The sequence below is a fragment of the Pelmatolapia mariae genome, linkage group LG22 (genome assembly GCF_036321145.2).
Source record: "Pelmatolapia mariae isolate MD_Pm_ZW linkage group LG22, Pm_UMD_F_2, whole genome shotgun sequence".
NCBI classification, from domain to species: domain Eukaryota; kingdom Metazoa; phylum Chordata; class Actinopteri; order Cichliformes; family Cichlidae; genus Pelmatolapia; species Pelmatolapia mariae.
Window position 1 is genome coordinate 21,545,150 of NC_086245.2, and position 118,137 is coordinate 21,663,286.

General features: G+C 40.7%; 9 protein-coding genes and 4 non-coding genes across 19 annotated transcripts in view; 7 read left to right on the forward strand and 6 right to left on the reverse strand.

The window, feature by feature from the left end:
* The first annotated feature begins 4,478 nt into the window (after positions 1-4,478).
* dlx6a (distal-less homeobox 6a) lies at positions 4,479-6,997 on the forward strand. The gene is made up of 3 exons (XM_065469646.1): positions 4,479-5,053; positions 5,771-5,964; positions 6,218-6,997. The coding sequence occupies exons 1-3, from the start codon at positions 4,747-4,749 to the stop codon at positions 6,455-6,457; spliced, it is 741 nt and encodes a 246-aa protein (XP_065325718.1). The 5' UTR covers positions 4,479-4,746; the 3' UTR covers positions 6,458-6,997.
* A 3,708-nt stretch (positions 6,998-10,705) lies between these two features.
* Positions 10,706-12,655, reverse strand: dlx5a (distal-less homeobox 5a). The gene is made up of 3 exons (XM_065471086.1): positions 12,056-12,655; positions 11,466-11,650; positions 10,706-11,235 (listed from the first exon to the last, which is right to left on the reverse strand). The coding sequence occupies exons 1-3, from the start codon at positions 12,411-12,413 to the stop codon at positions 10,921-10,923; spliced, it is 858 nt and encodes a 285-aa protein (XP_065327158.1). The 5' UTR covers positions 12,414-12,655; the 3' UTR covers positions 10,706-10,920.
* A 2,729-nt stretch (positions 12,656-15,384) lies between these two features.
* On the forward strand, positions 15,385-38,818 carry ago2 (argonaute RISC catalytic component 2). Of its 2 annotated transcripts, none has more exons than XM_065471084.1 (20): positions 15,385-15,598; positions 16,774-16,821; positions 20,732-20,912; positions 21,009-21,129; positions 21,257-21,438; positions 21,537-21,673; positions 21,767-21,901; positions 23,515-23,602; positions 23,922-24,069; positions 24,161-24,280; positions 24,750-24,872; positions 24,987-25,120; positions 25,685-25,884; positions 26,701-26,860; positions 26,979-27,069; positions 27,471-27,665; positions 27,862-27,996; positions 28,747-28,848; positions 28,971-29,170; positions 29,256-38,818. In XM_065471084.1, exons 1-20 carry the CDS (start codon positions 15,580-15,582, stop codon positions 29,362-29,364), a joined length of 2,628 nt encoding a protein of 875 aa, XP_065327156.1. In that variant the 5' UTR covers positions 15,385-15,579; the 3' UTR covers positions 29,365-38,818. The 2 variants fall into 2 exon arrangements, with proteins under 2 accessions (XP_065327156.1, XP_065327157.1); XM_065471085.1 differs by having other exon boundaries at positions 25,700-25,884.
* An 867-nt stretch (positions 38,819-39,685) lies between these two features.
* On the reverse strand, positions 39,686-39,804 carry LOC135933358 (5S ribosomal RNA). The gene has a single exon (XR_010573731.1). It is a non-coding gene; the product is annotated as a 5S ribosomal RNA (ribosomal RNA).
* Positions 39,805-40,115: 311 nt separating this feature from the next.
* On the forward strand, positions 40,116-40,234 carry LOC135933369 (5S ribosomal RNA). The gene has a single exon (XR_010573741.1). It is a non-coding gene; the product is annotated as a 5S ribosomal RNA (ribosomal RNA).
* Positions 40,235-41,038: 804 nt separating this feature from the next.
* On the reverse strand, positions 41,039-41,157 carry LOC135933378 (5S ribosomal RNA). Its single transcript, XR_010573752.1, has one exon. It is a non-coding gene; the product is annotated as a 5S ribosomal RNA (ribosomal RNA).
* Positions 41,158-46,020: 4,863 nt separating this feature from the next.
* On the forward strand, positions 46,021-46,139 carry LOC135933379 (5S ribosomal RNA). Its single transcript, XR_010573753.1, has one exon. It is a non-coding gene; the product is annotated as a 5S ribosomal RNA (ribosomal RNA).
* A 1,244-nt stretch (positions 46,140-47,383) lies between these two features.
* On the reverse strand, positions 47,384-72,496 carry pals2b (protein associated with LIN7 2, MAGUK p55 family member b). Of its 4 annotated transcripts, none has more exons than XM_065471090.1 (14): positions 72,393-72,496; positions 64,445-64,507; positions 60,837-61,116; positions 56,748-56,848; positions 56,065-56,217; positions 54,380-54,532; positions 53,837-54,064; positions 52,921-53,052; positions 52,741-52,837; positions 52,363-52,431; positions 52,109-52,270; positions 51,822-52,024; positions 50,187-50,315; positions 47,384-48,263 (listed from the first exon to the last, which is right to left on the reverse strand). In XM_065471090.1, the coding sequence occupies exons 3-14, from the start codon at positions 60,964-60,966 to the stop codon at positions 48,087-48,089; spliced, it is 1,734 nt and encodes a 577-aa protein (XP_065327162.1). In that variant the 5' UTR covers positions 60,967-61,116; positions 64,445-64,507; positions 72,393-72,496; the 3' UTR covers positions 47,384-48,086. The 4 variants fall into 4 exon arrangements, with proteins under 4 accessions (XP_065327162.1, XP_065327159.1, XP_065327161.1 ...); XM_065471087.1 differs by having other exon boundaries at positions 56,730-56,848; XM_065471089.1 differs by having other exon boundaries at positions 56,730-56,848; positions 60,837-61,295.
* A 1,024-nt stretch (positions 72,497-73,520) lies between these two features.
* On the reverse strand, positions 73,521-75,511 carry npy (neuropeptide Y). The gene is made up of 4 exons (XM_065469647.1): positions 75,392-75,511; positions 74,940-75,127; positions 73,945-74,034; positions 73,521-73,859 (listed from the first exon to the last, which is right to left on the reverse strand). The coding sequence occupies exons 2-4, from the start codon at positions 75,125-75,127 to the stop codon at positions 73,838-73,840; spliced, it is 300 nt and encodes a 99-aa protein (XP_065325719.1). The 5' UTR covers positions 75,392-75,511; the 3' UTR covers positions 73,521-73,837.
* Positions 75,512-89,376: 13,865 nt separating this feature from the next.
* Positions 89,377-90,538, reverse strand: fam221a (family with sequence similarity 221 member A). The gene is made up of 6 exons (XM_065470738.1): positions 90,474-90,538; positions 90,156-90,329; positions 89,888-90,078; positions 89,692-89,765; positions 89,434-89,566; positions 89,377-89,390 (listed from the first exon to the last, which is right to left on the reverse strand). Exons 1-6 carry the CDS (start codon positions 90,536-90,538, stop codon positions 89,377-89,379), a joined length of 651 nt encoding a protein of 216 aa, XP_065326810.1.
* A 376-nt stretch (positions 90,539-90,914) lies between these two features.
* On the forward strand, positions 90,915-96,103 carry ccdc126 (coiled-coil domain containing 126). The gene is made up of 3 exons (XM_065471092.1): positions 90,915-91,253; positions 92,977-93,566; positions 93,751-96,103. Exons 2-3 carry the CDS (start codon positions 93,329-93,331, stop codon positions 93,993-93,995), a joined length of 483 nt encoding a protein of 160 aa, XP_065327164.1. The 5' UTR covers positions 90,915-91,253; positions 92,977-93,328; the 3' UTR covers positions 93,996-96,103.
* Positions 96,104-96,249: 146 nt separating this feature from the next.
* tra2a (transformer 2 alpha homolog) lies at positions 96,250-102,851 on the forward strand. 2 transcript variants are annotated; one of them, XM_065471094.1, is made up of 9 exons: positions 96,250-96,532; positions 97,843-97,976; positions 98,095-98,260; positions 98,841-98,894; positions 100,116-100,304; positions 101,186-101,301; positions 101,545-101,655; positions 101,740-101,810; positions 101,972-102,851. In XM_065471094.1, the coding sequence occupies exons 1-9, from the start codon at positions 96,530-96,532 to the stop codon at positions 101,980-101,982; spliced, it is 855 nt and encodes a 284-aa protein (XP_065327166.1). In that variant the 5' UTR covers positions 96,250-96,529; the 3' UTR covers positions 101,983-102,851. The 2 variants fall into 2 exon arrangements, with proteins under 2 accessions (XP_065327166.1, XP_065327165.1); XM_065471093.1 differs by having other exon boundaries at positions 96,250-96,422.
* A 6,715-nt stretch (positions 102,852-109,566) lies between these two features.
* Positions 109,567-118,137, forward strand: part of igf2bp3 (insulin-like growth factor 2 mRNA binding protein 3) — an 18,430-nt gene continuing 9,859 nt past the window's right edge. For both annotated transcript variants that reach the window (XM_065469648.1, XM_065469649.1), the window contains exons 1-3: positions 109,567-110,034; positions 111,032-111,092; positions 116,600-116,648. In XM_065469648.1, the coding sequence (XP_065325720.1) occupies positions 109,860-110,034; positions 111,032-111,092; positions 116,600-116,648 (285 nt within the window). In that variant the 5' untranslated portion in view covers positions 109,567-109,859. The remainder of the gene's footprint in view (positions 110,035-111,031; positions 111,093-116,599; positions 116,649-118,137) is intronic.

Here is a 118,137-nt window from a genome sequence, read left to right on the forward strand (position 1 = left end):
GGGGGGACTACATGCACCCCGGTTCTCACTAGTCTTATTTGTCACCAACATTAAATTCAGATCAACTTTTTGTATGTAGCTCCTTTGTTATTTACTCCTTTGTACAGGAACAGTGAGTTAGGCGTGTGCTCGCCGAGTTATAGCGTAACAGCCTAAAATAAAACAAACTGCTATATTGTTAATTCTTCACAACAAATGCCCTAAGCAGCCTTCTGTCTTCCTTATTATTATTATTATTATTATTATTATTATTATTATTATTATTATTATTTTACTTTCATCGCCTTATCAAATTCAGTGGCTTTGAGGCCGTTTTCATTAATCCAGTTACGCTTCACCAGCTCGTTTGCCTTCGTATTTTGCCACCATTTCAGAAGCAAACGAGCAAATATAAACACCATATGACTGGTGCAGGAAACTAAGCAATGCAATCACTCAGGTGGACCTAAACATTCAATATAGGAAGGCGACAAAAGAAACAAGCGGTCTTAATTAGAACATGGGCCCTAAGTGGGTCCAGTGCAGCTTCAGTCGTGCCAAATTAAATCCATTAGTCTACGAGAGGCTGTGAAGACTCAGTGATGCAAGCCTGTGCTTATTTGTGGTCATTTAGCTCTACTACGATGGGTCCATCTGAGGGCCGTTGCCTGCACCTGGGGGCCATCCATGCATGTGCCAATTTTGCTATTTAACCGAGAGATAATGCAATCCTAATTTATGATGCAAAACTTATGGTAAACAGTCGTCTGCCTGGCAGCGCTTGGTTTTCTTTATAGCAAAACCACACTCATTTTTCTCGGTGTAGTTGCACGTTTTTACAAATCACATCAAAGCCTGGCGTAAGCGAGTTTGCATTAGTGCGCTGTGCGCAATTTACGTGCGTAAAAGCGTCGAGCCGCCATTTGGACACGGATGAACTGTACTGATCGGTGATCGTTTTCGGGCGGTGTGTGTGTGTGTGTGTGTGTGTGTGTGTGTGTGTGTGTGTGTGTGTGTGTGTGTGTGTGTGAGGGCGGTTTGCTCCAGTGAATCCAGTTACAATGAACCACGTTATGCTGACAGCTGTGTGTGGCATGCATCTGCGCTTCTCTTTTGCCACTTCCCGCCCTTCGCACGGCAGAGATGGAGAGCAGTCGACGCCTGGCTGTCTGTGAAGCGCCAGTGGCTTTGCGCTGTGGAGAAGGGAGACATGTTGTTTAAGTGCCTCCCGGTGTCTTTCTGCAGTGACTTGCCTCAGCGTCCCCAACCGCTCCGAGTCCCTGGGAAGCCAAAGAAGTGGCTTTCCATGGGAGCCAGTCAATAGCTGTTAGTGGGACCGACCGCAAACACCCAGCCTCTCATTTACAGTTATGACCTATGTCTTGTTGGAACTCTGTGTTAACGCTCAGATACGATTAACACGTGTGGCCAGATAGACTGAAAAAGACACGCGGTGCTAAAACAGGCAGTGACACGCATTCAGAAAGAGGTGGGGAGATCACATTTACGCATGTATAGATCACCTTATCCACGAGCGTGCTGATATTACCAATTTAGGTTATGTCCTATCGGCTGTGTTAACCACAACATGCCGTCAAGTTCCACCTGTAAATGCAAGCGTAAAAATCTTCTCAGTTTCCATGTACTGCCGTCACAGACAGTGGATGTTAGGGGAAATCCCAGGCCTGATACAGACCCGGCGTTTGGATATTGGAGTGATTTTAAAGAGTCATTCATCAGCGTTTATAAGACAGCAGGAAATAAAGACCACTTCTGTTAAACCAGCACGGCCATTGATTGTGCTGAAGGTCAATCATCTACTTAGGGACAAAGTGATTTCTAGATTTGCAGCTGAACGCTGCTCATTTTGTGATTGACATTTTGTCGAGCTGAAATATAAAATAATTTTTCTCCAGAATAAGGCCATGAACTCGTATAATCCAAAATTAACCGGAGACATGATACAGCAGGTGAAGCATGCCTCAAGGGTGTCATTTTTAAAATATATATATTTTAAAAGATAATTGTTTTTGCTTCTGTTCTTTTTAGTAATAAAGTACAATTAAAGTTTTTTTTTAAACAGTCCACTGATTACATGTTATATGGGTCGCTGTTTGCAATCAGACACGGCTGTCAGCACGCGTGCAAAAAGCCCAGATCTTAAACATTTCAAAAACACCAAGGTCGAGTATGTCATGTTCTCTCCATTCAAGCAAATCCGTCCTTTCACCACTTCACTTAATCTCAGTGTGCACAGAAACACGCCTGCAGGGACGTCGAGACTTTGACATTACCCGCACAGTCATCCCGCAACTTAATAATTCCGACGGTGACGCGCGTGTGATGCTGCAAAAAAAACAAAACAACAACAACAACAACAAAAAAAATCCTGGGGAATGAAGATGTCTCATATAATGAAGGCTGGGGTTTTAAGTCCGCGGGGAAGCGGCTAACATCACTGCAAAGCATGTACGTGTTTGTAGTAGCACTCAAAGGCGATTAGAAAAGCTATCGGATCTGGTTTCTCCTCTGCGTGTCCAAGTGGAACACGGGCAGGGGAATTGGCCACTATGCTAGATCACTGAGGGGTGACCAAGGTGGGCTGACTCATTCCAGGTCTGCGAGGCCACACTCTTTGCTTAAAATAGCGAATTACGAGAGGCAATAAAATCATTCGTCAATCTCAGCAAAAGAAGCTCTTACCTGCAGCCCTCCCGACGACAAAAGAGCGACTCTGATTAATCTGAATCAGACTCGCTTAATCTAAAGAACTCTGCAGGAATAAAACAAATCCATGTGGATGCCTTCGGCTGCAACACATCCCTGCCTCTGTGCTCCTCTCCTTGCTCCGCTGCTGTAAAATGATTATCCGGCTGGGTTGTGCACTTTTAAATCCCACAAAGTAAATAACAACCGTAGCTGACGATAATAGCAAGGTACCAAGTTCTTGTTACAGAAAAGGAGAAAATTGAAACTAAACGCTGCATTTAGACAACCATTTTTGATAAGAGGATAATTGAGGCCACACTGGCGTATAATTAGGGGATAATTTATGCTATATCCACTTTTATTCCACCCTCCCAAAATAAATCCAGTCCATAATCATTACAGGCGAATTGTTCTTAATTTTATAGCTGCAATTTGAGTAAAGTGTGGCCGCTAATCAAATAGGTTTTCGTAGTAACTTGATTGCAACCATAATTATTTTGCGTCGCCTTTTTTTTTTTGTTAAATCGCTAAATGCCACATTGCGTGAAAAAAAATGCTGAAAGTGGTGCAAAACATGATTTGAATACCTATTGCATTATTATAAGCGGAAATAGCATTTTATTCTTATAATAAACTCGAACATGGCAGCCCTTGGAGACAAACTGTATAATTTACATATATTGAGGACCCTATCAGGCCTCATATTGCAACAGGGATAAAAGACACTGTCAGTTTATCCGGGTATCCACCCTTCTATCTGCAAAATAACCTATTGTACCTCAGGCATATTGTTATTTGATGTGTCACATGTACGGTATTTTGAATTGTCTGAGGATCCTTAATCATATGGTCAGTAGCCCCGGGAAAAAATGAACAGTTATAATATATGTTACTTTCAGAGCAGAGAAGGGTGGGGTTTGAAGAGGGGGACAGCTCATTAGGCAAACATCAAAGCAAATACTACACTGCAAAAAACAAAAAAAAGTGTTTTTCTTATCAAATAGGCTGTCAAGATAAAAAATAAAAATGAAAAAGTTAAATGAAATTAAGAATAAAAATTCAAGAAGTCTAAGGTAAACTTTCGCTCACTTCCAGATCTACTCCACCTGTTCCAGGTGTTTCCTTGGCATTAAACGCGTCACTCTCCCGCTATAGGCATTAATATTTTAAGTGTCACAAAATATAAAACCCTTAAAAGAACCACATAATGCAGCTGGGATTATTCTTTACTCTTTTATAAATTTGACTGAAAAATCCTTTTTCAAATAAAATGATTGCTGGTTTGAGGAGATTGATGTTAATACTATTATTTTTTTTAATGTAGGATAAAATAATTCAGTTTGAAATCGATTCAGCTATTCCCGAACACGTGTTTGTGTGATGCTTTCCTATATGCAATTACTTCCTCAGCAAATGAGGAGCTAAAGCCAGAGAAGTAAATAGGGGAAACGTAAAGACTGCTCGCATCAGATTAAATCAAAGTGCACGCTATATGTTGCGCGTCGCGCGTAATTTGGGGTTTCGGTTAAAAAACAAAATCGACTCGGCAGTTTCGAAAGAACGGAGTTTTTTTTTTTCTCTCCCTTTTTTTTAAACGTGTGAGGCTTGTCTGTAGGAATTAGGCGTCTTTCCCACCACATATTATTTCCCCCATAGTTGTGGTGGGAGCTGGTAAGGTGGGTTAACTCCAGCTCAAGTCTCCGTGAAGCGCAGAGCAGTGATGACGTTGGGTTGGATGACCAATCGGGAGGCGCTGCCCTTTGGAGACAAACCATTTTACTTGTAGTGTCTGCATCAAGTCTGGAAGCAAGGGCTCAATTTTAACAGAATCCACCTTAAAATCTCTCCCTTAACTTATGCCTACCTTCCACCACTTTGAGTGAGAATATCACAGGACAAGGGGGGGAAATAAAGACGCCTCTGGAAAAATCGGGTGTTAATAGGACAATATCTGCTCGCGGTGGAGAGAGGGGAGAGAGACAACAGCGCAGCGAGAGAGAAAAAACCGATTTGGTCTTGAGAGAGAGGGGGGTGAGTGCTCTCAAGGCAGAAAATTCGATGATGACCATGACTACGATGGCTGACGGTCTGGAGGCTCAGGACTCGTCCAAGTCTGCTTTCATGGAGTTTGGACAGCAGTCGCACTCACAGCAGAGCTCCCCATCGATGGGCAGCGGCCACTACCCGCTGCACTGTCTCCACTCCGGCTCACACTCTCACCACCAGCACGACAACACCCCGTACCCCGGGAGCAACACCTACAACAGGTCGTTACCTTACCCTTACGTGAGCCATCCACACCACAGCCCGTACCTGCCGTCCTATCACAACAACATGGGAGGACAGACAAGGTTAGACGGCGCAGGTAAGAGACCCGCGTTTTTCGCCAGCCAAATGGAAAATGCACCACAGCGTGCTCGACAGTGCCATTAGAGCATACCTCCTTCTTCTTCTTTTTCTTTTCTTTTCTTTTTTTTTTTAGTGCGGGTGGTCCACAGTGGGGATCGAACATTTCTCCATGCCAGCCTCGTGGTGTCATGCCCAAATCACCGCACGGCCGCTCCAAATTCGGGAATTATCTTTCGAGCGTAGGCGGGCGATCGCGAAAATTGTGCGTAAATGGCACCGGATAATTCAAGATCCAGCCTTCTTTTGCTTCCTCCGCCGTCCCCTCCTAGCACTCCCCTCGGTTCCCCCACAAAATCTGCTTCAAATGCCCGGGGTGTGATCATGTCGACCGTGCAATCCTCACCAACTACTCGTGGAAATTAGGCCCGCACGCCTTGAATGTTGTAATTAGCATTTAATTGACATGTCATTACCAGCAATATCCTAAATATGACAGCGTATGAGGATTGCGGGCTGCCTCGGCGCTTAAAGCCAACGAGGGAGAGTGAGATGTCAGCGTTTATCAGCCAGAATTTTCATTGTTTTTTTCTCACATTGTCTGTCCCCCCTCGATTTACTCTTTACCGCAACTATATATTTTTTTTTTCAGCGTGCTTCCTGCACACAAATGAACGCGTGCAGCCTGCCTGTGGGCTTGAACAATAATAATAACGTTTGCTTGTTTTTGTTGCAGAGCAGCAGAAGACGACAGTGATCGAAAACGGGGAGATTCGTTTTAACGGCAAAGGCAAGAAGATTCGCAAACCTCGGACAATTTATTCCAGTTTGCAGCTTCAAGCACTGAACCACCGTTTCCAGCAAACACAGTACCTCGCTTTACCGGAGCGCGCCGAGCTGGCCGCCTCTCTAGGACTGACGCAAACACAGGTATGAGGAGAAACGCGCACTGCTTTACATTTTAACACTGCCTCCAGAAACAAAATGTACTGTATCAGTTTGATAATTTTAATAAACGTTGTATTTTTATTTCTCACCTTTTTAATCTTGTGTGCTTCTATATTTTGTATATTAATTATATTAAAAGACGAAATGCTGCGTAAATACAACTGACCTCCATGTGGGCCCTTTATCCACTTTATCCTTAACTAACTACGCGCGCCCCTTTCGTCCTCTCCCGCAGGTAAAAATTTGGTTTCAGAATAAAAGGTCAAAGTTCAAGAAGCTGCTGAAGCAAGGCAGTAACCCGCACGAGAGCGAGCCCATCCCGGGCTCCATGTCCCTCTCCCCGCGCTCGCCGAGCATCCCCCCAATCTGGGACGTGTCGGCCTCATCCAAAGGAGTAAACATGCCGGCCAACAGCTACATGCCCGGCTACTCTCACTGGTATTCCTCCCCACATCAAGACTCAATGCAGAGATAGACTGACGACGAAAGCAAGGTCAGGGAGCCTGTCTTGGAGAGGCCTCCGGATCTCGGCAATGCAGTTTCCAACGTAGCCTACAATTTGTGTCAGCTCAGAAACTGGATGCTGGAGAGGAGCAGGCAACAACAACAACAACAACGAAAAAAAAGCCCCCCTCTCTCTTCCACTCCTTTGCTGAAGGATGAGACACAGCCAAGCCTCGGTGTGTGATGATGATGACACAAACAAGGGAACTAACCATTTTTAGCGTACATGGCTGTTCAGTGGGCTCGCATTTGTTATGCTTTCATTCTTGTCACCATCTGAACCGTCAATATACCAAATATTATCAGTGACATTTTAGCCACTTTGGACAAAGACTGCTCACACTCTCTATGCGCTGCTGTGGCGCCCAGAAACCTTTTTTTTTTTGCCATGGTGGACTGCTTTTTTTTTTTTCAAAATTTTCTTCCTTCAATTTTTTTTCCTCCCTGATTGTTTCTCCAACATGCAAAACCAAGCAAATTGTCTGTCTGTAAATATAATCTGCGATTTTAGTTGTACATACACTTTTTATGTTTTGTCAGATTGAGTAAACGGTGACTCAAAAACAGACTCCTGCTGTTCCATGATTTCAAAAAAAAAAAAAAAAAAAAAAAAAAAAAAAGAAGAAGAAGAAGAAGAAGAAATGGGTGGGGGTGGGGGGGAAGAAGAAAAAGATATTCATTTTAATCTAGGCCTTTTTTGTTCGTCATATTGGGCCAACATCACGTCCAAAAAAGGGCCTATTTCCCGTCTCCCTGGTGTGTGCAAGCTCAGAGCAGACAACACGAGCATAAGTTAATGACACGGTGCTCACTGAAAAGCCCATTTCACTAGAGTAAACATTTTAAATAAATCCAATGAATGAAAAACTCCACAGTATATAGATTTATCAAACGCACTCAGCACCAGAGGAAATTAACTTACCCTCAACCCGCCGCTGCCTACATTCACCTCGAAAGACATTTGCTCCAGGTCCAGCTTATCTTGTCATTTTCACCCTCAATTATTAGAAGTATTGACAAAATGTTTTCTCCCTTCTCTCCGTCCTAATGCAGGCCGTTAAATGCCAAGCTCCGCGGGATCGATGCTGAACAAAGCAGCCAGCTGCAGCGGCGTTCAATATGAAGGAGATATTTGGGACAATTTGTGGGTTTTTATCCAAGTGAGGCTTTTTTTTCTCTCCCCCATTCTCATAAATGCAGACATAATTAGGGTAATTTTTGATGTAGCCCGCTGATTACAGCGTTTTTACCGTCAAAGATAATTACCTGTAATTTTCTACCACTTTTAATACTAAAAGGCATCTTTATTTGGATTTGAGGTAGCACAGATGGAACAAAAGGGAAAATTATTCGGTTATTCATATACAAATTGCTGAGAAGAGTGAGCGCTCGGGATATTATCTGAAATTACAACGCTGAAAAGCTTCATGCAGCTGTCAAGTCGCGGATGTCCCACTGGCGCACATTCAGCATACCTGGGCCCCCAGGCTGGGGCCTATCTGCTCCTGGGCCATGATCGGGCTGCAGGGAGCCGAAAGCAGCAGTCGAGTAAACATCAACAGAGCTCATAAATACGCAGTGGCGCATATTCAGCACCAAAAAAATGACGATTTTTAATGGCTTTGATGAGTTTCAGATAGATAGATAGATAGATAGATAGATAGATAGATAGATAGAGCTGCAGTAGATGGGGGTGGGGAGTGAGAGATGTGTCACTTGCTCTGCTCACACTTCTCACATAAAAGCTGCAAGCACTGGACAACATTTCATACAAATTTTCATACAAATTGTACCACATTAAATCTCGAAAAGGCTTCCACAACAAACAGTCTCTCTTTAAAAGAATATATGTATATATATATATATATATATATATACATATATATATATATATATATATATATATATATATATAAGATTTTAGATTTCTTTGTCTAAATCTAAATCTATATAATAAAGTAAAGTGAAGGGTGAAGAGTGTCGTCGCACCTTATCTAAGAATGGAAGCTGTGACAGAAAATATAAGACTCATCCTTACCTTCCTCCGCTTCTCTAACATAGACTAAACCCCCCAAAAAAGCGCTGCACGGTTTTTACTGCTGGTGGTTGAATAAGCAAATCCAGGTGGAAAAGTGTTTGCACACCCCGGTAAGCTCTTATATATTGCCTGCAAAATTAGCTGTTATTACTGTCACTGTTTAGTGATGGCGAGCTTGAAAAAAAAAAAAAGCCCTCTGCAATCAAGAACCAAGCGCATCTTTGCAAATTATAGGTAATTGTCAATGTCCAGATTATGATAATGGAGGCCCTAATCCTGGAGAATAATTATTGTGGAGTGTTACAGTTGAAGCTGTCCAGTAAAGCTAACTGTCATTATTTAGACTCGATTTGCAAAACGGGGGGAAAACTAGCTGAGTGGAAAATGTTCGGTTGGGAAATAAACGGAGGCTCTCGATATAATGGCACCACAAGTGTGTGTGTGTGTGTGTGTGTGTGTGTGTGAGTGTGTGTGTGTGAGTGTGTGTGTGTGTGTGAGAGAGAGAGAGCGAGCGAGAGAGAGAGAGCGGTACAGTAGCTGTGTGTGTGTCTGTGTGTGTATGTGTATGTAGGAGACATATAAACCCGTGTGTGCCCGTCTGTTCGCGCGCCAAAGTGTTCTTGATCACGTGCACGTGCCCTGTTAAATTTTTACATTTCTGGAGTGACACACTAGCATCGCAGTGACCGCTCTGCCGTTTCGTTCACAGCAGAAATCGTGCTTAAAGCAGCAGAGCTGCCAGTGCTTTAGATTAGGGAGAGCGTTTCCTATAGCTGTGTGTGTGTGTGTGTCTGTGTGTGTGTGTGTGTGTGTGTGTGTGTGTGTGTGTGTGTGTGTGTGTGTGTGTGTGTGTGTGATGTCTATTCAGTGGGCTGCAATCAGGAAGAGGGTTCTGTGTCAGGTGGAAATGGTAACATGCATGGGTCAGTGTGTGGGTCAGATGCAGCATTGTTTAGTGTATGTTGTGTGAGAGAGAGACACAGAGATAAAGTGAGAGAGAGAGAGAGAAGGGGAGGAATTTTGTGTGCAACATTTGTAAAAACTCACTTATGTGATCTTGGCGCATATGGCCGGGCAAATTCAATTAGATCAATTCTCTTAAGTTTGTCACAGTGGCACGGTTTGTTTAATGGATTTTTTTTTTTTACCCCCACTGGCAGAGCTGGTATTATCGCCTGCTAATGACATGTTCAAACTGTGTAGGATTTTCTTCCTTTTTCTTTTCAGTTCTTGCATTTTTTAAGCAGGAAGGTGGGCTGTGTACGGCGGCCGGGAGTGGCAGAGCTCTGGAGCCGGTCTACCCCCACAGGAATGCGGATTGTCTCAGATCTCCGTGCCGCCCCCCTCGCCTCCTCTCTTGCCATTCAAAGCGACTAATTGTAGGGGACACAAAGAAGCGAGACCGGCTGCAGACCGTCTGCAGGAAGAAGCGGGCACTTCCCTTACAGACTAGCTTAAAGACTCAATCAGGTGCAATAATAATAAGAATAAAAATACGAAGAAGAATACGGGGACTGACTGAAAAATATGAATTATTACTGTATCATGAGCAAGTCCTATCATGTTACCATTTGTCTGATAAAATTAAAAATGACATTAAGAAGATAAGCTACTGTCGACTTACTGTAGCAATAATAGATGCAATATTACAGAACAAATACACCCAGCTCGATTCAGTAAAATGTGATTGGTGTGGTCGGCTGACGCTTACCATTGCCTGTACCGTTGCTTTTACAGGTATTTATCTTGACAAATGTTTGCTTGATGTAAGCTCAGTCAGAAATTTGCCCTTTTCTGATTTTGCATTCATCGCAAATGTAGGATAAACTGCCTTCATTCAAATATGTTGGTTTTTTTAATTGTCATTTCTTAGAAAAAAATAGTCTAAATTTTATCTGCAAAAATCTTTTTCAGACAAATACCAGTTTTTAGTAAATATAAAACATAAAAAACCCAAAACGCCGCACACCTAGGCCGTAATTGCACATGAAAACCATTAAGATTTGATGCTGATCGTTCAGCTCGACATACCTCGCAGCCGTGATTTACAACCTTGTGGAAGCAAACAACAAAAAAATGTCACCTGAGGCTCTCTGCGAGCTTTTGTCGTGATTTTCAGAGCAAATAACTGAGGGTTTAAAATAACAAGAGACTGCAGGGAGGCAGGGGGGTGGGGTTCAAAGTTCCATTGTCCATTTAAACGTTTAATAGTCTTCCAAAATGCAATAAATTACATGCACACATTTACACATTTTACACGTTTCTTCTATGACTGCCATCAAATACATTGCATATTCCTCTGAAATTTGAACACGAGTCCCATAGAAGGAGGGGGAAATGAAATCAACAATAGGTTTGTTTTGTTTTTTGTTTAGTGTAGTTTTCTTTCTTTTTTTTCAATATAACGTCCCCGCTCCAAGAGCCAACGAATGCTGTATTGAGTTAGGGGTCTGCAGGTGGGAAGTCATGGAGCTGCCGGCTGAGGTGTACCATGACCCCGTGTTTTCCAAAAAGTTAGAAGCCGTCGTGTTGATGCTTTGTGGCTGTAGACTGTGCGGCCTGGAGGGACCCTGTGTGTCCCAGACGGCCGGGGACTGTGGAGAGTTGCAGGCCATGGGGTCGCTGGAGCTGGGGCTGTGTTCCGGGGGAAGCTCGCCGTTTTTCATGATCTTCTTCATCTTTGATCTTCTGTTTTGGAACCAAATTTTCACCTGTAAGGAGCCCAAAAATCGCATTATTATTATGATTACTTCCGAAATCACCTCAAAAACAAATGGAGCTTAAAGAACGCTCGTTGCGTAAAAGCGCACAAAGAAAGCCAGAAAACATCGCAAAATCATTATTTTATTCTCAACATTTGAAACACTTAAAACAAGATAATTTCTTCCAAATTAAAAGTGATTTGAGAGATCTGAGATGTATTTTTCATCGAAAATCCCACCTGTGTTTGCGTTAGCCCCAGCGAGGCGGCCAGTTCGGCTCTCTCCGGCAGCGCCAGGTACTGTGTGTTCTGAAACCGCCTCTGCAGGGCGGCCAGCTGGAAGCTGGAGTAGATTGTCCGGGGTTTTCTCACTTTCTTCGGCTTGCCATTCACCATCCTCACCTCAGGCTCGCTTATCTCTTTTTCTATTAAAAAACAAAAAAACAAAACCGAGTATAAACATGTATCCATTTCCCCCAAAACCGCATTATCGGAATTTATCTATTACGTGTGTGTGTGTGTGTCATCGTTCAGATGTATTAAAATAACAGTAATAAAAAAAAGACATACATTTTTATGAACCAGATGCATTTCAGTCCAACTAAAAGGAAAGCAAGTGGTTCCTTTAAATGGACTTAAATGAAATAATTTGAAGCATGCATTTGCATTTTTTCTTTTAATTACGCATTTATAAACCTTTCGTGCAAATCAGCAGTTGACGAAATGGTAAACCTGGATAAAAAATTTAAAAAAACAACCATATATTTATTTTTTCTTCATAACCCTCTAACAATCTGCTTCTATTAAAATATAAAATGTTAGGCCCGTACCTTGTGGACTCGGCTGGGCTTGCACTCTGCTGTAAGTCCCAGCATACTGGTGGTAGGAGGGGGTCGTGTAGGAGCTGTAATCTGTGTAGGATTTTGTCGAGTAATTTCCAGCAGATCCGTTTACACCCGGGTACTGGTATTGATAGGCATTCAGAGGCTTCCCGTAAGAGGTGGAGCTGGGCGAGCAGTAGCCGTGAGCGACTCCTCCAGCGGGACTGTAGTAGCCAGAATCCGTGGCGGAGGATTCGGGTAAAGTAGGAGATTCCTGAGACGGATGGTGCATGCTGGAGAGTGGAAAGGAGCTCTCAAAGTCTGCAGGTTTCACACTCGGGATCCTCCGGTCAAAAACTCCGGTCATACTTCGAGAGGGAGCGCGTGGGTTCGTTTTATTTAATCAGCAGGGAAAAAAACAAAACACGAAAGAAAAAAAATCAATAATAAAAACCGAGAGCGTCTGTCTTCAGAGCGGTGTGGGGGGAAAAAACTACACTGGCATTGTTGAAAGGCTCTCAGGCCGTCGGGCTCTGGTGAAGACTGCAGCCAGCCCCGCAGCAAAGACTTGGTTAAATCCTAAATCGCGCTCTTACGCACTGCAGGGAGGATCTGGTTCCATTGGCCAAGGCGCACACAGACACAGCTACACCCAATTCACTCCGCCAGCTTTCTTATAAGGGGGGAAGCCACCCGGGCTGCATGTTGGCTGCATTGTTGTGTTTTTATACTATCAATCAATGGCAGCAATTAAAGTGTCGCCAATTCATCAGAAGGATAAATTAGAAGGACAAATCCTATTACCAAAAAGGCCCGTGCTGCAAGAGCCACCGATTATCACGCTTGTCTTTATTAATCCTTATTTACGCGTTTTTATCAGAACAGAATTCACTAGCTGCTCTAGTCACGCATGGAAACATGGAATCAAATTTAATAATCTAATAATAAAATAAAATCGCAAAGACATGAAACTGAGCAGCTTAAGCCAATGAGCTCGGGTTTTTTATACATACATATATATATTCTCATTTTCATTTTAAGAGGCACATAGCCTAACCCCCATGGAAATGTCAAAAAAGCTTTTCTTGGATCAAATGAATGATCCCAAATATTCTGTACATCATCGGCAAATCAAACACGGTCTGTCTGTGCTGTTTACACAGCTCGGCATCAATAAACGGCTCATTAAATATTAATCCATGTTATTCCCTCCTGAAGCATGCTGCCGAGCACACAAACCAGAGCTCCGGCCGTCAGCCCACACATTCAGTGGTAAACAGCGCCGACAAGAGGACAAAGCGAGGGGCTGCACGTCGTTCACCTTGGCAAACCCACAACAAAACATAAAATAAATGCACTCAAATTTGACACAACCCAGACGCCCAGATTAAAAATATACCCATTAGATTAAATTAACGGGGGAAGGGGAATCACGTGACACTGGTAACAGTTTAATCGGATAAAACAGCCTGCAACTGTTTCAAAGTTTTGGAAGAATACATGGGCGTTTCAGCAGGTGCTGCTAACTGGATGCACACATGCGGAAACATTCTGCATGTTTCATAACTCAAATCTGCAACTCATACAATCTCAACTCATGCATCAGCTACGCGAAACCAGACCGTTAAAGAGACGTGTGCTCAGTGTGCATTATGGCTATATCTGTGTTCCATCTGGCTTTATCCAACCATTCAAATATTCTTTAAACAACCCAGAAAATTAGCCTCTGCATTCATATATCTGCTTATAGATCTTGTATCAGTTTAACTTCCACTGAAATATGAACAAATAGCTATACATATACTAGTCACCTTATCGGTCGCTTAAAAAAAGGAAAACAATCTTGCTAAACTGGAAAGACACAAACAGGCTTCCACTATGTCAGCAGCACTATCTACTCTCCGAAAACTTCGGCACAGAAAGACAAAGAGCACCTGAAAACAATAACACAGACTCATTTAATTTCCTATGTGACATAAATACATAACTACACATTAATAAACAAATGGCTTACACAGTGACATCCCTTCATATCAGTCATATCATTTTAAATAGACCTTCTAAATGTCCCATGGATGGACAGGATTAGAAATGAGTCCATTAGAAAGAGGCGAGGCTGAGATGGTTTGGACATGTGCAGTGGAGGGATAGTGGATATACTGGGCAAAGGGTGCTAAATAAGGGATAGGAAGACATGGCGGTTGTGGCAATCACTAAAGAGACCAATGAAGAAGAATCCCTCTTATTATTGTTTTTCTTTCACCCCGGACAGATGTAAAATGAGGAATCTGGATGAGCAAATAATAAATAAACAAATAAAAACATTCAAAAGAAACAACCTAGCTGTGTGTATCGTCTTCAGCTTTTTTGTTACTATAGACAATAATTCACTTCTTGAGCGTGTACATCTAATTTTATTTCATTCATTCCCCTTAATTAAACTTTAAGTAATTTTTAGCATAAGTAAAATAAATATAAAATAATATAAAATCACATCGCTTGATAAATCTTTTGTATGTACCGTCGTTATATTATAATGAACTATAACGTTGGAATTTTTTGTGGATCTATTACCATGCACTAGCTATGGGTATTATAAAAAACAGAACAAAAAACTTTGGTACCCCGGAAATGCTTCCTCCGCCGAAGAAACAAACTACTTTGTATGTTGCTTTGCTTGTTGACATTTTTAAAAACCGAGATTCGTGGCCATATGCATATATATGTACGTATTTAAACCAGACCTGTATTTTAGCCAGGTTATAAAAAGTCAAGTTGTTTTTTAAGCCAGGTAAGCGATCTCTGTGGTGTTTTTTTTAAAAGATTTGAATTAGCATCACTACTGAGACCGCGCAGCGTGCGTCTGACGTCACCGAAAGCAAGATAGTTCCCCACTTCACATAAATCTAAACGTTAATATTTCCCCTCAAGTCGAAATAACCGTATTTGAAATGTTTGCAACCGTGTAAAATGCTAACTTTGGTTAATAAAATACTAAATCTGATAGGAAACGTGATTTGTCTAAATTGTGTTGTATTATGTGTATGTATGTGTTATATAGTATGTGTTATATTTATTTAAAAAAAAGAATCACATTTCGTGAACTGATACGGATACTAGCTTTTTGACTACATTCATGACTACACTGATGGGATGAATACATATGTCTTGTAAAAAAGACGGGTGATTAAAAAAGAAGTCCAAATGTAAATATATACAGTACCTAAAGTAAAGTGACCAAAGGCGGAAGGAATGGGAATGAATCATCTTGAAGCGCGTGGTTCTTTACCCTGCGCTCTCTTTTCTCTCGGCTCCCGTTTTGCGTGTTGGGGGGATGGGGCCGAGCCGAGGATGAGAGACTTCAAATATTTACCACTTGGCTAACTAAATATCTGTTTTTAGAACCGAGTTTCCTTCCTTGCACTTGGACATATAAATACACTTCGACTACGGATGAGTTTTGGTGGAATTCTGCGAAAAACTAAGTGGAGTGTTTGTGCGTCCACGACACACGCTTAAAAAAAGTCGACAAAATGTATTCCTCTGCTGGAGGTAAGTGCTGCGGCTAACGTTAGCATCGGCTACGTGATGCGGCCAAAGAAAACTGACGATAACGAAGCGGCATTTTTCTGTGCTGCATCGATGAAGTGCTTGCTCTGTTCCCGTTTCATCCAACTCGTTACTATAAAACTCAACAACGGCTTTGACGAGGAACATGTCGTCCCAGTTTTAAGTGTATTAGTACTAGAGGCAAGCTTAGCTAGCGTGCAACAACAAGCTGCCGCTAGCCACGCTAGCTTCAACGGCACCTGGTTTCCCGAACTTGTTTTTAGTTAACTCACTGCACTTTCACCAAGTGGTGGTTGGCTGGCATATATTATCTTAACAAATCACACGAACGTAAACGCATATCATTCATTTTCTCGAACTGAAGCACTAAACACACTAGTTGAAGCAATATTTTGAGGCCGACCTAATCTCATCACCAGTCTGGGATACGATTAGCCTGACAGTTGAAATCGCCACATTTACATATGTCACATTATTACACCAGCTGCATAAACGCGCTAACGCCACCGGATCGTCTTTTCAGTGTAACACCGGGTTTAAGACACTAAATGATATAGGAGAAGTCTGCCTGATTAAGTTTGACGTTAGGTAGAGTGATAGTTAAGCGACTGAGCCGCCTGCCGTTAGTCAGACAGACGCTATGTTTGTGTGTGTAGATTTGCATATCATTGTATTTCATGTGTGCGTTTCTGTTTTTTGTCAGCTGGCTTTTTTAGGCGGAATGAAAGAGAGTACAGGCGACATCAACACTATGTTGGATAATTTTTTTCCCCACTTGCAGTTATTTTAACGAGGATGTGTTGTTCAACCAAAACACGACTCGGTGTGTTGAAGCAGTCTATTTCTAGGGGGAAGGGGTGGCTTCATCCGTTAGATTGCCAGCTGCTCAATACTTTCTGCGTGTCTATTGATAAGACTCCTGTGGAAGTGATAAGAAAGGCCTGCTGGGATGAAGCTAGTGTAATAAATGAGCAGCGCTCTCTTACTGCTTACTACATAAACAAATGGTTTTGTTATGTTAAGCAGTAATCTTTGGTCTCTGGGCTGTACTGTGTTATTAGGTGTACACATTTATCACTCTTTATTTTGAAATACAGTGTGTATCAGACTGAGCGGATCTGTGAGCATTTATAACATGTTATTTTTGTTCTCTGTAGCTGCTGAGATGCTTGAGGGACCCCGTTCTACTGGGTCAGGAAGCTCTGGTAAGCTTTTCCCATATTCGGGCTTTAACACTTTCAATTGACCCTAGTAGTGGTCCAGTGTAAGTGGCAACATTTTTTTTCTCGCACATCCTTCAAGCATCACAGTATGTACTCATCTGAAAAACAACAGGACCTTCTGATAGTGAAACCATCCAGCAAAAAGCATATAGGTATTTTGATCCTGTAAGTGAGAGTCTACAGAAGATGCTTTGCTCTTCAACTAGTCAGCACTAGTACACCTCATTTTGTGCGCTTATGTGCAGAGCACTTAACTAAAGGGCACTTATTAAAATCCACCATATATTGCTAGGCTTTATCAAAGGTTTTCTGTTTGAATGAACAGCACTGGAGCTAAAAGATAATGCACTGAAGGGAATGGAGTGTGTCCTGACTGAAATATCTGAAGTTGCAGATATGGCCGAGCTTGTCCAGCAATAATGAGAGCTGTGTGCATCTCCTACAATAAGTTGCAAAAATGTTAACACTTAAAATCATCTTTCAGGGTATAATATAGTGATTTGATGTAGATTTGGTACATGTATTAATGTTGTTGTTATTAATATTAATAATAAGAATAAGAATAATTCAACTATTGTACCAAAATAATTACAAATGTGAGATTAAAAAACGTTTTTCTTATATCAACTTGTATATTATTGTCAGTGTGGCTACATAGTGTAGTGGTTTACTGATTTGAAAAAAAAAAAACCTTTGGGGGATGGGTCAGGAAGGGTATCCAGTGTAAAAAACCAAAAACATAATTAAAAAAAAGTGCCAAATCAAACATGTTAAACTGCCTGCTGTGGTGACTTGTTGTGAATAAGGGCACAGGTGAAAAGTAGCTGTATTATTTATTATTTGTGTTCCAACAAAGAAATCAGAAAATATGCAGAAACATTTTTTTCCCAGTTTGTTTTAAAAAAGTAAATGTTAAATTTCCCAGAAGTCTTACTGCAGATAAGTTAAAACAGTCAAACTATGAATGAGAAAAATAATCTGAGCATTTTAATCAAATTTGAAAAAGAAATTATACAAGTTGCCGTTTTTGTCTTTTTTCTTTGTAATTTCAGTTACATTGAAAAAATGTAATTGAAGTTCTCTGAAGAATTTATTCAGTGATGTATTTATACTCTGTATGAGCTCTACATCCACAAGTGTGCGGTCTGTTGACTAAAACTTGTTCAAAATGACAGCTGCAGCTTGTGCTTTTTCATTTTTCTAGGATAGCCTGAACACATTTGTGAAAAGTCACCCATTATCACCGTTTTAGACAGATGTCAGCCTGTTAGCAGATGAGATACAAATTTACAGTGGCTGATTTTGTGCTGGCTAAATGTTTAAAGCAGAGCCCAACTGATTGCTCAGCCTTTTTTAGCTATTTGCCAACTTTCAGTATCAGCAATTATAAAATCAGATAAGTTACAGAACAGGCGAGAGAAACACCCTTTCAAACACGTTCTGAATGTTGATGGTGTATAGCTTGTCCACTAGTGGGCACTCTGCAGCTTCCCTGCAACAGTGTTTGGGTCACCACAAATGAAAGAAGGAGCTGATCTGAGCAGAGTCAGGCAAAGCATAAACTAGCAAATAAATAAATATACATACAAATGTTTTGTGTGTTTGAAAGAATGAAAATACCAGTCATATATTTGAGTTTTAAATCCCCCAATGTTGGCTTCAGTCTTCAAAACCCTACATGAGTCAGGTTCTAGGTCATAGATGGTATGATGAAGAGTTAGCGGATGTCAGATAAATTATTTATAATTTTGAATTTTGTTTTACTTCTCTGAAACACTGAATCCTGCAGCTGCTAATAATAGCAAAAGCATCAGATGTCACCCAGATCCCCTCCACGTTGTTTCAGATCACCCAAAGCAGCCTGTGCTGCTTCCAGGGGTGAAGATTCACAGATACTGTCCTTCTGTGTTTGTGTGTTGACGAGGAAAACTGACATTTTGTCTTACATTCTCAACATGCCTCGGTTTTGTTTTTTGACATCAGACTGTGAAGCGTGTTATTTTATGTAGGCTTCTGACTGGCCAACATTCCTGTACAGTTAGGGCTACATTGTCACATGTTGCTTAGGCATGTTCATCACAGCGCTTGATGTCACTTTGTTATATTTCATGGGGGAAATCCTCATTTAAAAAAAAAAATCCCATGCACATGTGGACATAGCTTTGGTGTGTACCCATTTGTGAAAGTACTGAAATCAGCTGACATGTTGTACCAGATGGAAGAAGTTTTATACAGAACCTTTTATACTGAAAGAATTGAGATGCACACACTTGAATTTGCTGCAGCCCTAGCATAGGAAGAACAGATTGGTTCTGATTTGGAGCTGGGGAGGTCCAAATACTACAATACTGTTTATCAACAGGTGACACTTTTAGTTTTCCTAGTGTAATTGATGGAAGCAAAGCTACAAACATTCGGAGGATTATTCAGTGTATTTGGATAATTAAGTCAGTGTCCTGGAGCTGCAAAACCATGTGGTGTTGTTTAAATTATAAATTGAGTCATTCTGTTTATTATAATATTAGTATAATATTTTCCAAATAGCGCATATATAATATCCTTGAAATTATGCCAGTTAGAGCTGATGGTTAAGTCATATTGTTAGTGCACATTCGTGATGCTCCTGACTTTAAAAACAAAACAAAAAACCTATTTACCCCTACAGTACATCTTTGAAATTTTGAGGCTTCATCACTTGATTAAAATGATCATACTGTATTATACACACTGTTATTACTGCTTATGTATGCCTAATCTCTGAGAAATTTTTCAATTGTTTCTTTCCTAACCCTAACCCACTATTAGATATTATTATGTGTATTGCAATTAGTGGTGCAACGGATCAAAAATCTCACGGTTCGGATCGGATCACGGTTTTAAGTCACGGATCGGATCAATTTTCGGATCAGCAAAAAAAAAGAAAAAAGACAAAAAATTGACATTTACTTATTCACTTATTGAAGTATTTTTTGCCTGTTAAAAACATTCAACTCAAGACTCATTCCACGCAATTATTAAAAAAATAAAAAATAAATTATGGTTCAATATAGGGCAGTATAGGGCTTTGTATCTACCACTCAATTCAATTCAGTTTTATTTATAAAGCGCCAAATCACAAAAACAGTCGCCTCAAGGCGCTTTATTATTGTAAGGTAGACCCTACAATAATACATACCGCTCATTATATCGCACTCCGCTGTGATATAATGAGCTGTCACGGTCACGTAGCTTTCCGTTGCCCTGGAGGTCCACCCATTTGTAGTAGTTAGGGCAACAGAAGATGCCTGGGACAGTTCAGCCATAACTTTAAACTTTTCCTGCTCATACATGCTTGGAACGATCTTGCCACTAAAGTGGACGCGCAACGGGATATCATAGCGTGGCTCAAGCACGTTCATCATAGTTTAAACCCCTTGTTTTGCACAAGGGAATACGGCCTCCCGTCTGCAGCTAAACACCCCAATAGCTTTTGTAATAGCTTTAGCCCGGTCGGACTGGGCAGCAAAGGGCTGCTTAAATACCGCAATTTCCTCTGCTCCTCCACTTGGACTGCTAGCACTGGTCTATCGCTTGACAGACCCAACACGTGCACCATACACATACTTTTTTTTTCTTCTTTTTCGAATCTTTGGATCACGTGCATGCCGAACCGTGGGATCAGTTCGGATTACGGATCAACCGTGATCCGTTGCACCACTAATTGCAATGCAAGCCAACAGCAGATTTTTGTTTTACGTTTGATTTAGATCAGTGAAACATGCTCCAATTCGTTTACATGTGCAACCACAACTCTTTGTTTATAAGGCAGTTTATTGCTGGTTGGGTCTTAAAGGTCTTTTTGATGTCGTTCTTACCATTTGTTTTGTTGCTTCATTTGATTCACATGTTTTAGAACCCCCATCTTCCCCAGTGCCAGAATATGTGTTCAAGCCACCATCACGGCCAGACTTTGGCACCATGGGCAGGACAATCAAGCTCCAGGCTAACTTTTTTGAGATGGAAATCCCCAAATTGGAGGTCTATCATTATGACATTGACATCAAGCCTGAAAAATGCCCCCGGAGGGTCAATCGGTATATCCTTGTTGATATTTCATTATCGTTCAGCAGATGAGTGAACAAATTACCTGGGGCATTGCTGGTAATTTGTCCATTTCATTTTCCTTTCAGGGAAATTGTGGAGCACATGGTCCAGCACTTTAAAACACAGATCTTTGGTGATCGAAAGCCGGTGTATGATGGAAGGAAGAACCTTTACACTGCCATGCCCTTGCCAATAGGCAGAGACAAAGTATGTGTTCCACACATCAACCTGTGACAGTAAAAGCTCTATTTTGAGTACAAAACAAAAAAAGTATGAGTATTTCTGCAATGTATCTGCATTGTATCTCTTCTTTTCCTCCCAACTTATCACACAGGTGGAGCTTGAGGTAACTATTCCTGGTGAAGGGAAAGACCGCAGCTTCAAAGTAGCCATCAAGTGGGTGTCCTGCGTTAGCCTGCAAGCTCTGCATGAGGCACTGTCAGGACGGCTACCCAGCGTCCCTTTTGAGACTATTCAAGCCTTGGATGTGGTCATGAGACATTTGCCTTCTATGAGGTACGTCAGAATTTCTGTCATTGTCAGTTATAATTTTGACTCTTCATTTTATCCTTTTATAATACTGTTGTCTTTCTGCTGGTGCTTTTCTTCTGCAGGTATACCCCAGTGGGACGCTCTTTCTTCACTCCTTCAGAGGGATGCTCAAACCCTCTTGGTGGAGGGAGAGAGGTGTGGTTTGGTTTCCACCAGTCTGTCAGGCCGTCCCTTTGGAAAATGATGCTCAACATCGATGGTAATTTTCACAATGAGATTCATTTCTCATGCAAAATTTGTCTAAAGTTGAGCTTTATCCATAAGCTGAAACTTTGTGTCTAATTGCTTTCAGTTTCGGCCACTGCGTTCTACAAAGCCCAACCTGTAATTGAGTTTATGTGCGAGGTCTTGGATTTCAAAAGCATAGAAGAACAGCAGAAACCCTTGACAGACTCTCAACGAGTGAAATTTACAAAAGAAATCAAAGGTAAGATAAACTTAGGAACTCATATTTTTAATGATTTTGGGAGCTTTGATGTATAAAAAAACATTTATTTGTGAGTTCAGATTCTTATCTGATACTTTTTTTAGATTATTTTCTCATCAATTTTCTTCAGATACACAAGTTGTAAATAGGTTTTTTTTGCCAATTTTGATTTTTCTCTAAGCGTGACCTGCTGCTGATTTTCTTTTTAGCAACTATAACCGACAGCATACATAGTAAATTGTTCTGCTACTGTAAAGAGGTGCAAATATTTGAGTGGAAATTAGTTACTGTCCAAACACCTTTTAGCTCACATAGGCTACGCTCACACTGCAGGTCTTAATGCTCAATTCCGATTTTTTTGATCAAATCCGTTTTTTTTGTCTGCCTGTTCACACTGCAAATAAAATGTGACAGCAAACGTGCTCTAGTGTGAACCCTCAAAGCGGCCCGCATGCGCCAAAGAAGATGGCACGCACAATGCGCTCTGTTTAGAGCCAGACCAAACAGTATTGTTTCACTGATGGCTCTTAATATAAAGACTTGTTTCGGACTTTATGTTTCCCAATTTTGATTTAAGTTATAAAGTTATTTTGTTATTTACATATGGCCTAATAATTATCCTTATTGCTGTTTTAGAGGAGCGGTGCTTCAAAGGATAGTTGCAGATTTCTGTCAGAATCTGCAGATTATACAGTACAAATAAAATGTTCACGTTTCTCCAACGTTGTCTTCCCAACTGTTTCACTAACATCTACACGGGATGGCCAGGAGGCGTTCACGATGTCTTTTCGGGCGCTTCTCCAGCGCTGATAATTGGCGTCTGTCTTGTGTCAGTGACGTAAAAGACGGATTTAATGCGACATGACCATTCAAACAGCAGTCACTTTCTAAAACATCAGATATGTATCGGATTCAGTACCACATACGAAAGTGACCCAGGTCGGATTTGAAAATATCGGATTTGTGCCGTTCACACTGTCATACCATGATCGGATATGGGTCGCATAGGGTCAAAAAAGTCGGATTTGATGCGCTTTCGCGTGCGGTGTGAATGTAGCCATAGTTTACCTTACAAAAAAAGCAGGCTCAAACAAATGTCATGTACTTGAATAATTTTCTAGTATGTTTATAACTCAACCAGATAACAGGAAAATTATTCTCTTCTCTTCTGCTTTGCTCAAACCGAGACTGCTGCCTTTAGCTACTTGTCCATTGTTAGCTTCTTTAAAGTGTCCATGTTCAGTTGGCTGAAGGTGATTTAAATGACTGGTTAGGTTTGCTGTTATGAATGTTTTCCAGGTGCCCCCCCCCCCCCCCGCAAAGAGTTTACTTTGGCAAACTTTAAGTCTCTATAAACAGTTAGGAGCTTGCACGCTAATGACATGTTAGTGTATACTTGTGAGTGTGTGTGCAGCCTTTTGCCAAAATCGGATGATTCTGGTCCCTGGCGATTCTGTTTGCTTTGCTTTTGTTTGGTTTGTGTTTTTCATTAATATATGAATATGTATTTGTCTCGTAAACATCCAAAATTGGCCTTAATTTTCCCTTAATTTTATTTAAAAAAATGTTTATGTTCAACCTTTGTTTCCTTTTATTGTGATTGCTTTATTCAGGCCTGAAGGTTGAGATTACCCACTGTGGGCAGATGAAGAGGAAGTACAGAGTGTGCAATGTGACAAGAAGACCAGCCAGCCACCAAACGTAAGAATGCTTTTTTAAAAAATATAATTTTCAATTAAATTTTAAAAACAAGATAAATGGCATGCCTAAAATTCAAATATCACGTTTGCTATAGGTTTACAACAGCAACAACAACAAAAAAAATCACCTACAACTGCATTTAGCCCTGTTAGATTAACTGCAAAATACTATTTAAAACCAAACTTTCTGCCTAGATGACTTGTCGTGATTATAAGTAGTAAAAATTTGGAAACACTGGTCTAAGAATATTCCTGCTGACTGTAGATTTAAAAGGTTTCACATGTTGAATGCTTTTTTTTTTTTTTTTGGAAATCTTCAGGTTCCCTCTGCAACAGGAGAATGGCCAAACTATAGAGTGCACAGTAGCTCAGTACTTCAAAGACAAGTACAAGCTCATCCTGCGATACCCCCACCTGCCATGTTTACAGGTGGGGCAGGAGCAGAAACACACCTACCTGCCTCTAGAGGTAAGCATCATCAACCTCTTGCTCACCAGATAGGTGACTTTAGATTTTTGTTTTCTTGTTCTTCTAAATGTTTTGCGCATGTCTGCCCCAGGTGTGTAACATAGTGGCAGGACAGCGCTGCATCAAAAAGCTGACAGACAATCAGACCTCCACTATGATCCGTGCCACAGCCAGATCGGCACCAGATCGTCAGGATGAGATTAGTAAACTGGTGAGTTATATGAACTGTAAAAGACACTGTTTTTAAAACTTACATTTTCACAAGTTTGACACCATTCCTGCAACAACAAGTGAAGGAAAACAGAGAATATTTACATTGTGCCAACGGCTACACTCAAGTGATTCATCACTGATGTTTGCCCAGAGGTCTAAGGCCAATAGCAAGCACTGCCAACATGATAAACTTAAAAATTAATGGGTTCAGTGAGGCCAGTGCTGGAAGGACTGCTAATAAAGACAACAAAAGTCTTTGAGATTGATGTTTGTAGTGAACTGCTGATGAATTTGCTGATTGGTAGACAATGTTTACAATCATAGTCCATAATATTATGATTATCATTAATAACAATACAGATTACTTTGAATATGAAATGAAAAAACATAAATAAAAGAAAATAAATAACTTGACTAAAATCTTAAAGTTTGCTGTATTATGCTAATGAGTGTGTGTGTTTATTCAGATGAGAAGTGCCAACTTCAACGCTGACCCTTACGTTCGTGAGTTCGGAGTGATGGTTCGGGATGAGATGACAGAAGTGAATGGCCGTGTCCTACAAGCTCCTTCCATACTGTATGGAGGCAGGGTATGTGTTAATGTGCTTTTAATGCATGAATTACTTTATTCATTTTTATTCAAGTAACTTCATCGTGTATGGTGTGATTAGCACTAATGATGTTGCTCTCATTGCAATTTGCAGAACAAAGCAATAGCCACACCAATCCAGGGAGTGTGGGACATGAGGAACAAGCAGTTCCACACTGGTATTGAGATCAAAGTGTGGGCTATTGCCTGCTTTGCGCCACAGAGACAGTGCACCGAACTCCTACTTAAGTAAGCATGATACATTGAACATATGTTATCTATCATATGCAGATGTATGTCATGCCATCATGTGTGTGTGTGTTATTGTTTGATAGTAGACAGCTTGAAGCTTATGGTGCTGGGTGTGTTTAAAAAGTTGTAAAGCAGAGCGTAGGTCCTGTACAGAAGTGCGTAAACACAGTCACACAGTCCTTTTTCTTTTTTCTGTAAAATGTTGGCCAAGTTTACTGTGCAAATATAGTTCTGTGTAAAAGCACGTGCTAACTACATACAGCTGTGCTGTGTATTTATAGTGTGTAAGCCAGGCTTTGTCTACTGCATTCATGTTATTTTTGTATTTAAGCAAGTCAGTATGTTCTGACTTTTCATGGCACTCACCAAGACTGACCAGCTCCTTTTTAATTGAAGTCTGGAAAACCAAACAGTCTTTCACTGTAATTTAAAAATAAATGTTAGGAAAATCAGTCCAATGGCATAATTTGAAAACTTATCTAAGGTAGGCATGCAGCTCTCAAATGTCATTTAACCTAAACTAGGACTGTGTCTTAACTCGTTTATCTTTAAATTAACAAGTTCTCCACCTGTCAGAGCTTTCACAGATCAGCTGAGGAAGATCTCTCGAGATGCAGGAATGCCTATCCAAGGTCAACCTTGCTTTTGTAAATATGCCCAGGGAGCTGACAGCGTCGAGCCCATGTTCAGGCACCTCAAATACACCTACCAGGGCCTCCAACTGGTGGTAGTCATCCTACCAGGGAAGACACCCGTTTATGGTGAGGGATCTTCTTTTACTATGGTATTTATTTTGTCTGAGAAATTTATTTTTGCTTGACTGTTTCCAAAAAAAACAAACACAGTGGCTTCTCCAGCCAGGTGCAGTTTAAATTCACCATTTTAAAAGCCGCTGGTGTGGCTCTCCACTCAGAAACCAGTTTCTCTGAGTTCCCTTTAAATCTAGGTTAAGTGGTTAAAGTTGTGACATCACAAACAGATGTGAAAACTATAAGCCTGCTTTGTAGAGAATGAGAGTTGGTTAAAGTAATTGAGTTTGGGTAAAGTTAGGCATCATGTACTTGTACAAAAGTATCTCATTTTGATAATTAAACTCTTATTAATAACTGAAGCGTTAACCTTTTATAAAGAACAGAAATCAGGGAACAGTTTTATTCATGTTATTTATAACTCTCCTTGAACCTGAAGGGGGTCTTTAATTAGTCCCTACCACTCCAACCGCATTCTGCTGCAACTTCAAAGACGACTCCCCACTTCTAGTGTATCTGAACATGCTGCTGCGCTATTGCCTGCTCAACAAGTTTTACTGCTTCTGTATCTGTTTTAGAAGTAAACCACAAGAAATTACAGAAAAAGTTATATACTCCGTTTCATTTTTGAGCTTCAAGTTAGTTATTTTAAGTAATTTGTGCATAAATAAATAAAACAAAGACATTTATCCTTTACGTAGAAAATACTTTTAGTCAGCTTACTTATGTGCACTAAATCGTCTGGGGCAGATTGTGCAACACTCTCTATTTTTTTTATTATTATAGCAGATCAAATTATATCTCCCCCTTGTCCTGATGTGTTTTTAGCTGAGGTGAAGCGTGTTGGGGACACGGTTCTTGGCATGGCCACACAGTGCGTGCAAGTGAAGAATGTTCAAAAGACGACGCCTCAAACTCTTTCCAACCTGTGTTTGAAGATTAATGTCAAGCTGGGCGGTGTTAACAACATCCTCCTCCCACAGGGCAGGTTAGTGGAAATTCTGGTGAATTCTTATCATGAAACTAATGAGTTGCTTTTATATTTTTTCAACACATGAAAGCTATGCCATTGTGTTAAACTTTTTTATGTACATCTACTGTTCTAGGCCGGTGGTGTTTCAGCAGCCAGTGATCTTCCTTGGTGCAGATGTGACACATCCACCTGCAGGAGATGGAAAAAAGCCCTCTATCGCCGCTGTAAGCAACAACACATTAAGACCTACCCTTCACAATATGTTATATTTTTGTGTGTGTGGACTGACACAGAGTAACAAGATACTGTGTTCTAGCTTAAACACACACTTCACAAATTATGCAACAGGACAGTGACATCACTGCCTCAAAAGCAAGAAGGAAAACTGTTTGACCTCCGAGCTCATCCTAATCAAAGTGTCATCAAAATGTAATAGACTGAGAAAGTCCAGTTGTCTGTCATGTTTTTGTTTTTGTTTTTTTTTGCTTGTTTGTTTTCATTGTAAAAAACTATGTGGGATGGGACATCAAAATGATGAAGCGTCTATCACTATCATTTGTCATTCTCAGTAAATCCTTTTTAATGTGGTTATACCTGTTTTTGTTTATTCTTTCTTTCATTTTAGGTGGTTGGTAGCATGGATGCCCATCCCAGCCGGTACTGTGCGACAGTACGGGTGCAGCAGCACCGCCAGGAAATCATTCAGGACCTGGCTACCATGGTGAGGGAGCTGCTGATCCAGTTCTACAAGTCCACCCGCTTCAAGCCCACCAGAATCATCTACTATCGGGATGGCATCTCTGAGGGCCAATTCAACCAGGTGATCCATATATCCAGGACTACACAGAATAAACTATAACAAACAGGAAAAGTGGTTGATTTTCCTTATGCACTTGTGCTGTTGTAGGAAATTAATTGAGCTGGCAGAAGTTGCTGTTAAATGTTAATCATGCTTTTGTTGTACATATATTGTTTTACGGGTAATCTTTAAGATCTTACGACTTTGTTACGTGCAGGTTCTTCAGCATGAGCTGCTGGCAATCCGAGAGGCCTGCATCAAACTAGAGAAGGACTACCAGCCTGGTATTACCTTTGTGGTCGTTCAGAAGAGACACCACACGAGACTGTTCTGTATGGACAGAAATGAGAGGGTTAGTACTGTGTCACTGCTAGTGCTGGGAATTTATGAATGATCTGTGTCAATTATTTATTTTAATTAACTGAGTGCACACAAGTTTAGGAATAGAGTGATGTAAGATGCTCTCACCAATGTCCCTAATAATGCTTCAGAGGAAGTTTCAAAGATTTTTAAGTATCCCATCATCATGCAGTCGTTATGAAGTGCAACAACTCGTCTTATAACAAAAACTAAAAAACAATAACTGGGATAATAAAACACCTTGACACACTGACTTCTTGTCTATTAAAATGTTTATGATCCTTCAAGGTTTTAAATGGACTTGCGTCACATTAATTAGCTGAACTCTTGCTTTATCATAATCAGGTTAGAGCTCTAAAACCAAGCAACCAGCCAGATACTCTTGGATGTTCCACGATCCAGGCATAAAAATAGAGGTGATCTAAACCTTTGTGGTGGCTGCAAGTAGAGTGTGGCACCTTTGACTTTATCTCTTATCGTGCTGCATCTCTATTCTTGTTGTTTTTCTTTTCTTTAGTCACTGTGGGGATTTTCTTGTTGTGTTTCATGGTTTGGCTATTTTCATAGTTGGTTGGTAAACTCTTGTTTCTATTTATTTATTTCTTTTTATTGGGCTTTGTAAAAACAAATTCCTTTTATATTCACCAGCTCGGGAGGTTTCAAAGTAATGTAGGCTTGTTGGGTCAGAGTGCACTTAAACAATTCCAGCTTAACAAGCATTTCCATGGATATTTTTTTATAGGTTGGGAAGAGCGGCAACATTCCGGCGGGCACCACAGTGGACACCAAAATAACTCACCCATCAGAGTTTGACTTCTACCTTTGCAGTCATGCTGGCATTCAGGTAAAAGTCAAGTTGGATAAGATGTATTGATAAAGGCGTCTTCCACTGTGTTTTCTAATGAAAGCAGATTGTGAGTCAAAAACAACCCAATTATACCTGACATCCGCTTTACTTCCGGACAGGGAACCAGCAGGCCGTCTCACTATCACGTGCTCTGGGACGACAACCACTTCTCATCAGATGAACTGCAGGTCCTTACCTACCAGCTTTGTCACACTTATGTGCGCTGCACCCGGTCAGTGTCCATCCCAGCACCAGCTTACTATGCCCATTTGGTGGCTTTCCGGGCTCGCTATCACTTGGTGGACAAAGAGCATGACAGGTGAAGAAATTAAAATCTCTTAGTTTGCAGACGTTTGTCTCCATGTTGGAAAAACTGACAGTTCTGCAACTTTTTTCTCTTTCAGTGCCGAGGGCAGTCACACATCAGGTCAAAGCAATGGACGTGACCACCAGGCCTTGGCCAAAGCTGTTCAGGTCCACCAGGACACCTTGCGCACCATGTACTTTGCCTGAGAGCACCCAACTCCCAGGAAGGCGTGGGTGAGACATCACTGATGGAACGCACTACCCTCCGCTGTCTCACTGTCAGCTGTAGATAACATTACAGTGGTTTCACATTGTGATCTCCCTACCAGACAAACATGTCAGTAACCCAAATGTCTACAATTGTACTTAAACCCACCAAAACCATTCCAGCAATTAGACTGTAACATGCAAAAGAGTCATTCTTTCTTGAGGATTGAGCTGGAAGAGGCTTTATTTACATGTCGTGCATTAGTTGTATTTGTACTTGTTATCCGTTTAAAAAAAAAAAAGGTGAAAATTATGAAAAGACAAGGCAGAGTTTGTACGTTAATAGAAGAATTTTCTTTCTTTCTTTTTTTTTTTTTTTTACTAGCAGGCGGTAACAGTATACAGTGGGGTGGTTTCACATTCAGAAGAAGCCAGTCGCCCTCCTTCTCCTTTTGTTTTGTTATTAGGCTCTTGGTGCTTGAAGGGAGAAGGCAAAAATCAAAAGATGTGGGGGTCCATTAACTGTTATATGCCTAATGATTTAGTCCTCTTCACAGACATTATTTATCAGCCTATCAAAGCAAAGTGCACTGACCAGGATGAGAGCTTCAATCAGGACAAAAGTACTTATATATATATTGAGGGTTGTTTGTGTTTGTTTTCCCCCCACATAGGGCACTATGTGATGAAAAGTGCCATTTAAGAGTATCTTCTTTCTTTTTTTTTTTTTTTTTTTTTTGCCACTTCTATGTAAAACTATGAATTTTTCTTCCAGTATTTGTCCTCTTGACACTGATGATCTTATTATGCCAACTCTGTTGACAGTTAATGATCTTGACATCAGATTTGTTTAACCCCCGAATCAACACTTTTTAATTTATTTTTTTTTATTTTTAATGAAGCTCTTTTTGTATTTAGAAATTTGGGGGGGGGGGGCACAAACATTTTTTTTCCTCCTTTGCCCCACTGTTAAGTCTGAACTGACAAACCAGTGACCTGAGATGTAATATATTGGGACTGGTTCCCAGTAAGGACACATTTCTAATGTATTCTGAGCCATGTTGACAAAAGACACTTGATTAGGAAGTCACCATAGTGGGGAACATGTTAAAATCTGTGTGATTCCCATCTGTTTTTACAGACTTTTTAAAATTTGAATAATTTCTCCAATGGATATGCATGTAGCTGGCTCATGTTTTAGACATTTTAGGCATTTGTGATGATTGTTTATTTCTTCCTTTATACACATCAACCCTACTTCTATTTTTTTAATGTATATAACACAGGATCGTGTATTCTGCTGTGTCATTTGTGTGGCTTGTCGGTAACCAGGCATTCGGTACAGTGGAGTCAAAGCTGCAACATTTTAGAGTTTAACTGATTGAAATTCCTTAAAACCTCTTTAACGTAGTGTTTGCTCCAAGAACTAGGGGCTGTCATCGCACAAAAGCTTGGGTTTTATGCAAATGACTTTTTTGTGAGTCTTTATACTATTTAGTAATGTTGGTAATAAGGTATATTTTGAATAAGCCTTCAGTGGAAGCTGCTGAAAGATTATAGATTTTTTTTTTCTTTTTTAAAAAACTGGCCCACATGTTAAAAAAAATTGTCTAAATTAATAATGTCTTTGTATGCAGATAAATGCAAATATATGGCCTTTTAAGACTGTCATGTCTTACTAATAACATTATTATATAATAACATCCCACCTAAGTTTTACTAATGCTATAAGCAGGCGAATGTTGACATAGTCTTGAGTGGAGGCGAGTAGTTTATCTTTTCTAACTATGCATCATTTTTAACCAAGAGATTTAGCAGTGGGTATCTCACATGAATTGGAGTCATTTCTAGAGGTAGATAATCAGGGCTTTTTATGTTGTTTTTAGCATATTGCATTTAGTAGCGTTTCTTAGTGCTTATCAACGTCTTCATACCTTTCTAATAGGATGAAGTATTTATGTGGTCATTTGTAACATTGTAGATTTTATAGCCTATAAATTGGGTGTATCCTTTGTAACACACAGTCTTTCCTAGCCAAACAAGATTATGAACTTTTACATGATGAATATTAAAAAAAAGAAATATATATACATATATATATATATAATTATATGAAAGCACAAAAGGATATCTCGATTCTAGGTGCTAGATGTTTTCACTGTAAAACACCTTAAATCCTCACTGGACTGGTCCACAAGGCTCCGTAGTTGCATGCTAAAAAACAAGTAAGCGTCATAATGTTTAGGATCTTTTCTCTCCCTTTGATGACCTCTCTATGGTTCCCTTTGTACTCATGACCTGTAAAAGCAACTAGAAATCCGACTGACTGTGTTTGTGGGGCATTCTGAAAATTCTGTACTTGATATTTACTGTTATGATGTCAATATTGTTCTTATCGGTGCTGGTCTCACAACATGTAAATTTGGATGCACTTTTGATAGCAATGGTGTGACTTTTATAGCTAATCAACTGAAGCGAGAGGCTCAGCCGTTTTGCGCGACGCCGGTGTAATTGTGTGGAAATGGCCGTGTGTACTACCTCTTGTTACCTGTTTTAAGTGTTATGGTAACATCACACTGCTGGCCATTTCTGTATAATTACCCCTGCAATCTATCTAATTGGCGCTGTTTGAGTCTTGCATCTTGACAGAAGAGGTTTTAAACGTTTGCTGCGCGTGATGGTGAACGTGATGGTGAACATGCTTTCTCAGTTAGTGGTTATGCGATTTATTTTTTAATTTTTTAAATTTTTCGCCCTCATAGTTTTGCTCAAACTGATGAGAGAATGTGTGTTTTGAGTGTTGAGCTGTACGACCAAATTCTTGAACTGTGTTTGTACCTACACACAGATTTCCCTGCTTTCTTTCCTTTTATTCTATGCACCAATAAGAAGCAGCATTTTTTTTTTATTTCTATATAGAATAATAACTCCTTTGCTTTTCAGTTGAGCAGCATGTCATCAAGTATGTCACCCATATTTGGTCTGATAATTTTATTTCATTATTCAAAAGTACAAGGTACAAAGTAAATGTACCCAGTTGGTGCTGTGTGTCAGAGCGGGGAAGTAATCTAGAAAAGACTGCCCACGGATAGATTGATAGAGCCTGAAAACTATCACGTAGTGCTTGTTGATATCTGTATGAAAATGACACAGCCGAAGATTTATGTCAAATTTCACCCCAGAGCATTTATTTCTGTGTACAATCATGCATTTGAGTCCTTATTTAAGCTTTAGGTTTGTTTTGATCCAGTCATCTCGATCAGAGTAGGTGGATCAGAACAGATGAATTAATCAGGAGAAGCCCATCTTTGGCTCTGTACTTGGAAATGTGAATGTCTTTGTTCCTGTGTGATTGCAGGCCTTTGTAACGCGACCACAGCTATCTTCACTTACTCGAATGTTCAGTTCTTAGACTGTTCCTCAAAGGGACGCGTCGGAATATAGTGTAATAGTTGGAAGTCATTCTCTAGAAGATAACCATCATGTATTGTTGACAGATTGAATCATTGTTTCCTGTAACAGCACAAACATCAGAAACTGACTGGCTTGTAACTTTAAGCTGTCTTTGTTTTTTAAGAGATGACTTTGAACTTGTTTCCGCTTCTTTACGTTTTACATTACCTACACCAGCACCTTATAAAACCTGGTCAAAATGGCTTTTTTCTCCCTACACTTAACAAACAATATTCGACAATGTGTTTTGTTTTGTTTTTCTTTGCACTAAACAAAGGACTTAGAGCTAGTCATGTATTGAGAGTGTTTATCAGGGGGCAGGCTGGCAGCCTGGAGTTTTGGATTTTGGTGGCTTTTCAAAATAAAAGATGCACAGTCAACAAGTGTCGCCAATCATAGGCAGGAGATTTGGGGGGGGGGTTAGCCGGAGCATCAATGCCACAGTGTTTGAGTATTAAGGTTTGACACGGCTGTCGCTGAAGACAGCCATGTGCACATTAAGTTGTTCTTAGTAAGGCCTCTTTTTCTCTAAAATCTCAGAAGAGGCTTTTCCTTTTTCACATAAATCATCTTCGTCACAATAGAACAGAATACTTTATTGTGACTGTTACAAGAACAATGAAATACAGTATGAGCTCAGTCAAGAATGTGCAACAGACCAATACTTGTAGCCTGGATGAATGTGGCAATGCTTTTCAAGTAAAATGGAGCAGTGAGGCTTTCAGAACAGCTGTAGTGCTGCCCCTAAAAACATTCTCAAACAAGGTAATTAAATGCACACATTCACCTCACTTTGGCTGTTTTCCCATTATCTTTCAGAGTGGCCAAAATGCGGATAAAGCAGATTTTAGAAATAGCTTTTTTGTAAACTAAATGGCATATCATAAGCTATTTTAATCAGCAAATTATTTTCTCATAATAGTGGGTTTTCTTTAGTTTTTAAGAGGTAATGATAACATTTCTCCAAATGGTAACCATCAGCCTTTGCGTTTTTGTTTGTTTGTTTGTTTTTATTAATAGTATTCTTTTTAATTTATTTTCATTTTTTTTAATGGTCATGGAGTACAAAATTAAAGCCGGCTTTCTAATGAAGCAGTCCCCATTACATGAATTAATTCCATACCATTACCCTCTGTATAGTAATGTCTCCTCTTTCTGCCGCTTATCTGTCTCTTGTGGAGAAAATCTTGCTGTTATAAAGAGATCTCTTGTAGAGTAGATCCTATTTTCCTAGCTCCATATATTAAAAATGAATGTAATTAGAACCTGCGTGGTTTGTAATGTTGTATAGGCTATCCATCCAGTACATTTATACTCATCTTTGCATCTTATGTACAGCCTTTTCTTTCTGTTTTCTTCTCTTTATTTATAGGCTTTATTAATTCCAGAAAGTATTGTTTTCTTCTTCTCAGTCATTTAAATATTGCCCATGTCACAGACCATATAATCTTTTTATTTTTATTCTTTCTGATAAACATGAAAGTAGTAATTCTACAGTTGTGGTGTCTTTCTCTGGATGTTGGCTACTGTACTTTTAGGAGATATATGTTTCACACTGGTGCAAAGAGTAGCCATCCTTTGAGTCCTGGCATCATACTTGTGTGAGGTGCTAAAACATAAGCGCTTTGTGTGTATATTAGGTGGTTTGCGTAGGTGTGTGATCTCATTTGCTGTTGGATTTTAAACTTATGCTTAAGCCCTCGGGTCTCGTATTCCTGTCCAGCCCCTACAGAGCTGTCTTGTAAAATCCTCCCTGAATTATTACATTAATTAGTGCAGTGCCACATAAATGCAGAGAAGCTTTTTGTTTTAAGTGTTGCTTCTGTTCCTTTTTTCATTTGTATTGCTACACAGCTGGGGTTTTTTTTTTTGTTTAGTTTAGTTTTTTTTTAGATCTATAACTGACCTTTTATGATATACATGGCATATACATAACATCCCGCTCCTGTTTGACATAGATTTTTTTTCTAAATAAGCATCACTTTGTCTCTGACAGTTATGCCAATGTCCACTCAATTATCTGTAACCATGTGATGCCAGTTTGGTATCCATCAAGTTTGCCTGTATTCTTGTTTTAGCTACAAGTGTCAACAATTAGTATAAATTCCAGTGGTGTACCAATAAGGAAAGACCTTTTCAATTCCATTGGATGCAGCTGTTTCATTCACTTTACCTTGGATGTGTTTAAGACATCAGTCACACAGGCCTAGAGACCAGTTGGGGACTGCCTGGCAACCATTTTTCAATGTGGTTGCTGGAAGTTTCTTTTTCTTTGTTTTTTGTTTATTTTGTTTTTTGCGGTCATTAGGTCAAGTTGGCTGCAAAGAGGTATACAGCGCTAAGCCAAAATTCTCCTTGCAGTTGTTTTGGTTGCTAGCACATTTCCATGGTCGCTTCTAGTTTGCATGGGAGATGCCAACTTGTCTGCAAACACGTAGCAACCACCACCAAGCAGTAGTGAAAATGTGAAAAGTGCGACACAAACTGGAAATAGTGATGGTTTGCCGTCAAAGCAAAAGATGTGACTTTTGAAACGTGTTGGTTTCAGCTAAGATTTCACTTTTACTATGACAGTTTTTGTTTTGCATCGCACTTTTCACAGTTTCACTACCGCTCTGTGGTTAATTGGCAAGTGTTTGCAGACAAGTCGGGATGTTCCATGCAAAATATAGGCAACCAAACTATTCACTAGAAGGGTTTTGGTGACAGCCAGGAACTTCCAGCAACCACTTAACAACTAGTTGGGAATAAACATTTTTCCCTGGCCACTTGGGGTTTCCAGGGATCGCCAACCACTCTCTAGACCTGTGTGACTGAAGCCAAAGAAACGGGAGTGCGAGATTACAGTGTTGGCTGTACTACTTTGTTTCTAATTAAACATCTAGTGGAGAAATGGCCAGGAAAATGTCTTGATCATAAAAGGATCAATCCCAGTCATTTTGTTAGCACTTGAATTTTCCTTATCCACGGAATATTTTAATGTCAAGTAGATGGTTTGGTATGCTCGAACTGCACTTTTTTTAAATCATTGCCTGCTGGATGCCATCTTATCCTAATTTCTTGTCTATAAATTATAATTGAATATAGCTATTTCTGTGCATTCACAAGTGAACTTCTAAGAGCTCCTCTGGCAACCAGCAGGGTGCAGAAAAGCACACAGTAATCTGGCAGCTGTGGCATTGACAGGTGACACATCTGCATCCAGGTGGATATTCAGGGTTAGGCTGGATGACGTAGTAAATCAGATCTAGACTGAGGAGAGTTGTTACAGAACTTAACCAAGCCATTGCCATTCAGCTGAACTATATGAATCCAATCATGCAAGACTTGTGGGTATTTTTTATTTGTATTTTTCCAAGCATTTTTAGTCTTGTGAACGACTTGGCTTTTTATTTACTGACTTGGATAAAACTACCTCAGAGCAGTGTCGGGTGCTAGCTAATATTATCCCTAATTTATGAGTGACAACAAAATGAAGAAATTGTAGTGACCAAACCAATGAAAGCCAATATCACATCAAAGCACTGTCTGTTTTGGGGGGTTTTCACCCTTAATAAGTAATCCTGCATGGACTGGTTGGTTGCTTTAGTTGGTTACATTTTACCGGACCAAATTTTTTACTATCGGGAGTCTCATTGTTTTTAATGTGAGTCGATGAAGACAGCCAAGCACAATCTAGGACTCGTTCACGTGTAATGCTAACTGTAAAAGATGTCTGGATCTTTTAAAAGGTGCCATCGTAATTGCTAATTCATGACATGTTGATAATCCAGCAAAACCTGTTGATTTTAAAAAGGTGTTTGTAGTGGCGACGAAGGTTTGCGGAAAAGATGTATGCACAGCAATAAATTTCCTGAGCGTGGGCTGCAGATTGTTGGTGTTTTGGGTCTTTTTTTTTTTTCTTTTCTTTTTTTTAACCAGTCTGTCCGCTTTGGGCAGGCTTTTAGTTGGCAGGACAAATGCCTGTGAGATCAGACAAACTTAGTCTCAATTTATGGAACCAGCTTCTTTTTCAGTTTTTGTTTTGCCAGCAAGTTTAGAAATATCAAGGCTTCATAGTGAACAGAGCCACGCTGTTATCAAATGCCTACATTTTTTTCAACCCAAACTGCAATAAAATCCAGGGTGGATTTCCCCATCTGGTACTCGCCACACTCAATGCCATTTTTTTTTTCTCTCGTAGGGAGAAATATGTAGTTTTGCATGTGACATTAACAAAGGGAAAATCCACATCTGAATACACTTCACACACAGAAAAAGCATTGAAATTCGACGGAAGGCACACGTGAGGTCGTGTGTGGTTGTTGAGTACAGGTCGTAGCGATTTAGTCCAAACTGAGGACATCCAGCGTGCACTCGTGTTTCGATGTGTGCCTTTTGTCGGATCTCTCTCTCTCTCTCTCTCTCTCTCTCTCTCTCTCTCTCTCTCTCTCTCTCTCTCTCTCTCTCTCTCTCTCTCTCTCTCTCTCTGTGCATTGGGTTTTGTGAGTCCTTTCAAAATAAAGTTTTGACTAAAATCTGTCATGCCGCGTAAAAAGTAAGAAAGAAAAAAAAAGTTTTAACTACCATGCAACCTCGTGTGTAGATGCTGCATAGAACGATCAGTATTTGTGTTTTGCACTTTCAAAGCGGTCTCAAGAAAAAGAAAAAAAAAGGAGGCCCATCTGAGATTGGGCTGAAAATAAGAATAAAACTGACGAGGTATTTTATGCTATCAATAGGAATTATAAGGAATAATATGACTCGGAGGAGCTTTTCTAAAAACGTTGATATATCTATATATTCATGAAGTACCTCATAAGCCTGATATATGCTGCATTGACCTTTTTTTGTTTTGTTTTTTTAGTGTGCTTCATATTGTCCAGTAACATAATTTTCCCCTCTAGGGAGGTTTGAATGTCACTTCAGGCTGTGCCCACGCTGATAGCTCTTCTTGTAACATGTTACACCATGTGGCCAAATAACGTGTCATTTATGCAAGTCATAATGTCAGTCAGAATATTCCTCGTCTCATTTCTGCGTCCTTTTCTATTTTTTATTTTATTTTTTTGCATTTTCCCTGCATGTGCGTAGCCAAAAAGGAAAAAAAAGAGATTGGGTTCAGTTAACCAAGGGTTGACGTGCACCGAGCAGCTGTGGTAAAGCGCGACTGTTGACTCAGGCACTGACATGTAAGGGCTGTATCTGCTCACCCTGTCCTCCACCCCTCCATCCCATCCCGTGCACTTCCCTCCTCCACCCTGACACCCTTTGTCTTAAAATAGCCTTAGATCTACAAGTGAGGTTCCTATTTGGCCTTAAACAAATTATGCACTACAGTTTCACAGACTTGACAAAGAGCTCGATTCCAATTTAGACACGCTTTCTTTTAAGACTTCATGTTATCTACCTCCTGAGAATGTACAGTCTGTCCTGGAGTTGCAGTTGACTACAAAACTTTTTTGTTGTTGTTTTCTGACAGAAGACAATCATCTGCAGACTTACAAAATTGATACAAAATTAACTCAGAACTAATACCAGGACACTCCTTTTTTTTTTTGTTTTCTTTCTTATAATTATAAGCCATGACAGAGAAGCAAAGTGACCAAAGTCTCTTGGCAGAGGCAGCCCTGCAAAGCCGCGTGAATTCAAACCTCCCTTTCCTCCTGTCATTTTGAGCTCACTTATATTTTGCATATATTTTAGTTTCTCTATCTCTTTTACTCCCTTATTTAAACCACAACATGCCAAAACTGAATTTGCTGTCATTCCTGTTCTGGTGAGGGTCTTTTGCTCATTTCATATGTTTCAAATCCACTGCTAAGCTCCTTGTTCTTGTTATTGTAAGCTTTGATTTCTCTTTTACATTTTCTTTTTTTTTTCTTTTTGTAACAATTATGCTTACAGAACACAAGATATGCTGTAAACCCTGTTAGGACATAATGTGAATACGTATCACTTAATATAGTTCGCTCTTTGGCTTGACTGTAAATTGCATTAATTAATAAAAATGTTTGAAAAAGGTTTTCTGCTGCGTTGTCACTTGATGTTTTCATTCCTGTATTTTCGTATCCTGTCTGGTTTTGCTGAACTGTTACCAGAGAGGAAGTAGAAATAGAAGTTCACATCAGAGGGGAGAAGGCCTGATTCAGATATCTGTAGACTGAAACAAGATGACTACACTATCAACGCTGTGTCTGTGAAGATGATTATGTGCCAGTAGAACAAGCAACACAACAAAGACTATCACATCAGCTGAGTCAGGGTTGTTTTATTTACTTAATTTAATTAAAGTATCAAAGCACAATATGCATTAAAAGAAAGGACCACTCCAAATAATAAATAAAACCAATGAATGGAACACATCTTTATTCATACTCTAAGAATAAATCCCAGGCGGTTCTTACATGAGGTCAACTGTGTGAATCTAAACTGGTTTTTGTTGGTTTTTTTTTTTGTTTTTTTAAAGTGCACAGTAAGAAGGGGGCCATGAATGTGTGGCCCTATCATGCTCCGTATCTGCATTGCTCTTCTGGCACTGACTCATTTTGAGTCTGGCTGCCTCCACTCAGCCTCCAATATCTATGAGCCAGATGGTGTCACAATTGGGGCCACATCTGGCCCACACAACACCTGCCCCTATCATGTTTGAGTCCTAAGAAAACCAGTGGAAATGAAACCCAAATATCAACTTAAAACTCAAGGCAAGAAAAATGAAGATAACAGAATTTTTCACATAAATATTTTATGGTTTATATTAAAAAGATTGAATGTAAAGAATATAAATTTTAAAGGGCCTTGAAGTTCAACGATTGACCAGGAAGTAAAATACTCCACATGTCCACTGAAGACGAGCAGCGCCCCCTGCAGTTTGTGTGAAAAAAGAAAAAGCTTACAGCACCTGGTATTCCCAGGCGGTCTCCCATCCAAGTACTGACCAGGCCCGACCCTGCTTAGCTTCCGAGATCAGACGAGATCGGGCGTGTTCAGGGTGGTATGGCCGTAAGCGACAACCAAGACGACAAACACCCCTTTTATTAATGCTTCAGCAGCACTTCTCAGACTTATCTTGCAGATCGTCTCCAAAGAGTTTGTTTTGTTACTTAAATAAATGCGGTGGTTTTAACAGCCAGCTGCACACTATTCCGATCTAAGATCAGTGATATGTTACTGTAAACAGCTTTCTATGCTGAAGTGAAAAGTCTACCGTAGGAATAAATGTTTCATCATTGGATGGAAAACATAATCAGAATCTTAATTGATGAAAAAGAAAGTGGTATTTGGCATGTATAAAAGGTCAGTTTGTATGCACTTCAGTCGCTTACGGCCATACCACCCTGAACACGCCCGATCTCGTCTGATCTCGGAAGCTAAGCAGGGTCGGGCCTGGTCAGTACTTGGATGGGAGACCGCCTGGGAATACCAGGTGCTGTAAGCTTTTTCTTTTTTCACACAAACTGCAGGGGGCGCTGCTGCTGTCTCTGTTTGTGTGAAACGACAAATTGCAGAAAACAATCTTGTAGCTTGTCATTTATTAAGTACAAATTTATAGCTCATAATTACTTTGCAGGGCATTTTTTCCTATTTTTTATACTTTCTAATAGTAACAGTAAATTAATGAAACTTCTCATTCCAAAAGATCCACTATACAGTAGCTATGGCCAGAAATGTACATAGATTCATGTCTGAGCCCAAACTGTGCCAACAACATATCCTCCACACCATTACACCAGCAGTCTGAACCGTTGAGACGCAGGATGGATTCATGCATTCATGTTGTTTCTGATCCTACTATCTGAATGTTGCAGAAGAAATTTTTCCAGTTGTCTGTTGTCCAATTTTGATGATCCTGTGAGAATTGTAACCCCAGTTTCCTGTTCTGAACTGACATGAGTGGCACCTGGTGTAGTCTTCTGCTGCTGTAGCCCATCTGCTTCAAGTTTCACCGTACTTCATTCAGAGATGCTCTCATGCATACCTTCATTGGAACAAGTGGTTATTTGAGTTACTGTTGCATTCAGTGGAAATGAAACCCAAATATCAACTTAAAACTCAAGGCAAGAAAAATGAAGATAACAGAATTTTTTACATAATTATTTTATGGTTTATATTAAAACGATTGAATGTAAAGAATATAAATTTTAAAGGGCCTTGAAGTTCAACGATTGACCAGGAAGTAAAATACTCCACATGTCCACTGAAGACGAGCAGCGCCCCCTGCAGTTTGTGTGAAAAAAGAAAAAGCTTACAGCACCTGGTATTCCCAGGCGGTCTCCCATCCAAGTACTGACCAGGCCCGACCCTGCTTAGCTTCCGAGATCAGACGAGATCGGGCGTGTTCAGGGTGGTATGGCCGTAAGCGACAACCAAGACGACAAACACCCCTTTTATTAATGCTTCAGCAGCACTTCTCAGACTTTTATCTTGTGGATCGTCTCCAAAGAGTTTGTTTTGTTACTTAAATAAATGCGGTGATTTTAACAGCCAGCTGCACACTATTCTGATCTAAGATCAGTGATATGTTACTGTAAACAGCTTTCTATGCTGAAGCTGAAGTGAAAATTTACCATAAGATGTTAAACGATGAAAGAAGTAGTATTTGACATGTATAAAAGGTCAGTTTGTGTGCGCTTCATTTGCTTAGTTTGCGAAGTTTGCGATGGCCATCTGACGTACACTCACCGGCCTCACCAGTGCAGCTACAAGAAAACAAAAAGGTGGATGCAGATTTCCACTGACTAGACTCACTAGGTCAGCTACAAAAAAACAAAAAGGTCATCTATGTTAATCATGACATAATCAGACAAATTAAAGATTTAAATGGCAAGACATGGCTTTATATCATCATATGCTATTTCCAAACACAGGCAATGATTGGTAGAAGGTGAGAACAATGATTTTTTACTGTAAATGGCTGAATTGCATTTGCGCTTTAAACCAAAGATCACACCAGCAACTTCAAAGTCAAATCCAAACTCAGCTTGTTAGCATGTTGCAAAAACACTAAAAAAGTCCTGCTGATAGAAATCATTTGCAAAATTATCATTTTAGCTGCGTGTAAATTAAAAATTTACAGCTCGTAGTAAAGGAACAACCTTGTGTGTTTTTGGTGACTGTGAACAAAGTTTTCAGGGAGTATATCAAAATTTGATATACTTAATTTATTTACTTATTTTCTTTTTTCTTTATAATGTACTTGTCCCAGTAGTAATTTTCCACCCTGTTAGAATGTGCTTTATTGACTTTAAAAAAAAACTACAATTCCATAAAACCCATTTACAGGAAGTGGCATCATTTGTTTTTAGTGGGAATTCAACTGTGGAAAATGAGGTAAGCTTCAACTGTCACGCTCACTTTACTTTTTTTCATCTTAAACATGTTACACCTGTATGGGTCAACCTCAAGTTTCCACCCTGTTAAGGTTAATTGAGGAAAATGTTAATTAAATAGAATATTTTTTAAAACATGTTGGATTTAGTTATTAAAGGTGTGTTAATTTATTGAAGGTTAGCTGGCTAAATGTTGATCAGCTAAAGCGCTACAGCTAGATTAGCTAAAAAGATTCCACCCTGTGGGGTTCCACCCTGTTAGGTCACAGCAATATGATGTACGATAATGATAACAACAATGAAATCCATGAAATGCATTTTTATTTCCGGATTCATTTTAGTTGAAACAATGTTAAATAATCAGAACTGGGAGTGGTGCTCTTTCTTAATTACAAATCAAATTTGAAAATTACAATTTTCAGCTCTGGATGAATATTCATGAAAGATTTGAACCCTTAAAAAAAGGAGTAATAATAATAATAATAATGATAAAAATAATTATAGTAACTGATCTCACGTACAGAAAAGAGAGCTGGCCACCTTCTTTTGAAATCGACAATGGAAGGCTTGTCTTCAATCACCTCATCAGGAATCTACTGATCTCTGCGATGTCTGATCAGCATGTGATCTGCATAGGTGGCCGTGGTTTAACCTGTAGTAACTAAGATCATCTAGTCTCTTGTGCTGCACACTCTTTACACTTTCACATCCATGTTACTGAAATTGAAACAAAACAAAAAGACACCATATCATATATGAATTGTTACTTTAAATATCCTCATGAAAGTGTTAAGATACACTCTGACCCTTCATTATGATCTTGAAGATGAATACTTCTAAACATTTAATGGTGATGGTATTTTACTTACCTCTATGTGAGCGTCACCAATAAATGGACTTGTGCCTGCCCAGCTTTCAAGCTTGGAGATGCTTTTCAAAAAAGAGATGTTCTGTGATAACATATTAACCAAACTTGTGGTTATAAATTAGAAGATGTAAAACAAGAGTTTCCAACAAAAAATGAGTTGTAATAAGTCATAGTCCAGTTTACAAAAGATAACATTTCAATTACAACAAAGTAATAATAAAAAAAAAACACAGGGAAGGTGAATTATCCAGAGAACAGACACCCAACAGGGAAAAACCACTGAACTAAGCTAACATAGACACATTCAACAACTGACAAAGGAGAGCAGGGTTTTTATATATACGCAGACTCTGATTGATGATTAAACCCAGGAAGGTAATGAGACATAGCTAAATCTAATCTACATAATGAGACAGGGGAGGAAGTAAAACTTCAAGCAAGACAGAACTATCAAAGTAAAACATGAACCATAACTGAAACAAGGACATGCTAAAACATGGATGAGCTAATAGAGAAAGATGAGACAGAGGGTGGATATAATGAGTGTTAGAGCCAAACCATGGAAGAACATTTTTGGTAGTATTTGTGGCACTTGTTTGATTTATATAGGACGTTCATGGTGCAAATACATGCTGAATGTTTAATTTGTATCGGTTAGGATGAACATCGTAGGGTGCATGTGTAGTAGCCGTATAGTATGAGCCAGAACAGCATTGGAAACGTGCACTGTAGCAGCAAATAGTTGTTGTTTTTTTACTGTGACATTGTGATATTGTAGATTTGTTTGTATGTGTGAGTCAGAAATAAACCTGGAAGCTCACACAAAGAAGTGGAGGAATTATTTTTGAAAACTTGGAACAGAAGTTCACAACTACAATGACCATAATACTTCACACAAAACACAGTAGACCCAGTAACAGTATAACAGAGAAACAATGTCACAACAGAATGATGAAAAGGAAAAACAATAATCCAAAACTTTAAACACTGGATCAGAAAACCTAAGCAGAAACGGAGTCCCACCTGAAAACAGAAGATCAAATACAGGAAGCATGACACTTAAGGTCCGGTTTTGACACCGACAAGTGTTGTGTGTAAAACCACACCTGATATCATGGTGGCTGTGGCTCAGGAGCTACAGCAGGACGCCTACGAATTAGAAGGTTGGCTATTCACTCCCTGTCTTCCCCAGTCTGCATGCCAAAATATCCTTGGGCAAGATACTAACCCCAAGTTGCCCGATGGATCCATCCTGCTAATGTTAGAAAATAGTAACAATGAAATCATTGTGAGATCTGTGAAACACACATTCAGCTTATTCTCTGCTTGTGCTGATTTCACATTTAGTTTTGTTGTTTTGATAGTCCAGAGCAAGGGCGAATGTAGTTCTAGAGGGACTCAGCCCCAAATCATAATGCATGATGTCATTCATCCTTATAATTTATAATTATGGAATATACTACTTTCAAATGTAGTCAGCTCTTTTCACATTTTCAGTAGAATGTTACCTTGAAAAGCAACTTAAATAGTTGGATGACCTACTGCAGTGTCAAAGAATTATTCAGAATGAATAATCACAGATTTCAATATAATATACCAGTTATAGGGTGGACACTTTAGTTATCAAAGGCTCAATCATGTTGACCAGGATTTTTCAAAGTAAGGAACAACTTGTGAGGAGAAAGGAGAAACACCCACAACATGTTTTCAGTCTCTTAAGCAAATGGAGGCAGTCCACCAAATCGTTAAGCACTTAAAGTAGCACTATAAGCGGAAAACCACACTGCCAAGAAGCAGACTGGTAAGAGAGCTGCTTTTACATTAAAGTTGTTTAATTCTTAGAAACCCTCCTTTTATTGTGCCGACAAAGCATAGAGCATCACCATGTATCCTAAGTGGAGAATAGATTTGTGGTCGGTGACATCAGTGCAGTTGCAATTATCCTGTTTACTGCATGTGTTTACTCCATGTTTAGAGTGATATGAATCCTGTCGAGAGTTTATGGGATTATTTTCATCTTGCCTTATCATTCTAAATGTTTAATAAACACTGAAGCCAGATTCGACCAGAACAGGAATAGAAAGCAACCAAAGTCTTATTTAGGCGATTAATGGCAGTGCCTCTTTTTGAGCGCATTGTAACATTGAGATATCAAGAACACTTGACAGAAAAAATATTACTAAAATGCATTATGATTACTAGTACTATTGCTATAAATATTTTTAGGGGTACTGTGATGATATTTAGGGATGCTTGAGCACCTCCAAAAGCATCTAAACTAGCCTATGCTCAAGAGTTTCATCACTGGATGGAAAACGTGTTGAGAGACTTAGTAACACACACACACACACACACACACACACACACAATACAAGCAAACAGAGAATACAAGCAAACAGAGAAGAATATGGAGCAAAACACAAACAGAGACAGCAGCAGCGCCCCCTGCAGTTTGTGTGAAAAAAGAAAAAGCTTACAGCACCTGGTATTCCCAGGCGGTCCCAGATATAAATATATATTTATATGAAACGTGTATACTTTCTGCATTTTATGTATTTTAACCATATATAATACATATTACACAACGTAACACCTGCATATGGGTAAAAATAAATAAATAAATGGCTTTGATTTTGCCACCCCATCTGACTTCCATGCCACCCTAAGGCGCTTTCGCTAGATCCGCCCCTGGCGCTTAGCTTCCGAGATGAGACGAGATCGGGCGTGTTCAAGGTGGTATGGCCGTAAGCAAATGAAGCGCACACAAACTGACCTTTTATACATGTCAAATACTACTTCTTTCATCGTTTAACATCTTATGGTAAATTTTCACTTCAGCTTCAGCATAGAAAGCTGTTTACAGTAACATATCACTGATCTTAGATCAGAATAGTGTGCAGCTGGCTGTTAAAATCACCGCATTTATTTAAGTAACAAAACAAACTCTTTGGAGACGATCCACAAGATAAAAGTCTGAGAAGTGCTGCTGAAGCATTAATAAAAGGGGTGTTTGTCGTCTTGGTTGTCGCTTACGGCCATACCACCCTGAACACGCCCGATCTCGTCTGATCTCGGAAGCTAAGCAGGGTCGGGCCTGGTCAGTACTTGGATGGGAGACCGCCTGGGAATACCAGGTGCTGTAAGCTTTTTCACTTACACAGAGGGGGCGCTGCTCGTCTTCTTGTTTGTGTGAAACGATAAATTGCAGAAAACAATCCGTTTCTTTAAAAAGATATAATAGCTTGTCATTTATTAAGTACAAATTTATAGCTCATAATTACTTTGCAGGGCATTTTTTCCTATTTTTTATACTTTCTAATAGCAACAGTAAATTAATGAAACTCATCATTCCAAAAGATCCACTATACAGTAGCTATGGCCAGAAATGTACATAGATTCATGTCTGAGCCCAAACTGTGCCAACAACATATCCTCCACACCATTACACCAGCAGTCTGAACCGTTGAGACGCAGGATGGATTCATGCATTCATGTTGTTTCTGATCCTACTATCTGAATGTTGCAGAAGAAATTTTTCCAGTTGTCTGTTGTCCAATTTTGTTGCCTAAATGCACTGAGTTGAATGGCTGATTAGACATTTGCAATAAACATTTGAAGAAGAGGTGTACTTAATAAAGCATCCGCTGTGTATGAGGTTACTAACACAAATACGTTTACATGTTGTTTTTAGACACAATGACTTTGCTTGAATGCAGTTTTTTTTTAAAGTACTGAAGTCTGATATTCTGTTTTTTGTGTGTCAGGATTTGACGGAAATGAATCTTACGAGGTATAAATGGAAATGTTGCACACATAATTTAACAAGAAACTAGTTTATGAGGTTTATCAAATTTTATTCATCACAACTTTGCTGATAAAAATGTAAAAAGAAGACATGAGGTTGATGTGGAAACACTTGAACAGGCAGCAGGGCTGTCACAGAATACCCTCAGCATTTTGAAATGTTATTTACTGTACATTGCAATGAATATCCACCTAAAGTGATTTAATACTCATTTTACCCTGAAGTCACGAAGTCCAGGACAGATTTCAGGTTTTTCTCAATTCTGTATCTGATTTAAGAAGTGTGAATTAAATATTTGATTCAGAGCATGATCACAAGGGCTTTGGCATAACCGCAACACTGAAGATGAGGATTATTAAGGAGTGAGTGGGTTTGAGCCACATTCACAAAAAATAAAACATTAATACATTGTAGCAGGTAAAGATGATGGCCAATGACACTGTGACACTCATACTGCAGACAAACAGACGATAGAGATAAAAACAAAGCAAACGATTGAATGCTACACTCTACTAATCATCACGCTGATTAAAAAATAGCAAAAACAAAATAAAACTAGAGAAAATGAACAGACATGGTGTTTGATCTTTTAAAAAGTACGTCATAATATTGTTTTTCTTTTACATACCGGATGAGCTTTTTAGCCCCTCGCTCATGGAGAAAACCGATTGAGGATTTTGGGGCTAACGACATTAAAAAATAACATTAGGGATTCAAGTAAATGAAGGTGAAAAGAAAACAGAGCAATGATGTTCAACATGTGCCACGCCGCGAGATTTCTTGGACAATGAAGGCTTCAAGTTCTTGTCATCGATCGCCTTGTCCTCGTCTTTGTTTTGGAGTTCGGGTGGCGACCGTGAATCCTCCGTGTCGGCGAAGGAAGACTGATAGAAGTATTTAAAAATGAAGGAAAACGACTACAAAACGACACTACAACAATAAATTAATGCAAAAAAGTATGGCCCGAGCACGTGACAAGACTTTTTTTCTTTTTTCTCATGGTTGGTTTGTTTCATTCTCACCGTAATCCCACACTGAATAGAAAGATCTTTCATAAAAAGTTATAAAATAAATAAGCACTCTTTCCCTTTGAGTTTCGAGTAGAAAAAAGTTGCAGGCCCGAGAGGAGAAAGAGCGATGAGATTTCATTGATTACTTGCAGTAGTATCTCTGCCCTTCGTCTTCTTTGGCCTTTGTGATCACAAGCACACACACACATACACGCATACATGTTGGTGGGTCACTGAGGCCCACGTAGACTGGACAGTGTAACGAGTGGTGCTAGTCCTCAGTATACCCAGTTCACTGGGACCCACTGGGGTTCACTGCACAGTTTGTCCACGGCTGCCTGTAACGTCTCGAAGGCCTTATCCAGGTTGTCGTTAATGATGGTCAGGTCAAAGTAGTGGCAGTAAGCCCTCTGGATGCGGGCGCTCTCATCCACCGTTTTCCTCAGATCCACATCCTGCAGAAACATGAAGGACAGGTCAGTTCTGGGGATAAATCCAAGTTGTATGCATGAGTGTCAGGATTCCAGCACATAACAGTGAAGACCAGGACAGGTGGACAAATGATGAGTGTATGGATATTTATAGTCATGGTAAAAAGAAAGTAGATCCTCTGTCAATTCTAAGGTTTTACCTTTCAGGTCACAGTAAAAAATAACCTGGTCTTTCAAGAACAGAAGAACAAAATATAACACAACAGACTGTGTCTTACAAAAACTAAGCCAAAAATGCAGAAACAGTGCAACAAAGACAAAAACTACACCCTTACTTCTTCCATATTAGCAGCAATGTGCAGCTGATATGGTGCTGCTAAAAGAGGTCAAGTGCTGTCAATCAATTCAAAATCGCCTGATTAACTGATGATCAACAAATGTAAGGACCTCCATAAAGGCAGAACCTTTGCCAGCTTGCTGGTCTGGAGCATTCAAGTGGAAAGCATTCATGACAGTTGCCAGTCTTCCCAGGAATGAACTTCCAGACACATTCACCTCAAGGTCAGACCGTTTACAGGCCTCAGCACGATAAATGTGAAAGTTCATGATGATTCAATTAGGAAAAAAACGAACTTGTTTAGAAGGATTTCCAGGAGAAATGCTCTTCTCTCTAAAAAGAAAGGGCAGCAATGCTTAAGTTTAAAAAGTTGCATCTAAACAAACCACAAAACATCTGGAAAAATGTCCTTTGGACAGATGAAACCAAAGTGGAGACGTTTGGCCATAACACACAGCACCGCATTTGGACAAAACCAAACACAGCATATCAGCACAAACACTTTCATATGAACTGCCAAGCACTGTGTTTGAGGCGTGATGATATGCAGCCAGAGGAAATGAGCACCTTGCAGTCATAGAGTTGACCATGAACTCCTCTGTATACCAAACTCTACTAGAGCCACATATAAAGCTATCTGTCCAACAGCTAAAACTTGGGTCATGCAACAGGACAATGATCCCAAACAAAGCAGCAAATCTATAACAGAATGACTGAAAAAGAAAAGAATCAAGTTGCTGCAATGGGCCAGTCAAAATTTTAGACCTCAGATTGATTCAAATGGTTTGGTGGGAGCTTCCGAGAACAAATGAGTTCAAACAACGTCGTAAAGAAGAGTAGAGCAAAATTCCTCCTCAACGATGTGCGAAACTACTGAAGTCATACTTCAAGTTATTGCTGCTAAAGGTGCTTCTCCTAAATCAAGGGGTTTATGTCACTTTTAACATGACGCTTCTGCATTTTGGCTTTAAGAACATAGCATAATATGTCGTATGCTGTTGTTCATCTCAGATTTTTTTGTTTTGATATGTACAATGATAGAGATGATAGATGGTGTACTTTATTTTCACCACGACTGTATGTAATTTAAGGTACTTTTAGAAGGATTTTGTTTGACCAGCAAGTAACACGATCTGCTTCCAGGCAGTGTTTTGGCCACAGGGTCATTCAAATCGGCATACTTATATTTAGCCACCCTGTCCCTCAGTTTCTTTTTAGTAAGGCCCACATAGAAAGCATATGAGGGTGATTTAACCTTAAAAGTGTTAAAAGCATTAATAAAACCAGGGGGAGAATAAAATCTTAAACAATGAGAGGCAAACTTATTCCCTTCAGGCCACCAGTTACCACCAGACCCTTTTTTCAAATGTCTTTAGTGTGTCTTTTATCTCAGTGAATCAGTCATAGTTTTTGTGATTGACTACAGTTGACATAAAATATTGCACGGTTATCCCCATGATATGTAAGTGAGGGCTCAAATGTCAAAAAACAGTGACAGATAATGTAAGCATATCACTATGTATGCGTGTGTGTGTGTGTGTGAAAGACAGCACGGTTGTTTGTGTGTGTTTACTTCATCCCATTGTTACGCATGGGTGTTGTTAACCTACCGTGAGCTGCTTAGTTGTGAGCCCTGCATCCACCACAGCTTTGTGCATGGCCTTAAGAGTATCAAAATCTGGTGCTCCGATGAACACCACATAAGGCATGAACTCTGCTGTTTTCAGTACCTTCAGAGCCTGAAGAGAGACACAGATGTTTTCATTATACTATACTTACATGGACCAGGTAATGTGTTAGGAATGAAAGGATGCCACATTATTTGAAATAATAATTGTCAACCTACAGAGGTCTGAATTCAAAGACACCCCAAAAATCAAAGTGAAAAAAATGACACATTTTGGCAAAATTTCATTGCAGCAATAGTTTGCATGCATGCCTCACAATGTTGGGGCATGCTTCTTATGAGAGACTGGCTGGTGTCCTTGGGGTCTCCTCCCAGATCTGGAACAGGGACCTGGCCCTGGGGAAGTTGAATAGACGGAAACATAATATCCCAGAGTTCTTCTCTTCCAGGAACTGCCTACATATTCTTTGCACATGAGGCCGGGAATTCTCGTGCACCAGGAGGAACCCAGGACCCACCGCATCAGCCTAGGGTCTGACAATGGGTCCAACGATTTCATCCTGATAACTAATGGCCTGCCAATTCTGGTGTTCTACAGGTAATGCCAATCAGACTCCATGGTGCAGGGCAGTGAATATAGAGACCACAAGACGCTTAGGCATCTTTAGACCATCCTCCTCATGAAGTCTGTTTCTGATTGTATGGTCAAATATATTCACACCAGTGTCCTACTGCAGGTAATTTTGTAGCTTCAGCAGTGCTCATCCTTCTTGCACAAAGGGGCCGATACCGATCCTACTGACTAATGGTTGACGGGTTAAGGACCTTCCTCGGGCCTCACCAGCTCTCCTAGAGTAACTGCCCGACTGCTTGAATCTCCTCCATGCTTTTGAGACAATGCTGGGAGACACAGCAAACCTTCTGGTAGTGGCATGAGTTGATGTGCCATCTTGGAGGAGTTAGACCTTTTGTCCAACCTCTATGGGGCCCAAGTATCACCTCATAATATCAGTAGTGACACTGGCCTTAGCCAAATGGAAAACTAGTGAAAAAACAATCAAGAAACATTAAATACCGCCTCTGCTACTTAACTGATCAGATCGATATCATAGAAGTTTAATTGACTTGATGCTATACTGCTATACTGATTAATGTGTTCCTTTAAGTGCTTTTGAGTAGCATATTTTTTTTCAAATCCTTTAACACAAGGTTATTATAGTTTAAAAGCAAAAGTATATCTGAAATTGCAATTGAAAACCACACTGTCTCATGAGGCTTTGGTGCACTAAGACTTGGCAAGTCTACATGACTCTGATATATGATGTAATTTCTGAACTTCCAAAAATATGTTCCCCTGACAAACATCCACCAATATTAGATTAATTAAAAAGAATAAATCTAAAAGTGGAACTAATAAAAACTCAACTGAAAGTAAACTTTCTGAAACAATGCAAACTCAACTGAAACAAACTCGCTGTTCCAAACTTCACCTAACAAAACTCTCCAATGTTCTCACTGAAAGTCAAACACAGTGAGTAAATGCTGTACGTCAAAGCCACCCTTCACTGCATGAAAATAACCCTGCCTGACATTCGCTCGCTTTGGACCCCTCTCATACCTGTGGGTTGACATCCAGGATGCAGGTGCGTCCCATTGCGACCACCTCGTGAATGCTATCAATCTTTGTGCCGTACAGGTTGCCGTCGTACTCGCCGTGCTCCAGGAAGCGGCCGGCCTTCACATCAGCCTCCATCTCTGTCCTTGAGGTAAAGTGGTAGGAGTTGCCACCTAGCTCCTCATCACGGGGTCTCCGTGAGGTGTCTGACAGAAGACATGAATCGGGTAAATGTTACACTGTTGTTGCAAAATTTGAGAAAAGCGGTTCGAAACCCGAGTGTGGCGTACATGGTATAGTGGTGCCAAAACGCGTGGGATGGAGGACCATCAATCGGTTCTTGAGGCTGCGTCGCCCTACTCCTTGGGCACCTATCAGAACCAGCGTCTTCCTCTGGAAAGGAGGAACCTTTGCCACTTCCTCATAGATCTGCAGTTCGTGTCTATCGAACTCTGTTCAAAGACATTTCAAAGCTGTTAGCCACTTGTAGAGAAAGACAATGAAGACATTAACCAAACATCTAGACCATGAAGAATATTCTGACCTGCGTTCTTGGCTGTTAGATACATCATCTTCTTCTTCTTTTTTCCAGCCAAGGTGCCACAAAGAATTCCTGCAAGACAAATATGCACGTTTATATCTTTGCTGTTACAGCATTTGGCCAGACGGGGGCAGACATGCACCGAAAATACTAACTACCCATGATTTTTTTTTCTTTTTTTTGCCATCAATCAGCTAAAAGCTTTAGAAGTGATAGAGGTCTGGCAGTAAACCAGTTCACAGGCCACTCCATCCCTTCAAAAACAGCCTCGGCTTAAGAGAGACATTAAGAACTTGGGTGAGTTTTAGCTCAGGAATCTTTCACAGAGTGTTTACACAAAGGTCTGGCATCACTGCCAAGAAGTACAGGTAGGGTACTTACCTGATCCATCCAAATCTCTGGGAACAAAAGCTTTCCTCTTCTCCTCCAAGAACTGACTGGGGATCAGACCCGTGGCACCACCCACTACGTGACATGCCTGGCGCAGATCAGTTCAAAGTTAAATTTAGAAAATTGAAAGTTTAAAGTTCAGTCAAAGACAGTCTGTGAAGGAAGGCTCACCTGCCACCAGTTGGGATCTTCTCTGTTTACAATCTGAAGAATATCACCTTTCTTGAAGGCCATACCTGCCTCCCGACAAGGGATCAAGCTGTCATTGGCGGGATCATAGTCAAAGTATGGCCGGACATACACCTGTGAGGAACAGAGGAACAGGTGTGAGCTCCTGAAGCGCTTAAATTAGGATTCAAGAGGACAGATGGGCGTTCACAAAACAACAAGAAAGACAAAGCAGCTTTAGCTCAGCATGGCTTCTCACACGTCGGCATGGTGACGGCAGCTCTTTCACACCCATTACGGCCCGTTTCCCACAGCCGCAGCCGACACAGCTCTTCATGCTGCGTCAACACGCTGCACGGGCTTTTGCTAGAAAGGGTAAGTGCTTTGGCCAGAGCATTAGATTAAACAAGCAGCCAGAGGAAGCAATAAAACAACCCAGTGAAATATACTGTGCAGCGCGCTCTGAGCCACAGAGCAGGAAGTGATTTTGCATTACGTCTCATTCACTTTTACTGCTCTTCATTCAGTTTATAAGCATTTCCAGGTTTATGTGTTCCAAGATTCAAGGTATATATCTATATAGATATATATATGTTTTTTTTGCTCAGAAGACATAACTGGAGCGTGTCTGAGGGGAACTGTACAACAGCGTCACACACTACTGTACTCTGCATGTCAGAGAGCATGAAATTACTCCAAACACATGTGCGTGTATTTGGAGTGCGTGCATGACACAGAAACTGCTAGTGTGACCTAGATAGCATCTGGAGTGTTATTAATAGGACTCCCAGAGTTCAAATTCCTGCGCGAGGGATTGTGGGAAGGCCGTAGGACATATCGTCAGGATGGTGCCACCACCCAACATCTGTCACCAGTTACATAAGCAGGAGAGTGCGTGCCTGCGCTTGTACGTGCTCACCTGTGGAGGAGCAGGAGCGTCTCTGTAGCTCGGGAGTATTTTCAAGGTGATCCCTCCGCTGCAGTCTTTGAGCATCTCCTGGAGCTCAGTGGGATTATTGCCAACGTCTTTCCCGTTTACTTCCTTAATGATGTCGCCCACGTGGAGCAGACCCTGTCTGTCAATCATGCCTCCGTGAAGGATTCTCGCGATCACCAAGTCGTCTTTCTCCACACGAAATGTCACACCCTGAGAGGAAGAAGAGGGAGAGGGATGTTTTATTACCTCTGATTCCTGCGCATTCACACTCACCCCCTCCCTGCGCCTGGAGCCTCTGCAAGAGATTTCTTCCTCTTAAAAGGGAGTTTTTTCTTTCCACTGTCACCAGGTGCTGGCTCGTGGGGGGGGTGTGTTTCTGCTAAGCCTCACCCCTGTTAATTTTAGTAACCTATCGACCATGTTTGTAGTGTTGGCAGCTTTTGGAGCATTTTAAATTGAATTATCAAACAAATAATGTGGCACATTCATGCAAACACATTCAGTCAGCGTGCAGTCTCCTCTCACCAGTGGCTCCCCGGCCTTCTTTCGAATGCCAATCATGCGCACGGCATCGGCCTGCATAAGAGCGCTGTTCACCGCTGCGTCATTGGCTGTCTCAGTCGGAGGCGGGGCTTCATAGCATTTTGAGGCTACCATGTCATGAGCCTCTAAAAGAGACTGAGAGAAAGAAAAAAAGGAGTGGGTAGGAGAGTGCTAAGGCTTAACTACAACTTACTGTAGAGGAAGAAGCACAATTACACTTTCGCAAAAGAAAAGTCGATACATTACTGAGTTCCATTCCCTCAGTAGTTTTATTGTAAATGTCACTTGTGACCACAGTGGAAATTTAGTCTTCCTCACAGTAATATTAACAAAACTGTGATTTGATGTTTCAAGTGAATAGAAAAGCTCTGTTGGCAGACGTTATAACAGTGAAACGGGACAGTTATACCTCCAAACAGCCAACCAGCATATTAATAATTTAGGTGCGGCTTAAAAAGCAATCATCTAATGGATAAAATCCCAAATATGGATAACCACCCAAATCTAATCACTTAATGTCTGATTCCTCCAACAGCTTTCATTCAAGTTGCTTTTCCCCCAGATATTACTGGTTCCAAATCACCACCAACCGCTCACTGGTGAAGAATACGAAAAGTCTGTATAATCAAACACTCAGTTTGTGATGTAATATCTGTTTTCCTTTTCCCACCTAGCCTGCTTTCCCCCCTCCGCTCGCCGTATCTCTATCGCTCAGTAGGTCAACAGAGTCTTATCTTTCAGCTAAAGGCACAAAGAGCTCTGATTGGTGCAGGGGCTTCGCTCGGCTCAGAAATCTACCTCCTATTGGCCCTGCCTGCATAAAGCCCCTGCTAAGTTCAGGCACAGAGGTTAGTGTTCTACTGATGCATGAGCACAGGCTCCAAAACATCTGATCTGTGCCCCTGTAGCTACTGTCAAAACATTTAGAGTACGACATACTGTTCAGATGAAAAACAGTCCCCATGTTAGAAACGTGCAATAACATTACAACAACTACTGCTAGTAGATGTAGAATAAGGTGGAAAAAAAGTGTGCATCATTTGGAAATATGTACATTCAATAATTATATGGAATGATTGCATTTAAAAGGCTGTATTCTTTTCAAGCTAACCACTTTTTCTCAGGTAGCATCAAGAAATGAATGTTGATGTAGAAATAAATGTAGAAAACAGGATGAAAACATGCAGTGTGCCACTCAACAAATGTATGGGGGGTCAATATATAACAGCTAAATGAAGAAATATAGAGTAGAGAGAGGCCATAACAGGACATTTAGCAATGAAGCAGAAGAGTCAGCAAAGCCAAAACCAATATGATAGGATACAATTTTTAAGAACTATTTAAACAAGAGCGCTTTAGATAAAACACAAGTTTTATTCCTCATGAGGCCCACAGGGAGACACTGTTCCCAGATTCAGAGTCAATATTCGCTTTGCTTTTAAGAGACAGTGAAAGTTTTATTGCTGCCAACAGAGAGCAGCAACACCAGAAGTTATGTATCGATTATGACATAACATTATAAGTACAGTGCTGTAAAACAGCATCTGGTTTATCATAGTGTTTTGGGTTGCCACATATTACCTCACAAGCTAAGTTAATAATCAGTGCTTGTGTTAACGGCGTCTGTTCTAGCGTACCTAACTGTGCTCGCTCTTGCTCTGGCTCACCTGGAAGTGCGGCTCCTGGAGGATTCGAGACAACTCAGCCGCGCTGTCGTCTTTAACCTTGAGGTTGTTGATGTCGCCCAGGATCTCTGTCACCAGCTCGACGTTATTGTCCTGCACCGCTTCCAGCTTCACTTCCTCCAGCTGCTCTTGAGCCTGGGTGAGACAAAGAAGCTCAGGAAAAGTGGAAAGATGGTGGTTGCCTTTCATAACCTTCCTGGTTTTGTTGGTATTTATTTGGATGTGCAAAGACTGAATGACAGAAAGTGAGACTTGCTCAGTAGCCGTGATTGTCGATATGATATGATGCTCTACAGGGAGCATTTGAAAAAGCACAACATGACAAGACCCTGTCTGGAGGAGCTACAGCTGTGATTAAACTGAACTCACTTCACACTAGACTTCAAACAGCAGTGAAGGCGTGTTCGTAGGTGCATGCACTGTCAATAAAAAAGGCACAGATATGCAAAGCTGCACAATATTCTTACAGTCATTATGCATTAGGTCTGATGCACATAGCACTGTGTGTTAATCAAAGCCTTACTGTACTTCAGCGCCTCAGCCAGAGCAAGCAAAGCATTGCTGGGAGCAACGTGTGGGGGAGCTTGAAGCTGGCTAGTGGTTTGTCTGCTCACTGCTGCTTGCCCTGAGCTATGTGTGTGTGCTACCTTAGCCAAGGAGCGTACAATGGGACTTTCCATGATGCCGCGCAGGAAGAGCAGGTCGATGTCTTTGGCTCCGGCAGAGGTGGGCAGCTCACCCACATTATCCAACACCTGCTGCATGGCTGGACGGATGGGACGAGACACAAAGATCCAGAGAAACAGAGACAGAGAGAGAGAGAAAAGCCGAGTTAGCCAGGCCTGAAAGTCATTCAGAGTGTAAACATCCATGACACTGTTGAAGGCAAAGCAACAGCAAAAAGAGATCTGCTCACACTCCAGTGCAAAAGAAGACCCAAATGTTTCAGATGCAGTGAACGGGCATGCTTTCACTCAGTTTAAACTCCACAGCCAGGATAACATCTGGATCTAATCTGGGATGCTTTTGGTACTAATTACAGCACTGAAAATGATATGTGGCCTAGACAGCATAAGATGGGCCAATATGGTAAGTGCAGTGTGTGGCAGATGTGGCCCAAAAGTCACGAGCTGGGCTTGAAACATGTTACAGTAAGTATTGCCTGGGCCAGCTTTCACCCAAATGTCACAACACAGCTGGCAAATGGTCTATGAGTCAAGGCAGCCAGTCCTACCCTGAGTCAGCGCTGTCAGTCAAGAGCAGATTTGGCCGACAGACACCATGTATTGTTCTCTGGGAGAGTTTTGGATACACATACTTTGTATACACAGACAAGCACCCCAGAATATTAAGCCTGGTCTGCTCAGAGTGTGCACAGTTGTGTATATTCACTTTAAAAAAGCTTAACTTTAAAGCTTCAAAGTGCTTTTTTTTCAGATTCCCTCTAGGCCCTAAACATTCAACTAAAGGCTCCTGGATTCGGATGCAGTCAGCCTCTATGCTGTTAACATAAACAGAGACAGGGAGAGGTGTGGACTGTAGGTATCAGCTAGCTAAACGCCCTAATGCCAGTGTCTTAAAGCCAATCTAAGCACATTTTAGCCATTTAAATCCCTGGAAATGTATGTGTGTGTCATTTTACACCTATGTGGGTAATAACTATGTCCGGTCAGCACTTGTATACAGTTGATTCACTCTATGATTTCACTCTGCGTTTTGCTTCACTAACCCATTATTACTCTTAAACCCTGAGACATGTTCCATGTCATCAAGTCAAGCTATAGTCTATGACTTCAGCCCCCTCTTTAGAATAAAGTGCCCCATGCCAAATTGCTGCTTTGAAAATACAGATTATGAAATGCTGACGTCTATATATTATATTTTTGGTAGGGTTTGCAATCTGGCATGTATACCTATTAAAAAATATTGGACATTTAGCTTTTATTTAAAAGAAACAGTAACAAAAAGATGAAAAATAAAGAAAGAAAGGAATAGGAGTCGTATTGGACTGAGGAGCCGCTCAGGACATTTATACAAATGTGATATGACCCTTTGCCACTTGACCACAGTGCAGCTCTGCTGACGTGCACTTTAAAAATGTTTAATCAGCTTTTCCTTATGTAAAAGAGGCACAAGCATTAAAAGTTTGGAACGCATTTTAACCAAGATAAATTGCAGCATCACACCATGTGGGAGAGTTGTAAAATATTACCGAAAAAAGTAGCATCTCTTGTGTAACACACGTTTCCTTCTGGTTGCTGATTTCAATCCAAATGAATGCCTCTCTGTGATTTAGATCTCAGTTTAATCACTGTTTAAATTCTGCTTTCTCTGGTTTGCTGCACTGAAACAGTCACAGTTCAACTCGGGCTCTACAGCGTCTGATAACCACAGGAGCGCAGGGAGACTGCATAAACAACAGGCTCGTTGCAAAACAGACCTTAAATATTTATGATCCTCTTTAAGAAGGACAAATAGGGGGGAAGAAGGTTAAAAACAGCACTGCAGACAATCAAACCTGTATATCAATGAAGCTTTGTGTATTTAAGGCACAACAGCACAATCTAAGACTCAGTACGGACATATGGACACAATCATTTATTTCTTCTGGGGGAACCACACACAGATCTTCCACAGGGCAACGGAAAAGGCGTCTACACACAAACACAGACACACACAGACAAGACAAATATGGAAACTTAACACTACCATGGCACAACTAACTTTTGAATTGTATGCAATAAATAAAGCTACGTTTACTGCAAAACATGAACATATCCGGAGTGAAAGCCTCAAGCATACACACAATAACACACAGCTGAAACCTTTTGTATATCCCGGTGTCGTCTTCATTGACCTTTACCTACTTACTGCATCCCCGACAACAGGAACCCTTACTCGTCCACGCTTCTGTGCATATTACCTGTTAAAACTTCTGTCCGGTAAAAGTTGGGAAATGAACTAAAGCCTTCAAACTAAAGTCTACATAATCTTTTGAAATATGACACAGAGATCCAAACGCTGTGGCCTGAAGGAGTTGTTAAAGCTAAGAGATTACAGCACCAAACAGTTGTTTTTTTTCCAGATGATTTATTCATATATAATGAATCACTCTCTTTTACCTCCTTGTAATTCCTCCCTCTGTGGTACTTTTGTCTGCAACATCTAACCACTGCCTCGGTATGCACACCTACGAGCACGATGTGCACTGAATGCTGATGCAGAGATCACTGCTCTGTTTCTCAAGGAATGAAATCCCAGGAGAAAGAAAAAACCTCGCAACTTGTATTAAACATGGTATCATTATTTTTATTTTTTTTTAGCTTCTGAGATGACTGTCAGAGAAGCAACTCCACTGACACATCATCCATAACAAAATATATCTGAGGTCTGTTTTTTTCTTTTTTCAGAAGTGCAGTGCAGTTCCTGGGACTCTCACAGCTAAAGCTGCTGTAAAGCAGCGCTTCTTAACCGCTTGACTGGATCCCAAAGGTAGGCTGAAATACTGCTGTTTACATAAACTACTTTAAACATAATTACACTTGATTATCCTGTGTCAGCTGTAACACCAAGGCGCTAACTGGGAGGACTGAGAGCATGTTTAGACTGCTTAGGAAAGAATCAGGGATATCTGAAATGCTAACTTAAAGTAATACATAATTTAAATGACTGAATTAGTTGGCTTTTACTTGATAAACTGTTGAAAAGAGAACTGAATAAACTGATGTGTGTTAAATATTGTTAGCAGGTTTTAGCTAGCTAAATGTTAGCTAACTAAATGTTAGCCTAAAACGGACAAAGGATTTAACTGAAACTTATAGCTGCAAGTAAAAGTGGCTAATTTAGGTTCAAATTCATGTATTAATCAAAGTAGAACAGAATAAAAGTCAAATAAAGTAGTTCTAAAATGAATTAATAAAGAGTGAGAAATTATTGGTTGTAACAGATAACTGCTAAAAGATTTGGATAAATGTTCAAATAGCATTAGAAATGGAAAAATTGTCTTATCTACATCTAAACTAGCACTGGTTTAAAATAGAGCCTGTTTTTTTGTAGACAGATAACGATACTACTATATTTACGATTTAAAAGTTAAACCTTTTTTGGATATATCGGGCAAAATTTTTTCTTCTTTCAGACATATGAAACACTTGTTGTGTGCAGTTATTATTTACTTTTTACCCTCTGCCTGAATCTGCTCCGATAGACTGGTTGTTGTGGTTTTCATATATGTGCTATCAACAGGAAAGTTGCAGAGTGCTCTCTCGTGGGCAAACTGGGCAACCTCGTCGCTCACAGTTTTTGTATTTGTTACTTTACTTGGTTATTTTTTTAAATCTTCATTTATAAATGATGATGATATCGGCCCACTGATAAATCAATCACAGCACAGGATACCGTTGATTGAAGTATGACAGAATAGTAAATACATTAATGTTACCTAGCCTGTCTGGTAGCGACCAATCATCAGCTGCATTAAACGCACATTAACAAACTGCTGTCCTGTGTGGACAAGGCTTTATTTATTCACATCTGAAACATGGCTTGGTATCCATCACAGGGGACTCAAGCAAATCTGACGCAACTGTGGGGATATAAATGTTGGGAACTGTCGCTCTAAAGACTTTCCACATGAAGCTGAAAAAACCATTTTAGTTACCCATCTAAAGCCTTCCATCTTAAATGAAAGATAACAATATCCCACTATTCATCCTAATATTTGAAAGCTCCCATCTTCCTCCTACTGTCCTCACCTCCAGATGTTTCTGCTCCCTGGGTGGATCGTACAGCCGGGGGCCCCTCCACGGCATGCTGTCCCAGGGGTGTCACCTCCTCCTCTTCCCGTACCCCATTGGGACAGGAATCCTCCATTGCTGTGACCATCGCCAAGCTCTGCTTCTTCCTCCCTGTTGCCACAAGTATGCTAAGGCTAACCACGAGTAAACCACCAGTAGCTCTGCCAATATGTCTTCTGTCTTGTCTTTTCTGGCACTGCTGACCCTCCACACTTCAAAAAAAATGCAGAAAGGGGAGCTAGGAGCAAGAGAGACAGAGGGGATTGAGGGCGAATAATGAGAGAAGAGACACAAAGACAGCGACAGTAGAATGGGATTAATATCAGAGGATATTAAGAGACGAGGAATGATAGGGGAGTGAAGAGAAGCAGGAAAGCTGAAGGAAGATATTTTTTTAAAAAGAGAAAGGAAAAGAGGCTGATGGTTGGACGAGTTTGCAAAGACAGGCGTGAAATGAGACAGAGAGAGGCAGAAAGCTGGATCACACCCATAGATGTGGACATGTATTCAGTGCCTGCTAGTTCCCTCCCTGTACTCTGACTTTAATACCTTCTCATACTACCACCCCCGCCTCTTTTGATAACACACATAAACACACACACACATAATCCCACGATCCTCCTCTACCAGGCCTGCTTGAGTACCCCTACTCTTGTATCCCTGACCCCACCCAAAGTCAAGTTAACCCTCTTGTCTAGACAAAGGCACACACACTCACACACACTAGTTGAATGTGTCATTATGTAAGTAATCTTACATAAGTGCTACTAAAGAGGGCCTGACCCTACATTCCCATTCTTGTCCTCCTTCTTGCTCCCATTCACACTTATTCTGCTCTAAGCCAGAAACTCTCAGTTTGTGCGCACTGTGCTCACACGAATTCCCTCAGTGGTCGTCCAACTCTTTGATTCTTCCTCAGCCCAACGGGAGATTTTTCTCTTTAATTTTTTGCTTTCCCCCCCCTAAAATGAATGTGCCTCTCACCACCTTACATCTCATTAAATGAGTAGACTCGAGGTGCTGACAGGATTATGCACATTTTTTTGGACTGCAGTTTTTCTTGTTTCTGCCTTTAGCCTAAGTACGTCTGCACAAGCTGCTGGCTGCATGACTGTTTCTTAACAGAAATATTATCTTAATAACCGTTCAACCCTCTCTGTCTTGATTTATATTGAGGATAATAAGTAACATTTCACAAAGAATACTTTAACACATCACAGCAAGGCTCTCTTGGAAATAAAAGGCAAGTTATGTTGCTATCCTTACTAAGAACTCTTTGAGGCTATGCAGCATAAAGTTGCTAAGAGCTAAATAAAAGCTCATAATCATAAAGTTCAGTACAGCTCACATGTTTAAATTACATGCTTTAAAGTGAATACTAAAGTGCACTCTAAGGCAGTTGATAAGCTTATATAGGGATAAAATTAGGAACTGACCAGAATTCAGTTCACCTTAGTGGTGCGGCCCCCAACAACAGTCCCAGTTCCTCATGTGGCCCCTTGGAAAAATTCATTGCTTACCCCTGCTTTAAAGTATTGGCTCTTCCTTTTCTTCAGTAAGTAGTTGTTAAAGCCTATTTTTTTATCAGGCAAAATTAGCATTCCATTTAATATCACAAGGAATCTTGCTGGTTAAGCAGTGCTAGCATTAGCAGATGTGACATGATGTGATACCAAACACATTATTGACTCCACATTTTGGAAGTTCTCCCCTAGTCTGTCATCTGATTACGACTTGGTTTAGAGACAAACAAAGAGACAAACAGCTGCCTGACCATGTCAGCACAGTCCAATTAGACCATTTTTTGTAGGAGGCCAGCCTATGGGCCATTACTCTATGAATAATAACATAAGAATTCTAATCACAATAAATACATTGTGCGCACAAATGTGACTTAGATGTTATGATGACAGGGAGCAAACATTGGCTGAATGCTCTGATGCGTTTAGCTCTAGCATGATGTTACGTAAAAGATTAGCATCAACCACACAAGAACCACACAACTTATAATATCATGTCAGCAGTGACACTACTGCAAAGTACTGCAACTAGCCAACCCTACACTGCTGTATTCAAGAGTACTTAACTGGATTGCAGAAAGCAGCTACAAGCAGGTCAATTGAGCCTGTATAACACATGTGACGATGTGCTTTGGTCACCATGTAAAGGAGCACTGAGTGAGCAGGTGCTGGACTGGCTGACTAATGACAGACATTTCAAATTTTACAGCTATGCAAGAAACAACAGTCAGCTTGAGACCCCCTGAATCAGTGCAGCCATGGCGCTCTATAAGACGCGAAGGATATGCTGTGATTTAACCTGAGATTCAAATCCCCATTTCTGTATCAAGACCAAAGTCATGGAAGCAAAAACGAGAATAATCTAGAACAAGCTCCTCCCACTGCCCCCCCATCAGGCTCCTCCCAGAGCGTCACAGCTGTGCAAGAAGCAAATCTGTAGGCTTTAATCCACCCCGCCTCTCCCTCCACCCCATCCTCAGCAATACCAGTCAACCCCTCCCCCAACTCAGGACGCGGGATTTTAATCCTGCCACGAAAGCACTGGATTACAGAATCTCTCTCTCCCTCTTTTGCCATATCTGGTGTTCAAACATGTCCACAGGGCTGAAGTATGCTACATAGCTGTGCTTGGCAAGGGCTGAAATGGCCTTTAGCGACGCACTGCAACACACTGGCAACGACTCTGAGTGCAGAGGGAGGCAAGAGATTTTCCCTTTGGCCATCAGTGCAGTGTCACAGCACATTTCTCCAACTGAACTACAGGCACTCGACACGGCTGATCGCACACGCAAGGTTTTTTCTCTAAAACGTCGATCTAATTGCTCGTCTTTAGAAAGTAAGGCAGCGACTGCCGACTTCACACAGAATTTAACTTTGGCAGAGCAGCTGCATGAGAAGAACTAAAGCACCATGCCATAAGAAAGCACCCTGGGAAGACTGCACAGACTTAAAAAACAAACAAACAACTGATCCACAAGCGCCAGATCTGTAATGAGCAAAGGAAGACTGTGCTATAAATTATTAAAGCAATTGTTCTATTATTCAGAAATGAGCAAATTTGTGTATATATAAAAAAATGCATGCTGGTACTTTAAAAGGCGAAGAGAGAGAGAAGCTTTTGCGTATTCTATCGAAAACACAATGACATCTAATAATAGCCAGCAATGCAAAAGCTGTACTTTCTGCAAGTCACAGTCAGGTAAGATTTAGGGACGCTAAATAAATATATACAGAGTTTGGTTATATAAAACTGAGGCTTTAATCCCACGCTTTTAGTTTAACATCAGCATGGCCCTTTCAAGTACAGAGGAAGTGCTGTCAAAAGTGAAATCCACATGGGTACACAAGCACACAAACACACACACACACACTTACAAGAAAACCAGCTGCTTCCTTAATTATTCAAAATTAAATCTTTAAAAGTAAAGGTTTTCTGACCGACACAGTTCTGGCTGGCAGGTCTCCCGGCGAACCGACAAAATCATGTCAGCATGCAAGAAAAAAAACATTTCAACATCTCCGGTGGGTTGAGAAAGTTGTGTTTACCTATGCCAGTCGGTGTACCCCAAGCCCAGTCCTACTGGCTGCTCATCAGTCAACTGTGAAGACCTGAAAAGACAGGAGAAGCGGTGGGAGATGTGTGAAAGTTTGTGAGGATCATCCGTATGAGCCATGAATATTCAGTCCTGTTTGCGTTGCTGCATGCCAGTTTTCATCATTCCTCACATAAACTCACTTGAGGATTCAGATACACAGTCGTGCTTACCAGTCCCACCCAATAACTCCGGTCTCCCTGTGAATTATCACTTGTATCTGTCTATGTCATCCCTTCCTCTCGTGGGATGCCTTTAAACAGAAATCCCTGACAATTTAATGTCTTTAGCTATTCAGCAATGCCCGCATCATCAGCTGGCATTGTGTGGGAAACGGCCACTATTCTCTGAAAGTAATGACGAAGCGGTATGCATTCACACCCAGTAAACCTCTCTTCTCATTTTGACTTGCAAACCTAGCTGAGTCTCATGCAGAGGTTTGCCAGCATCTGAGGTGTCGTATTACAGATTTTTCTGTCTCAGCGTGCTGTTGCACACTGTAATGCAGATACAGTCATTCTTTCACTGTTTGTCCAGCACAGTTTATATTCAAGAAAGAAACTGTACAGAAGAAAAGATGGAGTGTTACTAAAGCTGTGCATTTCTCAGTTTTAAATTGTATCTTTGAGGACTTTGTTACTAGCAGCCTGTCGCAAAAACACATAATTTGCTCACATTTCTTTAATCGAATCTATGGGAAAAAGGGGGCAGACCTAACAAAACAATTTAAAGAAAATAAACAGTATCTGAAAGTCATGTCCTTAAGAAACAGAGGAAAATACAGTAAAGACAGTCTCAGTGGAAGCATGGCTGTCAAGGAGCCATTCTTAAGGAAGGGATGGTGCAGACTCTACCATGGTTTTGGGCTGCATTTCAACCAGTAGTATTGGGAATATTGCCAAATTTGATCAAATTACGAAGCAGAAAAGTACCGGCAGATTTTGATCCACCATACAAACCTTTTGGAAAGAGTCTCATTGGCAACAGCTTACGTTTCAGCATGACAATGTTTCTAAACCGTAAAAGCATACATGGATAGAAAAACACACAATGGTACACTGTCAGTCGTGGATTGAGCTCTGCAGAGTGTGAACCATAGCATTATTGAAGCAGTGTGGGATCATCTTGTTATAGAACAAAACAAAAAGCAGCCAGAGAAGATCCAAACATCCAAAAAAGAGCTTTGAATGTCCTTCAAGAAGCTTGGAGAACTATTCCTGAAGACTACTTAAAGAAAATACAAAAAGGATAAGAGAGTTCAGGCTGTGTTGAAGAATGAAGTTGATCATACCATATTAACTTGTTAGAATTGTACAAACCCTGTTTTTGTCTTATATCCTACATTCCCACCTACTTTGAAGGACTCTCTAAGCACATGAGGTATTCAGAACATGGGCGTTTTAAGTCTGTTGATGACTTTCATATATGAACGAAAATGTTTTATCCTGTTTTCATTGTCAAGAATGAACCTTCAGGTCTAAGTAGTCAGAATTAGCTTTATACACACACAAAGAGGATTTTTGCATCAGCCGCATAAAACCATTTCAAACACCACATCCTCGCTTCTTTTTCTTTTCTGTCTAAACTGTGAATGCAGGCAGAAAGCACTGCTCCTTCCAGCAACATGCCCTGCCCCGCTGTACGATATTTAATTATGTCTAATAAAACTGCAAAGTCTGGCAGAGTTAAACCCATTCACGCTGCCCTTAAGAGCCATTGTGAAATGGACCGTTACAAAATGCAAGCCAGCATAAAGAAGAAAAACCTGCTTTGAAATGCTGTTATTCCATATAACTGATAGCTATATTTAACCACAAAACAACAGATTACAATTCACTGCATTCAGCCTCTTTCACGTTCCCTTTATTTTTCTCACCTCAAGCAGTCAAGGCTTTCGATAGTCTAATAAAAGTTGCAAGCTATGTCTGCTTACTTATTATGAGAAATGATCTAGAAGACCTCTTAAATCAAGAAAGTAATCTTCTTTTATATACTCCCCTAACACACACATCGCAGGTACATCTTGGTCTTAAGCCGCTCCCTAGGTAACAAGTACCCTCCTGCAAAATCACACAACAGAAAATTAACAAAAAGGTGATGACAACACAGAGGAACCTCCACCCATCACTTGTTAGCAGTTATCTCTTATTTCTGTCGCAGTATTTTTTTCCCCAGTCGTGCCAGAGCTAACTGGTCACCTACTATTACAAGAGGGAGAGTACAGGGGTCAGTTCATTATACAACACAGATTAAAATCAGGTTCTGCACGCTCACTGGAAGTGAAAGATATCCCCTGGAAGAATGTTAATAGAGGCAAAGTCACCAGGCAGTTCCTCGCCTAATCATCCGCATCAAGGGGCAGGGAGCCAAGATGGACCAATCGAAGGGGCCAAATGAGGAGGGAGGAGCAAAGAAACAGAGCCCTATGATATATCATTTGGCTGATATCGGACCTTTCCAGGTATTTCAGTATTGGTATATGTTAGTCAGTATAAAAACCTTTTATTTGTTTAATATTATGCAGAAGAAAATGCAAAGGAGCCGTTGTGAAATAATGCTGATCAAAGCAGATCGAGCGCTACTGTTCACAGTACTTCCAGGATTGTCTGCAACACAGAGTAGAAACACAAAGCAGTAGAGTCTTCATGGTTAGTTGGACTGGTAGTTATTTAGCACTCACCACTTCATATACACATCCATACAGTGCTTTAGTGAATGCACTATCTGTATTAATATTATATCTGTCCCCCTAAAAACTAAACCATTAGACGGGAAGAAACAAAAAACAGCAAGGGTCACAATCTGGCCTTTCGAGGAGTGTGTAAAAGGGAGTGAGAGAATGTCAGACGAGCCGAGGAGGAGAGAGATTTAGAGCATGACAATAAGGACCAGATAAAAGGCACATTAGGAGTCTTGAAGAAAAAAAGAAAGAACAATCCTTTAAAGATTAGACAAGGTTGTGGGGAAAGCCTCTCAAGTCTTGGGAAGTTCAGAGGAGGAGAGAGAAAACATGAGAGTCTAGAGGGAGAACAGAGAAGAGTGGTTGCTGAACACCCTTTCACTTTTTCTAGAACCTACCAAATAACCTTGTCTAGCTATAAGCACAGGAACGCAAAAAAATCTTTTGTAATTAAAGGTCCATAAAAATCTGATGGATATTTGCGTAGCTTGTTTTTTCTGCACAAAGCTCCTCAGTGACCAGGTTGATCTGTCTTATGTTGAATTTATGGTTCCACAAATGTGTCTGTTTGCATATGTTGCAGTCAGAAGTTCATGCACACTCATCATGGGCATGAATATCATGAGAAATTCAGGCTTTTAATGATTTCTTTAAGCTGTTTTTTTTCCGAGGTGCATTGTTTGTACAGAATACATCTTTAATGACTTTTAAGCAAAAACACGAAGAATTGGCTGCACATGTTTGGATTTATTTTGGTTTTTCTCTAATCCAAACAGGGCCTAAAGTATCCAGTCAGGCTCGAATATATATACATACACTACTATTAATATTTGGTTTAATGCTCCTTAGCAAGTTGGACCTCAATAAGAGGCTTTTTGTAGCCATCAACAAGCTTCTGAATTAATTCTGGCTGGATATTTGACCACTTTTATTGGCAGAATTGGTAGAGATGAATTACCAGACTTCATTTGCCTGCACTGACCCTATGGGGAGGGGTTTTAAGCAATGCAAACATGTTTCTGTGCAATTGTTCAAAATCCCAACTAAACATTGCTTGAGTTGGATGATGTTGTGCATCGGGTGAATGCTGATTGGTTGAATAGTGGACTGCAACAGGGAAGGGTGTGACATCAGAGTTCATAAAAATGGGAGAAATATAAAAAACAAAAACAAAAAACATTCAAAAAATCACAAATACAGCATGAAAAGTACAGACAGTGGCTGCCAGTGGACACTTTTCTTTGGTGCACTTCAGCTCTTTGTATGTTATAACTTTACTCTTCTCTTTGGCTAGCTAGGGTCAACAACAGCACAAGCAAGAGTAGCCCACAGACTGGTTATACAACTTATTTTTGACACTACCCCCATCTAAAAACAGACCCTCTCTACAGGTAGAAGGACAGCCAACATGCTAACCCCGCTGAACCATAATTTCCCCTTTTCACTCAGCATGTCCTGTGCTCAGAACTCCTCTGCTGTCTCAACACCTCTGCAGTCTGATCCTCTTTTCCAACTCTCAGGACGGAAAATCACAGAAAATGGTGATTTGCATTCCTGGCTGCCATTGGCTGGTCCGTATAAAAGAACGAGCCCTCCAAGTTCCTCCCCGTTGCCAAGCACTCAGATGATGGACGGCTCATGGAAGAGGGATTATAGAGAGGATCAGAGGGTTTGTTCTTGTACAAAACATCACTGCCGCTTCACTCATGTAAACATGCGTGCGTGTGCATGTGCATATGCATGCCATTAAAGGCGCAGGCAAACATCAGCGGGATGTGTGGTTTTAATTCCTCCAGTTCTGGTCACGCTAGCAGGAAATCTGCACTCTACCCGAGACCTGCTGTGTGGGAGTGAGCACATTTTGCAAGTTTATAGTCTACGGTGAACAGTGCTACGCCCCTTGGGATTGTGAAGCACAAATGCACACTCAGAACCTGCCCCATAAGGCATCCATCCCGTGAGAACTATTCAGCTGATGTTTGTATATTCTGTCCACCCCTATTCTGTATCCTCCTGTGCCCCAGGCTCTGTGGAGAACAGGGCTCTGAGAGCAGCCGTCACTCTTAGTTCCTCTCAGTGACTTGAGAATCACAAAAGAGGCCAGTGAGCTCTGTCCTGCCTTCAGGTCAAGATGTCACTTCACTGGCTGGTTCCAGGGGAAGTTTACAGGGCAATTTGTAAACTTCCTTTAACCCTGAGCTGCAGTGGCAGACTCATAAGAACAGTGTGTATTTGAAAATGTACATGAGTGTGTAATAACTGGCTATTCATACAACCACTCCAATCACATAGCCATCCCCATGCTGTCGTGCCTCTCACCCATCACCTTCTGCCTCCAGACAAACCCTATGTAGGTCACTCCAGCTGCTCAATAAGAGGATTACACTGCGACCCCCTAAGATGGCTATCTTAGCAGATCAATGTATGCTTAATTTTTTTTAATCATAACCATGTTTCCCAAACAGTCATCACTTTATGACTGCAGCTGCAGGAAGTTGATTAAGCCACCTGAATTTCTCCCGATTCACCTCTACGATGAGCAAACCACTCCATCCTTCTGCTGATTCACGCTTACCTCTGCTCATCACCTGATGCTCAAATCACCACCATTTTCAAGGCAATAAATTTCTGCACTGGAGCCATTTCCACACATCACCAAGAAATGACCTCAATTTCCTCTCTGGTGAGGTTCCAGCTGGTGGGATGTCTGCACTTTGCCTCACAGCTTGGGAGGATATAATTACACAGCTCGTCAGAAACTCTCAGCGCCCAGCGCGCATCATCTTAATAACGAGTACCCTCCTGACATAATCTAAACCGCCACATGGCCATGCCTGCATCTTTGCAGCCTTTCCGCGTTCCCAGCCTCCTGCTAGGGATCGTTAGTGTTAAGGAGGAGAGAGGGAGGGGATGGAGCGGGGAGAGGTGATGCAACAGTGCTTAAAAATGACAGCAAAAGTTTAAAGATGAGAAATCTGATGAGCGGTATGGGGTGGTAAAAAGGGGAGAAGAGATAAGGAAAATGAAGGATTTTGTCTTATTTCATATTTGGATTTTTTAAATTATTTTTTGCCAAATACTGCAATCAGATTTAGCCTCTGTCTAAAACTACAGCCTGCAGTATCCTGCTAGCTGAGCCTCCTCCAGGAAATGGACCGAGACTTTGATCTGGTATGCGCTAACGATGGCCTTACATCATCTCAATGCAAATAAGCTTCCAGAAAGAAAAATGAGGAAGCTGTTGATCTTAGATATTTATTCTATCATCTTCCCTATTTTCATCACTTAGTTTTTGTGGAGTTTGTAAAGGAGTTTCCAACCTTTTATTTACCAATTTGAGCAAGAAAGACATGTAAAACCAGGCCGTCTTTTTTGGCAAACAGCTTGTTTTATTGGTGGTTTGTAGTGGCATGCTTCTTTAAGGCTTCTGTGATGGATAAAATCTGGTGAATCAGCAGTATAGGCTGCAGCAAAAACTGCCAGACATTTGCCTGGCAGCGATTCTGACACAAGGTTCTTTTCAAAATAATGTTCCTTTGCGCTTGAGGCTTAGTTTGGTGTTCGCAGAGATGTCGTTTGCTCATGATAACAGTTACTATGGCGTCAGTTACACGTTAACAACAGGGAGGTGCAGCCTGGTGGAGGGCAGGGAGGGATTATTATGTAGATAACAGCTTTCTCATACATGTGTTGTTCATAGCTGGGAGGTCTGAGTCACTCCACTTTCCCCAGTCCATTGCTCTATGTCTCTACCCTCCCTCCTATCTCCCACACATGATAATTAATAATAGAAACGAAGAAGCTTCGGAGGGTTGGATTTGGGGTTCAGCATGGCTCACTGACCGGGGGCATGTGTTTAACTCGAAATTCACGCGTTCCTCCTCCGAGATGACACAAGGGGGAAATGCATAGCCGGGCTGAGAAGTCTTACTTCAGCAGAACAATAAAGGTCATCCTGAATCATGACTCAGAAGTCTTAAAGGACATCCCCAGCAGCCACTACAGACTTGCTCTGATGTACTTAACTAACTCAGTCTCCTTCCTTTCCTCCTTTTGTTTACACTAAGAGAGTCACTAAATCTGATTAGATCATTGACATGAACAGAGAAACACCCATAAGTGCCTGTTAAGATGCAACAAGATACATCTATTCCTCTCAGGGGTCTGCATAGCCTGTATAGCACCTCTCTCTGGACAGATCCACAATGATGTTGTGTATGTGCATGGGCTTCCCCCGTCACGTGCACGATGCTAAACTGCTTATAAAGCTTGCCAAGTGACCCTGTGCTGTGCTCCTCTGAGCAAGGAAGTCTCCCTGGTTTTGTTTCGATTAAGTGGCAGCATAAAGTGGTTCTGACATCATGTAAGGAGATTATTATGGGATGGTGCACTCATTCATTTCCAGTGGAGGACAGAAAATAAAAATCAATGCAGTCGTCTAGCTGTACCTCTGGTTGGCCAGTTTGTGCCAAGCCAAGGGTCTGCTGTGTTTTCATTCAGCTTTAGCTCATAGTTCAGGGTGTGCTGATGCTCGCTGGTAAAGTTTTTGTCTAGTCAACAAAATAAAAGAAATAAAAGAGTTTTAATTTGGTCTGATGACAGAGTAAAAATATTTCTTTCTGGCTCTCTGTCCTTTCCTTGAGCCCACCCTCCTTTGCTGGTGGATGTTGCAGTCAGTCACACTGGGACGTACGCGTGTTCCAGCCTTCTCATCCTGTCAGCGCTACAACCCGCAGCTCTTTCCTCTTATCTTCCTGGAATCGGCACCGCGCGGATCTGGCGCACGGATCCGCGCGCTCGAACAAGTGTGCCACATCCCGTGCCAAACGCCTGAGCCGCTTTGGCTGACCGGACAACCGTGCGCTCAACCATCTCGCCACACGTGCGGCCATTTTTTTGTTACCCATCCGAGCCATTGTGGCGTAAGCACACTTACGACTACAACCCATCCCATGTATTCCTCTTCACGATAGGCAGGAGTAAAGAGGGGAGGAAAAGGACGCGTCCGGGTCCACAGTAAGCGCCCACAGCGAGCTGTTACGTGTCGGAGTGGAGCTTGTTCTGACAGGCAGAGGGGACGAACCTCTCCTTCTTCTGTCAAACTCCACTGCTGTACCTCAAACACACACGGCTAAGTGTCTTTGTCTCCCATTTATAGTGCCAGTTAATGAATGAATTCCCAACATCCACGTTTCGGATATGATCACGAGCAGTGACTTACCTGTGGATGGCGCGTGTGACTTCGCGGTAGTCCGCCGATCGTCCCGGTTGGACATTCAGACCCCCCTCAGCTGTCTGTCCCGGTCCCGCAGCAGACTACCAGAGCACACGACGTCAATCAAACCGACACGCCCGGCCTCCTCCCTGACGTCATGACACACAGACCAATGAAAGCTGCGGCCCGGCCCTCGCTGAAGTGGAAACAATGTAGATAGTATTTTCTTTTTGCCACATTGTGATGCGCTCATCCATTCACGTATGGATATTACGTGAGGCAAGTCCAGCTCAGACTGTGCGGGCATCGCATTTCTAACGTAATGTGCGTTATGTAGTAGAAAATAACTAGAGATGGCCGGTGCCGTCCTGCTGACCTTCATTTCGCTATAGGAAAGCACAGCTGCCTTGCGCCCTACAGGTGTGCACCGCATTTATTCTTCATTTTGTCTTTGCGCGGAAAATACGAGTGAGAGAAAGTAGGGCGTACATTTAACGTCTTCATTCTGAGGCCTGCTACTAACTGGTGAAAAACTAGTTTTGAAATGTTGAGCAACCACTCTGAACTGAACTCACTAGCTGGTCCTGTTTGAACAGTCCCCCCTCCCCTCCTTCGGTGTATTTCAGAGGATTGCGTATCTGCAGTACCTCTTCACGACTTAATTTGTACTCTCAGATCTGATTGGGTGTCAGGCTGTGGCACCTAACCGCTCGGATAAATGCAATAATGCTCCTGGAAATTACGCCCCCCCACCACCATGTAGTTTGAGATGATGTACTTATATTTGCGGCCACGAGAGAGCGCCATTAGCCATTCAATTTTGAATTCAAATGATTTCTGCGACCGTGTAATAAGGTTTCCTGAACTGTGCGTGCTTAACTCGGTTTAACTCGCTTCCCTGCCCAATTACCCTGTCTCATAGAGCTTCACCAGCTGCTACAGTAACTGGGAGGCAAGGTGTGGCACAGCAAGTCCGAACCCGATCTCTTCATGGGTGACAAACAGTTTCTGATGATCAGCTTTGAAAACAAGACCTCCCTTAAAGCCCTCATTAAAGCCCTCTGATTACTTTTTGCAAATAATATACAACACTGTCATCGTGTCACCCGTCAAACAGATACCAGGGAATGCCTTTGTTCAAACAGTGAATCTTTAATAGCACAAATATACAATACAATCAGCAGACCCCCCTCCTCCACTTTACGATCATGTTGCACAGATGACGACTCAGAATAAAGTATTTACAGTTTTATGGCACAGACTTCAAGCAGTGTTGGGTGTGGCTGATGCGTAAGGAAGAGGGGTTGGATATATACGTTGCGGCTCATGGAGGCGAAAGGAGGGCAGAGGCGTGGTGTTCGTTTGGTGTAGGACATAAGTGACGGATGTGTAGAGGTCAGAATGTCAGCGCTGGCGGGACAGCAGCGAGCGAGACCAGAGTGATGGCAGCATCACCACAGTGATGGGTCATATCTGGAGACACGGAGAAAGAGACAGAGAGGTGTAAAGATCGAGATACAAATACAACGAGAGAAAAGTTGCGCCTTTAAACGCATACCTTGACTGTGGAAGCGTGTCTGTGCTTTCCTTCAGCAACAGCTCTGAGACCAGTGTGTCCAGAATCTCAGGACTGGATCTCTTCCCATACCTGGAGCAGAGAGAGATGGAAAGAAGGAATTAAAAAGGGCGAGCTTAAAAATAAATAACAATAAATATAATTTTCTTTGTCCAATTACGAGAGCGAACAACTCTAAGTCATATCTCGCTGTGTCCTTGAGTCATATGTCCAGTCATGAGCTGAGTGAAATCTGTGCAGAATCAGACCCAGCAGGCTCAGATAGGAGTTCCATCGCAGGTGGTCACATTTGCCTCAAAAGATAAGCCGTGACGGCGCATTTGTCCCTCTGGGTGGCTAAACGCCTGCAGAGGTATCCAGCCCACTGACAGCTGAAAGCCAAGAACAGCGGGTGACTTGCCACTGCACGGTGACAGTCTGGACTTTCTTTTCTTTTTCTTTCTTTCTTCCTTTCTTTAAAAAAAAAAAATCAGTGGTAAATGGGCAGCAGGCGATCTCTGCTCTGTCACAAGAGAGAACGAATAATCTACAAGACCTGCAAGGTTCAGATAACTCCAACAAGTAAAATTCCACCGGACTGCCAGCTTATAGCTTCCTGGCTTTAAATGACATGACAAGCACAGTCAGAAAAAGACAGTTCTTTACTGATCAGTTTGACCAGATGGAAGATACCAGAGAAAGACAAGAAAAAAAAAAGACGTGTTATTGCCTTTACCCGTGTAACTTCTTGCATTTCAGCCCAGGGTATAACAACGTTTTGAGATAAAATAAAATAGTCCTACTAAAATAGATTTATTAAGGAAATATAAAAAATAAAAGACCAATGCGCCTGATAGCATCAATCAGTGCACGGAAATGAACAGAATACAATGGAACAGTGGGGGCAGCATTTGAGGAGGAAAAAAATAATGAGTAAAAAATAAGTACTCTGTTCTGTTCTATTCTATTCTATTGGGAGGTTTTATTAGTCCGCCCACCTCTGTCTTGTAATGAGGTTGATGTAATGTCTCAGGGCTGAGTAGTACTTGGCCAGCTCCTCTGCGGGGGCGTCCTCCCCGGGGTTCTCTGGTTTCACCGGGTATGCCTCCGTCAAGGCGCCCAAGCAGACCAGCGCCCACAGCAGGAACCCCAGAGTCCCCAGCCAGCTTACCAAGTTAGGATGCATCTGGCAGAGTGAAGTACAGAACAGTTAACTAACATCAGTGGACACCTGTTATGCTGTGCTGTAAATTTCCTGGATTTGTCATTTATTCTGGATTAATTTCTTTCTGAAAACAAACAAAGCAAAAAACAAAATACTGCAAACAAGGTTAGTATTCCAGAAACCAGGACTTTCATGGCATACCCAGTAGATACGCATTAGAAGTGCTACGGAGAGACTTTAAAAAGCTGAAATAATATAATGTCAACCTAATATTTACATACTTACTTTCCCCAAGGGTTAGAGCGAGATCTGCGCGCTTTCCTGTGGCGTCTCTTTTTCTCTTCTGAGCGCTTGGTGCGCGCGGCGGTTTATATGTGTGCGCCAGACGCGCTGCAGAAAAGCGCGTCAGAGCAGCGCTATCTTTGCCTTTCTTCGCGTGAACGTCACCGCTGATGCTGTCATTAGCGCGAGTGTTTTTTATATTGAGTATTTGAAGCTCTTCCCATTAGTTTAATAGATGCAAAATAACAATGGAAAGTAGAAACAGAGTGCGTTAATAAACCTGGTTTCAAATGAGAACAAGCAGGTTTAGGGATGGTTTTTCCAGACTTTAGCCAACCCTGCTGATACGCTGGCATTTTAGAATCCAAACCAATTAAGACAAGTTATTTCTATGAAGGAGCATAACATAATTATTGCTACAGGATAATTAAATTCTAAAAGGTCCACAGCAAGTGCGCAGTTACGCATCTAATGGACAATTTTCCTATTGGAAATATGCTTGGATTATCTTGACTTGTTATTAATGTAACAATATTTTTATTGCACACACACACACACACACACACACACACACACACACACACACACACACACACAGCTGCATTTAAACACACACTGTCACACAGACAGGCTGATACACACGTCAGCTCCTCTGTGGAGGAAGAAGGTAAACAATTTCACAATCAAGTAGTGATTCTTCTACATAATGAGATCAATAATCCCATTTGAAGTCACAAAAGAGTGGCAGTAATGCAACACTGTGGGCGAACTTCAAATGATTCCTCTATAGAAGGCCTCCTCACCAAAAGAAGCTCCTGTGACGGCGCCCTCGGCTGATCTGGAATAAAAAGACCTCAAACCGACTCACATGTGCATGAGCTTCGTTTGACTGAATCAGTCCACTAATTTCATTTTGCCGTTCATTCCCTCAGATGAAATGAGAGACTGTGACTCTCGACGTGAACAAAAGCCCTAAATGTGAATGTCACGACACGTCAGCTAAAGAAGAGCCCAATCTCCAAGGAACCCACTTAATAAGAAAACCCAAATAGCACTTCAAATGAATCTGTATCACCAAGTGCTTCATTTACCTCCCATTCATAATCCTTTTGTATACCAGCCCGCAGCCATATAATCTGTCAAAATCAGTATTCTTCAGCAGTGCTGCTTTTTTAAGTTGCGCAGAGGATGCGTTAAGAGGTTTTTGTGTAACACAGGATGCTAAGAGGGGAGATGAGGGATGGGGCACAAGTGAGAGAGTGTGGAGCACAGAGTCATGACCAAATCGTCATGATCGCAGGCAGGAATGAGAACTTTCAGTCCTCACTCAGGGGATGCGTGCACGCAAAGAGAGCACTTCATCAGGTATAACAGCGTTTTCAAGGAAACAGCTTGCACGTATACGTAGGTGTCTGACTTGTGTGAGTGGAGCAGATGTCTAAAGCACTCCGACAAAGTTGAGAGGTCAAATAGTGTCTGCTTGATTAAAAAGGCGGGGGCTGGGCTTTTAGTTTTTGACCCGATAATGGCACTAGATAAAACGTTAAAGGAACTAAAACATCTCACCGCTAATGGTGGCACTAAAGGAAAAAGCCAGGGCATCACCTTGGTAGAGATTAGTCATCTAGGATCCGTGCATGCCTGTGAAAAAGTTTGCTGATCCATCCAGCAGGTGTTTAGAAAGTGTACAGCACTGAAGAGAAAACTCGGGCTTCCTGGCGATGCTTACAGATAAAGTCATGGGATCACTCATCCACTGGGAAACATGACTGTGTGATCATGAATTCACTGGATGCAATGTTGTTGAGATCTTTCAGTCTGCACCAAAGTGAATTACAGCCAATCAGTACATTTCCATACGAAGATGTGGAACATTCAGCATTTGCTCCTGTACTATATTGTACTTTTAGAGGTCACTGGGGTCATACCATGTGAGGTACTGCTGTTGTACCCTGGACAGGGTGTAGTTATTTGTATGGTTTTTACTTTAAAGAGAGAAGCCTTGGGCTTTGACATTTTTCTATTTTATTCTCTTATTTCTTAATGAGGTACATGGGCTTCCATTAGTTTAGCTTTTTGATTAATTCAGAACAGGATTGGCATTTTGTAAAGCATTTCTTAGTCTTGTTTGGCCCTTAGAAAGGTACATATAGTTACCTTTAGGTCCAGTCAGGGGGGAACATTCATGTGGATTGTTCCTCTAGGGACAGAAATTGACTTTTAGTCTGGCTTATATTTTTGAGAGCATTAAACAGCAACTCAAAAATGTTCCTATGCAGGCCTAAAATTTGAACCCAAAGAACTTCCTTTGAGGCAGTGGATGAATCCCAAACTAAATATGCCTGTCAGACAGTGGATTAGGAGACACACACAGACAAATCAGTGTCTTTAGGGATACCTTTGAGCTTTTGAAACAGCACGCATCCTTGCTAGCAAGAGTCAAAGAGCCTTTAGACATATAGAAAGAGAAGCTCAGTAGATAGACTCAGGGAAACAGCACACCTGAAGTCCCCCTCTGCTGCTTGATTGAAAGCTTGATGGAAATGCAATGCAGTTTACGTGAATCAGAGACATTAATTCTGAGAAAACTCTGCAGTGCAATTCACACTGGAGAGGTTTGATGGGTGTAAAGGGGCGTTATTGTAAATCACTGTTTGAATTTGCATTCTTCTTCCTGTAAACAAGTCTGTTGCTGCACTATGTGGCATGTTGCTTTATCTCCATGAAAGCAGGCATGGTAGCTTTTTTTTATTTTTTAAAGCCAATTCCACCTAGACTGCTTCTGTAGAAATAACCATTTCTGTCAAAAGTATTTATTAATACACAGGTGAAAATAGTCCCCAACAAATGCACTTAGTCCTGCTTGAATTTTTCTACTAGATATCCTTTTTTTTTTTTCTTTTTAAAGGGCCTAAATCTTTAATTCATTATTTAAAGACTGATGAACATATTTTTTTTAACAGTAAGAACAATATATAACACCACCAGCCTTATCATTTTACATCTAAGGTGAGACAGGGGGTCAAAAATAATCAGCTAACAAGTATGCAGTTAGGGGACATTTTCCCAGTGACATCTTTGCTTATTTGCGGCTTCTTTCTTACTGCACATACAGAGGATTAGTCTGTGCTTGGGGTTATAACAGTCTCATCCAGTGTTCTGTTCATTAAATATTTACATCATGATCTATAATTAAAAAAGCTCTGACAACCAGGTCAGATATTGGAGGAAATCTGCTGAATTTCTGTACATCACAAAAGAGGAAAAGGACGAGGGCACCGTTCTTCAAACTCAGGGGGAGAAAAATGGTTAAGTGACAGGGCTAAGAGAGTTCAGGGGAAATGTGATCATTCATTTATGTTAGCATCAGCACTAATAATATCAGTGCTATTAGAAAGATGGCTACCAATCAGCCTAATACAGTCCCAGTTATGCTGGCTAATTAGACAAATTAAAAAAATACCTGCAATTAATTTAACAATGATGTATCAATGCAGCACTTTTAAGGTAACCGCTGCAGAAAATAATTTAATGAAGAGCTGGCGTTATCAGAAATCGGCTCTGTGGAGACCGACTCCTTCAGAGAGCAAGCTGTTTAAATGCAAATTTGTTTTCTCCTCCTCTCATCAGCCTCCTGGTTTGTACAATAAGTTCTCTCCCGGGATTTGTAGAGATGAAAAGGCTCGCAATTTTCAGCTGCTCTGAATGACACTTTTCAAATTTACAGTGTGTACGAGCGCACAAGGAAACGGTGACAAGCAGGCTATGTGCGTTGTCTCTGTCAGGCAGTTGCATGCAAACAGGCCAAATCCCATTGCAGCTTTGTGCTTTCTTTGGCTATAACGGCATTTTTACATACAACTCTGACATCTAAATTGCTGCTTTTGACTACACTATTGTGCAATGGTGACTTGTGGTAAGCAAGCACTACTATTACTTAGATAGGGCACGGCAGCTCCCGGTTTAGCTGCAAACTGAAGGTGATTTGAGCGCCATTGCAGAGGATTGTGATTTGTCATCGATTAAATAAACCAAGGCACTGGATTAGCGAGTTTAATAAAGTCTGATTGTTGCTTGTATAGCTGTGCTTCATCATAATAACAATTAACTTACATTAGGTGACATTTAAGTTAACAATAGTTTTACAGAAAGATTTCTGCTGATGTCTAACAAACTTCATAGAAGCATATCCCCAAATGGTTCTTCTTTGTCTTGGCTTTGACATTAACTGACAGTCTTTGTAGGCAATTATGCAACATCTCAAAGAAACTTAAGCTTCTCCTCTACTTTCAGATCACAGAAAATACAATACTGACAACCCTCATAGAGGAAACATTCATTTCTTCTTCTGTTTATTCATTTCTTCTTCTCCTTATTAAACACCCACTGCTTTAAGAGTCAAACTGCTTTCACTTATTTTAATTTACCTGTCTTAACCTTGTCTGTCAGCGCTCCTTGCTGTCTCCTCTGATCTGTGTGAGTATGCGTCTGTATCTGTATGGGTGTTTGCAAGTGTGTCTCATCTGCTTCTGGGGTGAAAGCAGCACCAGTGTCACGTCAAGAGAAGCATCATATAAGGTCTTTTGAGAGACAGATGAACAGAAGGTCACGCTAGCAAGCTGTGACAGGTTGGTTCGGCTCAGGTGTGCAGGTGGGAGTCCTGAGCTTTTATATTAGGAAACCTGATGAAACCTGTAACACGTCAAAGGGCCCTAAACTTTAGTTTAATAAATGTTACGACCTGTGTAAGACCACGGCAGTCTGTGTGCGTCACTGTTATGTCTGCTGTCACATTGAATTGAATTTATCTGAGTCATTTTGGGGAGGTTTTAATTTTTTGGCGGAGTGACAAAAAATAACCTTAAACAACAATTAAAATGGATTCTTTTAATTCTTTTCAAACTTATGTATTTAAACACAAGACACACAATCAAATGAATGACGTTACAATTTCCAAATCATAACTATTAAACATATTAGTATGTCTACTGAATACATTGACAGTACTTTTCCATCCATTTATTATACTGTAGCTGTAAATATATGTTAAAATATTTTACCAACTTATTAGATACCATATAGAAGATGCCTGGTAATAGTGTGTAAACAATGCATTAGTAGGCATTTGAAAGCATCAAGAGAATGTGCTGCATTCATGACGTTCACATTCACTGTCAATCAGCCACTGACTATGCCCCGATACTTATTTTGTACATTAAAAGCATCTGCAGATTTAATGTTATTATTAGGGTAGCATAATGCATGGTTAGGCTACTGTGAATACAGATGTTCACACTAAAACAGTGGGAACAAGCGCAATATTATAATTAAAACTAGTTATAAAGAGGTTTAAGTTGTAAGTGCTGTTTCTTGCATAATTTATTCATACTTAGGATTAATGATACACAATAGTACTGCACGTAAGAGGCTTAAAATTGGGCTAAGTCTTGAGACAAGGGAGATATTATTCTCATCTAGGCTAAATGTTTTGACCTCTTATAATGGCAAACGTGTAATGTGCTTTAAAATGAACTGCTGCGGGAAACATGCTTGTTTCCTTTGTTGCTTCTTAAATAGGAAGACGCCACTGCTGTCTATTAAATGTAAATCCATGTAAAGCTAGGCTGGTTAGCTTAGCTTAGTCTCTGTTCAAAGGCAGCAAATCCACTAAAGCTCACTAATTAACCCATTATATCTCATTTATTTAATTAAGGAGTGTTTTACTGTACATGCAGAGACTGAGCTGAGCACAAACACACAAGCACAGGCCCACAGAGAGGGTCACTGCACTTGTTGCTAGCCAGTGTACAGCTAACGTTTAACATAGTTGATACATTGGTTGTTTAAGATGATTACAAATGGCCAAAAAGGGTGGATTCACACCAATAACAAGGTCAAGAAACATTTTGCAAGAGAAAATACAGTCACTAGTAATTCGTCAGCGTGTCAGATAGGTGTTTTCCAGTCTTCCTAGTTTTTATGCTAAGCTAATTAGCTGATTCAAGGCAACCCTATACTTAACTGAGAGATCTGAGGATCAATGGGACATTTCCCAAAATTTACATGTATTCTCTGCGTACTATCTTTAAAATTAAGACTAGATTCAATCATCCGACACAGATTTTAGATTTGTGATCGTTAATTTCATGCTAATAGATGCTGTCTTTAATGTTGTATGTTTTTATATTTCTTTGTTGTTTTGTGTTTTCTTATTGTACTATGAAATTTCATGCTGTAATTTTATGCACTGTTGTAAATATGTATTTGGTTTTTGGACTAGATTGTTGTACATTATCTGATGGTTTATTAAATTTATTATTGTTTTTGTCTGACCTGCCAGGGAGTACAGACGAAAAGTAGCTTTTTGGCTTTTCTGGCATATTTACTTTACGCTGTCCCTTTTAAATAAATACATTCATATATATAGGCATCAGTTAAGTTGTCAAAATCTGCTGCTAGGCTTTTAACATGCCGCAAAAGGAGTAACTACATTACATCAGTCCGTGCAGCCCTTTAGTAGTTAACTGTTAGTTTTAGAATTTATTTCAAGATTTTACTGCGGTTTTTTAAAGTGCTACAGGTTCAGACTCCAGCCTATATCTGTGAGATGCTGACATGAACCTGCACTGGCCCCAAAGGCTCATTTAGTCACTAAAAGTCTTGGAGCATTTGAAGTTCAGGCCCCACAGATGTGGAATATTCTGGAGGCAGATCTCAGGTGGGCAAACTCTGTAACCCTCTTTCAAATCTGTTCTTTAAAAATGCATATTTGTTGCTTTTATTATTATTAGACACTTTGTAACTTTTATTTACTTTTATTAAGTGCTATATAAACACAAACAGTGTAAAGTCAATGGATTTTCTTTTTGTGTGTGTATAATTTACCTGACTTTAAGAGAATAAAGAACTACAGTTTTGTGGAAACTCTCACTCAAGAGAAAGAACAAGAGTGAGTCTACAGCAAACCTTAGGCTCTGTCCTGCCTTGACAGCTATAATTTTAGATATTTTATATTTTGGGCCTCCTGTTACTTTACATTATTACTGAAAAACAAATTTATAAACATTATTGTGGAAACACTACTGTCCTTTATCATTGACTTATAGCTTTCATGGTATCCTAGCGTTTATAAGTGCCTCATTGCTAGGTTGAATCAATAACAGCAACACTAGTAACACTAATTCGTCTCTATCACTGGCTATGTTGTGTATTTGTTTAAACTCATATGAACTCCATCAGTGTTCATATATTTATGAATGAGTGTGTGGGTGTGTGTAGCTGCTTGTGTTTAAACACGTGCTAGCCAAACAGTCATTAGCTATACAATACCTTTGTGTCTGTTATCACAGTGTCTTACGAAAAAGCAAAATCCATTTCTCTCACCTCACTCGCCACCCCCCTCCCGAGTCTGTCGACACAGGAGGAGATCGAAGCACAGCATCTATGAAGTCAATTTCTCACTGTTTCTACCACAAAAGAGAGGAAACACACACATCTATGCCTTAGATTCATGAAATTCTGATTTTTTTTTTCATTCCTCTTACACATTACTCTGTTTTCTTCAAGTAAGAACAGAAAAAAGCTCTTCAGATTCTTTTGGTAATCAGGAGAGGATTCATGGAAAAAGACTGGCCTGCCACACTGAAAGTCTTGGGTTGAAGATGTTAGAAAATAATTTAGTAATCAGATTATTAATGAATAACTAAAATGGTAAACTAGGGAACTATAGATCTCACTAGATATGTAATTGAACACTGTAAATCTTGTTTGTGCATTGTGGATGTAAAAGTGGAACAAGTGAAAATCATTTTCATGCTCTGTATTGGAAGTGAACTGTACTGTTTCTTTTAAATAAATAAACGAAATTGAAATACTTATGTTATGATTTAGCATTTTCCTCTTCAGTCTTGGGCAGCACAATGGTGTGGTGGTTAGCCTCAAAGCCAGAAGGCCAGTATAGTTACAAAACCATAAACTGTGTGTGAAAGGTAGAAGTAGCCCCTGGTCTGTAACATGAAGCCACTTTGAAAATGCTTTAAACCTGCATTTTTATTAATGGCCAGCAGGAGGCAACTCTTCTGTTACAAAAATCCTGGTTATGTGGAAGTCTATGAGAAAATCACCTTATTGTTCATTTGATTTGTGTTCAGTAAGTATCTCGTAATGAGTTTATAGTTCCAATCACTAGTTTAAAATCTTCCACAACATGATGTGATATTCATTGAGTAAATGTAAAGTAAAACAGGTAATAAAGCAGGTCATTCGTGCCAGCATGCTAATGTATAGGTGTGCCCTTACATCCTGCAGTTTCTCAGCCAGATCTTGACAGTATTTGTTGCTTTTATTACCTCTGGTCACCTCTGTTTTTTCTGAAAGTCAACACGGGAAGAGCCAAGACGCAACCTTGGATATACACATGCATTCATTCAATTTATTGTTTATGTCACAAAGCCATGATTTTAGCTAATAAATAGCAGTACACACAAACATATAGGCTGTCTTCCTCCTTTCATCCTCAACTGATTGTGGCAGATGGTTGGCCTTCCTAAGCCTGGTTCTGCCAGAGATTTTTTTCCTGCTAAAACTGCAGGTCATGCACTTTCTATGCAGCAAGTTAAATAAGAAATATGCATTGCAATAATTTGAAAACATGCCACATTAATTAATTTGCCCAAATATTTTGCACAGTACTGTTTTACACCCTCTGTAAAGTGGTTATAATAGACACTCTCTGAGTTCTTAGCATCATTTTGGGAATTCTCTTCAAAATTGTATCCCTAGATTCTAACTTAGCATGTAAGTGTTTTTTTTAATGATTTGTCAGAACCTATCTGTTGTGTTTCTCTGTGCCTCTGCATGAATATTTTTTTACCCCTCTGTCTGTGGGGAAATTGCAGGAAGAGTTCTTTGCCTCCAGTTAATTCAGTCTTTGCTTACGATAACTGTCACAGGGGTAATTAAGTGTCTTCTTGCGCAGTAATTGCCAATTTAATCTTCCGTTCTTGTCTCTTGATTTGTTGCGTCGAATCTGTCAGTCAAGCAGGGCGTGGTTTCCATGGGGATGAGTCAAGTGTAGTAGTCATTCCCCTCAACAGGTTTCTGAACTAAATTACCTGTGGCCTCCTTAACGGGGTTGCTATGGAAAGGCAATTACACTAAATAGTAATTGTGCCAGACTAATTCGTCAGGCCTTTACCTCTTAAATTAATAGGTTTTTCACCTCTTGCTCTGCCTCACCCCATCCCACTCTGCGATAAGCAAACAGTGAAAATAGGTTAAGTTTTTCTAAGAATGCTTGATTCTCTTCTAAGTAGCAAAGGAGAAACACGATTAATATTTTGAAGTGTGTAAACAGCTGTGATTGGTTGCATGCATGCTTTATTTAGCCTGATACCATGGGCATTGTAGATACTCTGAATCTGAAGTTTCAGCTTTGAGATTTCAGATTCCTCTTGGTTCCTTTTTAAACACTCGCCTGCTGAGACCCAGGTGCATCCATGTCGTCCTTCGAGCACAGACCAACGTCCTTTCCCCCACGACCACCTGCTCAGCTCACTAACTCGCACAAACACATGCCGAGTTCCCTCAGGTAATGCCAACATTACAACACAGGTGACTTGAAATTCACTGGGCACCACCAATGTGGATGCTGATCCAGTTTGACTTGCGATCATCAGAGTAGGAACATCTGTGTGGGAGTAAATCCTCATTCGGAGCCTCATTAATTGTGTTTCTCAGTTGAAGATGTTTGAAAGTAGGCTGTCAGTGAAGAATATATGACCCGCTTCTATCGTCATTCACTGGATGGATTAAATCAACTCTCATCATTCCTGATCTACCGTGAGGAATGGGATTAATCAATCGGAGACAGTACATCTATCTGCAAATTAAAAACTGCGCTCATCAGTGAGCACGTAGCGCCGTGGTTCTGCTGTTATTTTAGTGATGTGTTGAGTGGGTGGCTTCTTCGCAACAAGAAAACGTCAGTCATAAATGGCTCACATGCGTAAACTGACCAGTTTAATAACTAAATGTTAGAGTGACTATTAATTGCCATAAGAATTTTAGGAATTAAACTTTAAGGACCACTAGTTCATAGAAAATATATTTCTGGAAGTGGAAAACATTCAATATAACTTCCAATCTTCCCAGAACTGAACATCCCAGGAAATAAAAGAAAATCCAAGTGCTTGAGCTCAGACTCTACTGATCTCAATTAGATGCTAACATTTGTGACAATAATCTTTGGCCTTTGTGTCGTTTGGAGAAAACCAAACACACCTACTGTCAGCACGGTGGTGGAGGGATGATGACTTTGGCTTGTTTTGCAGCCACGGGACCTTGGCAGCTTGCTATCACTGAGTCGACCATGAACTCCTCTGTATACTAAAAAGGCCATAGCTAAAGAAATTGGACAATGATCCCAAGCACAGCTGCAAATCTACAACAGAATGAATGGGGGGGGGGGGGGAAAGTCAAGATCCTGCAGTAGTCCAGTAAAAAGTTCAGGTCTGAACCTGAGTGAAATGCTATGGAGCTTGAAAGAGCTATGTATATACAAATGCCCATAAACCTTGAGCTGAAGCAACATTGTAAGGCGCAATGTAAGAGAGCAATCAAGACACACAGAAAACAATGACCTTAAATTCTTCAAACAAAGAAGAACCACCCATGAGAAAACTTTCTTTTTCACATGACTATAAATTGGCTGTAGATGTGAATGTGAGCAAGAATGGTCGTAACCCTCAACTTGTTGGCCCTGTGATAGATCAGCGACCTGTCCAGGGTGCATCCTTCCTTTCCTCTTATGACAGCTGGCATAGGTTTTAGGCCCCCATAACCCTGAATAGGATAACTGGAAGAAGATAGATGGGTGGAAAAGTTTAGGAAAAAAGATAGCTGGTGAACAGGTTCCAAATCTTAGAAAATGTTATGATGGTGATTGAGTAAAACTCAAAATGATAGCTGAGCAGGTTTTATTATTTTATTATGGCTGCTTGATTATGGAAAAAACAAAACAAAACTTAATAGCACTTATTTTGCCCACTGCTGAGATCACAGTTGTTTAATACAATTACACACAGATTTTAGGAAAATTGTAGTCTTATATACTTTAAAAAGGAAGGTTGACCTTTGGATTAATTTGAGTTCAAATAACTTTAATAATAATTCAACTGAAGATGACTAAATAAATAATTTTGAAATCAAATACACTTTTCCACATCATGGTGGGGAGTGAGCCTGTGGCAAAATTAAAGCAATGGGATCTACAAATGAGAGGAAATATGAGAGAATTAATGCAAAACAGAATATGGCCCAATGATTGTCTTATCTTGATTATCTTGTTTTAACAATCATAAGAAGCTTAAACTGTAACTGAAATTAAAATTTCCAACCCACAATCTGCTTGTTCTGCACAGCCCTGTTTTGAAAAGACACACATGGGCGCAGGGTGAACTACACACAGATACACACACACACGTTTCCTTTTTTCAGGACAGTAACTTCATGAACACTTGCACATGATGCATTTCAGTGACATCTGTCAATGCAACAAAACCCTGGGTCACACCCTTCCTGAATGATCAGTGCATTCAGGGTGATCGTGGCTCAAGAGTTGGCAGTTTGTCTTGTAATCGGAAGGTTGCCGGTTCGAGCCCCAGCTCGGACAGTCTCGGTCGTTGTGTCCTTAGGCAAGACACTTCACCTACCGCCTACTGGTGATGTCAGTCTTCCCCGGGGCAGCTGTGGCTACAACTGTAGCTTGTGGTGGTGTGTGAATGAATAGTGGAATTGTAAAGCGCTTTGAGGGTCTCGAAAAGCGCTATATAAATGCAATACATTATTATTACACATCATATCTTAATTTTTACCATCATAGTCACACTTGTGAGTTTCAGCAGACGCCAAATAAAGAGGACATTGGTTTATGCATCATGGCAGCACAAACAGCATTATAAAACAGACAACATCTACTTGATAAAGCATTGTTTTGTCTTCTTAAAAGTTCACAAAAACAGTGTGTCAAAATCTGGATCATCGTAATAATGCTGCCAGTGGCTCCCCCACTCAGCTCTTTGACTGAACCGATATACTGTATTGTCAGTAATTGTTCAGTTGCATGGTGGGATTTAGTCACAGCTTTTGCTGACAGCTGATTATATCACTTTGTCACGACACTGACGAAGACATACTTTTCAGTGAAAGCTGAAATGATTTCACTTTGAACCAAGCTGCTTGTTCTTCAAGTCCAATAACATTTTTTTTAACCTTAGTCTTGCTTCTGCACACATGGTAGATTTTAAATCAAACAATCAACATGTGATTGAAGTGCAGATTTTCGAAGTTTCAGATTTTTAATTCAGGGGGTTTAACAAAAGTAGCGCATCAACTGATTGTGAATTACAGCCATAGTATATGCAGAGAAATGGGGGTGTGACTGTATGCAGATAGTATGCAGATTGCAGGCTGCAAACACAGCCTGTGGATTCATTAATCTACATACAGCAGTAAGCGGTTTACACATTCACCTAATAAGCGGAAAATCTCTGGTTCGATCCCAAGGGGAGACACAAATCCCTTTGGGGTTACATCAGGAAGGCCAACCTACGGTAAAAAATCTGCCGAATCAAACATGCGAGCTACCCCTGTGGCGACCTCTTGTGAATAAGACTGCAGCTTAAAGTAGCTCTCTACAGGACTATACTATGTGCACAGATACAGCCAAATACTGCAAAACTGGAACACCATGTCAAAGTGCAAATGGATAATGACCCAAAGAATACTGCAAGAGCAACCGAAGAGCTTCACAATGCACAGACATGGGATATTCTTCAATGACTAAGCCAGTCATCCAATCTGAGCCCAACAGAGTGTGTTTTATAGTTTCTGAAGACCAAACTCAAAGCACATACAGCCGAAAGCAGCAACAGAAGGTCGCTGAGCATCTCATGCAGGAAAAAGAGCATTTGATGATCTCCATGGGTTCTAGACTTCAGGCAGTCACTGACTGCACAAGATTTTCACAGAAGTATTAAAAATAACCTATTTCAAATTATGCTGGTTTATCCAATTACGCCTCTGTAAATGGGGGATAGTGTATAAAAATGGCTGTAATTCTTACAATGCTTACTCGCTGCCTGCAATCCACATACAATCCGCATATCGCCACACCCCCATTTAGTTATACGGCTGTAATTCTTAATCAGTCAATGCAGGACTTTTGTTAAACCCTTGAATTAAAGCTTTTTTCTTTTATTTAAAATCTCCTAAAAATGACAACAATTTCAGCATTGTCCAAATATGTATGTATTGAGGATTTCATATTCATTATCCTATGGATACACACAAACCAATGTTGTATTTTATTGTTTGTTGGTCCCTCTCTTACAGAGAGCAAACCTTGATGCTTTAGCTGATGTTTGGTTGGTCTTTAATGCTGAGCAGCTCTGCTGAGGGCTTTCATTTTTGTCTTGATCTAAAAAAAATAAATACAGCAGAGATTATGGAAATCATGTATGGAAGGAGGTGTCATTGCAAAATGTATGCAAAATTATGGAGTAATCAGTCCACTGCATAAAGTTTGAATCTTTTTACACACTGTACTAAAATCAAAAGAAAGACATATATTTTGTGTCCACACAGCTGTACTCCAAATCTAGTCTGGGACAAATCGAGATGATAACCACACACAGTCTTTACTCTACACTTTTCACTTTTCATGAACAAATCGCAGCACTGCAGGTTTCTTCATTTCAACGCTGACACTCCACTGCTCTTTGCTGCCCTCCTATGTGCTTTAATGGAACTAACAGTACATACAGTTGAATGCATCCAAAAACACCCTAGCAAAGGCTGGATCACCAAATCACTCACTCTATAATTCAAAGAGCCTGAGATGAAAAAGGGCTTTAATGGTCTTAGTGCTTACAGGGTGTTAGTGTCGCTGTGTGAGCGACACCAAACCACACATGTGTAAAAATGGATCTCTACTTTTGCTTCCCTTGGAAGAAAGACAAAAAGGTTATATGCAGTTATAGTCTTACCTGAGCCACTGATTTCCAAAGCTAGGTAACCATCAATCAAGGAGCTGAACCCTGTCAGCCCACCCATGGCAGCATAAGGGACATCCCTGCCCACAGGCTGACCCCGTGCCTCCCTCTCCAGTTTTGTCTCAACCTGCCAAGAAGATAGAGATAACACAATAAAGTTTTATTTGAAATTATGCAGAGTAATAGAACTCTAGATCTAGCATCTGCTTCTTTTACAAGAAGAAAACATGTTTGATGTTTGAGTTGTCTTACCAGAGTCTGGTGTTCAGAGCTGGGCTGGCCACACCCACAGGTGTAGGGACTCTGGAATCCAGAACAGGAATTGCCTGATAAAAAAGTCAGTAGAAAATAATCTGCATTTGAACAAGAGTCCACGTAGGTCCTGGAGTTCACACTGAGTGGAGTAAACCTCTAATACAGTTTTAAAATGTAGTGATTTCAGACTCACAAGACTTGCACAAGTGGCCTGCTGCTTCACTGTGATGTTGAGGTAAGTGTTTACACCTGCAGCGCACGGGGTTCGGTCCAAGCCGAGGAACATATTCGTAGGCAGGGCAGCAGCATCCCTTGACTCTGCATGGTAAGGCCAGGGGTCGCTCAGAGGGAACCACTTCCCAGTCTGTTTTATGTTGCTTGTACCTGGATTACATTACATTACTGAGCATGTGCAAGAGAGAAGGATGTCTGAGTGTGTGAGTTATAAAGGAATGTGTTACCTATGTGCACAGAAGCACTGTGCTTCTGGGCCAATCAGCTTACAGTCAATACCCCCAGGCACTCCATAGCTCACATATAACCGGTTTTTAAGTCGCTGAGAAAACATCTTCTTTCTGTATTCCTCATATTGCTCTGGAGTGAAGAGCTTTTCTCCATCATCATCACCCACAATCCTTCAGAAGACGAACCACAAATAGGAATAATATTACATACAGTTAAATCTATTTATATTCCTTGTTTTAACTTTGGCAAAAGCTGTCACGTGACGGTGACTGAAAAACCAAAACCATCAGTCAAAAGACACTCGCCAAACAAACCTTCTGTATTCCCAGTAGTCATCAACTGCTTTTAAAGCGGATTGATCAAGACCTATTCTCTCCATGTTGTTAGAGGGTTTAACTGTAGCTCGCTGTCCTTGCACAGTAGCTACTCTTTGTGTTTACCACCAGTTTTAAAATTGCCATGGAGATGGTTTTAGACTTCCCTCTGACGGGCGCAGGGTGAACTACACACACGCGCGCACAAAGCAATGACGGATTTGTGGCTTGCTATCGTCGTGAACATTACAATATGCCATGTGATTTTTTTTTACTGAATAAACTTATTGTTACTTAAAGGTTTCCCCTTAAATAATACTCGTAGATAAACGAAAATAATTAAATAAAATATTTGGTTAGAGGCGATACGCCACGATAAGTAGGGTATGAATACATTTCCCATAATTCAATAGCACTGACGCATGCCCGAGACGTCCAGTGGAACCATGACATTCAGCGCAGTTGCATGCTTGGAATTTAGCTGCCGACTTTTGCATACAGAGACCTCGTCGGTTTTTCGAGGCTGTGTCGGAAGGCGGCGGAATGACTTTGAGCCGGAAAAGACACCTTCACTCGAAGTTCGGTAGCTAACTTTTCGTTAACGGAAACAAAGGGAGGGTGCCGTTCACAACACAGCAACAACAGCCCCGGGTTGCCAAACAACAAGCATCATTCAGTGTCAGCCACCGGTAGCTGCTGGAGCTCACAGTCGCCTCGTCACTGCCTATCTGCAGCCTGCAAATTTCCGCTTCAGTTCAAGTTAGTTCCCCAGATAACACGGTGGGTTGAAATGTGTGTTTTTTGAAAGGTTTTGGGAAGGTTTACCTTCCTTTTTCGCTGTTGACGGTATGGTTTGAGTGCTGGCGAGCAGAAATGTCGAGCTAACGTGAAATACTGATGGAGTTGGAAACCGCTTCAGTGACTGTTAAGTAGTTAAAACAAATGTCCCGAAATGCCTATCCGAAACGGAGTACATATGTGGTTTGGATTCGTTTTCAGTGCTGGGTTGGATAATCTACTTTAAACATGTTTATTTTATCTTATGATAGGAGATAAATGTAATGACAAGTTCATTAAGTTCTGTTTTTTATTTTTTGTAAAACCCAAGCACTGTTGACAGTTCAGTATTGCGCACCTGTCGCCTAATTGAACCATTCGCTGACCCTGCCAGCTGTTTGCCTGTGCAGATGACATGTGACAGCTGTTGTGGTCAATATTTAACTTCTGGGATAGATGTTTATGGCTGATAAGGAGTCCGATAAGCTATGCGCCCGATTAGGCACGCTGTGTTAAACAGACCTCTAACTAGGTGGAAGATTATTTGTCTGAAATGTTTGTTTCCATGAAATTATGGTCAGGTCATGACAAGAGTCTCACCTCCTGACTTACTTATACCGTTTCTTTAAGAATTTCTTCCTAGTTGAGTTTGTATTGACTGGTTTTGCCCAGGTCACAGAAAGGACATGTTTGCGTGTATGAGAAGCGTCACTTAAAAGATTGTGTTACCCATCTTTTCATAATTTATCTGCTCAATCACCATCTCCTCTCCAGCCTCAAAAGAAGTGACACTCCCTCACCCAAGAGATTTTTCAGAAAATGAACCTGGTGACAAAGTTGTGAAAGCTGAGAAATTGTTGTCTAATGTGCTTTGACTGTGCACAGTGCGCTTGCAGATTATTTGTCACTATTGTGCCCATTGTGGAGGTGGGATTGGGGTATGAATGCCCTCTGTCTGTTTCTCTCTCCCCTATTTGGAGCTGCAAAGTAGGTACCGTGAAGTCTAAACTAGTAATCAGGTTTCTGGGCTAAGAGGGCTAAAAGAGATTTGTAGCTTAGTGTTTGTAACCAAAAGCAGTAAAAGGGGGAAAATGTCACTAGTAACAACCAAGTATTTCAGGAAGCCTTGCTATTAATGATAAGATAGATGTGATAATTCACATGAGGTTGTGCTTTCATTAACTCATCCAGGAATACTCATTCTGCGTTTAAAAACAGTGTGAGCCCTTACAAATTAGTTTAGAGGATGAACAAAAATGAGACTGCAATGGGTTTAAGCTTTTTTTCTTTTAGTCATCACATTGCAGCACTGCAAAAAAAAAAAAAAAAATCCATCTCATCCATTTTTTTCCGCTCATCCTTATTAGGGTCGTGGGGGGCTGGAGGCTATTCCAGCTACCATAGGGCATGAGATGGTGTACACCCTGGGGAGGTCGCCAGTCTGAAGCAAACCTAACACACAGAAAGAGAGAGAGAGAATCTGACACACTACATTCACACCTATGTATAATTTAGAATCACCAGTCAACCTTATCTCACTAACTGCATGTCTTTGGATTGTGGGAGGGAGTTTTGCTGCAATGTTTAAAGTAATTGTTTTGTCGGATTTTTCATTGCATCCCTAATGTAAGCATGTTTTTCCCTCTATGTTAATGTTATTATTTCTGTCTGTTGTCTTCTTTTTCTTGTTCTTTTTTTTTGTTTGTTTGTTTTTTGTTTTTTAAAGCATTTTCAGCCATGTCTGCTGATCCGCTACCTAAACACCCAGTCTGCATTGGTGATTTGGTCTCACACATCTTGCAACCCAAGCACCTTTCCAAACACCCCTGAGTGTCGATGTCTGTGGCTACACTTCTTGGCTTCTGCTGTTACTCCAGACTTCTTCATATCCCCTCATGATGAGCAGGATGTGCAGCAGACTTTGACAGCTTTGACCTCTGTGTGAATAAGGACAGCAGAAATTTTTTCCTGCAGGAACTGCTACGTTGTCAAGCTGATTGTTTAAAAATTCAAAGAACTCAAGGCCTTCAGCCTCAGACCGGGCATTCATAGCCACCTTTCCCCTTCACCACAGTACCATGCTGGCTGCACTACTGCGTAGGAACATGTCTCAGAAGCTGAGTATGCTACTCCTGGCATTCGGCCTGGCATGGGGACTTATGCTCCTGAGGTACACTGTGCAGCAGCCTCGCCATCAGAGCAGTGCAGAGTTGCGTGAGAAGATACTGGAGCTAAGCCGGCGATATGTCAAAGTGCTGACAGAAGAGAACCAGAATGCACCAGGTGGGCCACAGGGAACCTCCATGGCAGGATATGGTAAGAATTTTAGAAAAATTCAGAAGTGGTGTGCAATATTACCATACTTTCTAAACAGAAGACTTTACTAACACCTACATGAAAATTGTGTCTCGTAGTTGCAAGAAAAGCAACCTCAAGCACTGATTTTTTTTTTCTTTCCCCTTTTCCCTTCTGTATTTTTCTCTGTACTGTACTCAAACAGCTGACCTGAAGAGGACTATAGCTGTGTTACTGGATGACATTCTGACACGGCTTGTAAAACTGGAGGGGAAAATTGAACTGGTGGTCAATTCCTCCTCTACAAACAGCTCCCACACAGCAGGGGGCCTGCTTGCATCTGCTCCTGTAGCCCTGCAGAAACCTGTGAAGCAGCAGGAGAAACCTGGAAGTCACCCAGGGACATCTCGCCTTCATCCACACATACCTAATAGGGCCCGACCACATTAAGAAGGCCAAATATTGTTGTTTTTTTGTTTTTTTTAAATAAGCACACCAAGTTTTACATCTTTTATTGCTAATGAAGCAACATCAGATAAATAAAGAGCTGCAGGGATTCTTATGGATGCCCAGAAGCTTAAGTTGTGGGATGTGTCTCAGAAATATTCATCCAACTCAGAAGAAAGAGGACCTCTTTAGTCTCTCAATGCTGATATTTATTTCATTTTTTTGTACCAATACTTCCAGCACATCTTTTTCTTGTTTTGTATTTCCATTGCTGAAACTATTATGCCTATTTTTTCAAATGTAAGGTGACTGTTTAAGTATATGCCAAAAGCAGATGCTTGAAACTGTTCCTGAATTCCAAATGCTTAATCATAAAACCAGCTTAAAATGCTCCCATCGCCAACAATTTACAGTACTACTTCAACATATCAAAATGCTGTACATGTATGATAGCTTAGAATACAGTTTTAGTTTTTTGCTGCCACGATTGCTAAACACTAAAGAACTTGAAGATTCTTCCTTTAGCTTACAGCTAATGAGGTTTTAAGGCTAAATTAACTAGGTAGTTTTCTTGTAACAAAAAATCCAAAGAATATTATTTGCACTCCATGTGAAGGCAATATAAATGTGTATGTGCTGTTGCTGTGAGACGTATGGAGAATATCATGGGATGATGCCTATTTGCCGCTGTAAATGCGTGTGAGTGTGTGTGCTTGCTCTGTCTCACTTCAAATCCAGTAGCTCAAAGAGACTGAATGTATATGCAGTGAGTTTTTAGCCCACTAATGCTGTTAGGATAACTGACTCACTGCTTACACATATTCATGGTGCACTGTGATTATAGAAATCTTTTAAAATTAAATCATCTGCATTTGACCTGTGCTCCTAGCATAGTTAACACTGGTTTGTCCACCAAGAAAGAAAAACTTTAACTTGTTGGTCGTTATACTGGATTTGGAACATTTTTATCAACATTTCTTCCTTTTTTTTGGCGGGAGGGGGATTATACAAAACACAGCATGAGTGGCAGAATAAAAGTGAGGAAAAATAAGGCAGTTAAAGCAGGTTTGTTTCAGCTTAACAGTATGTGGTGATCACAGGACTAAATAATCGAGTAGTGGCGTGACCTTAATTTGGTACATGATGCAATGAAGTAAAAATGATACTGTGGTGACTTGATGGGAGATGGCTTTACTCATACAACCCTATTTTCAAAAAAAAACAAAACAACCCAAACTGTAAAATAACTGATTTTTTAAAAATTTAAGCAGTAGCAGCATGCTTCCCAGAAAGCCTAGTCTAACACTAAAAGAAAAATGCGGTTTAGTCCAGGACTAGGTATAATGCATGTCTGGGAATCTTTATTTAAATACAACAAAAAGAGCACTACTATTTGTTCATGTTTTTATTGAGAACTAGAATAAAAACTTCACCATCTTCCAATGTGCATGAAGAAGGCAAGAAGACAACTCCAGGAGCATAATGTAGAAAACAACTTTGTTGCTAACCAGTGGACTTTATTTTATGACCTCAAGCTGCAGGAATGTGTCACACTGCAGGAATAAAGTTGCTTAATATTTCTCAACTGCAGCTGGACGTTTGTCTTTTTTGTAACTTGTATTTGGTGGAGCTTTTTTTTTCTTTTTTTGGAAATGGGGTTGTAAAGTGTGATTTAGACTTCTGCGGAAAATCTGGCATAACTGACTTTGCAACCGGGAACTCCTAATCCCCACACCGCAACCTTTGACGCCATTCAAGTCGTTGACCTGTAGTTACGTTTGTCGTGAGGAGTACGTCAGGTTATACAGAAGGTTCCGGCGTAAGGTTAAAATGGGGTTCCGATTATGGTGTACATCTGACGCGGAAGTGTAATTCACCTGCAAATTAACCTCATGATTTAAAAAAAGATCACCAGTAAGTTTGTGTCCTGTCCTCTGACATAAAGAGAAGCACAGCACTGAAATACAAAGCAGGTCCTTCTTGAACATTTAAATGTTTTTTTAAAATCATGTTTCTTTACGTGACTGTAGCCTCTACTCTGCCTCCAACGATCTTAACTCTCACTCTCTACAATGAGAAATTTTGCTCTCCTTGACAATAAATTACTTTATCCTGTGTGGCAGCGTTGCTTTGTACTAAAACATCTCAATGTTTCTCCGCGACACTAATGGTCTGTGAAAGAACATTACAACTTCTCCGTGTTCGCCATGTTTTTTTTTTTAATGTCGAAAGGGGGGGGCGTGGGAGATGACGTCAGATCCTGCGGCACATAAACATATCAGCAACCTACGTTACGCGCCATCTTCTAGCTACCGACCAGAAAATATACGTAGCATATAAACCCACTTGCTTATTTTTTGTCCAAATAACCGCTTTTATTAGCTATACCGAGCAATGAGTGACCTTGAGGAAGGAAACTATGAAGGGCGGGTAAGTAGTTCCCGTCGAATGATATCGGTGACACCTTCCTTTCTTCCCTTTCTCTTCCGTGTGGCTTTCAGTAAAGAACATTGTTAGGATACACTAACTACTAGCCAATGGTAATGTGTGCTAACTCTAAATAACCTGCAACGCTTTATCGGCTTGCGTTACAGTTTTCAGGCAGAGGCAGAGAAATGCCTCAAATTAACGGAAGCAAACTATGTTAATACCTGTTTAATGTGAAAGGTTACTGCCATGCTAGCAAGGCTGCTTCTAACAGGCGCTAGCTAGCAAGCTAGTTGGCTTAAAATAATAACCAGTGTTAAAACACTGTTGTGTGCAAATTGGCTTCATGCAGTGTCAGTTTAATTGAGTGCACCTGACTCATTCGTTAATGAAAGGAATCACAAGTTATCTCCTACGTTATACCAACGTCCTTTTGTGCGCATAGCTCTGCACACTTAGGGTTTTTTTTTTCGTTTTGTGTTTTTTTTTTTTGTCTGTAGTACTGCATTGTGTCAGTGTATGAGGGTTAGTCCTAAGCCACTCTTCGTTCTCAGCGTTCATTCTCTGGTTTATCAGGTTGAAACATTGCTAGAACATTCATTTAAGCTCTTTTTATTCCCATATATGTTACATTGTTCTGCTCATTTGCATAATTTCTGGATTATTCAAACCTGATGAAGCAGCACTGTAAATGTAATGATGCATTCAGTTTTCCTTTAAATTTCATTCACCATATTCTCCTTTGCTAAAACACTCTGATCTTAATTTCATTGAATGTTCTTTTTTCATTAAGGTTATTGAACCTGAAGGATTTGAAGAGTTTTATCCAAGAATGATGAAGAAAATTTTCAAGATAAAAGAAGGCTAATGAAAACATATACAGAACAGAACATAGAGCTGGAAAGGGAGGAAGTGTACCGGAAGAATGGTGTCAGATAGACGCGCTTGCAGTGTAATGGCTAAAATGAAACAGACCTGGAATCAGAAAATGAGAAAACTGAAAAAAGAAGAATGAAGAAGGATAGAAATCCTCAGAGAAGGGAGTAGCGTGTAAAGAATCTGGAAGAATGAATGTGTCCCTAGGTTAAGTAAATATATTGTTTGTGTCAAAATGTCTTTTCTTTATCATGCTCCGTTTGTGTAACATAAGAAAATGCATGGTGTTTTTTTTCCCGTTTTAATAGCCCAGGTGAACATGTACATTTTTTAAATATATATATTTTAATATTATGCCACACAGAGGTTCATTTATTGAAATTACATGATTACTAACCCTTTTTCCCGCAGTATATAGGCTGTACATTTTAGATAAGTGTACTCTGTATGATACTTCCATTATATTTGACTGCTTATTGTGATTTGTATAAATAAATAAAAAAATTTTGAATGAGTAAAGGTTGTTAACATACTGCTATGGCAATAGGGGTCACGCTCCCCATCTAAATCGGATCGTGGGAGTCCAGCTCGGGTCAAGTCGGAGAGCAGGTCTGGCTCTCCGAGCCCATCCCGGGTCTCCAAACACTCCGAGTCCAGATCACGCTCTCGGTCAAAATCCAGGTAAGCTCTGCCCTTTTGCCCCCCCCCCCCCCTTCCCAAAACACACACATACACACACTCTGATTATCCTAAATGTTGCCATCTTCTGTTGAATTCACTTCTTCTTCTTCATTTTTAGATCTCGTTCTAGACGGCACTCAAACCGCCGGTACAGCCGTTCACGCTCTCGGTCCTATTCCCACCGGAGGAAGTCCCGTTCTCGTTCCTACAGCCCTGAATACCGGCGCAGGAAGAGCCAGAGCACGTCCCCTATGTCAAACCGGCGCCGTCACACCGGCAGTAGGGTAAGTGTAACTGAAGGTGTTGTAGGTTATGAAAGGAAAGGTAAAGAACGTATACATTCACAATCAGATTTGTAAAGACTGGGTTATTGTGTATCATAGTTAGTAAGTAGTGAGGACATGAATATATACTGCACGATATACTCAAAGTGAAAATGTATACGCTCAAAATGCTTGGGGGGGTATTTTTAATGGAGGCCATGCCTGTAAGTGAATTTCACACCACATTTCGCTCAACACATGACACATTTTTATTTAGCGCACCTACATGTTTTCAGAGGCTTCAGGCTAATCTCAACAAAACAGTTTTGTCATTTTGGTTTATTTTTTCAATATGTATATTATGTTTGTTTGTTTTAAATTGTTATTAGGAACTACAACTGTTTTAACAGGAAGTGTTTAATTAAAAGCCTTTACAGTCCAGAGAAGTGTTCTCATTGTGTTATGTTATAAAAAATATATTGTTGTGTAAAATATGTTGTATGTTATCAGTTGATTGTGGTAAATGCGGTGGGAATCCGCTTTGACATGACATTTAATAACCCCTTTGATAAACCTTCCCTCCCTTTCATTATATCAACAGAGCCATGACTTCACAAAAGAAGCATACAGTCATGGCGGTGGTGCTGATGTTAGGGTATGTGGACCTTCTGAGATATTTTGGGGGGGAAAAGTAATGTTGTGTGTGGGTCAAAGTTACCACTCTCATTGCAGTGCTGCATGAGGTATAAAGGCATAAATAATCATAGTGAAATTTTTAAAAACACAAATAACTTGATGTATGTGGACACTGTGGCTGGTTTGCAACCAGCGTCACCTTTATTATCTACAATAAGTATTAGGTCACCTAATGAATCAAGTTATATTTTGAAACTCCAGTGGAAAAGAGGCCTCAACTAACATTTAAGTACTTAAAAAACTGCTGCCACTATTTCTTTACTGTATGTTTATTTTGTTGCTCCAGTAATTGAGGATTTCTGATGTGTGTATAAAGTACAATGTGCTATATGTGTTTGACAATGACAATAATTTTTGAGCAGATCAAATGATATACTAAGTGTCCTGCCTTTTTTTTAAAGTTACTTTTAAGATTCAAATGTAAAATGCTGGTAAAGTAAAAATATATTGTATATATTTATGCCATATGCACTAAAAGTAATGTGTTTCAGTGGTTCCTCATCTGCTGACATGTTCTTGCAGCACCATGTTTAACTAGTTTAACTAGCTTTCTTAAGCTCAATATTTGTAGGGCACAGCTGCTTTATGTGGGCCATATAATAATACAAAACAGAGCAAGCATGAGGAAAGTGAAAAGGTTTTATAGCACGTGTATATACATAGCTCTCCCTGTGACATATTTTTGAAAGCAGTTTAAGGGGTTATTAAAGCTGTCATAGTTTACCCACTGAGAATTTATTGTGCTACTGTTTCAACATCTTTTGTTACCCCATTGTACAAACATAAGTTATATGGATTATATCCTTTGAAGCAACTCAGTAACTGCCTCAGTTATAAGCCAAAAGTCACAATGTGAGAGCATGTATCCAGTGTAGGTGAAACAGTATTTTGTCCATAAGATGCAAAACTGATCCAAAAAAACCATTAAGCATCAGCTGCATCAGTTATAAATGAATTGAGTTAATGTGTTTTATTAGTGATTATTTTCTGTGCTAGGTTTTAGGGAAAGACATTTTTCTAGCATCTGTGCATTAAGTATGTCAAGTGATCCTGTGTGTATGTGGTGGAGGGTGAGGGGGGCATCATAAATTCATTAAATATATTCTGTATGCAAACCATTACATGGGTAGATGTGGTAAGCTGCGTCATCAACTCTTACCCCTATCGCTGACCTTTCCAGGCGAACCCTGATCCGAGCACGTGTTTGGGGGTGTTTGGTTTGAGCCTGTACACGACTGAGCGTGACCTGAGAGAGGTGTTTTCACGCTACGGTCCTTTGGCTGGAGTCAACGTGGTGTATGACCAGCGCACAGGTCGCTCCCGTGGATTTGCCTTTGTTTACTTTGAGAGGCTTGAAGACTCTAAAGAGGTATGGAAAATATTTGGGGTGTTATTTATGGATCAGATGCCCAGTGGTCTTCAGACTTGATGCAAGCAACTTATTTTTATTGTAACTTCACACATCTGGAGTGAAATTATTTATTCCCCAAAGTTGGCTAGAATGAAAAGTGAAGAAACGAAATAAAGGAACATGTGGTGTATTTGTATAGTGTGTGTGTATATAGTTTTTATTCTTTGGCACTTTTGTTTTTAATTTATCCACTTTAATAAATATTTTTTGAACGAGTATTTTATAACTATGGAAACGTGTTTCTGCCATGGAGAAAAAAAAGTTACAAATTTTTTGCTGCCAATATGTCAATTTCAGGTTATCTCATTTTTTTTATTTACTATTTTAAATCTTTAAAATTTTTATTTAGATATCTGACTGAAAATTTTTGAAATCTATCTCAATTTTGAGTTAAGAATGGAAATGATTAAAACAAAAACATTGTTGGCAGAAATAGGCTCGTTTTATCAACAAACATTATGAAAATTGCCAGAAAAAAAAATGTTTACCCCATAAAATGAAAATAGTTTTGGCTACAGTTCCCAATGTTTCTGGACTATTTCAGTTACCCCAATGAAACCCAAGGTCCAGAAAGAGGGAGTTCTCCATTTTTGTTACCAGTTGTTTAGATTTGCTTCCTCAGAGTTTTTTTTTCTTAAAGATCGGGTGTGATTACTTGAATATGCCACTAGGTGTCAGCCTTTCCTTAAATTCTCTCACCACCCAATCATGGGGTCTAATAATATAGATGGTTTCAGTGTGCAATATTGGTGGGCCTTCATTATTTAAATACATTTTTACCAAAGAGCTTACAGTGGTCTGACAATATCTTTGCATTCTCCTCCCTTTTGTGTTCCCAGGCAATGGAGCGAGCCAATGGCATGGAGCTGGATGGGAGGCGCATCAGAGTGGATTATTCCATTACTAAACGTCCCCATACCCCTACGCCAGGAATCTACATGGGCCGACCTACACAGTAAGATCAGCATTTGTATCAAATCTTAGATACCTGTTCCCTTAACCTACTGCATGACACTGGAGCTCCATTTAAAATCTCCATGAAGCTTAAATGCACCTCTGAGCCATACTGATTAAATGCGGTATTGTCTGTGCTTAACATGGTGCTTTTTTCCCCTCAAGTTTCTCAGAAGTCATTTTACTTTCTTTTTTTTTTATGTATTTATTTTTTTAATTAATGAATTTTTTTAAATTTTTACAGCAATGGTGGTGGTGGTGGGGGTGGTGGCAGCAGCAGAAGGGGAAGAGAGTCATATTATGACCGCGGCTATGACCGCTACGACAGATATGACGAGTACGACTACAGATATAGGTGAGCGCTAATTTTTCTGAGTACAAAGTGTTGTAGTATTATATGGTAGAAGACGCATTTCAAGTTCCTTTTGTCTTTTTTCAGTCGCAGGCGCTCTCCATCACCGTACTACAGTCGATACAGGTCTCGCTCACGGTCTCGCTCCTACAGCCCACGTAAGTGTGAAGAGAAATGGCGCACAAAAAGATGGTTATTGCACTTGTTCGAACACATCTCTGTGCCTAACTCTCTGGTGAAATGATGATCAGTCTTTTTGCACTTCACAGACTTCAGCCGTTTATTAACACAAATGTTTGTTGTTTCTTGTCTTTTGCAGGACGCTACTGAGTTGCTTCTTTCAACATTCAGCATCCCTCCAATAACTGATGGGTGTGTGTGTGTGTGCTTGTGGTACATCAAGGTGTTTCAGAGGGAAACATTTTGATTAAGCATGTCTATATCAGCAGAACTCTTGAGTTTTAAAATAGTTCTTGTTTACATGAAATAGATGTCTTAATTTTTAGACCTTTGGATGCATCCGTGTTGAGTTTGAGCACAGAAATCAGCACCTGTGGCTTACTCTTGCCTCATTTTTAGACCTCCATCTTTCCTTCCTCCTTCATTTTCTGGAGCTCGGATCGCGTGTTTTGCTCACTTATGGTTGATCAGATTTGTTGTACTCATCACTGTTAACTTTGTACTCAAGATAGGGAAAGAAAAAAGTGACACTTGATTTTGCAGCCTGTATTAATGATGCACTCTGTGTGTATAAAGATAACAAATTAATGCGAGTGTTAATTTTGACACTAAATAACTTTAATGGTATCTGAATCAGGTGGTTAAAATGAAGTGCTACCAACATCAGAAGTTCAAATTTTTTTTCCCCAGTCAAGAAGTTATTGTTTAAGTTTTCAGAGTTTTAATATCATGTTTTGCAATTTGTTTTATTTTTATTGTTGTTTCTTTGTATGGAAAATACAAATTTATGAAAACCGCGAAAAGTTTGTAAGGTGTTTTTCTGACTTAATGTGCATGAAATTGAAGTTGGGATTTAGTTGTACAGGTGGGAGTGAATGCTGTAAGTTGAGTGGATGAGGTGGGAAAGCAAGAGATTCACAGAACAAGATTAATTCCAAGGTGGTGTGCACGATAAGATATCGACACAAACTTAAAGTCGCCTGCTGTATTCTTGTGTTGAAACTACAGTGTATCCTCAATATACATTCAGTTTACTTTCATTAAGATGACACCAAGGAAAATAAACACAACGGCTTTTAGCAAGACTTTTATTAGACTGAGTTAATAAAATACAAAGTTCACATGGAGGGGTAATACATTAAAATGCACTAACTTCTCCACCGTTGTGACAGTGGAGATTACATAATGAAAAGGCGACAACATGATTAGATTTGTTTTGCATACAATGGTGTTACCAGCCACAGGTACAGCAACCCTGCAGAATGCATGAAACCACCATGATCACTCACTCTGTCCCCCACAAAGACAGCTAAAATTTGAACAGATTGAGAGGAAATGGGATTTTGACACAGCGGATAATCACAAAAGTAAACCTGAAGGAATGAAGGGTCCTTTATCTGTAGACCATGGGACCAATAACAAGGCACTTCATTCAAATGGGGTTAATAATCACTGCTGACATGTCATGGGGCCCCTCAGAGTTATGCATTCATTCCTAGTCATTCACATAATTCTTATGATTTCAAGGTAACTACTAGCTCGAAGGACACAAGGGTCAAAAACTCAACACTTTATCGTCGTCTATATCATCTCTAAGTGTGCATGAGCATTCACTTTCACATTTTCATGAGTGAACTTGCACTTGTACGTACACTTGTTCCTATAAACATTTGATTGATGAAGCAAATTACACAGTTATTGTTTCCTGATCTGAGTCCTGTGGTAGCCAAATTAGCGTTCAGCGTAGAGAGCAGGTGCAGGGAAATGAGAGAATCCAGGACATTTTCTAGATTGTATAGTTACATGTGCAGTTGTTGGGGTTTTTTTAGTCACTGAAATTGTCCTATGACCCAGGTGTCATGGCAGGGGGTCGAGAAGCAGAAGGAAACATGATGTTTAAGGGTTAGCGAGATTTTATTGGGATTCCATAAATTACACCTATATACCTAGCTTCAGAGTAACATAGTGTGTTTAGACGAAGAATTAAACACATCCACTACACTGATATTTTGAGAGAAAGATAACTAAATCATTGCAGTACACTGATTCTACATAAAATGTAGAACTTTCTGAATTTTCCATGAACCTTCACGCATACTTTAACTGTTTCATTTTTATAAAACTGAACCAAACAAGACCAAGGTTTACACCAGGTGCAACCTGTAGCTTTAACATGCCTTTGTGATTAGATTAAAACTGGGAGGAGACGCTTGCAGCGTACAGGACACCGTCTGAAGGTTAAGAGGCAGCAGGAACACTGATGGGGGTACTTCTGAATTCTTCGCATTTAACCAATAAGCTTGGGCTTCTACTTGGAATAACATACATTAACAGTGGCTGATTACCTAAAAATTTCTATTTTTCTGTGAGCTCTGTTCTTAACGAAACTGGGGTCTTACATAAATAGAGCCGGACTCTTTTAATTGTTTTCATTTGGACCATTATCTCAAATTCTTAATCTTAGTCAGCAGATGCTTTCAAAAATTACATTTCTGAAAGTTAAATTCATTTTTCTATTCATACTTTAAAGAGATTTCCACAAATTCAGCAGATAAACAACATTTTATTACACTAGGAGTGTATTTTATTGCTTTACAAACACTAATCTAATTTGTATTAACATGTTAAAATAATTAAATAGCCATTTTAAAACTTTTAAATGTTTTACATGCATCTATACCTGACTGCTAAACCCAAATGGCAATCCACACACTAATTAAAAAGTTAATTATTATCTATAATATTTAAAAGCTAGATGGTTGACGAAAATGCCCATAAACTATTTGTGTTTTTTAAACGCTTATATTAATGAACAAAAATATTCAAAGTCACAGATGCTCATCACATCACTTTATTTTAAATATTCAATATTCACATGCTTTCAAATCACACCTGCATTTCTAATCAGAGGAAACGGACAACTTACTATGCTTAAGATTCATCAAATCACGCACTTTCTCGCACAACAAACACAAGCCCATAGCAAAATTGCGAAGTGTTAAAACTCCAAAGAACAGCAAATCATGTTTCCATCTTCTTTCAGAAAACAAGTCATTGGAGAAATTGATTGCTTTTTTAGGGGGTTGGCGTTAAGGGAGGAATTGTTCTTAACACGTAGCACACTGTAACTAATCAATCAAGGTGCTGAAACCAGTAAACAACAGCTGCCAGAGGGGAAGGTTTCCTATAAGAGAGACAAAGCCACATGCTAAAGCATGGCCGTTCAGTATAGCTGCAATGTATACCAAAGTCTGCAAATGTTCATGTGACTCTGCGTGAAAACTTTTCCTCCTGCATCAACATGTGCTGCTAACCTACACAAAGGCTCCACAACAATAGACTAAAAAAAATGCAGTGATCTTTAGATCACATGAAACACACAAAAATCAACAAATGTTTATGACGTCAAAGTGCATTTTTGTTAATTTGATGTTCAATTTTTAAAAAGAGAGAAAAAAAGAAGAAGAGATAAGAATTTCTAATTACAGCTGCTACAAACGCCATGCTTTGTAGGGTGTGCACTAAGCTCAGAATATAACCAAATGATCAGCTACTTGGTAAATATTTTAATTACAAAAATAGATCAATTAATAAAGGAACAGTTGCTGCCAACTGAAACAAAACAATCGTGTGACGGCAGCTACGTTTGGCTGCTTTTTAAACCTCCCCTCCTTTTCCAGCAAAAAAACAAATGGATGATTATTTCATTTAAAACATCAGCATATATAAGCAGTACTATCATCTACTGATGGCAGAGGAAGAAGAAACTTTTCCACACAAATTCCCAAGATTTAAGTTGTGTCTGGGGGGTGAAAAGGTTGTGTAAGACAAGAAAGCGAGAAAAAAAGCTAGAGCAGATTCTTTTCTAGGATTATTCGTCTTTTTAAAAAAACATAACAGAAATATTTTCTGGAATATTTGCTATTTTGCCAGCAGGCTATGGCTATCCCCATTTAACTGCTGCAAGAAATATTCCTTGGCATGTGCTTTAGGGGGGCACAAACCGCCATTTTCTAATGAGATGAAGGGTGTCATCTCAAAGCAGAATCTGTGGAATAAACATGCCCTTTTTTAAGGGTTTTTTGGAGCCTGCATGAAAGCACTTGATGACAATAGAAAACACATGTATGGAGCAGAAAAATGAAAAGAATAAAAACGCAGTTGCATTAACATCGTTAAGGACATTGTTTGCTTTTAGTTAATGATCCTGTAAGGCTCTAGATTCTTCTCAACATGGCGTTCACCACAGTCTTCCCTGACTCTTGTCCGAAGCGGTCAGCAACTGGATTAAATGGTTAAAACTCACGTGGAACGACAATGTTGTTAAAGATGCGAATCGCCTCGCAACAAATAAATAATTAAATAAAAACATAATAAAGCAATCTCACCGGAAAACAGAATCCTTGATTCTCTGTAGCCTAAATAGGATTGTGAAAGAGCCTTGCGCTTGGCGACGTAGACTATATCTTGGAGCGAGGCCAGCAGCTCAAAGTTGGGCTATAAGCTCTCTCTTTTTTTTTTTAAACCTAAACAATCTCCCTCCCTTCTTTCCCTCCTTGACTTTCCCTCTAGAAATGTCCTAGACTATGTTTAAACAGATCGATTTTGTCAGTTCTTTTCCTACACCGACATTAACCGCAGAAAATCTTCCCACATAGGATGCAGTCTAGTCTGAAACTTTATGTCAGTTTTGCCCCCTATGGAATTTGTCCATAGCGAGGAGCCCTGAAGCTGGGGGCGGGGAGACTTTCTGTACATTCCTCAGCGATACATTCACTACTCCTCTTGCAGAGCCTGCAGCCACACACACACAGACACACGCGCGCGCGCGGGCTGCAGCCATGCATCGGCTCATTTAAACCGACAGAGACTGGAGAGCAACTTAACATGACTGCTGTCTCTATACGTTCAGCCTGTGAGACTACCAGCTCTGAGACACTGCCCAGCTGGCAGAGCTGGCATTCACACCGAGCCCCATCCGTGTGCGTTTCGTTATTTCACGAGGAGTGGAAATGGTTAACGACTAATAAACGGGGTTTTAAAAAATTGTATGAGCTTAACTAGGCCGACGGAAAGCGCCCTGGTTTTAAATAACCCTCATATAGATCCATACAGGAGAAAGACTACAGAGATCTAAGCACTCACTAACAAGTTAATAAGAAACTTTTCGGGGAGCAGGTCTTGTAACAAATTATGAAACGATTAAAAGTCGATAGAAAGTTGCTCTAAAGTTGAATTTTAAACCCTATTTCATGCCTTTATCATTTAACCTATTTAAGGGTTGCCCTATAAATCCAAACACAACATAAAGTTCTCGGAAAGTTTTAAAGAGGGTATTTTTTTTTAATGCAAAGCGCCTCGGATTTAATCACTGGCGTGTTTCGTTACACCTTCATGCTTCAAGCCATGACAAAAGCTAAACTGGGCAAACATGGGGAGAAATGCGTGATTGGCGCGCTGATTCATATAGAATAGTCGAGCCGGGGAGCCAATGAATGAGCGCGTTGAGGCCGAGCCAGCAGGAGTAGTACGGAGCAGGTTTGCGGCTCTCCGATTGGACAGCCTTCTCGACCAATCAGACAGCTCGGTGTGTTTGTTCAGCAGCAGAGGAGCAGACCCACAGAGTCAGCCATGGCCCCGGTCTGTGAGCCAGTTGCTGAAGGGCCAACTCTCCCTTTGTAACCTGCTTTACATGGACACGCACACCTTGGCCTGTTCATTAGCAGACGCTGCAGAGACACGGTGCCATCACCTCAGCTCCAGAGAAAAGCTTTTGTTCCCTTCTTTTTTTTGTAATGCCACTTGCAGGGCTGCAGAGACGACTACACCCACCTGCACTCACGTTTCTAACTCTTTCTTAAAATACTTTTCAAAATAAGACGGCCACAAGTCAAACACGGGCTTACAATGAGTTAAAATAAAAGAATAATAATAATAAAAAAAAACCCATGCATTTAAAGGAGAATGAGATGAAAGTTACTGCTATTATGTAACTTTTTTTGTAGTTGACATTGTTGCTCTCTGGCTACTTCTAACTAACCCGTCACGCCGATTCATCTAACACAATTTTATGAATGAAAGCGTGCCCTCCTGTATCCCCACACACGATCCTGAAAAGAAAATAGATCAATGCAGCACATATCTAAAGTATACTGTGTCACGTCTCCTGAACACGTGATGAAGTTTAAGCCTCGCTTTAAAGGTGCTGGGTTTAAAACTGAACTTTAATATTATAATACAGACAGATGCATTTGGGTGCCAGCTTGTTTGGTGCATAAATCTGAAACTAATGCTATAAAATGAATGCTATCTTCATAAAAGTTTTCTACTTAGCTCTTCTCTCAAACTGCTTTAAAGGGGCACGGATTCAATTTTATGGTCATTTTGGCAGACAATGCGGCTGAATTATGCTCTCCGTATATTGCAGTAACGTTCAGCAACACTGCAAACTATACCCTGCACAAAGGCAGAATTTATTGTGGTACTTGACTGTACATGTGCTTATAAATTTACGCTTTGGGGGATCATTAGTGTTTTGAAACTTTGTGTCCTGACAATATATCATCCTATTGACATCGCCAGGCATGGATTAATCTGCCAATTAGTCCTGTGCATGCAGAAATGACCCGTGGAGCGACCCGTTCGTAAACTGTCGACCTCTGCCTATGGTTTACAAAAGATCTTACAGACAGTTGTGTAATGTTTTAAGACACGTATTCCACACGTGATTGAACTGGGCTTTGCTTTACATAGTACGCTAGGGGCACATTGGTGTGGGAGACCCCTCCCTCTTTCAGTAAATTCAAATCCATGCTGGGGTATAGCAGAGAGGATTCGCCATGTGTGATTCGCTCCACATGGCCAACGCTTCGTAGTTGTGCCAAACAGCCCGAAAGACGACAAAACAAATGGCGTGGCTGCACTCATTTCGCCCAAAGATACCCTCTCGACGTGACCAAGAGCAAATGGGGCCTGCTGTTGGACTTTGAGTTGTGGATCAGAGAGGGCATGGCTCCACTCTTTGCAGAAGATGGATGCCGTCATGGAGAGTAGTAGCCTACGTGTCATTCCCACAATGCGTGAGGGCCCAAGGAGTTTCACAGGACCTGTCCCCACTCAAAATACGTACAACTGAATACGCTCTATATGCAATTTAACAATATGGTGTCAAAAAAAAAAATCATTTATGAGTGGCCCCACCCCCTTTTCCATCCGCTGTGTCGCCAATGCAGCGCACTTAGCACAGCCGTGCGCACAAGCCCTCGCAATATCAGCGTCTCCCTGCTATGGGCGTGCGTGCGCTCACCGCCGTTTTTACTATTCCTCATTCGACCAATGAGAGTCGAGGCTGTGCAGAGAAAGGCACACGAATGTGATTCTAGTAAAGATACACTAGTTTCTCACGGAATCCCTTTACGCACAAAGCTCGCCAGGTTTTTTCCCAACACCAATCCACTCTTCCCCTCCTTTTTTTCTTCACTCCCCTTTGCTGTCCCCACCCCAGATTCCCGTGCAATTTTCCCCAATCCCAAACACTTAATTGAGCAATTGGGATTCCTCACGTGTGGGCTGATTTGTAGTTTGAACACGTGGCTCATTCAAAAAAGCCGGAATAGCTGAGGATTTTTTTTTCTCTCCCCCCTTCTTCTTCTTCTTATTCTAGGCTCTAGACTTAGAGGCGGGCGCCAGCCTTACCGTGTGTGACATTCTCTGTCTCTTTGCCAAGGGGTTTGGAGGAAGACACAAAGTAGTTTCTCCTCCTTTTCACCCAGCCCGCCATCGTTCGGAGACACGAGATTAATAATTGAGCATTTATTTATTGCGCGATAGAGACAGAGGGGCGAGGGAGCGCAAACGCACTGTGAGGCTGCCAGTTTAAATCTATCTGTGGCTTGAACGACCGGGAAGCACGCTACAGCCACTCCGTAGTAGTAAAGGCGATTTAGGCTACTCCAAACACTGCACATCCGCGAGAGCAAATAACTGTCTCTCCCTCAGCGTAAAGATTGTCCCTTTCGGCGCAGAACATGAATAAGCTATACATTGGCAACGTAAGCGCAGAGGCGAGCGAGGAGGACTTCGAAACTATCTTTGAGCAGTGGAAGATTCCGCACAGTGGTCCATTTCTTGTCAAAACTGGCTATGCGTTTGTGGATTGCCCGGACGAGAAGGCAGCAATGAAGGCCATCGATGTTCTTTCAGGTGAGACAATCTGGGGCAAAAAGGTGCTATTAGGAAATTATCCCAAACTGCTGCAATTGTGTGAAGATTGCTTTACTTCTGGTGGTGGTGGTGGTGGTGGTGGTGGGGGTACCCTATGAGAAACGCATGTAGTCCTGTAGGGTGGGGGTGTATCCAAGCGTTTCTTTCTCTCACACAACCTTTACTTGGCCTTTTGACACCGTGGGGCTCACACAAATGGCTTCCCCCAGGTTTGAGTGAAATTCTGCCCTTGTAATTTGACTGAGTGTAGCTTGGTAAAATTCTAGAGTAAACACAATCCTCAGTGTAAGCAATGCACGTTATGTGCCGTTCAGGGCAGCGAGCGGGGCTGTGGAAGCCGTGAAGTGAACCCTTATTGTGAGCTCTATCACACAGCCCCAGCTTGGCACGATTGAAGAGTAATGTGTCGCCGCTTTCACCAGTTTCTACTGGAACTTGCACTCTTCTCCAGGTTTCAAAATACAGGCCTTCTCCAACAGCCTCCACTCGCTACACTGTGAAGCCATTTCGTCCATGCTGACACACCAGGTGGTTTAATTGTGTTGGCCAAATGTAGGCCAACTAACTCAGGCAGGCACACCACATTTAGCCTTTTTTGTACATTAATCACTCCAACCCTTCACGGCTTGTTGTCTAATTTCAAGTTAAGCGTGCACCTACAGAACACGTAACAGCTGAGCTAAACTCGTTCACTATTTTACGAATAGTGCTAATGTCAGGCTCATTTGTCCTCGTGCTACCAGTGGCTCGCACACTTTGAACAATTTGTGCTCCTATGCGAGAAATATCCAGCTCGCAGTCATGCTTATGTATGCTTCTCTGGATTTTTAGTAGTAAACACTAACCCCTGTTTTCTTTTTTGGGGGGGTGGGGGGTTGTTTTCTCAGCAGTATGGAGGCCTACACGAGAGGTCATGTGGTTAATGAAATTAACGTTGCTGTATTTTGATAATTTAAATTTCTCCTTTCTTTTTAAGGTAAAGTTGAACTTCACGGAAAAGTTCTCGAAGTGGAGCACTCGGTCCCTAAACGTCAAAGGTACGTGGGTTTTTATTAAATAGTGCTTGGTTAAACTCGTAGAAGCCCCACATATATTTTTAAATTGTAGTCACCCTCTCTTCCTCGTCACACTCCTTTTTTTTTTTTTTTTTACTCTGACCTCGTGTGTGTCTGTGCGAGTGTGTTTTAATAATGCTGCATGTGTGTTTGTTGCAAAGCGTTACATATTTATTTTAGTTAAAATACGTACGCCCATCATTTTTCCCCCCCTTCTTTTTTCCCTGAATGCTTTTTGGGGTCAAATAAAAGGGGCGTATGGCGTTCTGTTCCTTCCTCTCGCCATGACTGAGGGGGTGCTCCCAAAACCTTCGTGCATTTGAGTTAAACCACCTCATGGTTGTCTTCTCCTCGCTTGCTCCATTCCCTCTTGTGTGTGTTTAGTGTATACGTGCAGTTCTTGGCGATATTAAAGCGCAAAGCTCAGGGCGAGTACCAAAGCCCCGAGTGTGCAGGCTGAAATGTGTGCTGAGTGAGTGCAGGCTGGATTTGAGGCGTACAGGCCTTGTGAAGTCGTCCATTTGAGAAGGATCTGCCCGTCATTCTCCCTTGTTTGCCCTGCGCTTCCGCCCTCCTCAGCACATTGTGTTGCTGTTGCATGAGATGGACTCCAAACGCGAGTGGAATGGGAGGTTTGGGACCCAAGTCACGAAAACCCTTGGTTTCAGAGTTAGACGCCCGTAGCCACACTGGGCGGTTCGGTGTATGATTTCCAAAGGTGCACAATATATTTTTTGTGTGGTCCTCGGAATATGTGCAGTGGACTTAAACATGGGGGCAATTTTTGACATGGTGTGCGTATTTTTATATTATTTGGTGGCGATGCTGTTTGGTGAAAAATTAGCATTTTCTTGAATTAAATTGCTTTTGGTTGATGATAGTTGCGGCAATTTCTGACTAGTATTGCAGGTTTGCATTGTTTGCTCTCAACGTTTAACTGTGATCTGCTCTTATGTAAAGAAATGGGTCACACTTGAAATCACAAAGTCCTGCTGAAACACGTTGGCATAAAAAAAACTGCTCCCCGTGACTTGTATTTATTTAAAAAAGCGTTTTGGATATAAAATGGAGCAAACGCAGAATTCGCGAGACCTTTACATGAAATGTATTTTCCACGTGGACATCATAGAAGCATTTCCTGGTGGGCTGTTGGTCTAAATTGTAGCTTGGTTAAATAAACCAGGTGTACTTAAATGAGAATTTGCGTCAGATCTTCAGACGTCCCCTCTAAACGCTGTGGTGATTGTGTTTTTGTGCACACCGCAGAGTCGAGTTTGCGCCACATTTCAGAAAGGTAAAAAACGTGCCCTTCCTTTACAATATGGAACACAGTCAATGGGAACAGTATTCTGAGTATAAGCTACACACACACGCGCACACACACCCAAACACACACGGACACTGGGGCCCCTCTTTGCATTCCAGCTTGCAAATATGAACTGGGGGGCTTGGCCAATCACCTTTGAACCTATTAGGAAGGGGGAAGTGCTAGAGCAGACGAGGATCAAGGTGGGGTGGCTATAGTTTGGAGTTCATACAGATTCCTCTGAATACGATGACATGGTTTGTGGGGATGTGGTATTTTTAGTTTCAAGCGAACCAGGTTGGAGCCCAATTACTTTTTTTATTTATTTATTTATTTTATTTATTTTTTTGGTGCGTATTCCCATGGCTCTATCACGCGTGTGACCAAAAGAGCACCAAAATGATGATCTATGCATTTGGTGTAACATTGGGTTTGTCTTAGGGAGTCTTAAAAAAATGGACTGTAGGCATTAACAGAATAACGCAACGTAATTATTTAATTGGAAACGCATTTTCTGCACATACATGGCGCTCTTGGTTATTTAACTTTGAGTTAGTTAGTTTTTACGTTGCGTGACCTTTTTCTAAAAAAATAAATAAATAAATAAAATATAAATAAAAAAATTATTGTGTTAAAGTCTTTTGAAGGAAAAAAAAATCCGCCATTTTAAAGATAACATTCACTTATTCTCGCCAATATCTCCTTTATACGATTGTTCTGTGGAAAGCGTGTAATTTTTCTTCAGCTTAAAAATTCAGTTATGTAAAGCTCTGACCTAGTTTTATATTTTTATGCATCTGTGTGCGTATATATTTTAAAAAATAATAAATACATGGTTTTAAGAATCTCCTATGATGCAATTGCACCAAAGGTAAACCCAAATTGAGGTGGTGTATAGGGTTGAATTCTACTCTCTACTTGGATATTTTTTTTTTTTATTTACTTTTTTCAACAACGTAAAAAAAATGCAGCTTGCCCATCCCCACGTGCACATATGCGTCACATGTACAGGAAGAAAGAAAATGGCATGGTTGTAAGGGGGTGGTGACGGCCCCACGCATGTATGCGTGTGTGTGTATTTGAGAGGAAGACGGACATTAAACACGCATGTTTAAATGTACACAACTTCCTTTAAAGTCAGTTCTTTAGTAACATTTTAGTCCTGGTGATTTTGTTTCTAAAGCTGGGTTTAAATTGTAAATTAAATTGAGACAGTACTCAAACTACTCATGGTTGCTTATAGAAATCACTCCTAGTGTAAGAATTCTCGGTCACAGGGTCAGCGTGGGGCCCCACCTGCACCCCACCCCCCCTCCAAAAAAAAAGAAAAAGACGAGTTGGGGTGCCAGAGAATTATGAATGTGGCCCCTTGTTTTACTTGGACTGCAGGCAAATGCTAACTCTCCCTCAGTCTAGACTCAAATCAGACTGGCATTGCACTTTTAGCTTGTTCTTAAACCTGTTCTGTAAGATCTGGAGGTAAAGACATCAGTGCGTAATGGCTTTTTGCATATGGCAAGCTCTAACTGTTCAACTCTGGAACTGCCAAGAATTTCAACATATCCAAATGCATTAATGTAGTTTATTGGGTGCATGGTTTGCATGCACGTAAGGCCTGTGAGGGCAGTGGAAACCAGACTGTGTGGAGTTCAGTCATTCAGAACCTCTGCCTTCTGAATAAGCAGTGGCTGTGGATGGGCGTTGAGCACAGACCTCGTGTGTTTCTCTCTGTCAACAATGGTGTTGACGTAGAGTGCTTCATTATGGGGGGATGATTGAGGAAAAGAAATGGAGATGACTACAGGTCTCATGCAGCATTATTCTGCTCAACTTGTGAACGCTGTTGTAGTATACATTTGCATGCTTGTGTATACGTGTCTATTGAAACCACCTGTATGCACGGTCTCCCATCAGGAGGCCACAGGTCTCAGCTGGGCTCCAAGAATGGGGACGAATGTGTAGAATGTTGGTCCGTTTTGAAAGTAAATAAGGTGCTCGGCCATCACATGACGAGCCAACCCTAGTCACTCTTGGCCCTCCCTCCTTTCCTCCCCCTCCCACTTTTAACCCTGCTCTACATGTTCCTGTCAGTGGACTTGTCCGTGTCCATGGCAACGGGGCCCCACCCCCACGGGGCAGAGAGGGCCCTTGTTACCCTTGCTTGAAACTGGGCTATCCCCCCCAATACCACACCCCACTCACACAGCCTCACACACACCCACCCCTCCCCAAATCAAAGACTGGGACTGGGGAATGTATACCACCCACAACCCCCCCCACCCCACCACATACCCTGGCTGACTTCGTGTGTGTGTGTGTGTGTGTGTGGGTATAGGTTAATCCGACTGGAAGTGCTTTGTGCATTTGCACATTTCGCATGGCGTTCCCACCGCAATGCAGAGCATACCGAATGTGTGGGGAGATGCTGCAAGATCAGCCAGGAATGGCACAGTGGGCCGGAAAGGGCTGAAATTCCTGGTGGGAGTTATTTGGGAAGTTTTCTTTACAATTTGCCCATTTAGAGTTAAGTAGTTTCTTTAATGCGTGGTACTAAATATATTGTACCCCTATAAGTGTGACTGTAGTCCTAGTGGCTAAGCTGAGTAATTTTAGCTTTATGGCCCTTGTTGTACACATGCAGTACAATTTTTAGTGTGCGCACATTCATGTATGGGAAGTTTCAAATTTGTGTAGTAAATCTTTATCTTAAAAATTAAGTTCACTGCGTAAAAGGGGAGTTCATCAATGCTGCATGTTGAAAGGTGCCATCTTGTGCAAACTACCACACTGTTAATGGTCTTTTTGGGGTTTTTTTTTTTTGTTTTGTTTTTTTTTCTTTAAAAACAAAAAAACCCAAAAAACAATCCGCCCTGTAGATCCAGAGGAGCTCAGGGACATTTGAGGGAAAAGGGGGTGAAAATATGTAGTAATATTCTAGACTTTACACACGGGGCAAAAATGTGCACGTAACGCTAAACTGACTGCACGGAACTGTGTGTGTGTGTGTGTGTGTGTGTGTGTGTATAATGTGCGATGTGCATGTAAAGGCGATGTGGAACTGGTCTGGGGTCAAGGTTTCATTCCACGTTGTGTGTGTGTGCGCGCATGCCTCAGCTCCAAGCCATATGTACGCCTTTTCTTTAGGGGGGTGTGTGTGTGTGTGTGTGTATGTGTCAACAGGCAGCGGACTTTGGAGTGGCCTGTACTTCTCACATTTTTACACAACATGTAGACAGACCCTTATGAAACTTAGAGTAACTGATCCAGAAGGCCTACTGTCTGCATGACCTCCACACATAACCACTACACTTATGCAGCTGTAAACATAATGAAAGTGGGAACCATAAAGCAATAATTTTCTGTCTCAATTATTCCTTCCTATGCAACAATGCAAAACTCAACTGTTTGTCTCCACTTGCTTCTGCTGCATGCACACTCTGAACAAGCACACTTTTTTTTTTTTTTTTTTTGACTCTTCCTATGTAATGTGATGTAAGGGGAGTGAAACAACCCCCAAAAAACAATGGGTCTGAGCCTTGCAGTTGTTAAAATCTCATGATTCTGTACTATAGGATGCATGCTAGAGTCAGGTTGCGTAGACGAAACATTTTAATACATTATTCTCAGTGCATTTTTTTTCCCTCCCCCCCTCAGCTTTCTTCTTGATGCATCTTACTACTACCACCATCTGTTGGATTTACTTTTTTTTTCCCCTCTTGTCCCCTTCTTCCCCTTGTCACTCTTTGCACTCTGTAACACAGCTGGTAATTTGGGAGAAGGGCGTGGTGTATGTGATTGTGTACGTGAGTGTGCGTGTGTTACATTAATTTGAATTTTGGGAAACTTGAAACTAAACTACCCCACTTGGTTTTTTTTTTTTTTGTTTGTTTGTTTTTTCTTTTTTCTTCTTTCTATTTCATGCAGGCTGTTTCAGTACACCTGAGTTTAGAGTGGAATTAAAGACCTTCTGTCAGTGTCCATCTTACTGAGAAATAAGTCCTTTTGTTTTTAAAAAAAAAAAAAAAAAACCCCAAAACAAAACACAAACCTCTTCTGTATTATCCTTGGTATTGTCACTTATTAACTAGCTGTTGCTTTCTTTTCTCCCATCTTTTGTCCCATCTACCTTCACTTTCTTTATCCATTCACCCCTCACCCTCTTCCCCTCTTGTTCTCTCTCCAGGAGCTGTAAGCTGCAGATCAGGAACATCCCGCCTCACATGCAGTGGGAGGTGAGTGCTAACAGGCTGCTAACCGCTTCCAGGGCGGGGCACCATGGGGCAGCCCAACTGGGCTCTCATTTAGTGGCCTCTGGAGTTACCTTGCCTCCTTTTGGGTTTCAATTGAGCATGCACTTGATGATTAGTTTGACTTTGGCTGCTGTAGCTTAGTGCAACATACTGACCGGTATCGGTGGGTGAGGAGGGTGGGGGACTCTTACTAATGTCACTAGGCAGTTGACAGTCAGGATTAGAAGAGATTTTAATTTGGTTTTATTAAATTTTCACTACCTTTGAGTGTTGTGGTGTTTTGGCTTTTTAGGGGGAAAAAAAGATTTAATGAGGGTAGACTCTCCAGATGATACTGACGGGCTCAGGCAGGAGTATGTTTGTAGCACTGGTTCTACATGTGTTTGCTGCTCGCAGAGACTTGTAAAACAAAAAAGCTGCTTGCTGATGTTTTTAAATGGGGAAACGTGAGTTGATTGTTTCGCCATGGTGTCCTTCACCACTGATCACATGGGCTAGTTTTCGTGTGTGACGAGGCTTTCACTTTCAATGTGTGTTCTTGCACAAAAAAAGTGGAAATGAATTAAAAATAAATCAGTGTTGTCTGAAGGGTTGTGAAAGATTCATGCAACCCAGGGGTTGACCTGGCTTTAAGTCCTCCTTTGGTGTATGGCAGTGCATATTATTTTTTTTCCTTTAAATTGTCATTTTACTTGTTTGATACTTGTGAATTTTTCTTTGTCTAAAGCATACAATGCATGTGGGTATTGGTAGTTTTATTATTTGCTACAGATATCGGTACCTGACATTGAGAAAGGTGGCTAAATAAAATCAGCCCTTGCTCAATTGTATGCAGACCACTGCAACAGATACATTTGTAATGCTTTTGTCAGGTTTGAGATGGTTAGCGGTGCAAGCTCACATGGAAGTGAGGTGGATCTTAATTTGCTGGACACATTTTACGCAATGCACAATTTGAGGCTTATTACGCTGTTGCATTAAACTGTACAAAATACTGTTTGTTTTAAGCATTCAGTTCATGACTTAGTGTTTGCTATTCAGCTCCAAAATGACAGCTGCTACATAAAGTAGTATTTAACAGGGTGTATTATTTGGCTTGATTTTTGAGTTTCAGAGTGTACCTTGATATATTAGGCACCCCCCCCCCCCCCTCCAAAAAAAAAGAAACAAATTTTCTCTTAGTTCTGTAAATTCTTCAGAAAACTGATTTTTAAATTTTACAAAATTGTTCTCAGATGTATAAGTTCATGAGGTTAAGAAGTGAGCATTCTGATAGGTTTAAACTAAGCTGACGTAATTAATTTGCACAAAAGCTACACGTGAAATGGGGGGTGGGATGAGTACCAATAGAAATGTTGAGCTTTGACATGGTCAGGACTTCAAGGCCGTTGCCTGATTAGTAGGGGAAAGAAATAGTCTGTGTTGAGCAACAGTCATGTGTGTGTCATGCGTAGCACCTCCTTTTTTCTTT

What these genes read in the sequence shown, in the direction of transcription:
- dlx6a (XM_065469646.1), top strand. Translation starts at nt 4,747, where the DNA reads ATGATGACCATGACTACGATGGCTGACGGTCTGGAGGCTCAGGACTCG. An exon ending in GACAAGGTTAGACGGCGCAG is followed by an intron (nt 5,054 to 5,770) that starts GTAAGAGACCCG and finishes TTTTTGTTGCAG; the next exon opens with AGCAGCAGAAGACGACAGTG. An exon ending in TAGGACTGACGCAAACACAG is followed by an intron (nt 5,965 to 6,217) that starts GTATGAGGAGAA and finishes CCTCTCCCGCAG; the next exon opens with GTAAAAATTTGGTTTCAGAA.
- dlx5a (XM_065471086.1), bottom strand. Translation starts at nt 12,413, where the DNA reads ATGACCGGAGTTTTTGACCGGAGGATCCCGAGTGTGAAACCTGCAGAC. An exon ending in AGCCCAGCCGAGTCCACAAG is followed by an intron (nt 11,651 to 12,055) that starts GTACGGGCCTAA and finishes GTTTTTTAATAG; the next exon opens with AAAAAGAGATAAGCGAGCCT. An exon ending in TGGGGCTAACGCAAACACAG is followed by an intron (nt 11,236 to 11,465) that starts GTGGGATTTTCG and finishes GGCTCCTTACAG; the next exon opens with GTGAAAATTTGGTTCCAAAA.
- ago2 (XM_065471084.1), top strand. An exon ending in TACTGGGTCAGGAAGCTCTG is followed by an intron (nt 16,822 to 20,731) that starts GTAAGCTTTTCC and finishes CACATGTTTTAG; the next exon opens with AACCCCCATCTTCCCCAGTG. An exon ending in AGGATGAGATTAGTAAACTG is followed by an intron (nt 24,281 to 24,749) that starts GTGAGTTATATG and finishes GTGTTTATTCAG; the next exon opens with ATGAGAAGTGCCAACTTCAA.
- pals2b (XM_065471087.1), bottom strand. Translation starts at nt 60,966, where the DNA reads ATGGTCACAGCAATGGAGGATTCCTGTCCCAATGGGGTACGGGAAGAG. An exon ending in AGAAGGCCGGGGAGCCACTG is followed by an intron (nt 54,065 to 54,379) that starts GTGAGAGGAGAC and finishes TCTTCCTCTCAG; the next exon opens with GGTGTGACATTTCGTGTGGA. An exon ending in AAGATCCCAACTGGTGGCAG is followed by an intron (nt 52,838 to 52,920) that starts GTGAGCCTTCCT and finishes GATCTGCGCCAG; the next exon opens with GCATGTCACGTAGTGGGTGG.
- npy (XM_065469647.1), bottom strand. Translation starts at nt 75,127, where the DNA reads ATGCATCCTAACTTGGTAAGCTGGCTGGGGACTCTGGGGTTCCTGCTG. An exon ending in AACCTCATTACAAGACAGAG is followed by an intron (nt 74,035 to 74,939) that starts GTGGGCGGACTA and finishes TCTCTGCTCCAG; the next exon opens with GTATGGGAAGAGATCCAGTC. An exon ending in GACACGCTTCCACAGTCAAG is followed by an intron (nt 73,860 to 73,944) that starts GTATGCGTTTAA and finishes CCGTGTCTCCAG; the next exon opens with ATATGACCCATCACTGTGGT.
- fam221a (XM_065470738.1), bottom strand. Translation starts at nt 90,538, where the DNA reads ATGGAGAGAATAGGTCTTGATCAATCCGCTTTAAAAGCAGTTGATGAC. An exon ending in CAGTGCTTCTGTGCACATAG is followed by an intron (nt 90,079 to 90,155) that starts GTAACACATTCC and finishes AATGTAATCCAG; the next exon opens with GTACAAGCAACATAAAACAG. An exon ending in GCTCTGAACACCAGACTCTG is followed by an intron (nt 89,567 to 89,691) that starts GTAAGACAACTC and finishes TCTTCTTGGCAG; the next exon opens with GTTGAGACAAAACTGGAGAG.
- ccdc126 (XM_065471092.1), top strand. Translation starts at nt 93,329, where the DNA reads ATGCTGGCTGCACTACTGCGTAGGAACATGTCTCAGAAGCTGAGTATG. An exon ending in AACCTCCATGGCAGGATATG is followed by an intron (nt 93,567 to 93,750) that starts GTAAGAATTTTA and finishes GTACTCAAACAG; the next exon opens with CTGACCTGAAGAGGACTATA.
- tra2a (XM_065471093.1), top strand. Translation starts at nt 96,387, where the DNA reads ATGAGTGACCTTGAGGAAGGAAACTATGAAGGGCGG. An exon ending in CGCTCTCGGTCAAAATCCAG is followed by an intron (nt 97,977 to 98,094) that starts GTAAGCTCTGCC and finishes CTTCATTTTTAG; the next exon opens with ATCTCGTTCTAGACGGCACT. An exon ending in GAGTACGACTACAGATATAG is followed by an intron (nt 101,656 to 101,739) that starts GTGAGCGCTAAT and finishes GTCTTTTTTCAG; the next exon opens with TCGCAGGCGCTCTCCATCAC.